The 144,179-nt window shown below is 39.8% G+C and overlaps 2 protein-coding genes across 2 annotated transcripts; both read right to left on the bottom strand.

Annotated features, from left to right (window-relative positions):
- Positions 1-874: 874 nt before the first annotated feature.
- Positions 875-27,752, bottom strand: CNGA3 (cyclic nucleotide gated channel subunit alpha 3). The gene is made up of 8 exons (XM_054386712.1): positions 27,652-27,752; positions 20,192-20,308; positions 17,378-17,557; positions 15,727-15,780; positions 10,492-10,644; positions 8,276-8,383; positions 5,766-5,872; positions 875-2,280 (listed from the first exon to the last, which is right to left on the bottom strand). Exons 1-8 carry the CDS (start codon positions 27,750-27,752, stop codon positions 875-877), a joined length of 2,226 nt encoding a protein of 741 aa, XP_054242687.1.
- A 47,370-nt stretch (positions 27,753-75,122) lies between these two features.
- VWA3B (von Willebrand factor A domain containing 3B) lies at positions 75,123-142,329 on the bottom strand. The gene is made up of 28 exons (XM_054387884.1): positions 142,290-142,329; positions 141,907-141,909; positions 140,467-140,685; positions 138,530-138,624; positions 136,003-136,253; positions 133,864-134,023; positions 128,858-129,027; positions 126,859-126,983; positions 120,354-120,470; positions 116,850-117,028; positions 116,115-116,269; positions 110,168-110,306; positions 108,771-108,902; positions 106,063-106,161; positions 103,040-103,222; positions 101,653-101,780; positions 99,985-100,091; positions 99,175-99,346; positions 98,070-98,111; positions 97,793-97,949; positions 92,968-93,086; positions 90,139-90,189; positions 87,849-88,068; positions 81,475-81,595; positions 80,550-80,674; positions 79,610-79,747; positions 78,991-79,088; positions 75,123-75,387 (listed from the first exon to the last, which is right to left on the bottom strand). The coding sequence occupies exons 1-28, from the start codon at positions 142,327-142,329 to the stop codon at positions 75,123-75,125; spliced, it is 3,810 nt and encodes a 1,269-aa protein (XP_054243859.1).
- Between the last annotated feature and the right edge of the window lie 1,850 nt (positions 142,330-144,179).

Raw genomic sequence — 144,179 nt, 5'->3', positions numbered from 1 at the left:
GAGGGTGTATTCATTCAGGACTCTCTGTAGGAGCTGCACACACTAGGACCTTCTTTTCTCTCACCTGGTTCAGTGAAGCCATATTGCCCTAGTTGCCTTCTATCAGTGAGCTTTTGGGAACTCCCTTCTAAGTGAGGGTTTTACCAGTGAGGGTGGGGCTCAGCTAAAGAAAAAGGGAAGGGGATCTCCTACTCCCTTCTCAAGTAAGGCAGCCGCAGACCATGCCAGAAAGGACATGAATGAGCATTGCTACTCTGTCAGCACGCAGAGCCCAGATCATTGCAGAGAATCAGACTAAAGTATCCAAATTTGTGGCTTTTTGAGAGACATGCAGGGCTATGCTGCATTGGCAAGCTGCCTGCTGCTGCTTAGTTGCAGTTCAACAGCTTACACAAACACTTCAATGTGAAAGAACAAAGAGACTGAGAATCCCAGATGTGCATCCATGCATTTAATCAACTACGTAGATTGCAGGGTTGAGCATGTATCCCTATAAATACTTTTTTAAGCTGCTAAAAAAGATCTAACCCCTTCTACTTAAAGTACAATGCCTTCTTAATGCAACTTGCATGGGAAGAGACAATGTGTCAAGACCTACACATACCATATACAACAGATGTTCTGAACATGACTTGTAAGAAACCCACTCCCAGTACAAAAAAGTACCAAATGCCAGACCAAATCTCCCCCTAAAAAGAAGGTGACAATGTTCTATTTACAAGGAAATACTGCTTCAGTTAAAAATGCTAAAAACCATTCTCTTGAGTTCATATAAAAATAATTATGTCTATGTATGCACACACATATTTACATACATTTATGGCTTTCACATGCTTCAGCCCTCTCCCACAAATGAGGAAATCTAAATACTCCATTACTGCTTATTCTCCTCAGGTTTTTCAGCCTCAGCTTCTCCAACAGATAAGGTGCCACTACCATATTTTTTCACTCGAGTTTCTACTCTGGCAAGTCTCTGCTTCACCTTTTGTTGAGATGAGGTGTATTCTGCCATGAGCCTTGCAAATCTAGTCTGCAGTGTATCCAGAGCAGTTTCAAGTCTTTCTATTTTTTCTTCCAAGTCTTTTGGGTCAGCTCCCGCCTTTGCTGCTTCCTCATCTATTAAATTGTCTTTCATCAGAATTTGTCGCCCTTTCTCTTCTAGAGCCTTTTTGGCTTCTGGATATTCTGTGAGGGCTTCCATTAAATCGTCTTTAGATAAACAGAACAAATCAGAATAACCGATACTCCTTATGTTGGCTGTCCTCCTGTTGCCAGATTTGCTACCTTTGATGTTTAAGATGCTGATTTCACCAAAGTAGCTGCCATCACTTAGGACCACAAATTGGGTTATGCCATCATCTGCCACCACAGCCAGTTTTCCCTCTTTGATAATGTACATTTCTCTCCCAATATCTCCCTTTTTGCAAATGTAGTCCCCAGGACTAAAGACAGTAGGTTTCAGTTTCAGCACCAGCTCAATGAGAAGCCCAGCTTCACAATCCTGGAATATGCGCACTTTCTTCAGCGTGTCCAAATGGACATTGATGGCAATTTCAGCTTTCAACTTGTCGGGCAGATTTTTAAGAACTTCCTTCTCATCCACTGTTTTCTTGTTGGTCCAGAGGTAATCAAACCACTTAATAACCCTGGCTTCCAAATCCTTAGTTACTTTCCGGAAATGCATGTACTGTTTAATGGAATCTACTTTGGCCTGGAACTCTGCCCTGGAGGCATTCATGTTGGAAATCATGGAGCCCACATTACCGACAATGGTGGCAAAGATGAGCACACCCACCAGGAAGTCGATGACCACAAAGAGATACTCTTCGTCTTTCACTGGGGGAGGTGTTTCTCCGATGGTTGTCAGCGTGAGCGTCGACCAGTACAGACTGTAAATGTACTTTCTCGACAGGCGCCCATACTCGGGAATGGAGATGTTGGGGTAGACCCAAGAGTCAGTTCCAAATCCGATGACCTTTGAAATTGCAAAATAGATACAGGCATTCCAGTGGATGATGATAAGGATGTATAAGACAAGATTGCCAATACGGAACATGTTTGGATAATTTGTCCTGGTTTCGGTACGGTCAAAGAACTCAAACAGACGAGCAATCCTCAGCAGGCGGTTAAATCGTAGTTCAGGGTAGTTCAAACCAAACTTCAAATACGCCAGGTCTGTCGGCAGAAGAGACAGCACATCCAGTTTGAATTGGAGTGTTTTGGTATAGTGCTCTCGTAATTTCTTTTCATCCTGAACTAGCAAGCCTTGTTCGAGGAAGCCTTGAAAGAATAAAAACACATATTTTACTTATTAGAATGAAAATACCACCAACAGTACTGGGCAACTTGCACCGTGGGTAACTGACAACATTGCAGTTTGCACTGTTATCCATACAGACATTGATACACTATGAGTTCATTTAATGAAAAAAAATACTTAATTGCAAATATAAATATTTCAATTCGGTTTCAAAGGTGACATATAATGATAAAATGCAATGACTCTATTATTACCACAGTGCTCTCCACAGTTTTCTGCTCTGTTCTGGGACAGCTGTATCTTTTTCTTTTAGGTATCTTTGCAAAAAGAGATTGGAGATTCAAATGTCTTATTTGTCTTGAATCACTGGCATGAGTTGTAACTAAAGTTAAGCAAGTGTTAAGCAATTGTGTATAAAATCAGAGTGAAATATTTCTAAATAAATGCCAAGAATAAGTAGGTATAATGGATTGTTTGAAACCTCTTCCATACCATGTAGATACCCTTGAGATAAAGAAATCCAGTTCCCCCTCAGCATCAAGTCATTCTTTTCCTCTTGTATCCAATATTTCAGCTAGCAGGATTTTCCTTTTTGTTTGGGGAAAGTTATTTGTACTTTTTTGTGTGTTTCTGGCGAGAGAACTACTAAGCCAAATTTTGTACACTGGTGTTTCTTCATTCAAAAGACTTTGATAAGTATTAGATTTTTTTTTTTAAATTACCAGATAACATGGACTGTCAGGTTAAAAGACCTTGATACAACCTGCATCTGTGTAAGAGTTCTCACAGAAAAGATGTGTAAGCAGTACAGCTGCAGTGCTATTTTGTACCTCTGAAAACTCAAGACATTGAAAATGTTCTGCAGGGAGCAGCCTATGCACTGCAAAATACTTGCTGCAACTGCAAGTGAAGATTTCCAACTGTCTGCCCACTGGGATAGTTGGGAGGAAAAGTCCGCTGAGAGAAACACAAAGCACTCCTTGTTGTTGGGGAGTATCAAATTTTGCTAATCCTTTAGAAATCTACAAGCAGCAACTTCCTCAGGGAAGCATCTGCTGAGGAAGACCAAGATGCACTTCTTTGTGCCCTACACAGCACAGCTGTTATTTCTGGAGTGGGAGTGTATCTGAACATGTATGTGTGTCTCTCTTCAGGTATCTGCAAAAATGATGGGGAGTCCAAAGACAAGTAGCTCCTGTGCCATGAATGCATCACCTCACAGAAAACTGCTGAGAAAGCTCGTCAAATATGCCCTTATTAACAGAGCTACACAGCCAAACAGAAAAATTGGCCAGTCAGATGAATTTCTGACTGACAAGTATTCAAGATAACTTCAAAACTGCTTTCCTCCTGATGGGAGGTAAAAGCCCCTCAGCTCTTCTTCATCCCCTCACAGAACTGAAAGTATCAAAACACAGGGTATGCTAAACACAAGCAGCTGCTAAGAGACATAGATCTTTTCTGCTTCACAGTGCACAGTCACCAAATAGGTGAAATACAGTGAAACTGGCCATGCAGCTGGACAAGCATGCACCAGAGAGGTTGATGTGAGTAGTGGTAATTGTGGGGCTGCCTAGATCCCAGTTCAAAGCCAGCCCCTGCCCTCAGAGAGCGAGGTGTCACACTCTTTCCCAAAAGCTTCCAGGATCTCTGTCCCCAGGGCAGAGAGACCTTGCAGACTAACAAGAAGAGGCAGCAGGCACAGGTGGAGCCAGGAGATGTTGTTAAGAGAGATGATAAACATTTCAGCACCTAAAAGAAGCAACTTCCTAATTTAAGTGCCTAGTACTGCAGCAGGCATCTGCACTGCTGTCTTCAGAGATCTCTGCAGTAATTTCACAGTTCCAATCCAGTCCTGCAAAGCCAACCTTCTAACTAAGATTTAATAGCTGTACGATTGTTAGCAGGACAGCCCGTGGAAACTCTACAACTTGTAGTGCTTTGACAGACCAAATTTCTGCTCAGTTCTTTCCCATTACAATAGCAGATATAACTGCAGAAGAGAAATTTACTTGGCACAATTGACACTTTAACTACACAAAGAAAATGAGGCCCCCTCACCCCAAATATGCTCTTGTGATTTAGGCTTTCCTGCTGAAGGAGATACTTGGCTAAATTTAAGAATTTGGCTTGCCGTGAGTTGTATGCTTCCAAATGTGACGGCATCCTGTATTTATATTTACAACTTGTCACAAACCATAATTAATATGAAGCCAACAGCATGACTAAAAAAATAAAATTTTAAAGTAAATTAAAAACTAACTCATTTTTATAATGTTCCATATGGGTTTGACTCTTTAAAGGGGCATTTTGGGGATGCTTCTATACCACTAAATAGAACAAGCCAGGAAGCATTTTCTGGTCCTGAGACAAGCTACCGTAACAGCTCATATTCACAAGTAAGTTCTCCCAACTGCCTCCAAAAATGACACCATCTACAATACCCAAATGCTGCTGTCCTTCCAACTGTGCCCAGACACTGCCTGGGAAAGTGTGAACTGTCACAGACCAAAGTGCACACAGCAATGTACATCAAGGACTGTTTTAGCAATTTGATGGTATGGATCAACAGGAGGAGAGGAAATGGTTTCAAGCTGCGACAGGGGAGTTTTAGGCTGGATTTCAGTAAGTATTTATTCACAGAGAGGATTATCTACCATTGGAATGCTCTGCCCAGGGCAGCAGTCACTGTCCCTGGAGGTGTTCAAGCAGGGTGTGGACCTGGCGCTTAGGGCCTTGGTTTAGTGTTGACCCTTTGGTGCTGGGTCAAGGGTTGGACTGGATGATCTTTAAGGTATCTTCCAACTGGATATATTCTGTGATTCTGTGATTGTTGTATGTCGTTGCTTAAGGCCTGTATTATGACCTTGTTTAGGTGAAAACAGATATGCTTTTAAGGCTAGAATCTATATCAAACTCAAATATGAAATCTTCTCAGCCTGTCAGGTCTACAGAAACAGGGACGTGAAACTGAAGAGAACTGCTTCACGCAGGACTTGCATGGTCTTCACACATTCTTTAGGTTTACAACTGCCACAGGAAGGCAGGACCTAAGTGCCAGGTCTTGCACACGACCAACTCAAAAATCACTTCTGAGCACAGTGCTTCTCAACTTGGCTAAGAAAGAAGCACTTGTGGGATGCAGGTAGTTTCTTGCCCAATCTAATGAGCACAAGCAATAATACATCATGCACACAATGATCATGACACGCAAAGTGCCCCGTTCTCCCTTCCCCACACAGCCTGTTACAATGCCTATTCACTCACTGGTATGCGTATCAAGCATTGATGGAACTGAAATTAGTGACAAGTGAAGTATAGGTGTTGAGATGTCCAGCCTTAAAACAATCCAAGCTGTCAGACACTTCATGTTCCCAAAGCCTCCAGTGTTGGGTTCTGCTGAAGACAAGATACTACACTGGTCAGACCCCACAGCGGAATTTCTGTTTCCTGCCTTTATACCCATGGTGTATCTGAAAACACTGTAAAGCAACAGAAAACTCACCTGTCCTGAATCTGACAAACATGTCAAAAACATAGATGATATCAGAGCAATAATCCAAGAGTAGCCATAATTTGATATGATCAATTTGTAGCTCATCAAAGCAGGCTCTATAGAAACAAAGATTAAAAAAAAAAAACAACAATTGCATAAGCAGAGTACTTGCAATACCTGTGTCCTAGCAGCATGTCAAGGCACATCACCACCACTGAAAAATTAAGGGCAGTATGTCTCCATGCCTAGACATCTTCACACAAGAGCTGTGTCTCAACAGACACTAGGATCTTTCAGAATTCAAAGGTGTTTAAGCCAGAGGCAAAACTCAAACACATATATGCCATACAAGGGCATTTATAGAATCAGTCAGGGTTGGAAGGGACCACAAGGATCATCCAGTTCCAACCCCCCTGCCATGGGCAGGGACACCTCACACTAGATCAGGCTGGCCAGAGCCTCATCCAGCCTGGCCTTAAACACCTCCAGGCATGGGGCCTCAACCACCTCCCTGGACTACCCATTCCAGGGTCTCACCACTCTCATGGTGAAGAACTTCTTCCTCACATTCAGCCTGAATCTTCCCACGTCCAGATTTGTTCTATTCCCCCTAGTCCTGTCACTACCTGATATCCTAAAATAATCCCTCCCCAGCTTTCTTGTAGGCCCCTTCAGATACTGGAAGGCCACAATAAGGTCTCCTCAGGGCCTTCTCTTCTCCAGAGTGAACAGCCCCAACTCTTTCAGTCTGTCCTCATAGGAGAGGTGCTCCAGCCCTCTGATCATCCTGGTGGCCCTTCTCTGGACACCTTCCAGCATGTCCATATCCCTCTTGTAATAGTGGCTCCAGAACTGGATGCAGTACTCCAGGTGGGGTCTCACCAGAGCTGAGTAGAGGGGGAGAATCACCTCCCTTGACCTGCTGGCCACACTTCTCCTGATGCAGCCCAGGATCTGGTTGGCTTTCTGGGCTGCAAGTGCACATTGACAGCTCATGTTGAGCTTTTCGTCCACCAGCACCCCCAAGTCCCTCTCCTCAGGGCTGCTCTCCAGCCAGTCCCTGCCCAGCCTGTATTTGTGCTTGGGATTGCCTCGACCCAGATGCATGACCCTGCACTTGGTCTTGTTGAACCTCATGAGGCTGGCTTGTGCCCACCTCTCCAGCCTGTCAAGGTCCCTCTGGATGAATCACTTCCCTCCAGCATGTCTGCTGCACCACACAGCTTGGTGTCATCAGCAAACTTGCTGAGGGTGCACTCAATGCCTCTGTCCATGTCACCAACAAAGATGTTGAATAAGACTGGTCCCAGGACTGACCCCTGAGGGACTCTGCTTGTCACTGGCCTCCACTGGGACATGGAGCCATTGACAGCCACTCTTTGGGTGCAGCCATCAAGCCAGTTCTTTATCCATCTCGTGGTCCACCCATCAAACCCATGTGTCACCAGTTGGGGGACCAGGATGTGGTGCAGGACAGTGTCAAAGGCTTTGCTCAGGTCCAAGTAAATGACATCAGTTGCTTGCCCCTCATCTATTAATGTTGTCACCTGTTCATAGAAGGCCACCAGGTTTGTCAGGCAGGATTTGCCCTTGGTGAAGCCATGCTGACTGTACCAAATCACCTCTTCACTATTCTTCTGTCTCAGTAGTGCCTCCACGAGGATCTGCTCCATGATCTTACCAGGCACAGAGGTGAGACTGACTGGTCTGTAGTTCCCTGGTTCTTCCTTCTTACCCTTTTTGAAAATAGGAGTTACGTTTCCCCTTTTCCAGTCAGTGGGGACTTCCCCAGACTGCCAGGACTTTTGGAATATAATAGAGAGGAGTTTAGCAACCTCATCTGCCAGTTCTCTCAGTACCCGTGGGTGTATCCCATCGGGTCCCATGGACTTGAACACTTTATGGAGGGCTACACATAACCCTTCAATTAAACATGCATCAGATGTCATGGGATACACATCTCTATTAAGATAATTCCCAAATAAAAGATTTGTTTCGCAGTAGCAAGCCATCCTGATCACCCCCTTGACACAGTTTAAGTGAACCACTTCCACAGCACTCCATTACTTTGGATCAAACTACATTTTAGAAGGGAAAATAAACACTCGAGCAAGATCTTCCTGCCTTTCAAGCATCTATAGAGTCCTTATACTAATTTAAGATGATAAAATACTGCCCCCACCCCTCCTTTCTGTTCTCTGCTGGTGACTGAAAGACCTATCTCCATCAGCGGTTACTGAGCCTGCAGTGACCAAGGCACATCCCTGCAGGCAGACAGTAGGTGGCACACAAAGGCAACGGCCAGCGCTCAGGAGGACGCGGATTGCGAGTTAAGCCAAAAGAAGAAACATTGACCATTTATTCCCAGAGCTATGTATATGGTATATTCCCCAAGGGTGTATGAACTGGAAATCTGCTAGGTAAGCCACCCAAAAAATACTGCCAGGAGATAAGAGGATGATTTACATAAGGAAACTTAACAAGACACTAAATTTGAAATATAACTGTTAAATCCATACCTGCACACGAGCATACACCAGTTATAGAACACAGGTGCTGCAATTATAGTCAGCCAGTTGTAGTACAGATTGCTTGAAGGGTCTATTACAAAGATCTCTTTTTTCTTCCTGGAAAGTAAAACATACAATGTAACACGGGAAATGTAATGAAGCAACCTGCTAGGTCTCCCTCTTCTGGAGGCTGCGCCTCCCATGATGAACTCACAGCTGCTTTAGAAGAGACAGTATCCATGCAGACAGCTCCAGACAAGATATCAAATACTAGACTCATCCCATCTGATATATGCTATTTATTTGCTTGACCCAACTTTGGAAAAAGTAAGATTGGAAAGAAAAACACGGACATTCACATTGCCCACGATGAAAAACACAGCCTTTCTGCATTGGACCTCCACTGAAAAAAAGTAAACCATCAAATGTTTCTTATCATCCCAGCTAGAAGTCTATGGTCCACTGCTAGAGAAAAAAAGTCTTGGCAATTCCTATTATGGAAGTGACCTTATGAAAACACCTTTAAACAAGTAAACCACATATGTTTTCAAATGCATGTTTAGACAAGTAAGACACCATGTGTGTGTATAAATACACACACACACATATATATATATATAAGTTCTAGTTATACACTATATATACATTATTACAAAAAATCAAATTTCACACATTTACAGTCCTGGTCCTGTAAGCCTCATGACAATGAAAAGATGCTACTAAATAAAGCATACAGGCCTGGAATTTAAAGATTTGAAGAATAGCACAGCTAATGGCACATGTAGAATATCCTCAGAAGTGCCCTTCCCCAGCATGAGAAAGGTTGATATGGAATAGACATCAGTTAGGCATGTTGTATGTAATCAGAGGAAAAAGGTGTTAGTGAATTGTGAGGTCCACACCTGCAGCTGTTACTCCAACACTAACATGTGACAGTGAGATCTGTGAACTGTGCAGTAGTGTGGGGAATATGGCAATGTTTGGATATGTATTTGTGTGGCTTTTCCTAGTCTCCAAGAGCGTGTTAAAGTGCAGTGATAATTTATTTCACATCTGTGTGAATTTCTGTCATTATCCCTGCAATGTGCTGAAGATCCAGATAATAATGTTAGTAGAGGAAGCAGCTTTAATTTATAAAAATAAATGTATTTCCTTTGTTATCTTCACAACAGGTCTTTAGCCATTTTTCTAAAAGAAATGGTCACCACCTCAAAACCAGTGACAATGAAATACAGTCTTCATATGACAGAGTACACTGCCTTTTGGTCATTAAAATATTTATTTTCTTTGCTGAAATATTTTTAAACAATTTTAGCTACTGCAAATTCAGGCTCTTACTTCAACAGTGTTTGCCAAAAGAGAATCCTTAGAATGAAAGCTTTCTAATTAAACTAAGCTTTGATTAAGGAAGTCAAAATCTTGAGATAAAGTAGATTCCATTTGGAAGCAATTCCTAACTACATGTCCCCATGCCTGCCATAGTACATCCACCATCTCCATACACAGAAACTTGCAGTGTATGACTCCACTCCACTCTGCTCCGCTCTATTCTGTTTAATTGTGAAGTCCACTCAAATGCACTCTCTTTTTATCTCCTATCGCTGTTACTTTTAATGATTGGTAACATTACATTCTACTACGGTTGTGTCAGCTCAGGTGGAGCACAACAAGCAGGATCCACCCCTGCCAAAAGCACTCAAATGATCTCATTTTGTTTCTGAAATACAACATCTCCTAACTGGAAGAAGCAAACTTTAGTGATGACTAGTAATGAACTGCACTATATTAAGTAATTAAATATGCTAGTCAGTGTAACACCTAAACTTACTAGTAGATTTGACATTTTCTACGTTTTTGCTCTTTGTCCAAATCAAGATTTTTGGTTCATCTGCTCTGAATGCTGATGAACATTCTGGAACAATGGAAAGCCCATGAAAACTCCAAAGCTGGCTGCTGATATCCTGCAAATGTCCTCAAAAGGTGAACAGCAAATCAATGTGAACTCCCTGAATTCCCTTTTACTGACCTAGGAAGCTGTTCATGACAGGTCTTATAGGTCCAACAACTATGTTGAGCAAAGGGGAAAACATACTAAAGATTTGACAGGCTCACATTCTGCAGCCTACAGAACAATAACTGGTTTGGAAGTGTTACAACGAGATTCCATATCCTGCTTTGCAGTGTAGGAGGTGGGTTACAAGCACATGTTCATCTGTTATACTTACTCTTCTTTTTTTTTATCATCTTTTTTGTCATCTTTTTTGTCATCTTTCTTTTCCTCCTTCTTTTCCTCTTTCTTTTCCTCCTTCTTTTCCTCCTTTTCTTCCTTCTTTTCCTCCTTCTTTTCCTCTTTAACCTCTTTCTTTTCATCCTTTTTGCTGCATAACATAATGTAAAGCTTAGCAATATTCTAGCAGTTAAGGGAGAGAGTGGATGTTAAAGACTAGGAAACTAGACTAGACTGAGGGCAGGGTAGGACAGGCACCTAAATGGTAAAAACAAGTTTAGAGACTGAGGCCTCTCAAACTACTATCACACCAGGTAACCAGCTGGCTGATTCTGTGCATTAGTCATTCACACTTTCTCGACCTTTCCAGTGACACTACTGACAACAGTGTACCAGGCTGATTTTAACTAAATGCTTCCAGTTTGTTTCATTCTTTAGAACTCAGGTATTTAAAAAGTAATCTATCAAATGATAACAGAACCCGAGACAGCTTTAACAAACTGTCAGGATTCTTTGTATATCTAAAACTTCACGTTGACTGTCTGAAGCTTTAATGGCAATTAAATGAAAAGATGTTGAATTTCCTCTTACAGTTCTTTAAAACCCACATAGTTACAATTAATCAATCACCTCTGGCTTCAAAAATTGCCTCGGACAAGAATCAGTCAATGCCTAAATAAAATCAGGAAATGTAGAGAAAAGAGGTGTGTCTCATTTAACTAAATAGTAGTCTTTTTATAAATGTTTTATAGTAACATGATTAAGCCAACCTATTTTGGATCTCCACAGTAGAGATCTACTATAACTATGAGTTAGTCCATATCTCATAGGCCGTATCTACAGTATGACTTGTTCCCTAAAAGCATTTTTCTCTTTCCATCAACTGTAAAGGAAGAATGGGTTGCCTAGTTCAGATGCAGGTGTCCATATCTGGTCAGAGAAGCCTTGCCCAAGTTGCTCTGCCAAGTATTTGATTGCCACCATATTCAAAGGCTGAGCATTAATCGTGAAGTTTCATCCCTGCTAAAACAAATGGGAATTTTGTGTAGACTTCATGACATCACAATTGTCCCCATGTTTATTATTTGCTTTTCACACAATAAAGCAAAATATGGACCATTTAATCTCATTATATCCTGTAATTTCATAGTGACCAGCACAGACTCAAGCTGCAAGATTTAATTCCAGATATGGATTTTCATACTGTTCAAATATGTACAGCCTTTAGAATTAGAATTGGATAAGCCAGATATAAAGAAGGATCTGACTTCCTCCATTATCAGGTCCACCTGATCAGAAGAGTCTTGAACTATGTTAATTTATGCTGTTTGGCTCATGCATCCTCTTCAAAACTTCAGAAAGCTAACATGTTTCCTAATATTCTGCCAATACTTAATTTTAAAGCTAAAATCTGCTACCTGCATTGGTCAAGAATCGTGTAAGCTACAGAAGCGCACTCATTTGCTCAAGCAGCAAATTCATCATCTGAGATCTTCTTTTGTATTTAAAATGTCTTTATTCCTTGAAACAGAAATTGGCCCCACACTGGTTAGACAGAAATGCCTAACAGTTCTGGACATCACAAGTGTATGTGGATAATGCATATAGAAAAATAACTGTCCACACATAAGGTCTGGTTTAGATGAAAGCCATGGACTCCTGCTTCCAATGGCAGCTACATGTTTTCCTTTGAACTGCCAAGACTGAGTCTGATTCTCCCCTTGCACTGAGGTCAATAAAGGACAAACTAGTTCAGTGACAGCAACATTCCACAGAAGACAGAATATGTAGTAACAGTTGAAGATGTGCTGCTCACAGAAACCATCAGTAAAAAGTTTAGTGCTTTTCATGTACATTTGTTCATATTACTCAGATCAGAAAAAGGTGTATGCAGTGAATGGCAGTCCTGTCTATGAACGTGCTTATTACAGGGGAAAGAAGCACTCCAAAGAAGAAGACAACAGTCACCAATTTTAAGATAAATAAATCTAGTAGTAGGCTGCACCTAGTATTAGTTTTCACCTATCAAGAATTAGCACCTGTTCCAATTCTTACCCTTAAACATTTTCATAGTGATGCAACACTACAGTGTAACTGGGAAAAAGCAGACTCATTTGCTTGAGATCCCACACTCTTCCATGTACAGGGAAATACCCAACAAGCTAACACCACTGAAACCTTTAAAATTACACACTGCAAAGAAGCATAACTGGAGGAGAAACAACCTTTGGGTTGGCTGATCTTCTATTTATGCATGCATCTCAACTCAAACACTTTTTCATGTACTAAGGTGGATTTCTGCTCAGCAGTGGGAACAGCCACTTAAGTATTTATTTCCTCGCTGGGGCCTCCTTTCCATAAATTCATTAACAACAAAAAGAGGGCTATGGAACACCTCCATCCTTTATTGGATACAGAGGGAAACATAGTGACAAAGGATGAGCAAAAGTCCGAGGTGCTCAATGCCTACTTTGCCTCAGTCTTCAGCAGTGGAACTAGCTATTCCCTGGATAGTCAGCCTCATGAGGTAGTAGGGAAGGGATGCTGACTGAGGCCATCACAATAAAAGAGAAAGTGGTTAGTGACCTGCTTTGCCACTTAGATGCATGTAAGTCTATGGGACCGGATGGGGTATACCAAATGGTGCTGAAAGAGCTAGCAGATGTGCTCACCAAGCCACTTTCCATTATTTACCTGAAGTCCTGGCTAACTGGGGAGGTCCCAATGGACTGGAGGGTAGCAACTGTAACACCCATCCACAAGAAGGGAAGAAAGGAGGATCTGGGAAACTACAGACCTGTCAGTCTGACTTCAGTACCAGGGAAGGGCATGGAGTAGGTCATCTTGAGTGCCATTACACAACATATAGAGGACAACCAGGGAATCAGGCCTAGCCAGCATGGGCTTATGAAAGGCCAGGTTCTGCCTGACCAACCTGATCTCCTATAACAAGATGACCCAACTGTGGATATAGTGTGCCTAGACTTTTGAAAAGCATTTGACAGTTCCCCACAGAATTCTTGTGGACATACTGGCTGCTCATGGCTTGGATGAGCACACACTCTGCTGGATAAGGCACTGGTTGGGCGAACAGGCCCAAAGAGTGGTGGCTGGTCACAAGTGCTGTTCCTCAGGGCGCAGTGTTGTGACCACTTTTGATTAACACCTTTATTGATGATCTTCATGAGGACACAGAGTGCATCATCAGTAAGTTTGCAGACAGCACAAAGTTAGGTGGGAGTGTTATCTGGGAAAGGGTAAGGAGGCTCTACAGAGAGACTTGGATAGAATGGATCGATGGGCCAGTGTTAAATGGTATGATTCAACAAGGCCAAGTGTCAGGTCCTGCACTTGGGCCACAACAACCCCACACAATGCTACAGGCTTTTGGAAGTGTGGCTGGAAGACTGTCTAGCAGAAAGGGACCTCAGGGTTCTAATTGATATGCAACTGAATATGAGGCAGCAGTGTGCCCAGGTGGCCAAGAAAGCCAATGGCATCCTGGCTTTATCAGAAATGCTGCGTCCAGGGAGGTGATTGTCCCCCTGTACTCTGCACTGGTGAGGCCACTGGTGTGTCCAGTTTTGGGCAACTCAACGTAGGAGAGATACAGAGGTGTTGGAGCAAGTGCAGAGGAGGGCAACAAAGCTGGTGAAGGGCCTGGAGAATAAATCTTATGAAGAGCAACTGAAGGAGCTGGGGCTGTTTAGTTTAAAGAAGAAGAGGCTAAAAGGGGAGACCTCATCACTCTCTACAACTATTTGTGTCTGTGCTCTTTCGCAGCAACACAAGTGGCATCCATTCTGTGTTTCCAGCACATTAAAAGGAGCATGCTTCTTCAGACTTAAAACCATGTCTTTGTCAGCCCTACAACAATACTGTTACAGTATTTGAATGACTCCAATATCTGCGTTTCTCATCTGTCAAGTACTCTGCAAGTCAAGTACATTTCAGACTGCCAAGCAAATAGACAGAAAGCTGCTGTCTTCATTTAAAAATAATTAAACGTTGGAAGGATGAATGTTTTGCCCAAGGTACATAAGTCATTGTCAGAAACAGAGCAAGCAGTATTTCTATCCTAATCAGTCCTTTGGGTCTTGACTAGCAGGCTAGTCTCCAGGATTTTAGCTCTTTTTCTTATACCAATCCTGTACATTTTGATCACTGTTCACTGCACACTGATTTTCCTTTTTAATAGCAGTTATCCAAATCAAACCACAAAGTTGCTTCAGAACAGGAAGACCTCTTGTTCAGATATATGCACAAATGTTTTGCAGCATCATGTAAAACATACAGTTTGAGCTATCTCTTGATGGAACTATTTGGAGGAAAAAACCAAAAGTTTCCTAATAGTTTCCTGACATGATTGGAAACTGTCCTATTTTCTAATTTTTGTTTTCATCTGAAAAGTGATGAAAAAAAATAATTATCATCACATATGAGAACAGATCTGCTGCTGGATGCTACAGGGCAGATATCTCCTCAGATAGCTGTGGTCGAAGACACAGAACAAACACTGGTGTTGGGCGATTTTAAATTACTGGAGCTCTTCACCTCTCCAAGAGATTTCTCTTTGGTTTAACGGTGTGAAATACGTAAGACAGACTCCAAACAGACTTCTGTCTGTTGTAATGCAAACTTTGCTATGTTGCCTGTCACTCTTTCTAAATCTACACCAACAATATCTGCTGAAGTGAAACACACGTTTTTAAAAAATTATTAGTTTTATTTAGACTGCTACTTGAGTGTTTTCTTAATGTCCTGGAACAGTAGCCACTTCAGCATCCACTGAAATTTTTGGGGCACTTGATTTGCAAAAAAGGGACTAGTATGTTAAAAGGGGAAAACTACTACTAGTAAACAAATACATGAATCTCATTTTAAAACTGATGAATTAATAAATGAATTGGCAATGCAGTAAAATCAACCAGCTGAACTAGAGGAGGTAGGGACTAAGTGTTTAATCAAATTCATTCCTTGAGAGATAAGGGTAACTTCAGACAAAAAGAAGTTCACAGGGAGAAGACTTAGAAAACTAGATCTTTCTTTATATTTAAATTATACTCTTAGAAAAGGCTTAGGAAAAGTATAGGGAGTTTACACTACAAATGCATATATCTATATTCTATAGAATGGATATATTATATGGATAGTTTATTCTAATAGGATGGAAAGGGAAAAAGAGAGGAGCTAGTAGCTAGCAGAAAGGTGTTTGGAAGTTACCAGTACTTACTCTTCGTTGGTGTTGTTGCTATAGTTGATGTTAAACCTGGCCAAGGGCCAGTGACTGCATCAAGTTAAATAAAACACATTAAAGAGTGTAAAGACTGTTGGTATTTCATACACGTGTTTACAGACATGACAGACTGCCTTACTAGCTTCTCACATATGCACTGATAAGATTAGGAAGGTCAACTTTGACTGCAGTGATAAGCCTCTTTACATAACTATTTCAAGGCACCAGTTTCTTTTTACCATGTGCTTGGCACACAAGCTTGTGACAACATCTGATGTTCAAAGCTTGTTCTCAGGTGTATTACTGCCTGGTAACATGTATCTTACTATTTTTTAGCCCTGTACTCATTTGGCTACTATTTTAAGCTTTCTTTGATCCTTTCAAGTCTTCACAGATGCAGTGTCAAAGCTTGTAGTTAAGTAACAAGCATACCTACCATCGCTGCACAATTAAACCTTCATGGTACAATAACTAGGAGTTACTGTCACATGGCAGCAGTATAGAACTGAGAAGGCAAGGATGCTTAGTCCCAAATTCACTTCTTCTAATAGCCTTAAATAGAGGTTTGTTTGCCCAGGATCAATTATTCAAATCTGCAGTTGCTACAAAGCCAAACACCTGAAAAATCAGACAGCAGTCTGGCTAATTCAACAAAATGTGCCTTTGAGCTGAATTTCTAAGGAATAGATTAAGCGAAGATATTAAGGCTGCACTGGAGTACAACAAATCAAAGTAACCTGTATTATGCACAGCACTGCAAAGGTTCCTGCTTTAATCTGAATTACTATCTGAGATTTTGAAATAAATCGATTTATTACTTGCTTACCTACCAAACTTCAACTGCACAAAAATACAGTCTATACTTCAAAGCATAATGCCAAGCAGAAAGTCAACCTTTGTCCTGGGAATTCATTTTCTTCTTTTAGCTTGAGTTAAATTTAAAGCACTAGATCATGCCTTTAGAGGGTACCAATAATTCATCAAGTCAAAAGACTGTAAACATATGAAGGTTTGTCTTGCAAACCTCTGTTGATTTATTGGAAATTTTTTAAAGTAAGACTTAATTTGCCTTCCATACCAAAGACTGAGTGAGTGCGTGCTAACAAGTTAAGTCAGCAGCCAAAAGATTTTCTCATTTCTGCATCAGAACCTTCTGTAATGTTAGCAGCTGAACTCCTGAGCAGGAGTAACAAAACATGACATATTTTGCACAACTGCATGTTTTGGGTTTCCTAACGCCCACAGATAACGTACATTAAATTAATGTCCTGAAAAGCCACAATTAGCAACACCCTTGGTTCTTGGAACAGAAACTGCATTCATCCTAAGCAAAGCAGAGTTTAACAACATCAAGTTACACAGGTAGCATATGATAAAATTCATATTTTGACAACCATTCTGCCTGAAGCAGCATGATCAAAAAGTCTTTATTTCACAGACTTTGTCATAGTAAGTTTGCAATGGAAAGAGAAAGTCTGCTGAAATCCATATTCAGTTACGTGAAGATTCCTGGGCAGCATTAGACACTCTGTTCATCTCCCATGCTAAGCTCCTTACTCTCTTCTTAAAATAAAATTTACATCCTAATCATCAAGAAAACACCATAACCTCAGTCATCTTCATTTAAAGCATAAACACATCTTCTTACCTGTTTACTCCCCCAGGCCGCTCTCGGATACCCAGAAAGGAGCGGATATTTGTTTGCCTACTGGACACCTCTACAAGCTCTGGGCCTCGGATACGTTCTAGGAAAGAATCAGGTCTTTGGTCTTCACGGTGCAAATGTCTTGTGGCCCATGACCTCACAGATATGACAAATCGTGATAGCCTGCATGGAACAGACGTAAAACACTGACTGAACCAGACAAGAACATCAGATAGCTTAAGTCATCCTTACTAAGGACATTTCTCAACTTCTCCATCTGCCACAAAACTAAACTTGATGGATTAACTGTGTGGACCCAGTCACTTCCCACAATTTAATGCATGTCCTTTTTTAGTAAGGTCAGGAAAGTATTTCACAAATCAGTTCCTAGACTACTGTACCAACACTGCATGAGCAACAGAAGAATATCCTGGCCAAGTGGGGGCAAACCAAGTGGTTGGGGTAGGGGAGCTGACTTCTGACAAAATTGTGACATTATATGGTAAGTGGTGAATCCTGGTCTAACACAAAATGAGGACATACAAAATACTCACAGGATTACATGCTTGAGGGATGGTACACATAGCAGAAACAAAAGTGAATAGTTGGTAAGGGAGCATTTGAAATACGGAATGATAAAATACGGAATGATAATACCAGAATCATAAAAATTTGAAATACAGAATGATAAAAAATTCACAGAATCATGGAATGATTTGGGTTAGAAGAGACCTTTAAAGGTAACCTAGTCCAACTCGCTTGCAGTGAGCAAGGGCCTCGTTAACTACATCAGGTTGCAGAGAGACCCATCCCTGTGATTTTAAAACGCCTATCTGCAGACATATTAATTGCCTATCACATATAAGCCTGCCTACTGCATCGGAAGCACTACCATCTGATTCTAAATTTCTAACAGGGTACTGAAATGAAATAAGCAAAAAATCATCACAAGGTAATAAATTTATTACTCTTTACCCACTAATTCACATTACAAATCCATACAATGTATTCAGTCAAAGTTTGAAAGGAAATTGGTTATATTTATTACCCATAAAATACGTTGTATTATTTCCTATCGGCAGTCTAGTTTGGACAAAAGTAGTGTTAATTCAGGGTTCCCAAACCTGACCTTGAAAACAATCCTGAACGATGCTTAACTGCCTATGCAGACCTTGGGCTACTCAAGGAAAGCTCTTTATTCTCTCTGCATCAGTATTACATATGCTCAGAATCAACAAAGAGGTTGATATGAACAATTTAAATCTTATAGTAAAGTACATCTGCTTTTTGTTGCAGTTCTCAAAGACCTAACTATGCCTCCTCATAGATCTTGCTCAGATTCTCTTACCCTAAAATATAAAGGACAAAAAAGGCAGAAATAGTATCACGAATCAGAAATCAGAAAAAGATATTTCAAGTTCTATAGTTCTTTCTAGTACTTTTATTCCAAGACAGCATCATATAAATCACCTACACTTGCCGATCATTAGGAAAATTGAAAGCTTGACAAGAATGCAAAATAAAAGTCTGAGAATCTTTAATAGATTACTCACTCTATTCAAAAAAGTGACATAAAATTAAACGACAGAACTTTTCTTTTTGCCTGAGCAGAACTCAGCTTTCACGTAAGCAGTAGTATGGAAAACTACTAACACAGACGTTCCTACTTCCATTAGAAAATAAAGCATTGTGATGAGACCTGTTAATTAAAGAGCAAACAGATTTTACCAAATCAGAGATTGAGAGCCTCTCTATTTGAACGAAGAAACAGAATTTTCTTATTTCTGCTATTCCTTTTTTCTTTGTTTTTTGTCCTCTACATCTTCAAGTAAGATACGCAGTCAAGTCCATCAAATGCTGTTGTCTTAGACCCTTGAGAATGTGCATGCAAGAGGCATGTTCTGTTACCGTATTTAAATTGCTAAGCATTCATGTTTTCATCACAGGCTTAGTAACAGAGCATAAGTAACAGTAACTACACACACGTGTAATTAAAACTATCCTGAGAAAGGGTAAAAAACAACATAAATTATTAAAAAGGAAGTTCTCAATATGAGTTTGTAAATTCGTGTGCTTCATGTTTACAGAAAACACACACCTATGAATGTTTTCTATCTAAACCAAACTTCTTGTAGACATTGTAATCTACACACAGTAGTGTAGCTGTCTGACAACCAAACACAAAAATATAAGCTTATTCTCCAACATCCAAAAGGCTGAAGCGCAAGCATCACTCTTTAAATTACTCTAAGCTTACAATGAGTTTTTCTTTGCTCTTTGAAATACACTATTCTAAACTGCGTATGGTGCAACAACAGTGTTTGAAGTCAAAGCTCTCTAACACCACCTGAAAATATCTGAAACTCCACTTCAAGTTTATGATTAAATCCTGCTGAAGTAAATCGCTTTAGCAAATGGTTGACTTCAATTTCACTGAGTAAGGCTCCTAACATACTGTAAACAAACAAACGTCACTGAGATTCTAAAACCTCAGAGAAACACTTACCTCTCATCGTGCATTTCCTCAACAATCACTGTATTTTCAGATCTAATAATGTAAAAATAATATACTTTTTTGTATTCAGATTAATTTGTGCAAGTTCTTTCAGCATCTCTAAGATTCTAAGGGGTTTATAAGCAATGAGTTCCAAATCAAGATCAAAAGCAACTTCTGTTACTTTTTATAGACTGTCTTCTGCTGGATTTCATCAATTTCTTTGGAAAGATATGGTTCTTCTTACTTTGCCTATTAATTGTGATCCATCTCTTTCTAAAAGATAAACTTAATACTGGAAACAGTATTAGTTAGCATGTTACCTTGCCATTGCTCCCTGGCCTGCGAATGAGCTCGTCTGGGATTCAGATACATGCCTTCCCTCCACAGAGATGACTCTCTGCAGTTCTGAAGATGCATCCTCACACAGTGAATGGGTTCTGCAAAAGCAATTTTGTTTTTTAAGAATTCCACACAGTCTCCAGCAGATGTCTCCTCATCTGATTCTTTCCACCACTACATCAGAAAACAATGCAGTGAACTGTCCTCTTCCTACTAACATGGCATGCATTTTATAAAAAAACACAGTGCTAAGCACATTTTCCTACTTTTCTGAAGCCATCCAATACCACACAAAGTCAGTGAAGGCTCTGCCATCTATTTCTGCAAGCTCAGAATCTGATTTCTTACTGGTCCATACTATTCTGGTGTGCATATACACAATTACAGGAAGCATGTCTTCTACTTTAACACCTCCAGTAAAGCATCATCAGCTTTCCTTCAACAGGGAGCTCCTCCACAGGGGCCTTTTTTAAAGCAGTGACTGCCCACTGCTTTTTTCAGTGCTGTTCTTCTAGACATTGTTTGGGTTTAACAGTCAATTTTCTACCAGTGTGGCTCCTATTTATGACTCAAAGCAAATACACATCTCATTTTGTCATCATTCTTGCTTGATCTGAAATGGAAAATAGTGATTATACAGTTGTTAGCCCTGAGCAGCACCACTGCTGTTCTTACTGGCCTGTTACCCCCAGCTTCACTACTGCAGGCCTAATGCTGTTCACTTCATAACTGAAACTTCACCTACTGCATACCAAAACAGGCTACAGATCTTCCAGGCTGCTATGGCAGCAATGAGATGAGACACCTCAGGCTACTGCCACACATGGAAAACACAACAGTCCAGGTGCACACAACTGCAGACAGTGGTTATATAGCATTAAGCTCGCTGTGGATTTTCTCTGGGTTTTCTCTGGTTTTCATTCTTGATACTCACTTCTACAAGACTCTGTCACACCGATTAAGGATCACTTTTTCCCCTTTTGTAATGCAAACAACTCTCACATTAGTGTTAATCTGGACTGCCAGGAAAACACTGATACTTGGAGTATCTTCATAAGACCTGGCAACACCAATGAGCAGCTCAATTTTGTGTGTACTCACAGCTGAGAAATGGCTAACAGAAAGTTAATATTTTATTACTTCTACACAACAAACCTGGTTTGGAGCTGGTAGCTTAAGTTAGTGTCTTAATTATAAATAAGAATAGGAAAATTTCAGAGACTTTGAGTAGAAAAATAGTAAAAGGTAAATAAAATTAGACACTGGATACAAAAGAATAACAACTGATTTGTCTACATCTTTCCATTCGTTCGCTGACTAGGATAAAGTCTGCTGCACAAACTATCCTGTTCTCCTTGCTTCTTCTGCTTTGCAACCTGCATGGCTTGCTCCCTTATCTCTCTTTCCTGACCTTCTGCTAACTCAATATTGTGTCTGTGAGGTAATGAGAAGGACAAAAAAGGCAGGAGGTTTTGACAACAGTTCTCCAGGACCATCCAGGGGGTTGATTCTGTACAAGGTGATCTTTGTGTTTTTCTGAATTGTACATATTCATTGCATTTTACACTTCTAGATTTTAGTTTATCCTTTCATAAACATAACTTTCATTTTGCTTTCTAAGTTCCGAGTTTTTCTTTTTGGTAATTTACTCTGAGGGTAAATTACAATTAGTTGGGGGGTAATTTCAACCCACCACAGAACCATGACAGAAAAGACAGGTCCTGATACTCCCCAGAATTCTCAACTCCTCAACTGTTTTCTTCATCTCTTCTAATGAGAGAAGATCAATAGACGCTAATAGATACCGCTTAGTATTAGAAAACTTTCATTACTTAGTTTATGTTGTGGGATATCTGGGAATATCACAGATGCCAAAGTTAATATGGCCTCTCGGGCAGAGTGAACAAACAGAAATCCATTATGGAGAGAGCCTACATTCATCTCAAGAAGTCTCTGGAGCTCAGTAATGGGACAGTACCAGAGAGAAGTACATTACAGATACTTGCAGTTTGCCGCCTTTTTTTTCCCCCTTTTTCCTGGAGCATCTGCCTACAGACCTGCTGGAGAAAGGATACTGGACTTGTCAGTATTCTAGACTGAACTACTATGCCTCACTTTAAGTCCTTTTATTCCTTTTTACAGAAAAACATGTTTTGTGTTATCTTAGACAGCAATAAATTCTAATATTCCTACTTCTGGTCTTACTTACCCATTATTACTGGTGTTAAGTCCTGAAAATATATTCTTAAAGGATATAGTGGGAGTTCTTAGAAAATAAATGTAAGTTTTGCAATTCAGACGTGGGGGGGGGGGGGGGGGAATAAAAAATACTAGATTTGCAGAAAGAGCCTTTCATGGAGGCTTAAAACAAAAATCACAGAATCATAAAATGACAGGGATTGGAAGGGACCTCTGGAGATCATCTAGTCCAATGTCCCTGCCAGAGCAGGTTTACCTAAAACAGGTTGCACAAGACCAGGCAGGTTTCCAGGCAGGTTTCAAATGACTCAAGAGATGGATACTCCATCGCCATTCTGGGCAGCCCCCTTCCAGTACTCTATGATCCTCAAAGTAAAGAAGTTCCTCCTTAGGTTTGCATGGAACTCCATACGCTCAAGTTTGTGCCCATGACCTCTTGTCCTGCCACTGCATCTTTAACACTGAGGATTTTACCAACTGTCTGTCCTCTTGCTAACAGTAGCTACAACGCACTTAATGGTACTGTCTAAAAAACAGTGTTTTCAATCCAGGCTATGTTTTTTGGTGTCTTAAGTCAGAAGTATGTTGAAGAAATCTTTTAATCTACATGAAAGAAAATGGCTTTTTAATGTGACCTGATCTGAACACCTTCCAGTCTGATCCAGAGTCCCATAAAACCAATCACAATTTTCAAATTATTTAAATTACTCGCTGGACAGATTCTTACCAATAAGTGATCAGACACACTCACTGAAAAAATTGTAGGGAGAAAACAAAAAGCAGAACTCTCAGACAAAATTGCTGAAATCAAACTGGATGCATTATAGACTTAACTAGCGAAATTTTGAAGTCTGCATTTTGATAGCTTTGACTGTTTTTAAAGGACAACTTTTTGATTAGTTTACATGTACATCAAGAATTTCTACAACTAGGTTATGTTATAGCTAGAGATAACAATTTGTAAATAAATTCAAGTTTACCTTACAAAAAGGCTATATTAATAACATGTAGACAATTCAGGAAAATCAAAACAATTCTGTGGAAACAGTACTAAAGTGCTTGCATTTAATTTATACAAATACACCTTGTATATATCCGCAACAGGATCAGAAAACAATACATAAGGGACTTCGCCAAGCAACTCTTACGAAAGCATCTGTCCAATATTACACGGAAATCATAAATACATGCAACTTTAATTCACACAAATGCAAATCAAAATATAAATCTTATATTATCTCTTCCTTTCATTATTATAACTCCCTATTATAAAACTCATATACTCATCCTCAACTTTCTTCAACCCTGTTCAGATAATACAAGAGGCCGTATTTGTCATACAGCTTTATACTGATGTGGAGCAACAGTTCCAGGTGGGGCCTTTGATGTAATACCTTTGATGCATGTGGAATAGATTTTACTTTATTTTTACAAAGAGGGATTCATTTTATCTGTCCTCTGCAAGCTTGTTTGGAATCTGCAGCAAAACAGTAACCAGTGCCATTAGTATCCAAGGGTCTTGCACATGAATCCACAGCATGCCAATAAATAAAGATCAGGTTACAAAGCAGACGTGTCAGCTGATTATTGTGCCTCCTTGACTTATGCTGAAAAATGTTTTATTTCCACAAAGGTAGCACTGTCACCATATCTTAGAGAAAACTCACTGATGTGGACATTTCTCCATGCCTCTTCAGCTCTCTAAAAGCCAATTTATTCCCAGGTTTTCAAGGTATCTAGCAGAGTAAGGTCTGAGAAGGATATTTACATCAGCACCTGCTCTGTATTTGTCCCTTGCTTTGATTTAATGTGGCTCTGAATTTGCACAAAGATCTTCAACCAAACTCTGAAAGACCATTTTCACATAAAATACATGCAAATAATTCAGATTTTTCATTTAGTAGTAATTATTTTGAAGTTATGATCAGTTAAATTGAAGCCCTTCTGAGTAACATCGATGAGCCAGACTTCAAGAGTGGAATTTGGCAGTGACCTGCTTTTAATATAATCTGAATATCTAATTTCCTATTTGTCCTGAAGCATCAAACCCCAAAACATGCCCTAGCCCAGACAATGGGCTAAGCACCTGCAAATGTGCTAACCTAGACACTTCCTGGGGCCCAGATAAACAGGTAGCACATGTAGTTAACTTTGTGACAGAGCTGTGAACTGCATGTGTCCCTGGACATGTCTGGGTATGCCCCATCCTATAGGTCCAGTTATCAGGGTTCTGTGTTACCAGAGGGCATTAATTTGTCTTGTGACAGTAATTAAATCAGCCAAAAAGTTCGACAACTCGCCTTGTTCTCATCCAGCAAGCAACAAGAGCCAAATGCTGCTGGAGTAACAGCTGAGGGCCTGCTTACCACAAAGAGACAAAAGCCAAATGCTGCCTGAGTAGCAACTGAAGGACCTTCTCTAGCAGATGACAGCTTCACCCAGGCCTTGCACCTGGACCAAGGCAGAAAGGAGAAAAAGCTCTATGAGAATCGAATCCCAGAAGAGGCTACAGCCCAGTGACAGAGCACACAAGAGAGAGAGGCCCCCTTAGCCCTCTCTGAGCCAAGGACTGCTCAAATTATAGCCACAGCATTTAGGAAGATACCAGACAGAGGAGCAAGCTGTGAGTCCCCAGCTAATCTGCCATGGAATCCCATTTGTGGGAAACCTGCAGATCACAGCACCTGTATTTCCAATTTGAATTGCTGTATTGGAAATTCTTAAATCTGTGCTTGAATAATTTAACTGTCTTTATATGTGGAATGTAATACCCACAACCGAATAGAACCTGTAAATATACAGCGGTATAAATAAAGTTACGGCGGTGTTTGAAGATACTACTGCCCAAGATATTAAATTATAAAATATATTAAAATATACATTTTATTACACCTTTACAGTCAATTGCCATCTTTGGGCTTGATTCAGTTGCCTCAGTAGTGGTCTAGTACAACTTGCAATACTTTTTCTGACCTCTCCAAAACACAGAGGTCTCACGTCATATCCTCTAGCCCCAGCTAAATGCTTCAGATGCTCTACAGTATCTCAAATAACTTGAAATGTCTGTTATGCAACTAAATACCTCTCATAATCAACACAGCCAAATGAAACTGAAGAGCTATTCAACTTCAGCATAAACTGAACAGTTCCCTAGGCTCCACTATTAGTACTGATCTCCACTGATGACAGCAGGAACTTAAGATACCTACTCACATAGCAACAGTGAAATCCAGATGTCTACAAGGCACAGCTGAATCCTACTTCACACTTTTAGATAGCCAGCCAGCTTGTGTCTATAAGCTAACGTGCTGTTTATTTGACCTCTTTCTATACTGAGGTTGGATCTTAAAAATGAAGACTCATTTGTTATTTTTGGTTTTGTTGATTTTTGTTTTAACAAAATGGACCAACTTTATAGAATGCTAAAATGTAAGAATATGGGCACATGAATCACCTACTAGAGCACAGCTGAGAATGACAGTTTAAAGAACAGAAGCTTTCTGTTAACTGTTGCAGTGAATGCTTTTCCTTGATAATCCCTTACTCCACAGCAGAAAAGCACTTAAGCACATCTTTAGCATCAAGCATAAATTTAACACCCACTGACTTTAATAAGAGCTAAGTAATGTGCTTATACTTGCTTTGTTGAACTATAGCCAACAGAAGCTGAAGGAAGATAAAGGCAAAGAAGAAATGCTGCTACTCTACAAAACCTGTAATTTGTTTTCCAATGTCTATAGTTGTGTAGTTTGATACAGGACAAAAAAGAGCTAAAATTTTGGATAGGATCTATTTTTTGATACAGACATATTTTAAAACAAATCTGAATTTTAAAATGTGTACCAGAATGCTTTGAATGGTATTAAAAGGTATTGTATACACTTATTAGTGATAACTTCAGCAATCCAGAAACCTTAAATGCAAGATCTCTTTTACAGAGTGAGGCTGTATCTTTTTCGTCATCTATGAACACCTCTAATTAATGCTAATAACAGCAAGCCTTCTTAAGCTAGCTATAAATGCCCCTTCAAGACCTCCAAGATAAAATGGAATTTGTATTTCAGCCCCTCTGTCATAAGCAAGCCACTGCCCTCAAACTGCAGATGATTGCAGTGATTATTCTACATTTAAACCTTTATACTCACACTCTCACATCCAGGCCAGTAACTCCATTCTGTGAGCTGCCAATCACTGATAAACTCCACAATAAGGACATCAACAAAAGGAAAGGAAGAGACAAATTTCTATGTTCCCTGTTTCTGAGATACCACTGTAAATGGAGACAAAGGGACAGAGCTCTTGCAATTCCCCTTAAGGAGACCATGGGGTAATATAACTAAGACAATGTAAGCAATCAGAAAGGAAAAAAAAAAAAGGAGCAGCTCAAACAGGACAGGGATCACAATCATGCTAGATGCTAGGGGCATTCAATCCCAAAAGTATCATAACACAGGCAATCCTATTGGCCCAGCAGGATTTTGAGTCTGGGTACACATTTGAACAGCAAGAGACAGTCTGACAAGGTCCACATAGTGGGGATGGTTAAGCACTGAGAAACCAAGAGCAGAACCTTTTTTTCCAGCCTGTACAGGTGCTGTGGATCATCAGACACTTCCTTGCAAGCCCAGCAGGGTTTGTCCAGACTAGACAAATGTCTGTTACTGTGTAAAAATGCAAATGCAAGCTTAATGGCATGTTTTGGATTGCCACTTCAGAACTATCAAAACCAAGAAAGGTGAACATAAAGAAATGTTACAGGTCCACCATACAATGAGAGACTCTGAAAATCCCATATGAAAATGCTGATATTCTTTATGCACTACACATGCTCCTTATTAGAGGAACTAGGCAATTTACAGAGGCTATATTTTAAAGAAAACTTCCTGAGGCTTTTCACTGCATGGCACCAGAAGGACTTATTTTCTTTGAACCCTGCTATCCATGTGGTGACTTGAGAAAGAGGTTTCTCGTTAATGAGTTGGTGTAATTCCTAGAGATATAAAAATGAGCTTCATTCCTAAGGTAATATAGGTTATGCTTCCAAAACAGCAAGCCATGACAACCCTCCTGCTGCTGTCTCTTCTGCACTTTAGGTAGACACTGTTAAGTTGGTTACCTCAGTTATGTGCACTGGGCCAATAATATCAGAATGTAATAACACTCCGATAAGGCAGAGCTAGAGAACTGCCACAAGTTTACTCAGCAGTCTGTCCTCCTGGCTATCACCAAATGAACACATTACCTGATATAGCCATTTTCAATCCTTTCAATATCTTCATCAGTAGTTCTGACAGACGATCTGTGCATACTAGGGTAGGAGTGCTGGGTGTTGATTTTTGCCATTTTGCTTTACATATCAACATCTAAATGACAGCTGAAACAGGAGTAAAAAAAAGTATTTGTGAATTATGCAAAATAAACATGCTCATTACTTAAAAAGAGTGATTTATTAAAGCAATATAAGAGCAAAAAAACAAATTTGACCATTTGAAGTATAGCCAGTAGATATTTACACACACAATATGATACCTGTTTCTTGATTCATTTGCACCAGGTAGAAAAAAAAAGTGCTGTTAAAAGCTTAACAAAGAAAATTCATCATGACCAATAAAACAGGCTACATGACACTATATTCTTTTTAGTCTTTGGGCTTTCTGGATACCTACATTTTCATACCTTTTATTTGTAATGAAATTGCACTTAAAATCCCACTCAAAGGTTACAGTTAGAAAGCCAGACACAGAAAAAGCTAGGTAATACATGTGCTAGGACAGCCTGTTCCAATTGAAGTTGATCCTCTTGTGTTACTTTAACCTAATTTATTATTGTTTTTCATTCTGAAAATGCATATTTATCAACAGGTAATTAACAAAATGTATCCCTTGGCTTAATATATGCTATGCATTAATTCTATATTGTCCAAACTCTTCACTAAACACATACTAGGGTTTTTTCACCCATTATTTCTATATGTCATTTTTACTATCCTGTCTCAAGACAAGCTCTGTTAAGATATTTAGCAGTCCAGTTCCTACAAGATTTAGAACACTGACCTAAACTTCTTTCCAGATTGGGCCTTTAATGCCTTATCAGATTCACATCGCGTCTATCACCTGCAAAACATGATAAGACTTAAGACAAGTGTCTTAAAAAGGAGCAACTGAAAGCCTTTCAGTGAAAGCTCTGAATTTTTTTTTTTTAATTGTGAAGCTACATTCAGAAACTTTTTTTTGAGATATGATTAAAATTAAATTCTCTCAGGATCATTCAACTACCTCAAACCTTTTTCACCTGTCATCCTCTGTCTCTTTGACCATATAACATTCAGCTTTAGCAGCAAATAAAATACAATTCTTACAGAAACTAACAGTCTGCCCTGAATTATTCCTGAAGCAAAGCTCACAATCTATAATTAGATCTATGTTATGCACCCAGTTTCTTTAAAAAAAAAAAAATACCTGACTTACCCTTCATTCAACTCTCAGAACATTAAAGATAATCATATACAACTTTTAAAATTATTGAATATGATTTAAAATACAAAATAGATTAAACTTAATTCTTCCATGGAGAAATAATGAAATTAAGTCTAGAAATAGCCCTTGGGCATTATTTAGCACCTGAAAATCTAATTAGTATTTCACATTACTAATTTTGTCTCAACACAGGTCAATCAATGTATAACTGCATGTCTCCTTAAAATGACCCTGTACATACAGTCTGACTACAGTTTTACTGATACAAAAATAGGTATTTCTATCACACACTCGTATTAAACAAAAAAACAAACCAAACAGAACAAAAAAAGCCAGACCCTTCAACCCACTCTTAGATTTGAATGTTCATTCAGAAGAATTAATTCCTAAAGTATAGATAATTTATGCAAAAACAAAGCTACACATAAAATGTTAACTGGAACAGTCTCAAAAAAGAATCAATTTTGTCTATTCAAAAAACATCACCAAACTGTTTAAGCCTATGCTAATGCATACCATTATAAATATAAAATACTATTTATTTTAAAATTATTCAGCCTTTGATAGACAAACATTGTTATTAATAAATTAGCCAGTCAAATGAACAGATTTCAAAATAGGTATGATACCAAAAACATCTCATCTCTAGGAAGATTTTTCATAAATCATTTTTAAATTACCATTACTGCTTCTACTACACACTTTTCTAACACAGAATTAGATAGATGACACGAAATAGTGCTTTGGTGATTAGAACATCTATTTTGCTGTAACAGTGAGTATTAAGGTAACTCCCATTTCTCATATTTGAACACAATTCAAATTCTGCTGTTACTGATTTCTTCAAAACTTATTACCAAAATCCTACACGTTACACTCTGTTCTCACTGCCAAGACTTGAAGTTACAACAGGAGGCTATGAGTCAGTAAGCAGCGTGTCACAACCACTTAACTTCAAAACAGAGCAGCATGCTGCCCGACGAGAAATTAAGTACACAGAAAGTAAGGCACAGTAGCAAAACGTTTCTTCCTACTAATAGTTGCTCATGCTACCTATTTCATTTTCACTGCTTTGAGCTATGCTAAGTCCCACAAAAGATCACTTTAAGAATTTTACTGCTCTGTGTAGACCCTGCTCTCCTTTAAAGCTAAGGCAAATAATTTTATTGGTTTTTAAAATATTAAGACTATCACATTGGAGAAGGGAGGGAGTTGCAATTCTTCCACTAAACAATGCCATATATTCCCCACCCATGTACCCCCCCATTAAGCTTCTCCTTTATTCTAGTTTGTGGTTTTAAAAGCTTTATAGTGGGAAAAGAAGAATGATTCATAAAACAGGTAACAACTTTTTTCTAAGGCTGTATTTCCAGCATAGAGTTAGTACTAAGTTAAGATCTTGCTAATTCTGCCACTCTACGCAACAATAATGCTGCTGTCAGTTCCCCTGATTCACAGATTGAAGTCTATCTACAACAGCTCTTAAAACAGGGTTTGCTTGGTTTATAATCTCCAACAAAATAAGGAACTCTGTTAAAACAATAAAGGTATAATAAAAATCATGTGATGTCCAAGGACGATGTAGATAATTTGCTACCAACGATGCATATTATCCCACTGAAAAGATACATTGCTTCTGAACCTGAATAATGCCTTTCTGTATTTCAAACACTGTAATGTGATGCATGGCTTCTCCAAATGTTACTCATCTCCTGAAATTAGGTACTACTAGTCTGGAGTTAGACACTACTAATAGATACTGGAATTTGATATTCCAAATCTCCTGGAATGGTCTGAATATGCCAGTGAAGCGTGGAATACAGAAAAGGTTTGTATACCTTATTTAGACTTCCAAAAGCTGTGCCACTAAAGAAACAAAAGAAGTCACGAGATAGGAAACCAAACACAATTTTGGATCAAAAACTAGCTTCTTCGAAGTCAGAAACAAGATTGGGATTTAACATTCATGGTCACCACTGCAAAAGTTTAAGAACAATATTCCTCAGGGTTCCATTGGAAAAACTCTCATTAATGATGCTGACGAAAATAAGGAACAGTGAGATAAGAACATCTCAGGATGGCAAATTAAAAAAAATAAAGGAGTTCAAGGAACTTCAGTCTGACCCACATCAACTAGGTCCATTTCTCAATTTGATGTCAATTGATGCGCAATACAGGTAAATGGAAATCGGTGAAAAGCAGGTGAACTACTGTAGCCTTACATGCACCCAAATTAAACATATGCCCTGAGAATGGGAACCTGAACACTCTATGTACAGCTCAGTGAAACACCCTGCTCAGCGCAGGGAAGGCTTGCTGACACAATAACTAATGATGTATGCATGAAAAGTGTTAATGACAAAAAAAAAATAAAACCAAATAAAAAAACCCCAAACACTAAAATTGCTCCATGACACAACAGTGTGGACTTAACAGGAATACTATCAGTCCTTATCTTAAAGATTCTGAAGAATAAAAGCATGTCAAGAATGGTTAAGGACATAAAAATAAAAAAGTGGTAGAAAGAGACATGGGACTTGCTCATCCTAGAAAATTACAGAAAAAAAAGCTACAAAATAAAAAACTATAGGCAAAAATTGAGCTCATTTCATAGTCCTTACAATGATTTCAGCTGTAAAATCCAAATTCAACATAGGGTGTGGTCTGAACTCATTTCTGCACTAAACTGAAGGAAAGGAGGGAAAAAAATTTCACAAAAATACAACCCTATTATTAAACAATAAAATACATTAAAGTGTTTTTTGGAAGGAGGTCAGGAGAGTGGATGAAGGTTCATTGCTAAATTGTGTCATGCATACCCAGATATGGTACAGAGACGGACACAACACGGGACTGGGAGAAATCCGTAACACAGTGATTTGGGTACAGTGCAAGTGGTGAGAGCTCCTGAAGCAACATGGTTGGCCCTGTATGAAGCACATAAAATTCTGACAAACTACTGGCTGTCTGATAAAGAAGAAACTTCTGTTCCTTTCAGGCCTCCAAGATTCCTATCAGCAAATGTGTTTAACATTTTAAGGAGGAGATCGGAATTTCACAATTGGATCAAAAATCTGGCAAGCAACTGACTAGGGAGCAGCTTAAAATGAGCATGGAGCCATCAGAAGTCAATCGGCAGGAAAGCACTGCAGAGGCTCTCTGCAGAGAGACAGTTCCAGCCAGCTGGGACCTCCAATTTCAAAACTGCCACTAAAATCTGGTACTTATAAGACAGTTTTAAGAATTGAGTAGAGTTCAGGTTTGCGTTTGAAAACATAGTTGTTGCAACAGTGTGATGGGTTGGCTTTGGCTGGCTGTCAGACACCCACTCATCCATTCTCTTACTCCTCCTCAGCAGTCCAGCAGGAGAAAGTAGTGTGAGAAAGCTCACGGGCTGAGTTATCCTCCTAGAACAGAATCACTTATCAGTTAACATCACAGGCAAACTTGAGGAAAATCAATTTATTGCAAATTAAAATAGAGTTGGATGATGAAAAATGAAGACAAAACCATCTCTCTCCCTCTTTTTTCCCCATACTCAACTTCACTCCTACATTCTCAACCCCTCCATCTCCATCTCACCTGGCAGCATAGGGTGTGAGGAATAGGGGGGGTTGTGGTCAGTCTGAAACGCTTCCTTTGCTGCTTCTTCCCCCTTAAGCAGTTCCCCTGCTCCAGCGTAGGACCTTCCCACAGGATCTAGTCCTTCATGAGCTGCTCCACTGTACTCAACAGGCCGCAGTACTTCAGGATAAGCCTGCTCCAGTATGGGTCCTCCATTGGCCACAGTTCCTGTTAGGAGAACCTGTTCCTGCATGAACTCCTTTCCACTGACTGCAGTTTCCTTCAGGAAATAGCTACTTGCTCCACTGTGGGGTCCTCCACAGTGGATATCTGCTGCAGCACGGTCTGCTCCAGAGAGCTACTGGGGAATCTCTCCTGCAGCACCTGGAAAAACACCTCCCCTCCTTCTCTGACCTCAGTGTCTGCAAAGATGTTTCTCACAGTGTTTTTTTTCCTGCATTCCTCACATACTGCCTGTGAAGCACTTTACCTTTTCTTAAATATGCATTTCCTGAGGCACCACCGTCTTGGCTGAGGGGCTCAGCTACATCTTGTGGTGGTTTTCCTGGAGCTGTCTGGAAGCGGTCATGCCTAGGATAGCCAGCCCCTGGCCCCTCCTCACATAAGGTCCTGCAGACCCCTTGCCAGCCCCGGGCACTTGCACCCAACGCAAGCAGATACTTGTCTTTTACAAAATCTCTGATATCTCTTAAGTATGCTCTGAGCACTGAATATTTCAAGCTAATAAATATACTGAGGGTAAAACATGATTACCTAAAGGCTGACAAGTCTGATAAATCCATGATAGGCACATAAAACAGGTATTTAACTCACAAGTGATTTAACGAGAGACAGACACACAGACAGATAGTCCTCTGAGCCTGAATCTAGTTACCCAGTTTTAGGCAATCAAATTGGAGAACTGGATCCCTGCAGTATCCTTGTAAATTTTAATTCTCCAGAATTAAGTTAACTTATTTTTAAGCATGTCAAGTCAAACTATGGAAAACAAAAACTGCCTCAAGTTGAAGAATTTTCCAGTGTCAGACAGCAAAATGAAACTTATCTAAAACAATCCTAGCTCTTGAAAGATTGGCATCTTTATCAATGACTTCAGCAGAATTTTCTCATGCTTTCTCAGCTAGTATTTCTTTCCTTGCTACCAATTATACCAACCTGAAAGACATGAATAACAATTCCACACTCAAGAATACTCCTTGTCAGTGCATAAATCACTGATACTGAAACATGAGCTAAATGAGAAGACGCGTTCTCCTACAAAAAAATATGACAAATCATACATTAGTGATACTTCTCCCTATTCTAAATGCAACTAGTTCACGTACTCTTTTATCCTTCTCCTTTTGGACTCAATAGCAAGTGATATTTTGTGTTAAACTACTCTATACGCCCAGTCTAGTGCGAAAGACCTGTTTTATCAAGACAGTTGTTAAACAACAAACACGAGTCCAAGTAACATACAAAACCATCACAGTCTCATACGCATTTCCTAATTTTGAAAATCATATTCTACTTACATCTTTATAACATTAAAAACTTGTAACTAGAAGTATGAAGGTTGCAGTATCCAAAAAGTAGGAGATACAATATCAAGTGGGTAGACTAGGGAAGGTATACCAAAAAATCAAGGTACCCAGGAATAAGGCACTGAGAAGGAAGCTACATGTGCCAAAACAGGAGACTGAAAATAACTGAGCATCCAACTCCAGGCCAAAATGAGGTGGCATCCCTAATTCACAGCAGTAACTCCTCCCTTTCTAAGGTCTACTCACCCATTTGCAGCAAATTGCATTGTGCTTTGTTACTGTAGCTCAAATGTGAGGAACTTTTCAAGTCTGCTTCAAATTAAGCAAGTCAAAACCAAGCCAAATTAAGCAAGCCAAGATGGCAGTCCTGCAGAAAACAACTTGAGGATGCTGGTAGATAAAAAGCTGAACATGAGACAACAATGCACAATAGCAGCCCAGAAGGCAAATCATATCCTGGGCTACATCAAAAGAAACATGGCCAGCAGATCGAGAGAGGTGATTCTGCCACTCTGCTCTGCTCTGGCGAGACCTCACCTGGAGTACTGTGTCCAGCTACGGGGCCCTCAACTCAAGAAGGTCATGGACCTGTTGGAGGAGGGCCAGATGAGGGACACAAAAACTACCAGAATGCTGGAGCACGTCTCCTATAAAGATAGACTGAGAGAGTTGGGTTTGTTCAGGCTGGAGAAGAGAAGGCTCCAGGGAGACTTTATAGTGGCCTTCTGGTACCTGAAAGGGGCCCACAAGAAAGTTGGGGGGGAGGCCTACTTAGAAGGACATGTAGAAACAGGACAATGGGTAAATGGTTTTAAACTGGAGCAGGGCAGAGTTAGATCAGATGTTACGAAGAAGTTCTTTATATGACAGTGGTGGAACACTGGAGCAGGTTGGCCAGGGAGGTGGTGGAAGCCCCATCCCTGGACACATCCAAGGTCAGGCTTGACAGAGCTCTGAGCAGTCTGATCTAGTTAAAGATCTGCAGGAGTGTTGGTCTAGATGACCTTTAAAGATCCCTTCCAACCCAATGCATTCTATGATAAAACCTGGTTTCCCCCTTTCTCCAAAGCCTGCTATGAATAGATTATAGGATACACTCACACTTTCTCATAGGTTCCCAGTGCTCTGGGAACACATACCAGAGCAGCAGGAACGCCTGCTTTCAGCATCCACTGTAATCTGAACACCATGGAGGCCTCTGAGCAGCTTCACGGCCCAGGTTTCAGACAATATAGCCCATGCTCAATAGCAAAAAAACCCCAAAGCAACAAAACAGAGGCACACATTTAAATATTACAAATGATATGCATTTAGGAATTGTTGGCTAAGTGGAGACCTCATCGCTCTCTACAACTGTGTGAAAGGATGTTGTACAGAGGCTGGTGCTGGTCTCTTCTCATAGGTAATTGGCAGTAAAACAAAAGGGAGTGACCTCAATTACAACAAGGTAGATTTAGACTGGGCATTAGGAAAAAATTTTCACAGAAAAGAGTAGTTGGACATTGGAATGGGCTGCCCAGGGATGTGGTTGAATCACCAATCCTGGATGTGTTTAAAGGCCGTTTAGATGTGGTGCTTGGGGATACAGTTTAGGGGTGAACCTTGTAGAGTCAGGTTAATGGTTGGACTTGATGATCCCAAGGGTCCTTTCCCACCTGAATAATTCTATGATTCTATGATCAGCCAAGCCACCAAAATGAACTGTGTAGCCTGCCAAACAAGTGTGAAAGAATTTTGGATTACTATCGTCTCCCTCCCAAACACATTGAGTGGTCACATTTGGGCTACTCTAGCAGTTCCCCTTTGGGCCAGAATATGTTAATTCACTCTAATTTAATCAAACCAATATTAATACTTCAGATATGAAGCAAATGGAGTCATTTATACAGTATTCATGGCAGATCAAGCTGCTTGTACCTCCAATTAATATTCTTAAATCTTATTTAGGTTGAAAGAACCACAGGCAGAAAATAGGGCAGAACTCAAAGAACAGCTTTTCAAGGTAAGATCCGTATCACCAACACAAAGTGAAGGGTGACTTTACACATAATTTTATAATGGATCTTACACGTTTCTGTAGTTGGTAATATACTGTTGTTCTTGAGGCTTTCAACATTTTACTTTTTGCTACGGAAGCAGTGATAAGCTGCACAGATCACTTAGATCATTTCAGTTAAGACATGTTTCAAATCCTCACACAGCCTCTCAGGTTCAACCCGGATAAATCTCTGGGATTTATTTTGGGATTTAACTTCCACCTACATGATCCTTGTTACATCACTTTGTAATAGTTGTAGTTCAGCTGTACCTTATGTATGTTGGGTATGTTACATGTGACAGTCAGCACTTCCAGTGTTATCAGCCAGTACAGAAAACAAATGGACTTCAAAGACTCCACACTGGACCTTTATGCAACTATGTGATTTGAAGAAAAGGTTCAACCTTCAGTGATTTCAAGGCTTGTAAATTAACCTGCAGATTTAATTCCGACACACTCTCATGGAAACTAGCTTTGTATAAAAGCTACTGGAACAAGCCCGAAGTGTTGAAAAATAATAAGCAGGCTACATCACCTTACCCTCATGAATTGTTATGCATAACAGTTTAAATCATCAATTCTTAAATCCTATGACCTCTTTTAAAAGTTCACTTCTCAAATTTTATTACTCTGTGCTAAATCATATTGCATTTTCCGTAGTCTGTGGACACTGATACCTCATGAAAATGCACACCTTTTATAAACATAGCCTAGTAACTTCAGCACTAAAGATCTATCTAACAAATATGCTACCCCTCACAAGTGCTCCAGGATGTCCATATACTACACACAAAAACTGCATAATCATATATGTATAATGTATATTTTTATGGTTATCCTTGATCCATTTCATGGTTGAGTCCCTGGCAACCTTGCAGTAGCAAAATAATCCTTTTAATATGTTGAATTATTGGGACAGAATTTCCCTTCTAAATCTATGAATTCCTATAAATACAGTTCCATTTTCTAAGATTTATTAAAATTGTTTGCAGACCATTTTCTGTGAACATATCATTTTTCAGACTGGGAACTGTTCAGGAGAAACTAGCTGTATATATTTGACATAACATTGTACATTATCTCCTTGTCTGGAGATACTGAAAATCTGCCTGGACGCATTCCTGTGTCATCTACTCTAGGTGATCCTGCTCTGGCAGGTTGACTAGATGATCTTTCAAGATCACTTCCAACTCCTAACATTCTGTGATTAAAACACAGTAAATTACAAATTATAGACAACTGGACAAGCACGTCACATCATGTTATTTCTGTTGCTAGTATGGGTTAACGTGACACAGGTATCCACTTTCCTATTCAGCAAAGCTTCTCTAATCAGTGTCTAAAATTTACCAGTTCTGCCAACATCTGTGTCAGGGCATTCATTTACCAAAGTAACTCTTAAAGGTGACCAAAACCAGGGCTTGAATACAGCTAAAACACAGCAAGTTTACATTTCTGAGCAAGTATCTAGAAAATATGTATGTTTACAGGTGTGCACATGTATACATGAGAATGTTACCCACTTAAATTCACTCCCTGCCTGCTGCATGTGAACTGCCGCAGCCATCCCATTTGGCTAGGGAAGAAAAACATGAGAGGTAATCTGTGTCACGTTTCACATGCAGTAACAAGCCATTCCACCAAGGAGGATTTAAGAGATGGTAATGAAAAGAGATGGCAACACAGGAAAAGGCTGCAGGATAACGTGCTGAACTGAAATGACAGAGCCTGGGTGCAAATTGGGTAACAAAAGCTAGGATGCACAGAAGTATACCAAAGGCAATGATAAGAGATGCTCACATGGAAGGATGGTGTATGATTTGAGCTGATGTGCTCTTCATTCCAGTTGTTCACTGCTTGTTTACCACAATTATCCTTGATGGTTACATATATTGACAGTCCTATTATCACATGCACCATGTATTTTTCTAATCAGAGGGGTTTAGCATGCATACTCAGAGAAAACAACATGAAAAATATCACAGGAAAACATAACTGTGCCAACTGAAGGCAAACTTATGCTATTTCAAAAACTGTAACAGCTGAAACTACAATTTACTCTGTTGTAATAATGAAAACTACAGATTTTAAATACATCAGTCCTTTCACTATTTGCTTTTAATGTAACAGTGCTGAATCTGAAAAACAAAATATAGTAAAAAATATCCACTACTAACCAATAACATTTATATTTAATATAATTTCTGCAAAGATTTAAAGTAATAAGCATGGGGGTTTTCCTGTCTTCTTTTGGCTTTTTCCTCTCATCATGTGAGTGGACCTTGCATTAAAGAAAGACAGTGATTACAGTCATTATTTTATTTTGCATGTTCTTAGGCACACGTTTTGCAAAAGAGGTCACATTGCTGAAAACAAAGTCAATTTAGCAGCAGCACCAGGAATCCCAGGAAGGTGATTTCCTTTCACTGAGCTTGCAGTATTTCCTAGCATTTTCTTCATATAGGGTTTGACAACTTCATGCTTATATCACATGGCACCAGACAGCAGAGAAGTTAGAGACACATGGATGAAACTGGCAAAGCAAATCTGCAGTTAACAGGAGTGGGGCAATTCCCCACTTCTGTACGAGTTTACGTTCTGAATCCAATTTAATTGTGAACAAGCGGAGCTGTGTCAATCAACCAAACTAACACTTTTCTTTGGGGATAGGTGAAGAAGAAAAAAAAAATAAAGTTGAGAACTGAAGGCTTAGAGCCTCTTCCTTCAGACTCACCTTTCCACGCTTTACTCAACAGAAACTCCGTCTGTGTCTGTCCGTCTGCCAGCATGCAGGCACTTCGGGACCGTTATCCTTCAGTTACACCGACAGACAGCGCTGCCTTTCCCCGCCGCGTGTTCAGCCCAGACCCTGCCTACGGCCCGCGGCGCCGGGAAGCCCCGGTAGCCGCAGCTCTCCCCGGCGGGGCGGCCCGGCCAGGCCCGGCGGGGGCGGCGGGGCAGGGCCCGCCGCGGCCGCCTCTCCGCCCGGCGCGGGCGGATTATAGTCGAAGCCCGCCCGCCTAAACCCGGCTCTCCGGGCAAAGCTGCTCGAAGGGCTTTGCGATCCTGTTAAGTTCTCGGAGAGGATCAAGACGTCAAAGCAGCTCGGCGGCTCCGCGGCACATTGCTTGCCACGCCGTTTAAAGTTGGGAGTCCACCGCGGGCAGAGCAGGGCAAGGCCGCCCCGGGGCCGCTAGCGGAGCGAGGACCTGCAGCCCCGGGCAGCGACACCGCCCCCAGCACGAAAAGCTACGTGACCCTGCCAGGCAGCTGCCCCGACCCACCAGCCCCCCTTCGGGCAGCCACACACAGCCCCGTCCCCGAGGCACTCGTACCTGCGGGGCGGAGCTGCGCGCGGGCGGGCCCTCAACTCCTCCTCCCTGTCGGAGCTTGGACAAGGCGCGCAAGCCGCTTCAGCTTTAGCCTTTCTCAGGGAGAGGGTCCTGTCGCCGGCGCAATGCCCCTTCCGGCTGCATTCAGCGCTCCTAATGGTGCCTCCTCAGCCGTCGCCCCGTGGTCCATGACGCGGGGAGAGGCCAGACGGAGCGGGGAGGCTCCACGGCGCCCCAGAAGCCCCGACCACCGCTGGAGAGAAGAGATCGGTGCAGCCAGAGGAAGCCGGCTCCCCGCAACCTTTCCTGCCATGGCATTCTCGCATACACCGGCCCCTGCGCAGAGGGGCCAGGCCCGGCGGGCCGCCCGCAGCACCGACCCCCGGCCTCCGCCGCATGCGGAGCCGTCTTTTAGGGGCTGGCGGGAGGGGGTTTGGGCGGATGGGGAGCGGGGCTCTGCCGGCAACCCCTCGTCAGCCGTCAGGGAGTGCAGGGTGGCTGGCCTCTGTACCGCCTCTGTCCCGCACGGCCTCTGCCTGAGGGGTATGATCAGGAGGTCTCACGCACACACAGGCACACACACCCCCAAACTGGCCGCAGCACTGCCGTTGGGACCGGCACCTTCTCCTTGATGAGGAGGCGTTTCTGTTTGATGTTGCGCTGAACAGGATTCTTACTCGATTATCGTAAGGGTTTTATCGAATCCTCTCTCCCTGAGCTTGTTCAGATGAGATTCTGCTTTTCACAGAGTCCAGAAAAGCAGTAAACAGAAACCGTGTATGAATGCTCCACAAAATTATTATTCAGCTTGGAAAGAGTCAGCAAAAGCCACGTCATTCCTAACTGGCTGCTGTGCTTTGCTGCATGATGTCAGTTCAGCTAGACTGAACGTGACTCTAGAAATAAATGCATTTAAGTGCTTGGCTTTATGGAGAGGCAGAATTACTCACTGCTCTCCCCTAGCTAACAATTAATTTACATAAGAAAGATGAACCACATCACACAACAAGCACAAAGGAGAGGAAAAGGCCATGTCTAAAACTCTTAAAGCCTCATCAGGAACTCAAGGTCTCTTTCCCAGACAGCCATCACATGAGTCTGCAGAGTAATGGGTCTTTTGGGGATCAGAATAGAAAAGTTTGGGGAGGCAGAAAGCAGCTGAAAAGCATGGGTTTTCCTTTCCTGATGGCTTTCCCAATCAGGAGAACTCTGGGCCGTGTCCTGGAAGCACTAATAGGGTGGCTTGCCAACCAGGCATGCATCAAATGCCAGGTTGCTTTCATCCTCCACATGCTGTTTGCGCTTCCCAGGTGTTACACCTGTATGCACCCCTTAAAGGTCCTGGCTTCCTACTACGACAAGGTCTAGTTGTACACCGTGGCCTCATGTTCTGGTTGCTACATGAAGAAAGGGAAGGGAACCCAGGAAACAGCTGTGGAGATTTCCAAAAGGTCCCAAATCTGGACAATAAGGAGATCAGGCTGAATCAACAAAACCAAATGTCCACATTTAGAATGCATCACTGTCCAAAGCCTGTCGTAGTATTCAGTGGTACTGATGTAAGAAAATTTAGAGAAAATACTTGTTAAAAGTTACGCCCTCACAGTACTTCATTTTACCTCCATCAATCAAAAGATTCACTGTCTTCAAACCTTCTATATCATAGAATTACATCTCTGAGAGAAAAAATATTTCATAAAACAATGTCAACTAGATTTATCTAAGCACTTACTGTTTTCTATTCAAGGAGATAATATTTATTTTAAAATTAAAAATATAGGATTATCTCTCAAGTTTTAAATGAATCTGAATTACATACATCTTAGGTTGATTTCCCAGTGTATAAATATGCATCCTGCATTGATTGTTTTCCTTTCTCACACCTGTCTTCTTCCTGGAGTCATCATTCTCTGTAGAAATACTAAATCTACACTTATAGTTCTGTAGAAAGGTAGAAGGCCTTAATTAAAACCTAAAATTCCAACACCAATATTCTTTATTTTATGTATGTGTGTTGTTAAAATATGTGCTGAAGTTATAAGACATACTAACCTTATTAAGAACAAAGAGCCTTTTCTGCACTGAAAGCTTTTGCATAGCAAATACATTAAAAAAATAAATCTGGAAAAATCTGATTTGTAGTAGTATCAGGGAAAACAATACCCACTCTTCAAATTGTTCTGAAGCCCTTTTGTCCTCTCCAGGAAGTTGTATTTACTGAGAGACATTGCATGTTTCTCACTTCAGACGAGGTGCTATCTGAAACAACTGAGCTATTACTGGTACAGATTCACTGGTTCTCCATCAGTACCACCCTTCTCGCTTCCCTGGCAACTGTGCTTAGCTAGCTCCTGCTTCCAACTGCATGTTCCTCATAAAAAAAGAAAACACAAACAAACAGAGGTTCTCCAGTCACAGATTCCATGTAAACTATTTCTACTGATTCTAAGCATAGAAAGGAGAGACTTGGTTAAGCTCCCGGTATCTCAGTAACTTGTTACCAGACAGTGACCATCTGCTATCACATGCTCCTTAATGGCTGGGAAGTATTTTAACACTCCCCTGGGGATAAGGGTACATCGTCACAGAACTCTAAATAGAGCTTAGAATGTCCAGCTACTCTCCCACTGAAGTGACAGTTTGTGAAGAGAAGCTGTTCAGAGCAGTTTACTGTTGCTAGCACAGGATAGTTGGGACAGGATGCTCTATACCATCTCCCAGAAGAATATGCTATAAAAACATGTCCAAATAGCAAGCCATGCCTCACTGTTATGGTTTGAGGCTGCATGCCTTTAAGAACCACAAAGTGGAAGACCTCCAGGAGAACCAGAAAGGTCCAGGAATGGATTGGAAAGTGTAAATTGTTTATTATATCCCACAATCCTGCTCTCTCTTTATAAGCAGGCTGTACAGTTAACTTGCTCTTTTTTTCTCCCTCCTTTGTGCTCTCTGGCATGTGCCCTTTCTGGTAACATGGGGGAGTATCTCAGACTTGTTTGTGGCCTTCAGATGCCTGACTAATTTTTCCTGCACAATTTTGGCCTGTTTAGGTCTAATGGAAGGGAGTCATGGAGCAGGGGGATGGGGGGGGGGGGGGAAGAGAACTTTTAAATACAATTCTGTATTTCTTTCCAATTCAACAAAAGCATTTTATTTCACTCTTTTTGGGGGGTAAAATTATACCTGTCTGCTCTTTAAACTAAGACACTCACTACAGCAGCAGCACTAAGAAGGTTTAAACTTACTGCAGTTTTAAGAAGGTTTATTATACATGTGACTATTATATGTCAAGTCAAACAAAAGAGAACCTTTCTACCATATATACAAAGTGCATGCCAAGGACATACACAAGGAGAGAGGAGACTGAAGTGGCTCCAGTGCTGTCTGTGTGCTGGCATTGTGTGGTCAGTGTATGGTAGAGAGCTGCTGAACCACCTGCCTTTCCTTCTGGTCCTCTTGCATCATTTACTTCTGAGGCACAGGTGTGCTGAGGGCTTTGTACAGCTCCTAAGCATCAAAATGTTCAACTAATTCACTAAAGATGCTGGAACAGGCTTTTAGTTGGCATAAATTTACCTAAATGAAAACATGATTGCTAACTATACTGCTTTTCTGAATATAGGTGATTGTTCCACATACTGGTATCAGGACTGTGCCTCTTCAAGGGGAGCCCTAGTGATGTAGGTAGTAATTATACTTGAAATTATGTCTGAAATGAAATGCAACTAGTTGCAAAGCTCACAGATTCAATTCTGCTAAATAATCATCAAAAGAAATGGAACTATCATATTTAAAATATCAAGCTACACAGACAACACAGTATTGATATGGAACCACTAACACTCACTCTAAGCATACTTGGCTAATAGCATGAAGCCACCTGACAAAACGGTTTAATTGCTGTTTACTGTCATCATTCGTTGTCAAAGTAGTAGGCAGCAAGAGGCAAAAAAAATCATCCTGAGTCCTGTAGTTGAATGTGGCAACATTTTCCAGTTCTCATATTTATACCTATGTTCTTGTTCAAACCTATTTACTGTCAGGTTTCAGCCTGCTAGTGGCAGACTCTGGCCAGCTGCCTAAGTATTGAGAATGACAGGAAAAATGAAATATTTTTCACTATTTCTGTTTTCTGAATTGTTAGATATATGTGAAAACATGCTTATTCAAGGAGCAAATATTCCTTCTTTGCAACATTTTCCTAATTTCCATGACATTTTCTTTCCAAGTTTACCTCTTGCATCATTTGTACAATCATTAAACCAGTTCTTTGGGAGCTGTCAACAAGCAGGTTCAGCATGGTGACAACTGCAAGACATCAAAAGAGTTATGTTCAGCAAGGAACTACTGATGTTTTAACTCGGTGACATAAAAAGTACTGGTATCTGATAGACACCTCCTGAAAACACAACCACAAATTACCATGTCCAGTTTTGACAAAGCATTTTGTAGTTCTATATGCAAATTAAATATCAGGTTTGTTCCACTCTGTCCACAATTAAGCAAAGCATTGGTGATGTTTTGCAGCTGCAATTTATACCTAATAAGAAAGGAAGTTCTAGCACCTTAAAACAGAAATAAAAAAGGGGGGGGGGGGGGAAGGGGGACACGACTGGAGGAGGGGAAAGGAAAGAAAAGCGAAGCAATCGCTTATGTTACAGTCTTTTACACCTTAATCCTCAGCTACCTGGTTAATAAACAGTCTTCACTTTTAGACTTTCCTACTTTATTTTGAAGTCCAGGAAAATGCTAACATTTGAGTAATACTTAATCTGTGCCTTTCTGTTCTAAAAACTTGTTTTATTAGACACTGGACTTCAGCAGCTGTGTGGTAGATCGATCTTGGCTGAATACCATGTGCCCACCAACGCTGCTCTATCACTCCTCCTCCTCATTTGAACAGGGAAGAGAAAATAAGGCTCATGGGTCAAGAGAAGGACAGGAAGATCACTCAGCAACTCCCATCACAGGCAAAATAGACTTGACTTGTGGAAATTAATTTCTTGCCAATCAAAAGTCAGAATAGGACGATGAGAAATAAATCCCAGTCTTAAAACTACCTTTCCCTCACCCCTCCCTTCTTCCTGGGCTTCACTTCACTCCTGAGTTCTCTAGCTTCTCCAACTGAGTGACCTGGGGGGATGAGGGAATGGGGGTTGGAATCAGTTCATCACTCATTGTCTGTGCTACTTCTTCCTCCTTGCTCTCTTCCCCTGGTCCAATGTGGGGTCCTTCCCACAGGAGACAGTTTTCCACAAACGTCTCCAGAGTGAGTCCCTTCCACGGAGTGCACTCCTTCAGGAACAGATTATTCCAGCATGGGTCTCATATGAGTCTACATGTCCTGCTAGCAAACCTGCTTCATAATGGGCCACAGGATCACAGCCTCTTTGATGCACCCATTTGCTCCAGCATGGGCTCCTCCATGGGCTGCAAATGAGTATCTGCTACACCATTAACCTCCATGGGCTGCGGGGGAACAGCCTGCCTCACCATGGTCTTCACGAGAGTTTGCAGGGGAGTCTCTGCTTCATCACCTGGACAACCTCCTCCCCCTCCTTTTTCATTTACCTGCAGAGTTGTTTCTCTCATATATTATCACTCCTCTCTGCTACACAGAGTTTTTTTTCCCCTTCTTGAATGTGTTACCACAGAGGCACTACCACTGTCACTGACAGGTTCAGCCTTCATCGGAAGTTCCATCTTGAAACCAACTGGCGTTGGCTCTACCAGACATAAAGAGAACCTCTAGTAGCCTCTAACAGAGGTGGCTTCTGTGAAAAGGCATTTCATCTCTCCACCACAACTACAATCACCACAATTCCCCACAACCATTCTGTTCTTCAATTTCTAGATGTGTTTAGCCCATGTTTTGCCTCTTTCCTTTCCTACTTACTACATATTGAATTCCTCAGGCCCCATTGTGGGCACCAAAAGGAACTGTAGTGGGTTGACCAGTACTAGCCACCAGATGTCCACCAAGCCACTCTATCACTCTTCTCAGCAGGAAGGGAAGGGAGAAAAGAAGATGGAAAAGAATCCATGGGTCAAGATAAAGGCTGTTTAATAAAGCAACAGCAAAGGCTGCATACAGAAGCAAAGGCAAACCCAAAAGATTTATTCTCTGCTTCCCATCAGCAATGTCCAGTAGCTTCTCAGGAAGCAGTGATTACTCCAGAAGACAAACATTGTAATGTTTGAGTCAGCTGTGGTAGCTATGTCCCCTCTGAAGATTTTGCCTAGTCTCTGCCTACTGGCCTTTTTGGGTTGTGGAGGGGAACACTGGTGAGATAGCCTTCATGTTGAGCAAATACTGCTCAACTGTAGCCAAAAGGCTGGTGTGTTGTCAACACTTTCTAGATACAAATGCAAAGCACAGCACTATGAGGGCTGCTGTGGGGAAAATTAACTCCATCTCAGCCAGATACGATAAACTGACACCTGCTACCACTTGGGATTTGCTTCCTAGATACTTGGAGGAAGAAGGGACTTTTAAGTAAGGTGCCAGTTGGATTACAGAAGATCTGAATATCTTCACTGATGATCTGGATGAGGGGATTGAGTCCATCATCAGTAAGTTTGCAGATGACATCAAGCTGGGGGCAGGTGTTGATCTGTTAGAGGGTAAGAGAGCTCTGCAGAAGGACCTTGACAGGCTGGACGGATGGGCAGAGTCCAATGGCATGAGATTTAACACATCTAAGTTATGGGTTATACACTTTGGCCACAACAACCCCAAGCAGCACTACAGGCTGGGGACAGAATGGCTGGAGAGCAGCCAGGCAGAAAAGGACCTGGGGGTGCTGGTTCACAGTAGGCTGAACATGAGCCAGCAGTGTGCCCAGGTCGCCAAGAAGGCCAATGGCATCCTGGCCTGTATCAGGAATGGTGTGGCCAGCAGGAACAGGGAAGTCATTGTACCCCTGTACTCAGCACTGGTTAGGTCACACCTTGAGTACTGTGTCCAGTTCTGCGCCCCTCAGTTCAAGAAAGATGTTGAGATGCTGGAACACATCCAGAGAAGGGCAACAAAGCTGGCGAGGGTTCTGGAGCACAAACCCTATGAGGAAAGGCTGAGGGAGCTGGGGTTGTTTAGCCTGGAGAAGAGGAGGATCAGGGGAGACCTCATTGATGTCTACAGCTGCATGAAGGGAGGCTGTAGGCAGGTGGGGGTTGGTCGCTTCTCCCAGGCAACCACCAGCAGAACGGGAGGATACAGTCTCAAGCTGTGCCAGGGGAGGTTTAGGCTGGATGTTAGGAAGAAATTCTTCACAGAAAGAGTGATTGCCCATTGGAATGGGCTGCCCAGGGAGGTGGTGGAGTCACTGTCCCTGGAAGTGTTGAAAATAAGACTGGATGAGGCATTTAGTGCCAAGGTTTAGTGGATTAGATGGTGTTGGGTGATAGGTTGGACTTGATGATCTCAAAGGTCTTTTTCAACCTGGTTAATCAATCTGTGATTCTGTGAATTCTATCACTTTGCGTTTTAATTCCTACCTCTCTGTTAAGTCATTCTTCTTTGTCTTTGTTTAAAGAGTAGACAGATATAATTTTACTCCCATAGGAAGTAAAATAAAGACACTCTTGTTGATTTCAAGAGAAATACAGAAATTGTATTCAAAAATATACAGGAAAATACAGAACACATGAACCCTTAACACCTTAATACATATACAGGAAACAGGAAAACACCCAAAAGCCTTCCCCCAACCAGACTAAACCACAAACCCCAGTGCTCCTTTTCTCCCCCACCTCCCATCGCCTCCCTTCCATTAGGCCTGAACAGGCCTAAATTGCACAGTACAAATTAATCAGTCCTCTGCAGGCCATAAACAGGCCTACTCCCCCACTGTCACCAGATAAAGACTCCCTCCAGAGAGCCAAAAGGAGGGAGAAAACAGAGAGAGCAAATCATACAGCCTGCTTATAAAGAGATAGCAGAATTATGGGATAGAATAAACAATCTACACTTTTCTGATCCATCCCTGGACCTTTTTGGTCTGCCTGGAGGAATTAGCTCTGTGGTTTTTTAAAGGCACCAGCCTCAAACCATGACAGTCTCTTCTTTCCTTACCCTGTCATTAGCATTTCAATTCTCTTTGCTCTCCTCAGCCACACTTATGAAATCTCATCTATGCTGCCTGTCTTCTGCCTCCCCATACCACCCAAAACTGGCAAAAAAATCCTTGATACTTTTTATCTTGGAATTTACACTGTTCCAGGCAATTTGAAGCAGGTCTTAACTTTCAGTGAGATTGCCTTTACAAATTTAGCTCAGTAGAAAAAGGAGTTAATGGAATCAGACTAGGTATCAAAGCTGTAAAGCATCACTCCACCAGCTTGCCCTGGTGTAGTGACTATACAGAATGGAAAAGAAACTCTATAATCAAAGTATGTAAGTTCAATTACATAGTAGCATATCTGGTAGCAGAAGAATTAAGAGGTGGGAAAATTACAGCAGTTGGATTGCTGTTAAAAAAAAGCAGGTAAAGCTTGCTGCACCAGAGAAAAAAATAGAAAATAGATCTGAGAGTTAAACAGCCATGTAAATAAAATGTAGAAAAGTAGTTCACGAATATCATCAGTAACAAGTTAACTTCCACAAGGATACACAAATTACTGATTGTAATTACTAATTGTAATTCTCAGTCTACTGAGGATTGAGAAAAGCAGGCATCCAGCTGTCACCAGGAAGGTAGTATCAGTTATCTGTTGCCTGCTAAACCTCACTGACACCAAAAAGTTTTCTGTTTCATGAAGAATTTCTCAGCCACTACCTCAAAAACAAGTACTTCTCAGTCTTCTCCAGCAGAGGCTTGAGGAACATGGGGCTAGCAATGGCTCCCTCAGGAGTGACAGGCGTCTCATGACCTAGAATGTCAGTGCAGTCCAATAACTTTTTTGTTCATTTTTACTCCATCCATTCAGACCAGTTGGCTGTTGAGTTGGAGAACTGTGAAATTTTTTCACTGACTGCACATATATTTCTACAAATAAGTATCATATCACTACATATGTCCTGAAAACAGAGCCTTTCTTTGCTAACAACCTCTGGTCAAAAGACCTTGACAAGATAAAATGTTTTTATCCACTTACCAGGAAAGTAGATGCTGCAGAAACATTCTGCACCAACCTGAGGGATGTGGTTGTCCACATTCCTTTGGCTTTCCCTGAAGGTTTTGTTTCTTAGAGCTCTCCCATTCTGGTTTTGTAGTATCCCTTTCTTCCTGCAGAGCATAATACAAAATAAGATCTCTCCAACACCAGTTCAGAGTGAGCATCCGAGCTTTAAAAATCCTAAAACTGCTAGTAAATGGCTGGTGATCTGAGGTGATACACTTCAAAGTATTCTCTTTAGTTATTTTTTTTTACCAAACAATACATTTTAGAATATCTTTGTGTTCAGTAAGGTAGTTGTAGTGTAGTGCCTGGCTTAGACTATTTTTAGGAGACAAAAATAAAAAGATAATTAGCTTTCCCCTCTTTCTGTGCTTGATTGCATTGCCTGTCTTGTTAATTACCTTTACTTGCATATAAATGAAATTGCCTCTCATATCATGCTGTGGTTTTTAAATAGATCTGGTTTATTGTATCCATTAGATGATCATGAGTTAGAGAAATACTGCCAATTTCACAATAGGTACATGACCATAAAAATGATACATGACCTTGAACTATTTTTTTAAAAAACAAAAATACCCCAAAACTGGGGGGTAAAACCCCCAGAGTTTTTGAGTCCATAATTGCACTTTTTATAAAAGGTACTTTAACAATTTTCTGATAAAGAAAGAATTTTGCAGAGATATGTTTCTCCAGCTGCTTTCCATTCCTCCAGTTAGTCTGTCAAGCTGAAGCTCACTTTGACTTCAGGACAAGCTGGATTCTGAGATCTCAAGTTAATCATCAGTAACCTCTGAGAAATAAGTAAATAAGCAAACACAAAATGAAAGATGATGCAGCAATAACTTCTCCCAAATGCAGTAGGAAAACAGGAGTTCATTGCAGGTTTTCCGAGTCTTGACTTAGTCCTCCATAGAATGAAATCCCAAGCCCATGATAGACTTGAATTACTCAAAACTCACCATTTGCTGGAAGATACATTGTAGTTTCCCCCTGCATCTAGTGGCAGGAGAGCATTTTTAAGGATGTCTAGTCTGTGAGGCAGAAGGTAGATCTGAAAAGAGGATCAAGCCAGTTGAGACTTGTGAACTTAGTTCTGCAAATCTGCTCTGCTTTCTGTTAGCTTGGGCTTAGAGCATTGATGCAGAGTTCAATTTCTCTGATTCTCTTGGCTGGAATCAGGCTCTGAGCTGGAGCAGACATTATGTTGGACTTGCCCTTCCACATCTTGAGGCCAATTCCTGGCATTAGTCATCTGAGTATAAGTATCACTTGTTCAGTAAGCCAAGGTAACACACCTCACAGACCCCATGTTGTTACAATGAATAACCAAAATAGAGTCAGGGTCTATGGGAAAGGCAGTCAATAGTCAAAGCAGAAATTCTGTACTAATCATCCTTTTTTTTTGTCAAAAAGGAGTAAGTGTTTAATGGCACTACTAGGAATCTCCTTCTGAATCTGCTAGGTGATTAATGATAACGTGTAATGATATTATTCAAGAAGTGATGCCATCCTTTCACTCCCATGAACTTCAAATCCTCAGCTGCTCTCTCATGGTGTAGGTCCAAGCCAGTCAACAGAGCTGAGCTTAATTATAGTATCTGAGACTTTGGCTGTATGGCTCTGCTGTGAGGGCCATTGACATCTTCCTAATTGTTCCCTCAAGACTGCTTTGCTCTGCAATAAAACACCACTGGGATGAATGACAGAGTAATAAGGCTTTAAACATATATGCATGCATACAAACACACATACACATAAATAATTGCCTTCTAAAATGTCATTTTCTTCAGGTTGAGGAATCATCATTTCCAATTTGAACCGCAGCTCTGCCCCATGTCTTCTGATTGTTCCACTTCGGAGGAACTGAATAAACAAAGATCTGTGAAAGAATTGGACAGAATTGTAAACCTGAGGAAAAGTCATTTGGTTTCATTGTTAAGAGAAACACTGATTATTAGATCTGTCTTTAAAAGCCACTTGCATTTAAACAGCTTGAGTTATGGAGATAATCTGTGGGATGGGAGGTCAGCTGAACAAAATCGTGCTGTTCACACATGCAAATGAAAGACACAATGATTCACAAACCAGAACAAACAGAAACAAGAAATAAAATGTTCAAACAGGACATGTCAAACCCACCTCACTGGTGTTTTCACAGTTCTGAAACAGCCTAAGCCTTTGAGGAACTGACTACTTTAGATAACTGAAAAAGGTTAAGTTGTTTTTGGAAGCTATCCCCACTAGAAAGAGAAATACACTGACAAATAAAAGCAAAAAGGCACACATACCCGTTTAGTGTTTTCCCTTGTAATCTCCATGTCGCTCTAATTAAAAGTGAATAAACTCTATTTATTTTACCTTAATCTGAATCAGCTGGAAGGAGGTACATTAAGGATAAAGGGTAGAACTATGTGAGATTCTTTTTTATTTATCAAAAATGATTGATTTTTTCCTTCATTTGCATAACAATGAATGTTGAATACAAAGCAGCTGCTCTGTCCCATTGAAATAAGTGAAGAGCATCCCCTACATTTTGGTGTAATAGGATTGGGTCCTTGCTGTATAATGCAAATCTTAGTGGTCACCTAACATCTGTTATTTTTACAAGTAAAATCAGTACAAGGCATTACAGGCTAAAATTTCTAAAGAATAAATGGTAAACCTCTAATATGGTTTGGTATTCCTGCCACAGCAAATAGAGACATTCACATAACAGTAAATTAATCTACAAATAGATAAGGAACCTTCCTGCCTGTTACCTGCATGAGCACTCATCTATATCATTTATATAGCACAGCCAGTTTACAGAGCATGTCATAGCAAAATAAATACGTGCCTGTGCCTGGTTCTCTGTCAGAAGAGAGCAGGGGCACACAGAGGACATGGCTTGTGGCCTAAGAGAGGTGTGGAAAGTCCTGTGGTGGGTTGAAAATTCCTCTCCAACATTAAATTTGCCAGACCAGGTCAGCAAATGAATTGGAAGCAAATGAAAGCTGTATTTACAGGCAAAACTACAATCTACAATGGAATGCAATGAATACATACAAAATATACAGTATTTACAATATTTAAAGGTATTTACAATTAATAGCACAAGGACCCCCCTGGCCAAGGACCAGGGGAAGCTAATAGCTTCTCCCCCCTTGCCTCCACATTACCCCCCTGTACACAAAAAGGGACAAGAGAAAGGAGCAGAGAGACGTTAGACTTAGCCAAAACAACACAGCCAAGGTCAAGCAGAAGCAAGTTAGTCTCTCCCAGAGCGAAGAAGCAAGAAGAGAGAGAGATTGTCTTGGTACAACTAGTTTAAGTCTTTTATCTTTCCAATGGGATCGTTTAGAACTATCATTATTTTACTTTTTACACCCAATAGTGATTTATTGACATTCTACCACTTTCTGTTCAAGATCTGTGGAAAAGTTTTAAAGGCATAGCCTAAAACTACCACACTGATGGCTACAGACCTACCTGTGAAATTCCTTTACCATCTTTTGTGAGTCAAACTTCCTGAAGATACAGGCTGGGTGAGTGTGATGGTTTTAGGACTGTCTTTTTAATTTTCTTCACAAAGTTCAGGCAGAGAAAGTGAAAGAATGTAAATAAATCACTATTGTGTGTAAGAAGGCAAAATAATGATTATTCTAAACACCTCCATTGGAGAGGTAGAAATGTTTAAGAATCTCTACTCAAAACAAGGTTGGGGAGTTGGGCAGTCTGGGACTCGGCTTGCTCGCTCGGTTTCTGGCTGGCTGGCTGAAGATAACACACTGACCCTGGCAAGTTAAGTCTAACAGCCTCTCTGCTTCTTGACTCTCTGCCTTCTGCCAGGGGAATCTGGGGGGATTCCTTCTGGCTGGAGGGGAGGCCCCTTGGGGAAGGCCCCTTGGTGGAAGCAAAGGGGGCTTGGTTGTGCTTTTCTGTTGATTGTACATATTTGTGAATGTTGTGAATAGTGTATATTTGTACATATTCATTGCATTTCATCATAGATTGTAGATTTGCTTGTAAATACAGCTCTCATTTGCTTCCAGACTGAGCTAGCCTGGTTATCGTTAGTGTGGGACGGGGATTTCAGCTCTCGCACTGTTACAGTGAGCCGTGCAGAAGCACTGCAGATGCTCAGGGAGCTGTGGAGAATTTCCTGTGAATTTTCATGCTGCTTTCTTTAAACAAACATGATTGCAAATGCAGCCTTGTTCATGTTTCCCAGGTGACTAGCTTGGGGTAATAAGTATATGCATGAATACTTTTTTGGTTTTTAATGTTACTTCTCGGGACAACTCTATCTCTTAGTGAAGATAAGCCTATCCTGCTGTTTCTAGGGGAATTTCAGCAAAATGTTAGTCAGGCTTGAGGCACTGAAAGGAATCCAGCCCAACCCCTCCAAACAAACTAAATTGGCATTTTCAGTCCACTAGCAGCAAGCATAAGAGAGACATTTATATGAAATATAAGGTAGAACTTAAAAGCTTTTCTCATTGTGCTTTATGAAAGCAGCTCTTGTCATTGCTGGGCCTCACTAACAAGTCAGAAGAAACTCGGCTGACAGTCTGTAGCCAAAATTATTACAGATTAAAAATATCTCTTTCAAGAACTCACAAATAGCTTTACTTGGGTCTAACAACAATCTGCTCAAACTCTGAGGTGGACTGTGTCCTGAGACACAGGAAACAAATGTCAGTGGTAGGTCTTGAGCTGGTTTTTGTAAGCACTGTGCCAAGCTCTAAACTTAGAAAGGAAGGAACTATAAAGTCTGTGGGGAAAGCTACCAGGGCCAAACAACTCCAAGTGTCCATGTGCTGACTCCCATTTCAGCAGCCCTTTGAGCAATCTGATGCCTCCTACCAGAAAGCAACTACTGAGTGAAAAAGAGAAGAAAAAAATCCTATCCTCTTGATTTTGCTTTGGAGTTATTTTAGCTAACACCGTTTGTTTCCATTTATTGTATATGAAGCTGAAGGTATGAAGTATGCCTTGCTAATACTGGTATCAGCCATCAAAAGCAAGCATTTAAAAATGTAACAGAAAGTTCAGTATTTCAGTAAAGAATTTAATCTCATTTATCTGTTAAATGTCTTTATATAACTTCCTGCAGACCAGGGCAAAGCAGGGTAGTAGCAGTCCAGCATGGTTTCATGCAAACAACCAACAGTCAGACCTGCAATAACTGGACTACAGTATCACTGTCAGATATGGCCAGCCCCAGCTCACACAAATTATATGAGGAAAAGGTGAAAAGCTGAAATAAGAAAAGGTATTAAAGAGCAAATATCACTGACTGGAGCAGGTGGGAACTGTTGTGTTATGAGTTCAAGATGACCACTTTTGTAGCAACAAAGGCAAGGACATCAGAAATCTTTGCCAATGAGAACATACTGTATACAAGCTTTGCAGAAACAAGTAAGTTGTCTGAGAGCTCAGGTCAGTGATTAAAGTGCCCCCTTGCTGATTTGCCTGAACTAAGCATGTTACTGGCTCTCACTGCTCTCCTGGTGAGAGAGACAAGTTCTTGTTAGATGGATCTTCTGTCTCACTTTGGGAGTGGTATCTTCTTTTGTAGTGGGAACCCTAAGCTACCTATGCCCTACCTCTCTTAACTTACACACGCATGTGTGATTAAGGCATGGTAACATATCATGGACTGGCATAGCTTATCGTAGGTTACCAGGATGCATCTATTCATCAAGACAGGAAAATCATCTTAGTTTCAGGCCAGTTTGTCCTAGTTCTGAAATAAAAAGAGTTTTATTTCAGCTAAATAATAACATGCGTAGAAATCCTATGCAATAACCAAAGACATTCCATAGCAGTAACTGTCAGCATTATATAAGTTTGAAAGTTGATGATGCCCATGAGCAAAAAGTAAGAAGGGCTATGCATCACCCTCTGACTCAACCTGACTAGGCCTGTGGAATTGCCTTGGGAGTGCTGCAGGTATTTCAGGGGGGCTTCTGGCAAGTGTACATTTGCTAGTATCACTACAGCACCTGTGTGCACTAGTCTGTTTATTGTCTGCTTAATGTCATATTCGGAAGGACAGCAAGGCACTGTATTATAGAGCTCTGGATTAGCAGCCTACAAAGAGATTGCAATTAATCTTTTGATGCCTCTTAGAAAGTCAAATTAGAAATGGCAGCACAGCTGCCACCAGGAAAAGGGATTTCTGAGGGATTTTTTTCAGTACAGAGGAAACTTAGGGAAAACTTTGGGTAGTCAGCAAACCTGAGGGCTAGAAATAGACCCAGAGAGTTTTTGGAAATGGCTTCAGAAGTTGTCAGTAAGACAGAGGAACTCATGAGATTAATCCTGCTAAAATCCTGTGTGACTGATATGAATTAACCATGCTCTTACCTGCTTAATCACAGCACAAAAAATACTGGTTAATTTGTTGGTAGTAGTGTTGAGAAAAGAAGAAGTGTTTTAGAAGAATATATTAGCTCCCCATTTATTTCCTCACACAGGGAGAATAGCACTGAAGGACAAGTTTCATGCCCCTAGAAAAATAGCATCCTTAAAGTTAGGTTATCCTTAAACTCTTTCCTCGACGGGGCATTGCCAGAAAGCACAATGTGCTAGGTGGTTCTATACAGAAATAAGACGACTAAACTGAGCATGACCTGTATCATGCTGTGGAGGAGAGCTCAGTAGTTTCTTCTGTCTCTTCTATTGCCATGTAGCTGTCTTTCATAGCAAAGAACTAAAAATCCTTTTGGTTTTAGTACCTTTCTCCCAGTGACAAGTAGCATTTTGTTCTAGGGCCGTGTCATTTGGGCCTAGGGCCCAATGTTCTAGGGCCACTTATCCTCAAAGCATCGACTGATCAGGACATAAACAGCTGCTGAAGCAGCACGTGCCTGTAATTCAGAGGCAGGCAAGCCCAGATGTCTGGTTTACATGGTAATTCAGAATCTAATCACTCATTCACATTGGCTCTTTAAACACAGAAAAGGAGTGTGTTCTCCAAAATCAAAATCTCTGAAATGTGAGCAATCATCTTTCACACCAAAACTCCATTCAACTTTCATAATTATGTCAAATAAAAACATAGTGTCAAAAAGAAAAATCAATCTCACAAATTTCTGATTGCTAAACTAAGGCCCCAACATTTAAGAGCATCAAAGTCCTGTCAGGCTGTTTTGGATATTTTCAAAATTAACCCCAAAGTTGTACACATCAAAACTATTTAGATGTGACATTGCTGCAAGTTACTTTTTTGTGAAAGATGTACAGACAGGGTCAGGTGAATAAAGCACTGCTGTTTATGTTTCAAAGAATAACAAAAATAAAATTAGGACAGTACTCTAAAAATCACTCTACCACACAGAAGTCAGTAGTCACTTTAATTGTGGCTACATTTTGTATATGTACAATATGCAGAAGTGAACAGTAGAGGGTGTTAGCTTAAAGGAAAACTTCGCTACAGTGTATAGAATATGCCCTCTTTGCTGCAATTCCTAACAAAAATGAGGTCTTGGGAAGTATAGTGGTAGCTCAGGGTAAAGGGCACTCGGGAACCTGTCCATCAGCTCGTCTTCAAAACCAAAGTAAAGAAATTCAAAAATTGCAAAGAACCCCCACTTCCCACTTCAAACCTTGCTCCACAAACTCTTTCTGTCTGAAGACAGCCTGGCTAGGGTGGCTGGGGTTTTTGTCCCCTCATATCATAATGGCACAGCAGGGCAAGCTCAGGCTTCAGCTGGGCTTGGGCTGCCAGCACGGTCCTTGCATCCTCACTGCTGGGAAAGACTTGGACCAGCAGAGCCTGACCAGAGCTCTGGGCTGGATCCTTGCAGGTGTCAGGCACTGCACACACATCATCAGCACCCTCAAGTCTTATATTCCTGGAGGGAGTCCTGGGCTGCACTTTTAGGGTTACAGTACATTTTGTGGGGTTTTCAGGAGTCGCAGCCACTTAAATCAGCAAGAAATAAGTATTTTTTAATGTCTTTGTAGGCACTTTTCTCTTTAGGTGTCTCAATGGCCCTCAAAGTGTGCAACTGCAAGTCAACAGTGCTCTCATGTAAGAGAGAACTTCCCTTTCTCATTTGCTTTGACACATTCATAGGAGAAAAGAGCCAGGGGGGTTCTTCTTTCTTCCACTAGTAGAGTACTGTTTGAACAACCATGAGGAGCAAATGTGTCAAAGTACAAAAGGAGGCCAGCAAGGCATTGACCAGAGCCTGAAACTCCATGCACAGCTGAACCCACCTGTAGGTTCCAACAGATTTTAAAAGTTGTTGTTTCCTGAGCCAGGAATTTTTTTTTCCCTGTCCAGCTAAAAGACCTCACTTTGCCATTACTAATTTTCAGGATGTTTTAAAGTCATTTATGACTGTTTTCTTAGACCTGGATTATATTTTAATGTACCTTGCAGAATGGATAAATTTTCTCTCGATGACTGTCCAAGCAGTGCTGAGAAAACATTTCTAATGAGATTTGCTTTTGTAGCATGTTGTGGTATCAGTAGGTGTGCTCTGATTTTCTAAATCTTTCTAAGGACAAAATGTTTTCTTCCACTCCACATAATCAAGCAGATATAAATGGAAATGGATATAAACAGACAAACCTAAGCCTCTCCTGCAGTGTCTACCAGTGCAAATGACTTTACTGACAGGGCTCAGTGCTATATTTAGGTGCTACGGATTATCTCACCCAGCATCTAGCCGTCAGACCAAATGGATCTTCCACAAGTCTTATGTCATACATGCCAACCTGAAACAGATGTCTTAGAGACCCTTAGGAATCCTAGATAGCACTAGACAGATGTGTAAATGCATATGGACTTCATCTTGTTTCAATTCTGTGTGTCTGAAGAAAAGAAAACACACAAAGAGATTTTTAAAGTTCCTTAATTTATTTAGACTGCCTCAGGAAGTGTATTTGTGGCTACAGTATTCATGAGCATCTATATCCTGAATCACTGGGTATTCCTCCTGCTGAACGCAGTTGTATCCTGGACACACATGTACACTTCAGCAAGCACTTGCAGTTAGATTGCAACTCTTAGATGAAAATTGTCAAGCATGGGTCTTACCACTGACTTGGCTAACTTTCTCTTCTACGTTTCAGTTCATAAAAACCCATTTAGGTCACAAATGAGAAACATATTTGAAGTATTACATAGTCATAAGTACTAGGTGAATATTAGGGGAATTAATTGAAGTTATGTGTGTTGGTGTCTAGAGTGCCTGTAACAACAATCTCTTCAAGTTTTGTGTGAGCATTGCTGGGAAAATCAAAACAGCTGTGCCACTGAGCTCAGTATTATATAGCTTGTAAGAAGACCCAAGCCCTTGTAAAAGCACTCATAATTTAATTAAAAAAAAAAAGAAAAGAAAAAATAGCAACAGATGTACGTTTCTTAGAGGGGATTTAATAAGTGTTTATAAATATCTGAGGGCTGGGCATCTAGAAGGAGGGGACAGGCTCTTCTCAGTTGCACCCTGTGATAGGACAAGGGGCAATGGATACAAACTACAGCACAGGAGGTTCCACCTCAACATGAGGAGGAACAACTTCACTGTGAGGGTCACAGAGCACTGCAACAGGCTGCCCAGAGAGGTTGTGGAGTGTCCTTCTCTGGAGACTTTCAAGACCCATCTGGATGCATTCCTGTGTGACCTGCCTAGGTTCTATGGTCCTGCTCTGGCAGGGCGGTTGGACTCAATGATCTCCAGAGGTCCCTCCTAACACCCTGTGATCCTGGGATTTCTATTACCTTCTCCACTTGACCTACTGTTCTCAGCTCTGTCTTTGCCAGTTGCTGAGAAGGAGTGGGCCTGACCTCTCAGCTTCACACTGACTTCTTTGAAATTAAAAAGTGCTTGCCAAAGCACATGTAAACCACATATCAACAAGGTCACATGTGCAGGAGCAAAAGTTTCTGTAGGAGACACGGACAATGGTGGGAGGTGAGAGATTCCATGTGGAATTAGTTCGAGACTTGTTGAGTCACTTGGATATTCACAAGTCCATGGGACCTGATGGGATTCATCCTAGGGTGCTGAAAGAGCTGGCAGATGAGCTGGCCAAGCCTCTGTCCATCATTTTCCACCAGTCCTGGCTCACTGGAGAGGTCCCAGAAGACTGGAAACTGGCCAATGTGACGCCCATCCACAAGAAGGGACGGACAGAAGAACCTGGGAACTACAGGCCTGTCAGCCTGACCTCAGTGCCAGGGAAAATCATGGAGCAGATTGTCTTGGGGGCAATCACTGCACACCTGAAGGATGGCCAAGGAATCAGGCCCAGCCAACATGGATTTAGGAAGGGCAGGTCCTGCCTCACCAACCTGATCTCCTTCTATGACCAGGTGACAGCCTGGTGGATGTGGGGAAGGCTGTGGATGTAGTCTACCTGGACTTCAGCAAGGCCTTTGACACTGTCCCCCACAGCAAACTCCTGGCCAAGCTGTCAGCCTGTGGCTTGGACAGGAGCACTCTGTGCTGGGTTAGGAACTGGCTGGAGGGCCGAGCCCAGAGAGTGGTGGTGAATGGTGCCACTGCCAGCTGGCAGCCTGTCACTAGTGGTGTCCCCCAGGGATCAGTGCTGGGCCCCATCTTGTTCAATATCTTTATTGATGATCTGGATGAGGGGATTGAGTCCATCATCAGTAAATTTGCAGATGACACCAAGCTGGGAGCAGGAGTTGATCTGTTAGAAGGTAGAAGGGCTCTGCAGAGGGACCTTGACAGGCTGGACAGATGGGCAGAGTCCAACAGGATGGCATTCAACAAGTCCAAGTGCCAGGTGCTGCACTTCGGCCACAACAACCCCATGCAGAGCTACAGGCTGGGGTCAGAGTGGCTGGAGAGCAGCCAGGTGGAAAGGGACCTGGGGGTACTGGTTGACAGCCGCCTGAACATGAGCCAGCAGTGTGCCCAGGTGGCCAAGAGAGCCAATGGCATCCTGGCCTGCATCAGGAATAGTGTGGCCAGCAGGAGCAGGGAGGTCATTGTACCCCTGTACACGGCACTGGTTAGGCCACACCTTGAGTACTGTGTCCAGTTCTGGGCCCCTCAGTTTAGGAAAGATGTTGAATTGCTGGAGCATGTCCAGAGAAGGGCAGCGAGGCTGGCGAGAGGCCTTGAGCACAAGCCCTATGAGGAGAGGCTGAGGGAGCTGGGACTGTTTAGCCTGGAGAAGAGAAGGCTCAGGGGTGACCTCATTGCTGTCTACAACTACCTGAAGGGAGGTTGTAGCCAGGAGGGGGTTGGTCTCTTCTCCCAGGCAACCAGCACCAGAACAAGAGGACACAGTCTCAAGCTGCGCCAGGGGAGGTTTAGGCTGGAGGTGAGGAGAAAGTTCTTCACAGAGAGAGTGGTTGGCCATTGGAATGGGCTGCCCGGGGAGGTGGTGGAGTCCCCATCCCTGGAGGTGTTCAAGAGGGGATTGGACGTGGCACTTGGTGCCATGGTTTAGATAGTCATGAGGTGTAGGGTGACAGGTTGGACTCGATGATCTTTGAGGTCTCTTCCAGCCTTCTTGATTCTATGATTCTATGATTCTATATTGTGTTCAGTGTTTTGGCATGCAGCAAACTTCAAAGCTTGTGCAGTCAAATTGTACAGGTTATGGTATGAGTGCATTGATCTCTTTTTAAGCAATACAGGGTGTGTAGGCTTGGAAAAGGGAATAAAATGGACCACGAGTTACTAGTCAGTCACCAGCTTGTTACTAGGAAGTTTCCTCTTGGTGGACTAGATCCCACCATGCGTGAATTGTCACACATTTACAGGAGAAAACATGGCTGAAGTCCTCACCAACTACAGAAAATGATATGGCTTTGCTCTTTTTGTGCCATTTAAAAAGCACATCCTCTTAAACTTGAGCATAGCCCATGTCTCTGTGATAGTAAAATATGCAATCTGCTGATGCTCTTACAGCCAGAATTATGCCAAAGATTCTATGGTACAAAAATGAGAAAGAGGCAAAGAAAAATAATTTTGTCAAGGAAGACCTGAAGGCAATGTGTGTGTAGCTTTTGTGCTTGGGATGAAAGCACACAATGACAGTGTGTAGCTGTCCCTTGACCAAGAGGGCTGACTGAGCTGCATGGGACTGGCAAGCACAGGACCACTTGTCCCAGCCAACACTATTGGGACTGAATTCATTTAGCCATATATTTAGAAAATACACAGACCAACACTCATCTGCCAGTGCTGCAGGCATACACATAATTTGTCTGAAAACATTTTTTTTTATTCATGTGCCAAAAATATTTATGCACTAAAGACCAAGTTGATAAACTGAAGTGCTGCCTTTTATTTGTCAAGGAAGAGTCTGAATTTCCTTTGTCTGTGAAGCAGCTGCATAAAAGAAAGGTGGATGGTTATCCTTGGTAGGAATTTTCTTGCAAAGAATTTTGTTCTGATTATATACCTCTTAAAATTTATCCACAGAAAAATTACATATTGACCCCATGTTACCTGTGCTAATGTGAATGAAAAACTTATCACTAAGTACCTAGATATGCTTCTGCTCAGGAAAAAATAAATACTAAAATAAATACAAAAATGTGTGACACATCCTGCTAATAGCATCTTGCCCTTTTGTGGACTCTTCAGATTAATACCATGACCTCCTACAGCAGCAATCCCTACGAAAGCATACAAAAGCACCTATATTTTGTATGCTTATCTTCATATTTTTTAATACTTTGCACACCTAGCAAGGGCAACACTCTTTCAGTTCAAGGTGACTTTCATGTTAGATCAATGAAAACAACAAAGAAGAACAAACAGGCAGCTTCTGTGGATGGTAAATGAATCCAATATGTGCGAAAAGACTCTCAGAACAAGTCTTTGCAGACAGGCAAAGATGAAAAGTGTGAGGAATAGTAGAAAGAAAGCAACATTTTCAGCTATATTCCTCATCTGTATTCACTACATTGCCTGAATTGACTCCCTACAAACACTTCTCAGTAAAAGGTTTGGTTTTCCATTTTAGCATTAAAAAATGTGTAGATTCACAGTATGTTCATCAGGAGCATGGGGAGATGTTAATTCTATTAATCGCTGTTACAGAAGGAGACGATGCCCCCAACAGAAATCCCCTTTCTAAAACACACAGCCCCACTTCAGCAAGCAGGGAGACAAGACTAATACTTCAAAGACCAAAGGGCCCCATACTGCAGAGCTACACCCTGCCATGGCTCCAGCAAGCGCAATGCCTGGAGCACAGGTGTGGTACTGGCACTGTTGCACCACATACTGCACCAGCTACAGCTTCAAATAAATGCCAAGAGGATGTAATGTTAGTGATTTAACCTGAGGACAATGCTGAGCTTGAAAAGATAGCATCCACAAGTATTTATTACTTACTACTGACCCAGATTTTGTTTTCAAGACAAGCGACCAGGCTCTGCTTTAACTCTGAGGCCACTAGCAGCTGTGTATCTCCAGTAGTGCATGGTAGATCTCAAACCAATGCAGGCTGCTTATTGCTAGGGCTTAGTGCTGCAACAGCCACATTCATGTGGCTTCTGGTTGACTTAAGGCACTGATAAAGCTGTTTGCAGAAGGAATCTACCTGGAAAATTCAAAAAGGATAAGCAAGAGAGGGAAAAAAGATGGTAACCTACATGTGAACATGTGCCATGCTGTGAATTCATAATACACTCTAGGATTAGGGAGAGTTTAGCTGGAGCTTGTGAGCTCCTGAGAACAACGTTTGGTGCAGGTTTGAGTAAGTCTGGTCTAGTCTGTATTTGTTTGCTTCTAAACTTTTCTTACAGTCTTGAAATTTAAAAAAGCAAGGTTACAATGTGCTGAAATCAACCCTTACACAGTTTTGCCCTTCATCATGTTTTCTATTAAAATTTGAACCTGGGTATTACTGACCTTGTTTGAGGTGTGTCCCTCCAGAAGAAGCATCAGTAAACCTCATCTTGTGACTTGGTAAGAGACAGCACTTGCTTAGTGCTGTTAGCCTGCCTCCAGTGAGGAGGACTGGCATTGCTAACTGCTCAATCAATTGCAATCAGCACAAGCCTGCATGCCTCCTCCCAGAAGTGCCTCACACCTGGGGGAAAACTTGGCTATAATGATAAACCCCTCATTTTATCAACAGGAGGTGGCTATAGCTGTCCCCAAAATCCACTTGGAGCAGTGTGGATGTGTGGCTAAAAGCAGCTATGTGAACCATCACGGTGTCATTTATCAAAAGACTGAGCCCTTTGGAGCTCAGTTGTATTTATGCAGCAGTCAAGCTAGCACATTCCACTAGGCAAGAAAGGATATAGCCATGGAGGAAAAGGTCCTTTGAATACCTATGCAGATTGAGTCAAAGTTTTCTATTCAAACTTCTTCCATTAAGCTGTCTTTTTTTTCGTGAAAGATAGGACCTTGCTCTGATTTCATGATTTCACAACTGAGTAGGAGGTTATTGATGACTCTCTAAAGAACTCCATTTCAGATGCTTTTCCACTTCCTCCAATTCTATCAGCTGGTCTTCAGTATGTAGTATTCTTGTGCAGCACCAATGAATGCATGTCATGCTGAATGCCAGGGGATGAGTCCCGGCCCCTGGGGTCCAGAGTTTGAACCAGTGTGGCAAATACAGGGTGGGGGGGAATATGAATTTTGTGGGGTTTCTGTTTGCTTGTTTTATATGCTGTCTTTCTTTATGAAAAATAAATAGAAGGGGGAGGAGGAGGTGAATAGAAAAAGTACCATCATAGTAGTTGGAAAAGAAACACAAAGAAGTCTGAGCATAGTCATAACCAGTCGCAAAGCCACACAGGCAACCCAAACCACACCACTGCCAGCTTTGTATGAGATAGTACAGGAACCAGCAACCTGGATTTTCAATGATCTGGTTATTCTCTGTGACAGAACCTGAAATTAGGTCCTCTTGGTCAAGCTTAGCCATCTGGCAAATCTAATTGGAAAATACATCTTGTGGAGAGACTACCATAAATACTGTTTGCCTCTTTAAATCAGGCCAGTGGAAACAAGAATATGAAAACGTAACCTCCTGCACATCTGCACTACAGTGTGAAACTCAGGAGAGAGCTCATGTTGCACAAATGAATCAAAAGGAATGTTCAAATTAAAAGAATAAATTATCCTGATAATTCACAAGCTTAATACAAAGCAATGCAACAAAACACTTAGCCAAAGTCAGGCAGAAATAAAGTCTTGTGGGCTGCGGTAGGTAGGTGATTTTTGAGGTCAGAACGCACACCCATAAAGGAACAGTGAAGTGGATCCTTAATAACAAGTGAAAAAGGAACTCATCTCTCAACATCCATATTTATAATAACTCATTTTTTAAACATAGCTTGTCTAAAGAACCAACAGTGATTGATGATAACCCTTTATGCAGAAGAATAATTCACCATTAGACTACCTGTGCTGCTAGTTTTAATCCTGCACTTAGTTAACCTTCCCATTTTATTTCTTTCAGATTTATGTCACACCCGCTGGACTATAAGGGTAAGTTTTCTTCAGCCATTTTTTCAAGGAAATCCCAGTCTTTGTCACTGTGGGGTGGCACACAATCTACTTGTGCATACTTTAACAGGATGTGCGTACCAAAATTGGCCCACGCTCCATTTCTGTTCATGTCACTGGAACTGCACATTGTCAGCCTCAAGTACACAGTAATTACAAGAGACACAGGTGTCAATGCTGAATTAGTCTGAGATGCATCTTCTTCTGCTAAAAATGTGAGCAGGTGTGTTCCAAAGTCTGTGTGATTGAAAGCCATTCTTGGGGGGAAAAGTAGATTTTCTGTTCAAAAAACTTCATTGACATATCTTTCCCACTAAAACATATAGGACTTTTCTACTCATTGGCAGTGACATTTCCTCTAGAAAATCGAAGTGTTCGTGTCCACAACAAAAATATTTCTTCCCAGCTATCCTGTCCTAAAATTTCATCAATGCTGTGCTATAATGATATCACTTCCAATTCTTCCTCTGGGTAGAACAGATCCGTAGTGAACTCTTATAGCCAGGGACTATCTGTGTGCCAGCTCCCTTCTCCAGGACATCATGGAGGAGGTAAGCAGTCTGAGCTGTAGAACAGAAGGTAACATGAACTATCCAAACTGCAACTTCCAGGACAGACCATTAAGAATTACCATATTTTCCAGGTTTGTCTTCCTTCAATCAGGCTAGGCAGAAATTTCAAGAATCAAGAATCAAGAATCAAGAAGGTTGGAATAGACCTCAAGGATCATCGAGTCCAACCTGTCACCCTACACCTCATGCCTATCTAAACCATGGCACCAAGTGCCACATCCAATCCCCTCTTGAACACCTCCAGGGATGGTGACTCCACCACCTCCTTGGGCAGCCCATTCCAATGGCCAACCACTCTCTCTGTGAAGAACTTTCTCCTCACCTCCAGCCTAAACCTTCCCTGGCACAGCTTGAGACTGTGTCCTCTTCTTCTGGTGCTGGTTGCCTGGGAGAAGAGACCAAACCCCTCCTGGCTACAACCTCCCTTCAGGTAGTTGTAGACAGCAATGAGGTCTCCCCTGAGCCTTCTCTTCTCCAGGCTAAACAGTCCCAGCTCCCTCAGCCTCTCCTCATAGGGCTTGTGCTCAAGGCCTCTCGCCAGCCTCACTGCCCTTCTCTGGACATGCTCCAGCAATTCAACATCTTTCCTAAACTGAGGGGCCCAGAACTGGACACAGTACTCAAGGTGTGGCCTAACCAGTGCCGTGTACAGGGGTACAATGACCTCCCTGCTCCTGATGGCCAAACTATGCCTGATGCAGGCCAGGATGCCATTGGCTCTCTTCGCCACCTGGGCACACTGCTGGCTCATGTTCAGGCGGCTGTCAACCAGTACCCCCAGGTCCCTTTCCACCTGGCTGCTCTCCAGCCACTCTGTCCCCAGCCTGTAGCTCTGCATGGGGTTGTTGTGGCCGAAGTGCAGCACCTGGCACTTGGACTTGTTGAATGCCATCCTGTTGGACTCTGCCCATCTGTCCAGCCTGTCAAGGTCCCTCCGCAGAGCCCTTCTACCTTCTAACAGATCAACACCTGCTCCCAGCTTGGTGTCATCTGCAAATTTACTGATGATGGACTCAATCCCCTCATCCAGATCATCAATAAAGATATTGAACAAGATGGGGCCCAGCACTGATCTCTGGGGGACACCACTAGTGACAGGCTGCCAGCTGGCAGTGGCACCATTCACCACCACTCTCTGGGCACAGCCCTCCAGCCAGTTCCTAACCCAGCGCAGAGTGCTCCTGTCCAAGCCACAGGCTGACAGCTTGGCCAGGAGTTTGCTGTGGGGGACAGTGTCAAAGGCCTTGCTGAAGTCCAGGTAGACTACATCCACAGCCTTTCCCACATCCACCAGGCTGTCACCTGGTCATAGAAGGAGATCAGGTTGGTGAGGCAGGACCTGCCCTTCCTAAATCCATGTTGGCTGGGCCTGATTCCTTGACCATCCTTCAGGTGCGCAGTGATTGCCCCCAAGACAATCTGCTCCATGATTTTCCCTGGCACTGAGGTCAGGTTGACAGGCCTGTAGTTCCCAGGTTCTTCTGTTCGTCCCTTCTTGTGGATGGGCGTCACATTGGCCAGTTTCCAGTCTTCTGGGACCTCTCCAGTGAGCCAGGACTGGTGGAAAATGATGGACAGAGGCTTGGCCAGCTCATCTGCCAGCTCTTTCAGCACCCTAGGATGAATCCCATCAGGTCCCATGGACTTGTGAATATCCAAGTGACTCAACAAGTCTCGAACTAATTCCACATGGATTTCAGGAGTACAACACTGCTCCTTGACCCCATCAACCAGCTCAGGAGGCCAGTTATCCTGAAGTCCTCCTGCCTTACTGCTGAAAATGGAGGCAAAGAAGGTATTTAGAATCTCAACAATCTCGTCCACATTCCACTGCATTATCCTGGCTTGAGATTTTCAATGTGATTGTGTATAGAAGCACAGCCAGAAAATGAAGCCCAAAATAAGCAAGGTGTTAAGTTTAGTACTTTTGGTTCCACTATAGTAGGGAGCACCCATTCATCTGAAAATAATGTGGCACCTTCTCCTGCAAGTGGCTTCTTGAAATTTGGTAATAAGCACCACAAAGCACCACTCCAGATGTTGTCTCCACACTGGCCTCAAGGGAGATTCTACCACCTTTGCTATAAACCAAGTGTGACCTTCCTATGTCTGTAAAATCAGAACAGAGTATTTCACCTCTTCCATTGTACTGTGAATTTACCTCACAACAGCAAGATACTAGCAACACAGGAAGACCTTTGGTGGGATCTGAGCATTTCACAGTAATTTGGACACCTTCTGTTCATTGCTCTTTTAGATTTCAGGGGGAAAAAACCCCAAACCATAGTTCTTATATCATGCTACTATGGTTACATTGTGTTAACTGAAATATTTAGTGCTTAGACATGGGCTGCATGAAACAGAGATCCATCACTCAAAGGCGGCAGTTCCTCACTATTATTCTGACACAAACACACAGAGAGACCCTAAGAGAAGCCATATGTTAAATGCCTGGGCTCCAGGCAACTTCAGTTTGGGGTAACCTTTCTTGAGTAGAGGAAACGTCTTTTGTTTTTCTGTCCCATTCATTTTGCCACTGATGGGAATTATTTTCCCACATATCTATGCAAAAAACTTCTCTAACAACATGCAGAAATCTATGCTCAGCTGCAGGGATGTCCTTGGCTCACCTTGGCTCTGTCAAGGCCCTAGACTTCCCAGGTACAGCTAGCATAGCACTCCTGTCACGGCCATTTGAAATCTGCAGTAACGATTTTACTCTCTGTGCATCCAGAAGGGCCAGGACAAGTCGACACCATCCTGTAAGGAGGAATTGTCCCTATTGCTCTGTTTAATCATGCAGCAGTCTTTAATATTTACTAATTCATTCAGAAATATGTGTGGAATGCAATAGCAATAATATTCTTCATCTGAGAAAGACCTCTAAAAGGAAAAGAAGGAAAGCATGTAGGAGGTAATAAAGGAAAACAAAAGACTTGGGATACCATTGCTACATCAAATCAGCAGAATATCCAAGCAGTCAGACAAAAAGGTCTGTGATTAAATTAGTTACCATAAAAGCTAGAATTCACTGAATGTAAGCACACTACTGGATTACTATATATATGTGTGTGTGTGTATACTTTAACTGGCCACACTATTTCTTTTCAACTCCACTTCCAATGTAAAGATTAAGCACTGCCTAGAAATTGAATAGGCATCTGCAGTCAACTGAGAATCTTTAATGTCCATTCACCTTGATATGCCAAAAATGGTAAGAATCAGAATCACCTTCTTAAGAGAAAGCCCTAAACAGCCATACAATTGTGCTACTACATCCACCAGTCATATTTGGGTTGAGGTAAGTGTAATAAAATGTGTATTTTAGTATATTTTATAATTTATTATCTTGGGTGGTGGTATCTTCAAACACCGCTGTACCTTATTTACACAGTATATTTACAGATTCTATTTGGTTATGGCCATTACATTCCACATATAAAGACAGTTAAATTATTCAAGCACAGATTTAAGAATTTCCAATACACCAATACAGGTGCTGCGATCTGCAGCTTCCCACAAATGGGATTCCATGGCAGATTAGCTGGGGACTCACAGCTTGCTCCTCTGTCTGGTGTCTTCCTAAATGCTGTGGCTATAATTTGAGCAGTCATTGGCTCAGAGAGGGCTAAGGGGGCCTCTCTCTCGTGTGCTCTGTCACTGGGCTGTAGCCTCTTCTGGGATTCAATTCTCTTGGAGCTTTTTCCCCTTTCTGCCTTGGTCCAGGTGCAAGGCCTGGGTACCTATTAGTGCATGCCCTTCAGTGGCTACTTGGGCAGCATTTGGCTCTTGTTGATGTCTGGGTGAGAACAAGGCAAGCTGCCTGACTTCTTGGCTGATTTAAATACTGTCCCAAGACAATTAATGCCCTTTGGTAACACAGAAACCTGATAACTGGACCTATATAGGATGGGGCATATCTAAACATGGCCAGGGGCACACACACAGTTCACACATGTGTCACAAAGTTAATTATACATGGTACATGTTTATCTGGACCCCAGGAAGTGTCCAGGTTTGCACATTCACAGGTTGTTACAAGGTTAATCACATGTGCTGTACATTTGCCTTGACCATCGGACCCCAGGAACTGTCCAGGTTAGCACATTTGCAGGTGCTTAGCCCATTGTCTGGGCTAGGGCATGTTTGGAAGTTTGACCCTTCAGGACAGTAAGGATCTTCAGTACTAAGCTTACTACCTCCACCAGCTGTGTGCCATTTCAAATGTCACATCTTAGGCAGTGAATATCACATTACATTTGATAGAGCAAAACAAATCCTTGTTTGGGTTTGGCTTTGGTTTGTTGGTTTTTTGTTTGTTTGTTTGTTTTTTTTCTGGGTCCAGTCAGCTAGCCATTATCTGGGAACTAAGAGTAAAGATGATCCTAAGTGTGTCTAGGTGAAATTCCTGGTTTTGTTTATATGCTGCAACACTGAAGCAATTCCTTTCCTTCAGAGTAGCTTTTAGTCTAAGTCTGTTACCAAGAGGTTAGTTTTTGAGGGCAAAAACATCTCACTTGTGCTCTGATGGAACAGTCTCCATCACTGAAAAGATTTAAGTCTGATTTGTGTAAAAGTCAGCTCCAGTGGAAAACGGGTGCAGCTCCCTGAAGCTGGTCTTCCCAGATGCTCACAGACTGAGCTTGTGAAAAAGGAGTTGTGGAAAAAAAAAATTTTTGTAAGAAACCCCCACAACGAATAATCAAATAGGTTTACTGCAAACAAAGGATCTGACAAATACAATTTACCATTCTTTCTTTTCATATTGATACTTTTCAGCAGAACAGCTGAACCTCTGACACTGTTTCTCTTTCAAGTAAGTCCACAAAATCATAAATAATTTATCATTAACTAGACAGTTTATTTTTGATTCAAAGAATAAAATTTCAGTTACTAAACAGGCAACTTTTCCACAGGTGTTAAAAATCTTTCCTGTCTGCAGCTTCCTCACAAATTCCTTCATCATGCACCCTTCATATAGCTACCTCTGCTCTGTGCAGTGGTGCTGAGCCTGCCTTGCCATTCCTTGCTGTTCGGTGTTGGCTTTAGTAATTCTGGTGTTATTCCTTTCACCAGGCTTTGGAGGCTATTCTAAAGCAGGACTGTGCAAGCAACAGGGATGCTTTGGTGAGCTAGGAGTTGAAGTCCTTGGTGACTGCAGAATTTGACACCTTGATGAAAGCCAGGGTGATGAAATGGAGAATGAAGGCACTAGGAGAGAACAGATACTCTTTAGCGAGAGGAATAATCGACCCATCATGAGTTTGGATATAACAGTTCAACACCTATTGGCACATGCCCTAAAATTTATCATGGAACAAATGACTCCATGACTATGGTAACAGAGCAACAGTCCTATGTAAAAAAGCTTTTCACTGCTTTCTTTTTTTCCTTTCGTCCTCACAAGTTCAAACCAGTGTGCTTTTTAAGTATGCTCATTTTCTAAGCTTGTAGCTGTTGTTATTCACATGCCAACCTTTATTCTTAGTCTTTCTCAGGAATCATCTTCAAGCCACTGCTAGGACAAAGTCTGGGCTACATGGACTTCTGTCTGACCTGGTACAACCATGCTTATCTTGTCTGGATTGCTGCAAGACCATGTCACTGCAAAGACACTTTTTACAATTCTATGTAATGAGACCTCCAACAACCAGGCACCCTCCTGGTACAAAACTACGACAATCCTAACAAATGAAGGGCAAAAGACCAGAAGCTGGAGGGAAAATGAGAGAATGAAATAGGAACAAACAAAGTAAAATCATATACTCTATTTTGCTTAATATATTTCTTTAAAGATGATTTTTTGGTTTTAAATGATTGTGTAAGAAACACTCATGTAGTAGAAAACAAAAGTGTGGAAGGCATCAAAAGAACCACAGAATCACAGAATGTTAGGGGTTGGAAGGGACCTCCAGACATCATCGAGTCCACCCCCACTGCCAAAGCAGGATCACCTAGGGCAGGCTGCACAGGAACACAGCCAGCAGGGTTTTGAAATCTCCAGGGAAGGAGACGCCACAACCTCTCTAGGCAGCCTGTTCCAGTGCTCTGTCACTCTCAGAAGTGTCTCACGTTCAGGTGGAATCTTCTGTGTTCTTGCTTGTACCCACTGTTCCTTGTCCTATCACTGGGCACCACTGAGAAGAGACTAGCAGCTTCATCTTTACACCCACCCCTCAGATATTTATAGAAGTTGATAAGATCACCTCTTGGCCTTCTTTTCTCAAGACTAAACATAGGAGAGATGCTCAAGTCCTACAGTCATCTTCATAGCTCTCTGTTGGACTCTCTCCAGCAGATCTCTGTCTCTCTTGAATTGGGCAGCCCAAAACCAGACACAGTATTCCAGGTGTGGTCTCACCAAGGCAGAGTAGAGGGGGAGGAGAGCCTCCCTAGAACTGCTGGACATACTTTTCTTAATGCACCCCAGGATGCTGTTGGCCCTCTTGGTCACAAAGGCACATTGCTGTCCCATGGATGACTTGCTGCCCCCTAGGACTCCATGGTCTTTCTCCATAGAGCTGCTTTCCAGCAGGATGACCCCTAGTCTCTAGTGGTGCCTGGCGTTATTCCTCCCCAGATGCAGGACTCTGCACTTGTCCTCACTGAACTTCATGAGGTTTGCCTTTGCCCATCCCTCCAGCCTGTCTGGATCTCAATGGATGGAAGCACAGCCTTCCAGTGTAAATAAAGATAGGATAAACACGGTGAGGAAGCAATAGCACAGATTCAATAGAGAGTACAAGATTTGAGTATGATTAGATTTACAAATTATGATCTTCCATAGCTACCACTGAAAACTCTGAAGCTGAGAGTTTAAGAATCAAGAGCGTGAATCTGAAAATTCTCTTATAAATGTATAACATCAGCACTTAGACATACAAAAGGAACATTTTGATTCTAAGAGACAGGAAGCTGGAGTTTGTCTGTGTGAGGGTCAGGAAATTTCTTGACGGTATCCTGTAAACTGACAGCATGTCTGTAGTAGCAAACCACTGCTGAATCAAAATACTGACACCGTGGCCATACTGCTACGTTGAATGAAATGGAAGATGCAGTGTTAAATGAGTGTTCTCCATCACACACAGTTCACAAGCCCTTTATTTTGTTTACCCAGTGCACATGTCAAATATGTAACTTCCCAAGATTTTTAACTAAACTATCCTGGGTTTTGCTCCCAGAATCTGGACAGAACTGCCTTTCCTCTTCATCTTCAGATATCCTGGCACATGCCTCCTACACCAATGGGCCTGCACTTTCTTCCCTTGTATGTTTCCATGTTTCATTCTTTATGGACAAGGAGATGGAAAGTTTAACACGCTTTTCTCTTTTGATAAGCAGACAACCCTGATAAAATGACAGAGTTGTTTTGGCCAAATTGTTACATGCTATCAACAGAAAAAGCTAAAACTGGAAGCTGTTGGGGAGCCCTTAACAACACACAGCTGCAGTAAGTAACAGATGCAAGCATAGCTGAATTGACATCAACTGCTTTATTAAACAAGCCATGACCAACAGATGAGAACAACACTTTATTATGATAGACTTCTTCAAATGCGGAATGAATTATCTGGAAAATGAGATCTGAAAATAAGTGGGTGCTAAAAATGTGAAATTCTACTGTGGGAAATCCACTGGACTGCCAGGTGCTACAGCTGTTACACTCTTGAACCCAATTCAGAGGAACTAGACTTGTCACAGATAGCAAATTATCATTTCCAAAGGTCTCACATCCACCCCATACTGGCAGTGACAGTAATTATCAGTGTAATTACTGCATGTCACATCTCATTACAAATTAAAAAGGAGATTTGGATTCTGATAGCTATGATCTCCTAATGCATCAGGCAATGAAGTCTGTTACTGTGTATCATACCTATACTCCACTGTGAACTCTTTTCTGATTTAGTTTTTCACTAGACAACCATTTTGGAAAATTAACAAGGAAATAATATGAAATGAACATTGATTTTTTGGCACTGCAGATTGAAGAGAAGACAAGAAAGACAGGGAGAAGAATGTTTTCTACAGAAAAATACATGTTTCATAAGGTGTCTATAAAAACAATTACTGCACTAACCAATGATGAAGTCAAATATTTTTGATCTTATTCAATCCAGTAGTATTATCCTAGTTACGTAGACAAAGAATTATTAGTCTGCTAACAGCAGGAAATTGCCAGGACTTCATTCACTCTCTTATAAACACGACAAAAGCAGCAAGTATACACATTAATGCATAATAATGCATTAAATATAATAGTGGTGGAATAAATTACAAAATTACCTACCAACACAATAATGAAGCTAATACACACTAAATAACTAACACCATAACTTAATATTTATTCACTTCTCTTAACTTTGTTTCCTTAAGTAGGAACAACAAAAGCAGGATGTTGATTACTCCTAAAAGTCAGAAATATTTTAGCTGAGCACAAATCAAATCACAAACATTCCAAAATGCTCCATTAATTCATACAGGACCCACAGCTCTGTACAAATAGAATTCTTCTTGGAAATAAAAGGTTTCATTAACCACCTCTGTAAGAGCCACGCAGCTGAACGTGGAAGTTTCAAGCTGTGCCTAGAAAATTTTCCACAGATCTTGAAAAGAAAGTGGTAAATTACTAATGGGTGTAAAAAGGAAAAAAATAATAAATTCTAAATAATCCCATTGGATAGATAGCTGCCATAAAACTTAGATAGGTAAACTAACTTGAGCTCTTTTCGCTTCCTCCGCTCTGGCTTGTGCTTCTGCTGGGTTTTGCTGACCTTGGCTGTGCTTTGTTGTGGCTAAATACTAACAAACAACTCTCTGCTCTCTTTCTTGTCCTGTTTGTACAGGGGGCAGAGGGAAGGGGGCAGAGAGTGGGGAAGCTATTATTAGCCTACTGGTTTTGTCCAGGGGGGGTTCTTGTACTGTTTATAAATTGTAAATACCTGTAAATATTGTAAATATTGTATATTTTGTATATATTCATTGCATTTCATTTTAGATTGTAGTTTTGCTTGTAAATACATCTTCATTTGCTTCCAACTGAGCTGGTCTGGCAATTTTATGCTGGGAGGAATTTTCAACCCACCACACTGAATCCACATTTTCTTGGAGAACACAAAAGTCTATCTCTATATTGGGTAATACTCATCCAAGTTCAGGAGAGCTTACTTCCTTACACAGCATGAAGGTACACATGAAGTCAGCAGAACTGTAGGAAGAAGTATTGAGTAACTCATGGAGCAGTAATGAAACATAGCCCAATCAGATTATTAAAAATACATACATGTATGTGGAGAGTTCGTAAGAAGTGACAGAGAAACTTTGGACAGGAAATGTAGGAATTGCTGATGGTATTAAACTCTATTTTACAAAAATCTGCCTTTATTATAACCAATAAAGAACCACCTAAGTACTGCTACAAAAACCAGGTAGGGGATCACTCTGATGAATATTGGTACGTCCAGCATGTGAAGGGCAACAACCAAGATTTCAGGGTTATGTGGGTGTCTGAAGATGAAAACAGGGTGTTTCAGCTTATATGTAAGTTAGCAATTTAGACTCCTGACTTGAATACCCAGCCTTATTTGAACACTGAATTCCATGAAAGTGCATTGCTAGATATCTGATATTTTTAATATCGGTCCAGAAAGACTAACTGATTTAATATAATTTACAAAAGTATATACACAAAATCCTATGAAATAGTTTGCATAGTTTGAAAATGGGACAAATATCTGCACCCAAAGAGAATAAATACACAATCACATACAGAGATTGTATAAAGAGATCAAACGAAACCTTGTGAGGATGACCATATAGTCTTATTTAATACCTTCATCAGGTCTCTGACTTTCCCCTGAAGAGGAGAAGGCTCCGGGGAGACCTTACAAATACAGGGGACCTACAGAAAAGCTAAGGAAGAATTGTTTAGAAGGGCTTGGTAGTGATGAGGGGCAATGATTTTAAACTAAAGCAGGGTAGATTTATGTTGGACATACGGAGGAAGTTCTTTATAATGAACATGGTAAAATACTGGAACAGGTTGCCCAAGGATATGGTTGAGGCCCTGTCCCTCATTGAAGATCAGACTTGATGTGGCCCTGGGCAGCCTGATCTAGTTGGAGGTCTCCCTGCCCACTGCAGGGCAGTTGAACAAGATGACCTTTGAGGGCCCCTTCCTACCCTGTGCAATCTGTGAATGTCATTTTAATTGAACTAGGTCAGCCACTAAAATCCATTTAACCTCTGAAGTACTGAGTGCCACATGCAATAGTTTAATGCCTACAATATAGATGTACCTTTAACCTAATACATAACAACCAGTAGAAGGACTGGAGTGCATATTCTGTTTACTTGCAGGTACTACTGTTATTGCATCTTCACTGCTACTACCAATGTTATGGAAATTAAAGTTATATATGATAGACTGTGTTTTATTCAGTTCTTCCCTTTCCTGTGGAAACACATGCTGAGAATGATTTGTGTGAAGAATTATTTCCAAAGGAGGTGAATGAATCTCATCATAGAGAAAATGAGGAAAAAAGGCTGGTCTAACATCCAGAAATGCAAAAGCTTTAACTAAGGGCCCAGACGAAGTGTTTAAACCCTAATATTTGTAATTTTCCAGAGCTACTTCTTTACCTCCAAATTCTTCTTCATTGCTAGGTAGTGAATTTCTTCTTATTTGTTTTAATTCCCTTCTGGAGACAGACAAAAGATCATCGGAGTCTAACATCTTCTTCCTGGGATGTCTTTTGTCTACCACTCTCTTTTTCTTTTCTCTATCTTCTTTCACAATACTTTTCTTTGCTTCTTCTCCTTCATCCTCCACAAATGAGTGAAGATAGGGCTTTTTGCTCTCTCTGTCCAGGCTAGAAAAATCAGAAAAGCAATGTTGCTAAGCTAAAAGCACACATATTATACACTGTTTTAAATACTTTTAACATAACATAGACGTCACCCTTTCCTACATCTCACGGTACTGAGAAGAGAAGGATTTATCACACTTCGACCATTCAACAGGGCTACAAATTTCTTACCTTTCAATTTCCCTTTTATTTGTAAAATAAGTGAAGAATAGCCTAAAACAAAGTTCTGGTCTCGAATTCTGTCCACCTCCTACGATTCCAAAAAGGATTTGGGCAATAATTATCTTTTATGGTGTAGTGCCAAAGCACATAGTATTTTAATTTGCATATGGAATATATTAGTTATGTCTTCAGGGTGCTTGCTATGCCATAATTATTTCTTTCCACTGTGATGGCAGAAAAACCCCTCAAACAGATGCTAGCATCTGAAATTAAAATGTCAAGAGCTATGTTAGTACCTCTAAAGACTAGTGAATGAAACATGACCACTAGTACATACCACACAAATATCAAAGGAATCCCACAGAACACAGGGCTACAGAATTAGCCAATTTATTGCAATATACCTATGTGCACTGTAGACTTCCTGTCAGTTGGGGAGCAAAACCACCCAAATTCCACTCCCAGAAGTGCCAGATCTTCAAGTGCTACTGCTCTGAGTCCCATGATGTCTGTTTGTGCATGTAGACCTTGGTGTCTTTAAAACAGCAGCAAGCAAGTAGAAGTAATAGCATTTGAAATAATATTGTGTGAAAGCAATTCTCATGTTCCTTTAATGGGTGTAATTTGAGGAAAATCTGAATAGCGTTATCCTCAAAAATAGAGATATTTTGCAGAAAAAAACCATTGTCATTCTAAATATGGGTGTTTGTTTCTAAAAATCTACAACTGCTGTAAGAAAAAACAGAAATTACTTCAGACCTTAAAACAGCTATAAGGCATTGGTGTGCTCAATCATTATACTTGCAAAATGTATGCTTTATTCTAGGCCATGCTGCAAGCTGTTTTAGTTTGTTTTAAAGGGAATAAACTGAACACCTTTAACAGAGAGTCCATTATTTTGTGCTGTAGCAACCATGTCGTTTGGAAATTTTATTTAGATTTCATTAATTTTATTTACATCATCTGCTATGCAAACTGGCCAATGCATTTACCACCAAATCAGTGTTTGCTAGCTGGAAACATTATATAAAAAGTCACAGTTAATAGATAGACTTGAATATGCAGTTTCACATACCATTTTACCCAGAGGTCTGCCAGATTTGATATAATTTAATCTAAAATGCAGATCTAATGAATACACTTATTTCTCACTTGAAAAAAAAAAATAGTGCGTTCGTTTTATTCAGCTCTCCAAAGAACTCCTCCGTTTGCCAGTGAGTAACTCAACTTTCTCATCATTTGTATGTAACAATAGCAAGTCAGCTCACCAATAAAGTCTGTTTGGAGAATGGATATTAAAGCACTCAGTTACGAAACAAAGCATGTAGAATGGAAGCCACTCTTATTGCTTATGCATTTAGCCACATCTTCTCTTAATAAGGTATTCACTAAGAATGCAATCCAGCTCACTGGAAAGGAAAGATTTCTCATGATCTTGCTGGAACTCAGCTCATTTATATACCTGCTTCTTTTCAACTGGTTTTATGCATTAAGTAGGGAACCATGGTTTTCAGGTTTATTTTTCAGTCTAAAGAGGCTACCATCATGTAGGTGGTCATTTCCACATCTAGAATTCTGCTCAGTAAAGTGGGGGTATTAATTTATGTACTATGGCTGCAAGCTGGTAGAATCATTACTAGAAAATGTGTGGGAAACAGGGCTTGAACCACTATTGCTTTTTTGTTCCATCAGGGAATCCATCCCACAACTGGTAGCCTCACCCATCATTTTTAGAATTACAGAATCATCTTTAACACTGATCATCATATTAGGACTTTTCAGTAAAAATGAAGAACTTCTGAAATTGCCTTTAAATGTGGGATTTGTCCTGTTCATGCAGCCTCTTGGGAAGAAATCTCCCATGGTGGAGATGATACAATTCTTTGGCAGCAGTGCCTGTACACACTGATGTAAATGGAACAGGAAACCCTCCAGTGTAGAGTCCCTATGGGATGTCAAGTAGATGGAAGATTCAAAACAAAAGTACAAGTTTTATTACACAAAATGTCAACCCGCGCAGCTCCTTCCAGGAAAAGGCTATGGATGATAAACTTTTATGTGGGTTCAAACAAGGCAAATTGCATCCTGGGCTGCATTAAAAGTGTGGCCAGTGAATCAATAGAAGTGATTCTGCCAATCTACACTGCTCTGGTGAGACCTCACCTGGAGTACTGTGACCAGCTATGGGGACCCCAACACAAGAAGGACATGGACCTGATGAAACATGTCCAGAGAAGGGCTGGAGCACCTCTCCTATGAAGACAGGCTGAAAAAACTTGAGCTGTTTCGCATGGAGAAGAGAAGGGCAGGGATAAATTATAACTACATTTCAATATCTGAAGGGGACCTACAGGAAGGCTGAGGAAGGACTGTTTTTAAGGGCTTGTAGCAATAAGACAAGGGGCAATGGTTTCAAACTGGGGCAGGGTAGATTTAGGTTGGACATAAGGAGGAAGTTCTTCACAATGAGAGTGGTGAAATACTGGAACAGATTGCCCAGAGAGGTGGTGGAGGTCTCATCCCTGGACATATTCAAGGTCAGACTTGCTGTGGCCCTGAGCAACCTGATGTAGTTGGAGATGTACCTACTCACTGCAAGCAGTTTGGACAAGATGACCTTTGAGGGTTCCTTCCAACCCAATGCATTCAATGATTCTATAAAATTCATGGAAGAAAAATCAAGGTTATTTAATACAAGGCCGACAATTCTGCTTCAGAAAATCCTTAATTTGCAAATTACTGGAGGTTGGTAATGCATTCTGGAGAAGTATTTCTAGATGATTGTTCTTGTCTTATTCTGCTTCTTAAAATCTGTTGTTGCTAGTTGTCAGAGATTGTTGGTGCTCTGAAGGTTTTAAAAAAATCCAGTACTATCTCATTGCAAGTTCACTAGAAATAATACAAGATGAAAAAGTTATCCACAATCACTTGGAATGACTGCACATTCAGTGCACATTTCACACCAAAAAAATGTTACCCTTGCTGTACATTAATTCTGCAGAATTTCAGTAGCAGCTCATATTAATCCTATGTGCTCTCTCCCTATCTTCACCAGGTTTAAGCCCAGAAGAAGATTCAGTATCTTAGAAACTTGCAATTTAATGCATAGCTCTGTTTCAAAATTATGATCTTAAAAGAAAAACAAGGCCTACAACAAATAGAAAACACAGTCCTCTAACAGCATCACGTACCATTAATGTTTTCAAAAGGAAAACAGGGCAATAAACTGCCCAGTAATACAATGATAAGGCAGACAGTTAATGCTCTCCTGATTGACATGCTTATCGGTCAAACCACTTCGCTGTATTGTGTAGAGCAAGCCAGTTCACAAAAACTGTAGTTAGAGTACTACATATAGAAATACAGCACTGTAGTTGATCTCAAAGTGCAACATTTAGGTTTCATGTAAAATAACTTTTTTTTTTTAGGTTGAATCATACTCACATCATATAATCCATCATCTGCACCATTCTAATGTAGTGACAGGAAAAGTCATACTTCATTTGGCTGATTTTAATAAGCTCACTTCTTACACAGTGTTCCTGCAACAGCACAATCAACATTCACCCAATTTAAATCTAAGTTTCAGTAACAATAAAGATATGCCAGTATAAAAGGTCATCTGTTTTAATGTAACTGTAATCCATTTCTAAATAATGAAGACAGAAATTTCAAATGCAGAGTACATTTTCTTAAAATGCATTATGAAAAAAAGCAGCAAAATTATCATAATGGCTAATAAACAAATGTAATTAAATTAAGACTATACTGACTGTGATAAAACTTCTTGTATTTCTCATTTTAGCAGCATGGAGCTTGTGAAAGCCAGCAAATAACATATAGAGAAAAGAACAAAGTATGATTTAAAAATAAAACATCCTACAGAATTTCTTGGTTCTTGTCTATTACCTGATTGGGTCCTCAAATCTGATTTACTTTGGTTCACTGGAATCAGGGACTGGGACAGGGAGCTCATTATCCCAGAAAATTGTATCTGCCTCATCAAAAGTAGAACAATGGCAATACCACTGCCAAATTGGTACCATCTCCTAGGTTTACTTACTTTCCTGTTGTTGAACATGAGAACTGTGTAGAGTTTGTCATCCTTTTCCTCTCTATTTGGTGTTGCTATTACAATGGCAGGCACATAATATTCGTTTGCTGTCACTGTTCCGGTTCTGGCAAACACATAGTCTCCAGCCTGCATCAGTTTGCAAGAACTGTGTAACTCATGAGTTTCACAAGACATGAAAGGTAAATACCAGGATATTTTTTACATGAATCATCATTTTAACAACTTCCCATGCTTTAATATGGATTTTTAAAAGCAAAGAACTTGCTTCTTGCATGCACCAATCACTCACCATTTCCACTGAATCAGGGAGAGAACATAAAGCCCTACTAAACGTACCAGAGCTCAACTAGCAAGTCAAAGTGAATGAGGAAACTCTCACAGCCCTTCCTTCCTTTGGACTTTGTGCAAATTTATATGTTTTTTTTATAAGCTTTTAAACCAATCTTGGGAATTTCAGACTCAGACAAAATTGTTATAAAAATGAACACAGAAGTCACAATTTCCTGTCAAATTCTGCAGATCTTCCCCTTTGCAGAACACCAGGAACAACCAGGTCAGGAGTTGCCTTCATTTCAAACAGAAAAAAGGCATGTCTCTAGTTTTAATTGTAACAAAGCAGCTACAAAAATGCTTCTTGTATTCAAAACATGTTTCCATTTTTTATCCTTTCTTCTATAAGTGGGCAAATATTCATGCTTTATAAAGAAAATAATATAAATAAAGGAACAGGATTACCAAAAAAAAAAAAAATGTTCCAAACAAATTGAAAATAGAATGTTGAAAATAGCATGATATTGCAATCACTAAAAAACTTTAAAATAAATAGATGTATTTAGAAAGGTCTTTTAAAAAAATCTATCCTCTATTCTATGTGTGACCAAATTTAAAATGCATATTTGCTGTCATAAAAAACCCACATTTTTTTCACCTGCAGATATGGGCATGGCATAGCACCTCCCACAGGTATAATGAACTTCACAGGTACAGTCCAGGTCTCCCCATTGCTGAAGGCAACAAGTACATAGGTAGAACTGATATTCTTGATCACAGTTCCTATAAAAACAATGTAATAAAATATTCAAATTATTTTTCTTTTACCCCTTGCAATTTTTTTTTTTATCCTATAAACTGTCACATATCACTGAGGTCAAAAATGTCTATATTACACATTCTTAATTTTCATTTAGCTAGGATAAGCTGTGTTAGGGCATTAAAGAAATTTCTTCCAAAAAAAAAAAATCAAAACCAAACAAAAAACCCACAAACAACAAAATAGTTTTAGCAACGATTCTTAATAATGGATTAAAAAAAAAGAATAATTTTCAAGCCCAAGTCTGAAATCTGTAAACTGATTAGGTGGATGATAATTGACATTAGCACAGTTAAAAATATGTAATCTAAGAACACAAAGTAAAGTAATACAAAAATAAGCACATATACACACACAGTATACTTAATGAAACAACAGAACAAAATTTAACCTGTCTTAAAATTCGACAAAAAAGCAGCAGCATTTAAAAGCTCCACTTTTGTCAAATGCTCAGACAGAAACATTCAAAGGTGTCATCAAAGAGGCAGGGGTGGATATATTCCAAATAGTCAGTTAGCTAAACGGATTTTCTTCCATACTGTTCTTACATAAATGTATCATTGCTTTCTAACTTAACAAAATGTATGCCTTTTATAGAGGTTTATATTGTGCACATACAAGCTATACATTAATTTTTCAGGTATATGCATATGTTATATTAAATCTGACTAGGGCAGAAGTAGCTAATTATGACCAAAGCTAATGTTTTATCAGTATAAAGAAACACTAAAAAATATTTAAAATGTGGAAAAAAATTATATACCTGAATAATAAAATCCTGTGACATCTGATCTTGCAATCACCTTTTGGCTTTTGTAAGTCACAAATACTTGACCTTTTTGTCTGTTCTTAGACTTTGATTTCACAGTTTCTTCTTCAAGCCTCTGTAATTTGATACAAATATTTTTTTCACAACAGCTAAGCCACTAATGCCTCAATCCATCCTTTGGATTTAATAAAAAATTTAGGCAATGTAATGTTATGACCTCTGCAGATAATTCACAGTAAACCACAATTATTTGAAATATTCACAATAGTTGTGAACACAGCAAGTGATGGTACAGGAAGAACTCATGAATAAGATCATCTCAGAGTTTTCACTTTAAAGTCCTGCTTTACATGGTCATAACAATACCTATATTTTCAAGTGTTCAGGCAGAAATTTACTTTGATTAATAATAGTTCTGGTTGCCATTTAAATAGAAAAATAATTTACAAAATTGTATAATTCGTATTAAAGGATTAGTAAAGAAAAAGTAACTGATTTTGCAGAATAAGTGAACATGCCATACACATGCGTTTTGTCCAGATAAGTAAGTCTTCACGATAATATTAGTTTCATTAAAAGTATCTCACTGTGTGGAATGAGTTACTGAAAAAAGAAAAAAAAATCAAACATAGAATCAAAAAATGTTTACAAAATCTTGGGACTGTCTGGAAAAAAAGGTTTGTTTAAAAACTATAAATTGAACATTAAAATTTTCAGCAGTTTTAAAACATTCAAGTTTAGTAAAATATTATACAAACGTTTTTAGAGCTGCCACAGTTCATCATTCTGCCCTGCTAGTTTGGGTTCTAACTCTCTTTGCAGGGCAGCTCCTCAGACTACAGCTCCTGTAATTTATCACAGCCACAGAGAACACTGGAGCTTACTGTGGAATTGGTCATAAATAAGTCTAGGGGACCATGAACTAGATAGTGAGAGTAGAAATACCAATGGGTCTGGTTACCTGTAGACCAACTCAACTCCTAGTTGAAGTCAGCAACTGCAATTAGGAGTAACTGAGTGAAGAATGTAAAAAGCATGATGGATCTCACACAACAACTGAGACAGGGACTATGGGAAACAGTATGTGAAAAATCATCAGACTCACAAAACACAAGTTGACTTTAGACTCACCGTGTTCTTATACTTTAAAACCTTCTATATCTCACATTAACACTTTAGCTCTCTTACAGGAAGTTTTGAGAAGATCAGAATGTTATGTGTGTATGTCAGAATGTGAAAGAAAACTTTACATTTTGCTTTCCTGAGAAACCAAGAAAACTGATGATATAGAAACATGTTTTTTCTAATACTGAAAAGTCTGTAATCCCAGTACTTTTATAAATGCATTTTAATAATCCTCAAGAATAATACTAGAATTCATATTTACTACAACAAAGTCAAGTTAATTCTTGAAAAAACCTATCATTTTCTCCATAGTGCTCTCAATGTTTCTAAATATAAAATTTAAGTCAGTCAAACAACCCTTAAAAAGCCCTAAACCCAAGCAAAACTCAGACACAGAACAGCAAAAATATATTTTAAATAGGAGATATCAGGGGTTTTTCTAGTTCATTCTTTAACCCTATAGAATATAAATTACATCAACGGTTCTGTTTTTCAAATTCACTCTAAACCAGGGATGCTTCGCAGTGCTTAACCGACTGCTTGAAGTATAGCCTAACAAAGGCTGATTTGAGTGGAGGCTTACAGCTACACAGACACAAAAAGGTATTTGAGTAAACCATTTACTTAATTCCTCAGGCTCCAAAAGGACAGCTGCTACGGATATTTATTACCAACTAATCTGTAACGCTTGACTAATAACTTGGGCGACTTCCAGCACGCCACATTAATTTAAATCCTAAAGACTGTGTAGGCACTCACAACGTGGATGCCAAGTTCTGCAGAATTCATGTGGCTCAGAAATACTGTCTAAATTCAAATCCATCTATCCTTCCTCTCACACAGCCTTTAGGTGTTCAGTGCAATTGACCCAGACACTGAGGTGCCCTTTTCAGGGATATTTTGCTCCACTGTTATTTTTATTACAGAAGAGCCTCCTCTGATTCTTCGGGATTTTCTCTCTTTAGCTCTGCTTCTGTTGAAGGTAATACATTAAACCGCATGAGGTGGAGACGACTTTGTTTACCTCTGCCAATACCTGCTGCATTTTTAATTCCTAAACTTTCAAAAAGTTTAGGTTTTGCACTTTTCTACTGTGAGAATGAATAGAAAGACTATTCACAGATCTCCATGTATCTTGGCTCTAACTCTGGCTTTGTCACAATCCTGACACTTCCAGAGCCAAGCAATCACTGCTTTTCCCAGGCTGTCAGTGGCAAAACGCCCATTCTGTCCCAATCACAGTCTCTTACGAAAGAGTCTAACTTTTTATAGCTGCATATTGTCTGTCCTGATAACAATGGAAATTTTGACCAAATATTTCTAGGTAGTTATAACATTTTTATTGTGCTACTAGGAATGCTTGTTTTTCCTTCTCCCTAAAGAGACACAAGAGCAAACACAGGGGATGCCAAGCTGTTTAGGGAACATGAATGCAAAAACAAATTTCAACAGACAGCAAATAGTGATCTTTAAACAGCAGGAGGAATTAGGAATGTAAGAAATAGGACATCAGGAAACAAGAAACTGCTGAGAGATCCAGAATTTCCATTCTTGTAGAGAATCAAGTCTCAGCTATAAATATTTTATTAGGAATAATTAAATCAATGGCATCTGAAATATATTTTTCAGACAGAACAGCCCCAGCAGCCACTAGAGGTCCCCTTCTACCCAAGTACACATGCTTTACAGAACATATTAGGCTTATTAACTAGTTTTAATCACATAGTGACCATTAAACAGGGTCATAAACAACCATAAGCTTTACATGTTCAAGCTCATTCTAAGGGAAGCTCAGTACTTTTAAAAGTATACTATTAATGAGAGTTAGTCCTCAACAATGAATGCAGCTTTATTTCTCTGCAGAATATGAACTCATTATGCAGAAACAGAAATATTTAGTATAAGAGCAAATAGCTAGATTATAACACTGAGGGAATAAATACTTTAAATGAAAATGTTGCAGCCATTAGCAAAATGCACCAAACTGTCCTGGAAGCTATGACACTTGAAGAATAAAAACAACATGACACCTGCAGGCCTGAGGTTGTGTAATGAGAAGCCGAGTAGGTGACCCGTAACAATTCCTTTTACTAAGGGACATCATGTTGCAAACAGCTTTATAATTCATTGAAGGAAAAAAAACAAAAGAAATTACAGATGACTCTCATAAGTTCAAAATAGAAAACAGAGACAATATTTTAAGGAAAAACAGTTACTTATTAAAAAACCCACACATTCCTAACTTTCAATATCTTTAGATGAAAGCTGAATGCCAGCCTGAAAAGATACATTTTTGTCACTACATGCTTTAATCTGTACAGCAAAAGGAACTGAGTAAACAGAGTAAAATACAGTCTACCAATAGCCCTCCGATTAGATAATCATCAATGTTCAGTGTTTCGTATTTTGCCTTATAACAACTTGAAGTGTTTGCTCATTTCCCAAAGCATTTACTTCTGGTCACTAAAGGTTTTCAGTCACAGAATTGAGATGCGGATGGAAGTCTACTTCACCCTCCTCCAATAAGCACCGCCATACCCTTCCTTTCCCAGACATGTGCAAATATTGCAGGCTGAATACAACTCCCAGAGAAGTAGATGGCAGAGGAAAATCAATAATCAAAATAGATGTATTAGCAATGTAATATTTTCAGGCTAATTTAAAATGAATTAAAATCATCTTGAAAAATATTGTTGATCTCAATGAAAAGAGAGGTATGTCAAAGAATGCCAAATAAAATATTTTTGGTATACTCTGGCAAGCAGAGAATAATACAGCTACTTGGCATAATTTACAGTTGTAAATTCCAGCTGTACATTCCCATTGATGGCTGAGAATTCACAATACAGGTTTGCACTGTGTTCATTTGAGTTTCACTTAGGTTAACTCGTCAAATTGATGTATGCATGTGTAGATATATATATATGTAATCATTTTTTATACATATACACGCATATATCAGGGAAAAAAAGAACTATTATGGTTATTTGCTTATACTTCCTACATAATACCAATCATAGGACTTTCGTTGGCATTCACTGCAACTAGGCCAACTATACCTTCAAGTTCAGTCAAAGCGTAGCGTCCTTCATGCGATACAAAACAATGAACAAGAAAAGGAATATACTACTATATGAGCTTTGTGATTAATTCTCTATTTGTTTTCACTAGAGTACCGAGCAAAGATTTTCTTTCTTATTAATCTCCTAGAGAACTTAAATACTATCATAGTACTACTCTACCTAGACAGCAGTTCTGCAGAAGCAAAAGCACTCCCAGTGGGACACTGTTTGATGAAGACTTTGGATGAGAAAAACTGCAACCAAGTGTTACAGAATTATTAATATTTACTAGGAGGTGGAACAAATTAATAATTAGTATTAATTTATTAACTCAAAGTCCCACCAAAGATATTTACAAACTTATTTACAAATTCCAAGTATTCGGTGGTGGTTGAACTTTTAAATATTTTGCACAAAAGGAAACATGTAACAATTTAAACAATTTAGGAAAATCCAAAACATACAAACAACGAATCAAATTGGAAGAGGGACACGGCACAAACGCTGGCTTTGACGACAAGGGGAACTCTAGGGTCCGCTTAAGGAAGTGGTTTGGCAACAGAACCTTTAACAGAGACTTGTAAAATTAAATCTGCCAGGTTTACTCACAGCTTGCTGCTTTAGTCCGGTATCTTTCCAGATGCTCTAATTATAACCCAAGAGGTATGTTTCGCGTTTGAATTCACACAGGTAAACAAAGCAAAGATGGCAGTCATCCACGTGGAGCTCTGTGCCAGAAATAGATTCTGGGGCTTTGCAGCTTTGCTATCAGGAGGACACGTCCCTTTGTGTGTTGCGAGGAAGGTAGTTGTGACCAGGGAAAAGGCTTCCCAGGGTTTGCAACTCTGCTTCTCTCTGGGGACACATCCCCTGGCACGTTTCAGGCAAGGGAGCTAACATTGCTTTGCTTCCCTGTTAGGAAAGCCTTTTCATCTGCGATTTCGGCAGCAGTTTGGCTCCTGTTGCTTCCCGGGTAAAAAAGGCAACTTGCTTACCATCTCAGCTTGTGTTAATAATGTCTGAAGACAATTAATGGCCAATGCTAAAAGAGGAAGATGGGAACACAATACCTTAACCTATAGAATCAAGTTTGCCCAAACTTGGCCCAACTCACACAGAGTCCATAGGTGTGTCACAAGGTCAGGCACATGTGCATCACGTGCAACACCCACACGTGGTTTTCCTGGGCCCCAGAACATGTCCAGGCAAGGCTGGGTCCAGGTTTTGCAGACTTACAGGCGCCTACCCCATTGTCTGGTTTAGGGCATGTTTGGGCTTGTCCCTTCAGGACACTGAGTAAGAGAAATGGTTTGGTTTTTTTCAGAGGAATGTACTTTGAATTTCAAAGCATCAATAGCATTTACACAAATCTTTTCATTGGAAAAGATTAAATGGCTTTTAGAAACTTAAGAGTCTGTTATTTACTTCCCTGAGAATTCATACTCCTATCTTGAAGGTAAAACAATTAAGGTAAAATCCATTCATCCTCAAGAATGTTATGGAAAAGTGAAATTAGTAATGGAATAATACAACACTGTAGCCTGAGATAGGTCTTTTGACCATATCTATCACCACAGAAAAAACTACAATGAAAAACTATATACTCTCTTCCAATAGGGCAGCCTAAAATAACTTACTAGCCTTATTTTTATACATACTACTGCATGTATTTCCATACACATTTCATTAAACCTCTCAACAGCATTCCAAGTAAAATCAGAGGGGGACACAGACAGCTCCAGACACTGCTGATTCTGTTCACAACACTGTGAGATTAGCCACCTATATGCCTACATTTTATGGACAGCTACATTTTAGTGTCTGAATATGAAGCTGATTCTTCCTCTTCTTTCTATCTTTTCCTTTACAAGAAAGACTATGGTGAATTACTCCAATATCACAAGATCTTCTATTCCTGTTTATCAGATATGTACCAAGACACAAAGCTTATAATTTCCTCCTCTTTCTCTTCTTTCATATATATTTCTGCTTTTGTTGAAGTGGAGATAAAAGATATTTTGCTCAGATTTGGTTTTAAGGACCTTCTTTCCTCTATCCGTTTGCATAGCATCATGCTATATATCTATTTTATCACTTATAATAATAGAACAAAATTATTCCAGAATAACATACTGAAGAGAAATACCTAGGGGTAAGAAAAAATGCTTTCCAATCTATTACCTTTTTATGGTTACATATGTATGATTTTGAGTTCTTCCCATTTTCCTTTTTGACTGCTTTCTGAAGATCAGAGGCTTGTTGCATATATGTTAATGCTGCCAATATCTCATCTTCTAACAATATGACATCTTCATAGGAAATTGGCCATCCCAAATTCTCTAAAGCCTCCAGCAAGGCTTCTTTGTGCTGCATATATTGAACTGTCCCATCCTCTTCAAATCTTAAAGAAAAAAAAAATCAAGGAATATTTTTAAAGTAGTAGTAACAAGTAGGGAAAATCTTAATTTTGTTGGTACTTTACAAATAGAATTATCCAATCTTCTGTATGCCAGATGTTTTTGTGTTTCACCCAGCTGATGACCTGCTTAGTCAAATAATGACATCCAGCTTAACTGTATCTCATAGAAAGACACCTACAGAGCTGTGTAGGTATAGAGCCACTGAAGTGGCTGAGCATAGGTGCCTAATGCCATTGTAGCTGTTCTAGGGCATGTAAGGCATCAATAAAGAACTTGCAGATATGACTGAGAAATCATGGAAATCCCGGGCCCTTCTGGGGTGAAGGGCAAGCACCTAGACAGTCTAAAATGGCACCAGACGGTAATATCCTAAGTCCTGATTTGCCACATCAGTCTTGACTGATCACATAAAAGGAGACAGCTTCTTGCTGTTTATTCCTCTGTCACTCATGCAATACTCATTTTCATGCAGTGATCACGCATTTGGCTCCGCCCATGTTTCAGATTACATAACGTCCACTAAAGAGCTAGTTTGAATCTACAGACTGAAGGCACTTATAAACTGAAAGGTGATTTAGATACAGTCATCTTGTTGATGAAAGCAAACAAACTGAAAACTCCAAAATCCAGAACAGGTAGAATTCTTTATATCTCCAGTTAGAAGTAGCATACTTCTTTTTACTACTGAAAAAGTAGCTTTGCCAACATCTAAAAAAACATGAAACTTAGACCTTTGGAGAGTATTTAAGTGTTTTACAAACACGTATGACCACAGTGATGCATACCATGTTGCCCTATTCTTTGTCACTACTTATCTCTCTACTCCTCTAGGACCTTTTTTGTATTGAAATTGGCCAATTTAACAGCCCAATACACTTTTTTATCTAGATTTTGTTCTCTATTACCTGAATCTATTATTAATTTATAATCAATGCCAAGCTAACTTATCTCCTGAGTTGGATCTCTCAACCATTTTGAACACAAGCACAGTATTGCCACTTCTCTAGTAAATCTGAATTTGCATAGTATCTAACATTTTAATACACACTAGCAAATCAGAAAGTCCCTCAACCATTTATTTCAAGACTCCTGTGACCTAATTACTACCCTTTGTTTACCCTTTCATACTACTAATTTTGGAAGTATGTTGTCCTCCTTCTGCAAAACATGAACATTCAAACTGTAAATTCAAGAGAAAGAGATCAAATCTTTCCATTTCTATGCACAATTTTAATATGACCCTCTAGCAACAGACTGTACAGTCGCTACAACTTTTTTTTTCCTGCTTATATATATACAGGTTATCAACAAGAAGATATTTTAGACACCACCCTGTCAAATTTCTGTACACTCCAAAAATCAGTATTTATCAACAGACATTACTTCCTTTTAAAAATGTATATGCTGTTCTTTTAACAGCCTTCACTTCCTCTCTGCACTAGAATGGGGTTTCAGTTCTCCTTATTGATGATAGAACTGTGTCATTTTTGCTCATTACCTTAAGTCTTCTTAAAAGCATTCTAGTTTTCATTCCCATTTTTCTGCCTTGGAATACTTCACACCCATTCACTGTGATCTTCACTTTATTTTCTGAAGTAAACATATGCTAACCTCACTGATGTCAGTCCTGTTTATACAGTCAGTAGTCTTCTAAATCAATATACAGAAATAAGCTAGTTAAAGTAGAAACTCCCAGTGTGATACAAGTTCTAGCACATGCTATAAAGGTGCTTATTATACCTTTATAAACCAGCCACTGAAGTGCTCTTTACCAGAGGGGAGACTTACCTTGCTGCCAAAATCAAGTACATGTTGACCTCTCGAGGCCCTGCCACTTGGCAGTGATTAAGAATGGACCAGCAAATTAATCAGCACTGCAACATTCAGAATTTAATATTACTCCATATCACAGAAAACATTTAAAGTAAGGTATAGTTATTAAATATTTGAAAATAAAACCATCTGGTTGTATATGTAGTGATAAAAAAGTATCAAATATCTATGACCAGCCTTTCAGAGATAAGTTAGAAAACCAAAAGGTGATAGCTTACTTGTTTCTTTCCTCCTGAGATAGTGCTTTCCAAATAATTAGGTTTAGGCGCCTATTAAAGAAAGCAAAGCAGTTTTTGAGGGAATACAGTTCCTTGTACATTTGATCATCACATAACTATCATAAAACCTCTGTTTCTTAACATATCTGCAGTGATTCGTATTCCAAGAGCACTGTATCATCAAATTGTATCCTTATCATTCAGCTATGAAATTATCAACTGCAAGAGTAGATGGGTAAGCAGCATTTTCCATCATGTAGCAGCACGATTATTTCAGGATCTTAGAAGGCTTAATGGCAATTACTGCTGCTTCCCAACAAGGTGTTCTCTGTGCTCTTTTCAGCACTAGCAAGCTAAATCAAGTAACAAAATAGATTACCTGCCAGTTAAACTAAGGAGAGTTCCTCCAATTAAAAAGTTTCAGAAAACAGTAGCCTGAAGACACATGGAGAGCAATGCTAGATTGTGGTTTGTTTGGGGTTTTTTTCTGCTAAGATAACCCCTCAGTTGTGCCATTCTGGTTTCTATTTCATTAAAATCTGTCTATGAAGAAAAACTGGCAGGAAAACAGAAGTGATCCCAAAGTAATGGAGTTCTGACATCTTTTAAAAGCCCCTTTCTGCTTTTCCTTTTTAGACATAAATTATAAGTTCTTATTAGATCATCTAACTTAACAGTTTTCTCTATTAACTTCTCAAACAACTAAACCATCATTCACAGAATCACTCAATCACTTCATTTCATAATATAGAAATAAACTTCTACCAATAATCCTAATTGCTGCAATTCTAGAAAAATATCCGTATTTCCTTTGGAAATATGAGGACAAATTAATTGTTAGGAAAAATCCAGATTGTAAACATTATACTTGTAACAGTCTCACAACATTTACTGGTGCATGTATAAAAAAGCTCATTAACATCATATTTTGAATATTTATTTGTCAATGATTCGTTTTATCTGCTAGAAACTGAACCCCGGCATTTTTAGAACGTAAATTACTTAGTTCATTCACAATCTGCAGTCGCAGCACGCTCCACTGCCTATTTCATACTTCTAAATGTGTACACTCATAACTAACTCATCTCTAAAAGCCTCGGGCTAATACAAGATTATAAGCATTTTGAAACTTTTCATGATTTTCAGTATTGGATATTCTCTTTGTCAGAGCATAAGGTTTCTGCCCTCTCCACTTTTCTCCCTCTAAATCTGATGCTAAGGTCGATATGCTATGGGGAAGATATTGTCACGCTAAATTCTGTTCTTGCAAACCTGCATGCCCTGATGTATTGTCTCATCTACGGATGTCAGAATAAATTTGTGACCAATCGCTATTCACAAAGCTGAACTGCAGCCTTTGCAAATTCAATTACTGGTAAAGCACTGTGGCATAGAGGAAAATAAATTTGACTGGGTTGCTTTTCACATGTAGAGGAAAAGCAATGAGTACTCTTTTTAACATTGGCAATTATAAAGATTTTCAAGCAGATCTCTCTTCTAAACATCTCTTTCATTGAAGTAGGGAACTCAGTCTTACTAATGTAAATACGATGATTCATTCACCTCTAGAGGTAAATACAAATCAGCGGTTCAAATCCTGTCAGTAGAAGATCATCAGAGTTTAACCAGAAAACATTTTTCTTTCTCTCAAAATGGAAGTCAATAAATGTAAAATACTCAACAGTATGACACAGCACTGAAACATACGATTTTTTTTTCAGCAGTCATCATCAAAAGCACGTTTGAACCTTCTATCAAAATTAGTAACAAATCCAGATTTATATGAGTTCATCACCAGCCTGATAACAACAGTATTGTCTCAGTGACAGAGCACACAAAACCAATAGATTTTTATTCATTGAATTCCATTAATATTAAACACAGCAAGGAGCATTCTCGATTTTTACCACAAAAGATTGATACATTCAGAAACAGGAAATGGGAATGAAAAACAGAGGTAATATATGCTTTAAAAAGAAACTATAGGATCATTAAAAAAAAAAAAAAAAAAGAGAAAAAAAACCAACACCTTAAAGGCCCTCAGTGTAATTCATCAAAAAATAAAGACCAATCTAAACATTTGTCACCCAGGGGTTTTTGGTAATTTAAAATAATTACATCTGCAAATGATATTAGAATATAGCCCGGAAAACATATCTTACTGATTAAATCAATTCTAATCAAAGCTCCTCTAAGGTTGCTGAATGACATTGATAGTCATTAATTGAAAAAAAATGCACAAAGTTTTATCGAAGAAATATCTTAAGAGATCTAATGTACTTGTGCTTTTACCAACATTTAATAAATAAGCACAACACATCTCTCAAAATTAAAAGAAAAAAAATGTCAGTAGCTGATAGGTGTCTCAGTTACATTCTTGAATCCATAGTGAGGTGGTAGGCAACTGGCAGCAAAAAGCAAGCCAGTAATTTAAATGTCTTTGGATTTAGGAGCTTAATTGTAAATTAAAAGTCTGGCTAGTGTTTTATGTTTAGGGGATATTCCTCCCCAGGTATGACTGCTTTCAGGTTTATTCCCAAAAAGTAAAATAATTTACTTTTGGTCATTAAACAATCATAATACAAGCAACAATTAAACAATCATAATACAAGCAACATGTTTTTTATTATCTTCTTTTCTGTTATCTCTTTATTCATTATGCCTTTTTTTTTTCTTTTAAGAAAACAAACATTCCCTCTACAGTTGGATTAAAGCGTCATTGTGCAGAATTGCCAGTATTGAACAGCAAAGCATGCATCAGCAAATACCCACTACTTTAAAAAATATGAAATTAGACTGCAAACATGAATTTCTGACGAGTAGACTTGCCTTTCATAGGATTTAATGGCTTGTTCCAGCTTCTCTTTATAGGCATCAAGATTCACTGCCTGAGGATTAATTAGTGTGATCCTTTTCTTGTCATTGCTAACATGGGCCAATGGTAGTATCTATTATACAGTAAAAGACAAAGACTTCATTTATCATTAAACTTGGGCCAATGGTAGTATCTATTATACAGTAAAAGACAAATACTTCATTTATCATTAAACTTTTCTGCAGCTGGAATAACTGAATGTCCTCCCAGGATCAGAAAAGCCAGGAGGAACACTGGAAAACTGTTGAAGAAAGATCTGAGTACCCCAAGAAAATTTCAGAACTAAGACAGTTTCCAGCCTCTTAACAAAACCTTCTGAAATGATATGATCCCTTTATGCAGAAGTTGCAAACTGGCATTCCTAACTACTAGTTAATTCTAACTAAATTGGTACTGTCAAACAATTCTAATAGTGGAAAGGACTATGGTCAGAAGGGACACAAGCATGTCTAGATCATGAACATTCCAGATTGCATTGCTCTAAAACAACACACTTACTAGCATCTAACTCTAGCATACAAGTGTAACAGTTACTTTTTTAAGTGTATTTAATATGTTTATTCTGGAGCACCAGATTTTCTAAGTAATTAAAGTACTGATGACAGAGAGGAAGATTTTTCACCATTACAATGATCCTCAAAGAGTGAACAAGATGCATAGTGCTCACTGAAACTAGCCTAAAATTAACCACAAAAGGGCTTAGAAACCTAACCATGTTGTTCAGAATCTGGCACTTCAACACCTTTCAAATCTCACAAAGAAGCACCTACATATGTCAATTATAAAACAGAAAATCATACACCTGTAAGTAAATTTTCAAAATGCATAGAAAAGGGTAGAAAACAATTACAGAGAGATGGCGGACAGTCTGAAGTCCCATCACTTTCCAGCCTCTTAAATTACCTAGCAATTTGTATCATTAAAGCTGTTTTATATATCAATGTCCTGATGGTAACTATAAACAGAAAAACTCCAAGAAGGAAATAGGGAAGACAGACTCTCCTCAAAACTGTCTTCAGCATATATGGTTGAGTGGCAAGCTTCTCCTAGTGCATATCTGAGATAAGGACATAGATGACAAAAAGATGTATGAAGTTCCAGTTAAATAATACTAAACCTCCCATAAGGGGATTAAGACAGGTAATCAGAAAACAAAACAATAACATTACTTCTTTAATTAAGAACCTTTTCCAGTGATGTTTTATTTGTGTTTGAATCATTGTATCCTAGCTGGATTCCAAACTACTGTATGACCATTTTTTCAGGAGTCGAAGGGTGATTTTACATTTCCCTCTCTTTCTGAGAATGCCTTCTCTCTGATTAATAAATCAGTGTCACATCAGTGCCAGACCACATCGAAGCCCCTAATATTATATTAATCTTAAGATCACTTAGAAGCTAAAGTTAATGGGAATATGTCAGGAAAGTATCTTGCCAGAGACAGATGAGGTGAATCTCTGCCCAGACCAGTGAGCCACAAAATCTGGCTACCTGCCCTTTGCAGTTTGAAAGGTGAAAGGCAAGGAACTGAGAGTACTCCTCTTTGACTTCCACACTGCCATGGCTGTTGTCTGCTATGTTACTCAAATCAAGCTAGTACATGTTCAGCAGAGTTTCACCATTCAGAAGCCCTTACAAATTCCCAGAGTAACTTGAATTACAAACAGCGTCATTTGCAAAATTAGTATTTAACACCATTTATAAAACACTTTAAATAGGATATGAGCAGCAGACAAACATAAACACATTATAAGACCAGAATGGAATGTGTTCTTAGCAAATATAGTAAACCTGAAATATTATGCATACTTTGACAGCTCTGAAAAACTGCTCATGCAGTCAACTGAAATTTGACAGATTCAGCTGAAAGAAATCACTAAGAAGCTTTTATAGTGCCAAAATGTTTTGTCATTTTCTAAATTAAATACTTAAACTTTCATATCAAAAGAACTAATTTGTTTCAAAACAGCTTTTATTTCAAAACCAGATTTCAAAATTTTAAAGACAAAACTAAAGCACAACTCTAGAAAATGTTTCTTAATTTAGACAAAAAATGTTTTTGTTGGCTGAATCTGAACATCATTCTTTTTAGCAAAGCAAAACTAGATGACTTTCCATGTACTTAAGATGCCACAACCTGCAGCGGATACTCACATGATTCTATATTCTATAGGGAAGATTTGCTCCAGAACTGCCACAGTCTAATTTAGACAAGCCCCCAAGCCATTTATTTGTTTCTGGATATGAATTTGATGGGCAGTTTAATGAGTTAACCTCTGTAAAGTAACTAGATGAAACTGACAGGTCACACAGAATGGAAAACAACAGGTGAGTCTCTTGTTAATGAACAGTTGTCACTGAATTCTTTTGCTTGTTGCATTTCCAAGGTGAGAAAATTGCTCTGTTATTCCATCATCACTGCTAGCAAAGGGCAAAAATGAAAATTATAATATCCCTAGAAAAGCAAACAAGGATATCTGCACTCCACTCCAAGAAAACTAAGATCTCAAAGGGAAGATTGCAAAAATATCTGTGTATTTATTATCTCCAATGAAGTCTTCTGAAGTAGTGGAATAATCAAGATTTTTAATTAGCTTGTTAATATCTCCTGTTCAAGCTCTATGTCTAGTTTCAGAACCTATTTTTTGCTTTTCCTTGATGTGCAGGCATGCACCTTGAGGGAGAATGGATTTCATAGCTCAGAAATTCTATTCGTTCCACCTCGTATGCAACCCCCAGCCTTCTTTTTTCTTTCTGTACTCCAGGATCCAAGAGAATCCATGCCTCTACACACTGAACAGTAATTCTCCACTGCCAGGGAAACTCCGTATTCCTACAAAACTAACAAGATTAGCAGGTGCAAAAATAGTGGTAAAAAATTATATATAACGTTGGGCTTATATACCTAAACCTAAAGAAAGCTTATGGGCCACAGTTTGGATTCTTTACAGCAGCTGTTCCCTCTGAGAACACTGAACCTAAGTCAGCCCTGACCTAGAGTATCATAAGCTCCCATGAACTGCCATTAAGAATTACTTGTACATAGCACTTGAGGAATCATAGTTTTGACTATTTTAAAATACCATTGTTTTACAGACTACTGTTTTTGCAAATAACAGTTCAAACATAGCTTGGGATTGCCTGGAAAGTATTCAAAGGATTCTTCATTCAGAAACACAGGAGAAAGAGCTCTCCTTAGTAGGTGTATTCAGAAGACGATGGGAAAAGAAGTGACTGCTCAGAAATCAGATGGAGGAGCCATGTGAAAGTCACAATGTCTTTTGTTTGACCTTTCACTTGCAGTAGATTGTTTTGTACAGTCTTGTAAACACTGAATGTCTAGAAAATTTTTTATGGCTATTTTAAATCTGAAATATTAAAATGTACATGTTCTAATGCTTTTGATACAAAACCTAATCTTTTTATTGAAAACAAAAAATAATCTCGCACTTCAAACACATCCTTAAAGATCTTGGGTTTGACCAAGATGTGCACGTTATAAATATTTTACTTAGCTCTATGTCACATCCTATTACAAAACCCTTGCTTGCCCGTTATTGTTTAAATACATGCTGTTTAGCTTTTTTCCTTGAGTACAGTTTAAAGAAAACATTTTTATTAGTTAAAACAAAGTGCAGTTTATAGCATTTTCATAGGAAGCATCACGGAAGAAAAATAAGAGCAACTTGAAACAAAATGGATTTCCTTTAAAATGGAATGGCAGTTAGAGCTTCATGATAGACAACTCATTGTAAATTTCACACTATCTCACAATTGTCTACACCTATCAGAATTATATTTTAATTACTGAATTCAAATAATTTCAGAAGATCTTAGCAGACACACGTAAACCTTGACAATGCACAAATTCACAAATTCTGTGCTTTCCTAAAGACTTACAGAACTAAAATACAAACTCCAGGGAATTAATAAGTATCAGTAGAGGCTGTGCTGGCCAAGAAATTGCTGAACACCTGATGGCTGCACACTGCCATCAACTGGCAACTGTGAAAGAAAAATACTGTGGTAGTTTTAGGCTATGCCTTTAAAAATTTTCCACAGATCTACTCCACAGTGGTAGAATGTAAATAAATCACCACTGGGTGTAAAAAGGAAAATAATGATAGTTCTAAACAATCCCATTGGAGAGGTATCTACCATAAGATTCAACTTGCAAAACAATCTCTCTCTCTTTTTGCTTCTTCAGCTCTGGCTGATGCTTCTCCTGGCCTTACTGACCTTGGCTGCACTGCTTTGTTGTGACTGGTATTAACAACAACTTCTCTGCTATTTCCTCTTGTCCCTTTGGTGTACAGGGGGTTAGGGAAGGAGGCAGGGAAGGGAGAAACTGTTGCAGCAGCCCTGGTCTTTCGCCAGGGAGGTGCTTGTGCTGTTTATTAATTGTAAGTACCTGTAAATATTGTAAATACTGTATATTTTGTACATATTCATTGCATTTCATTGTAGATTGTAGTTTTGCTTGTAAATACAGTTTGCATTTGCTTCCAACTGAGCTGGTCTGGCAAATTTAATGTTGGGGGGGGAATTTTCAACCACCCACAAATACTAAAACATAAGCCTAAGGCCTGCAGGGAGTGCTGTTCTCAATTTTATCTTCTTACTGATGCATGAATGAGCATTCAGATACGCATTATACATCAACCATCTACAATGAACACTAGAGAATGCAATTATGATATTTATAAAAAATAACTTTAAAATCCTTTTGGAAACAGTATCAAATTTTATGTTTGCTTTGAAACAGGGTAAGAGTTTTACCTCATCAAATACTTTAGAAGCTACATGCTTGTCCAGAACTGGGATGTATTTGGTACCATGTGGGATAGTTGTAGGAGCTAAGGCATCCATTATGGTGAGTCGTCTAGCAACCAAGCCGTGAGTCTTTAACCAAACAGCTGAAGAGATATCTAGAGAACTAAAACAAAGAGGCTGTAAGATGCAGCACAAGGCAGAAATACATTTGAGAAGTTTGAGATACCTGTAGAAAAGTATAAACTATAATTTTTGTGACTTACCTATATATGCATTCACATACCTTTTAGACGTCTTTTTCACAGCTTTCTGCATTTTCACATCTAAGATAAAACATATGCATTTCATTATCTCACAGTTTTTGTGCATACAAAAGTATACATAAATAAGCTGACACATAATAGCATATTTATTTGATCTTACCAGCAGTATCACAAAGACTACACCATAATGTTTATTTCAGTTGCTAAATTAATCAATGAGAATTATGTTTCCTGTGTTTCTTTGTGCTTGATCAATAGTAACAGTGTTACTATATGCCTCATGAGCCTTCAATAAGGAAATTCATAAAACAGGTGAGGAACAATTTATTTTTTTTAAATAAAATTAACTTTGTTTATATTTTTCTTAGAACCCAAAAAGAAAGATTAATCATTTTATTCCCCAATTCGAGATTTGATACCAAGCACTATGACTAATGAGATAGCCAGGAGTAGCTACTTGTGGGTACAGCACTATGAAAAATCTATATAAAAGGTATACCAAGAACTAAAAATAAGACTTTGAAATGTACGAAAGGCAAACATCTTTAAGTATTATAGGTGAGATTTTAGAACAACTCGGAGAACCCATCATAAACTTCAGAGTTGCATGAATGAGAGAAATTAAAAGTATCTAAACGTACATTTAAGCCACACTGGAAATACTTTTGTCTCTATGTGGGTTTTGCAAGTCTAAGCATATTTAAAAAGTGCAACCTCATTTTACATTGGTACCACAGAATTAAGAGCCACCACTCTCAGATTTAGTCTCAGCACTGAAAATAACTACAAATTACTGTACCATAACAATCTATTACTGTATAACAAGCTTCTCAAGAGCTGTTTATTCTGTTGAGAAGCAACTCGTATCTTTTCAAGCAGCTGAAGGCATAGCTGTATCACAGCTGTCCCATCCTGTGGACATAACTAAGTTGATGTAAACTGAATAGCTTGGGCACTGGCAGGAGCCTGGTCACAGCTGTAAGGACCTTGTACAGTTACCCTCCTGCACACCCAGCTCTCTGGATGTCTGCAGTATTCCTGTTTTATTATACCACAGGTCTGCACCATTCTGACTCAAACGAGGCACCATTACTTACAAAGACAGCAGGAGAAATGTTATCATCTGCCCCACCCAGGTCTTCCTGTTCCATCAACTTGCCTTTGACAATGGTTGTGCGTTTCACACTCCTTTTGACAGAAAAAATCTTTTCTTCAGGAGATATTCCTTCCTCTAGATTTTCTTCACCAGATTTCACACTATGACTGAGGATTCGTAGCAGACTCGTCTTTGTTTGCTCTGTAGGTGTCGAAAAGAAAGAGCTAACTTACAGTTAGAATTTTTGAGTTCCTCTTTGATATCCAGACCCAATTTTTGAGAGATCACCTTCACAAGACTTCAAACAGAAAATTACTCCAGCATTAATTTGTACTTTTTTACTTTCACAAAGATGAAGGCTTCTTACACATCAGCTGGGTAAACTTGGTTTCGGACTCTGTACAAATGATACTTCAAAAGTAACTTAGTATTTACAAGTGTAGTAAGGAGAAATATTAGCATAAATAATGGTGTAACTGGTGAAATGTAGATCAGCTCTTCATTCTTGCCAATGATGTACTTATTCTGAACTAAAAGAGATAAGGCCTTAATACCCACTACTTAAAAACTACCTACAGTTCAAAATATGACATCAAAAGGTTTAATTTTTCATTGCAGGACCTGTGATGAAGCATATAAATTAGCAGACATTTGTCTGAGTCAAACGAGTAAGACAGTTGAAAAGTAAAAATGAAGTTAGGCAGAATTTCAGAAAGATGATTAAATTATCAAAGGCTTCATTTGTTGCTACAAGGATGCATTATTTTTGCTATGTTAACAGAATTTTTTCAAGTTAATGAATAAAAGCTGCTCAAAACTACAGTTCATTCTAGTCTTACCGGCATATAATGCTTTCTTCCTTCGGGCTGGATTGGCAGCAGTGGTTTTACAGATTTGCTGAGACGGTGTCGGTGCTGACTCTTCCGGAGCACAGCACAGCCTACTGCTAAAAGCAGCACTCAGCTCTTCAGCTTCTTTGGTTGCAGATGACACAGTATGTGTTTGCTTGTCATTACTACTTGTATGTCACAAAAAGAAGAAACAAGCAAGAAATCACTTCAAACATGTAACACTGGTTAAAAAACCTCTAAATTCAAGTTTTCTGGTAATTTAAATACTCGTTTCTAATGCTTCTAAGAGTGCAAAGTATTTTATTATTTTAATCTGCATTTCAAAGGCGAGTTCAAGGGAGGTTAAAATATTATTTTTTTAGACTACTTAAAATAGTTTCTTAGTCTATTTATAAGACATTCATTACTTCTAAGGCAACACCATTGTGTATTTTTAATAATGTCAGAATTTTCTGTAATAGCCACTTTGAATTCTGGAGGAAGAGTAGATGTACCATCAGCAATGAAAATAGATGACACACACATATAAAAATAAACATATGCATGTCTTTCTCTTTCTCTCTCTCTCTCTCTCTCTCTATATATATATATACACACACACACATATACCTATGTCCCAGCATTAACCAAAACTAAATATGCAAATTCTGATGTAAACACTTGCCTATATTTACACTTGCCTATGTTTTTATACTGAACACCCTACCTGTGCTTCCACACATATGAAATCATTCTGCAGCACTCTCCACTTTTAATTTATTTTACTTCATTCTCTACACCTTTATTTCAATGTCCTGTTTTTAATAGATGCCTGTCTTAAAATCTGGTATTTCTTTAATGTACCTTCCTGCCTTTGTACTATTACTACACAGATAAATAAGGCACCAGACAAGCTAATTTTTTGTTAAGGCTGTGATCCTGTAGAGATTACAAGTAACATCATGTTTGAAGCTAGACCTGCGTTTGCTCCCCAAACACAAATTCAGTATAACCCAACATACAGAAAACTTTCCTACAGTGCCTCAGGAGTCAGCCTTCAGTATGCTGTGGAAGGACCTCTTTTTGAACAGTCATTTTAGTGCTGTGAGATTTTCTACATGTTTTTCAACTGTTGCTTAAGAGGAAGCTTTTTAATAATGAAATTGTTTGTCTTTTGATAAAAAGAAAATATAAACATAGCATGAACATACAGACACGCTGTAAACTCAAAAACGTGAAAGAAATAAACTACACTTTATTCATGATGTTTGTCATCTTTTAAACAAATACATTCGTACGTAATTTATTTTTAATCATATCCTAATGAGTGACAATTTAGTCAGAAGTTATCAAACCTGCTCTAGCCATAGGACAATAATTTTTTATTAATTCTCTATGTGGTGGGACAAAAATATTTTCACATCTTTGCTTTAATTATTCATAATCATTTAAGACTATCTAGATATTTGAGATAATTTTGCTTCAGGTATCACAGAAGTAATTTATTTTCCCACATTTTTTTTTCTCCATTACTATAACTGTTAAAAAAAAACAACCACCCACCTGTCTTTTTAAAAGAGGACAATGTCAGAGGTTAAAATGAAAGACAGTGAAAAAGGGGAAATGTAACAGATAGCTCTTCTCTCTTATTAACCTAATAGCAGTATGAGGACATACTTATTCTCTGGATCATTTTCTCCATTACAGCAATCTGTCATCTGACATTTCTGATGAAAGGTCTTCATTTTCTCTAGGTCTCTTTCTCCTTGTTCAATCTCTCTTTTCAAAAGATGTATGTCTTCATTCTAATGAAAAGAAAATCAAACGTTTTATTACAATTACTTGTAAACATGTTTCACTTCTGAAATGAAACAATGAGGGATCTGATAATAACTTTGAACAATGGCTCAGAACAGCTGCAAAATTTTGTATACTTCTCAGGTAGTCTTTTGTGAATAGCCTTTCCAATTAATTGCTTGTTTTAGGAAAAGAACAAGCATTCCTTAAACATGCCATTTACCCCTTGGAGATAGGAACATATTTCTGCTTAATGTAATGAGGTCAGTAGTTCCCCTCATTCCAAACAAGCAAGCTTAGAACAAAGAAGTAAATAAATAAAATACAAGATAACTGTTGCCCTGTCATTCTACAGATCGTAGCTTTATCTCACACTCTTGCTGAAAAATAGGAAGTAAAACCCACACTGTACAAGTAAACATTGGAATTAACTGGGAATCATTTAGACTACAGGAAGAAATAGGAAGGGAACTCCAGTGATGATGGCTTTACAACAATTCCCATGCACAGTGTCATACAGTCCACATCAGCAGAATTACCAAAATTGCCCAGAACACTCTTTGGTATCTTCTTCCTAATCAGTGTTTTCAAAGTTCTAAATTTCCTGCTACTGCCTTGTTCCCAGTTGTTCTCACTGTTCCACTACCACCCTTTCTAAAATTTGTGGAACTAAATAACCGTTAACTTCAATGAAAAACAAGAATATATTTCAAATGGGTGTTTCTGTTAATCTATTCAGAAATTTCCTACTGGGGATTGTTAGACTGAGTGGCTTAGTCACACCTGATAGATCACTGCTGTTCTAGTCCTTTTACTCATTACAGCTATCTCCCCAGTGGCCATTGAAGAGAAAATTTATAGCAAAATTCATAGACTTAGTCATGCATCATTATAAAAATTCAGCTCTGCATTCTCATTTACTAACAGGATACAAACCATAGTTTCGTTCTAAACAGTAATTTATTTCTGAGACAGCACAGATCACATCTGTTTCCTCCAGTGCTGCATTTGATCTGTATGGTTTCAGGGTTTTTAGCTTTTTGCCACAGTAGTACTACAAATGTACTTTGCATGATATTTGGACTTTTTTTTCATGGTCTAATAAAATTTCATAACCACAAATTTCACACTTCTTGCTTTCACATCACTTCCAATCTGACTAGGATTAACCCTCTTTTTTAATTTTAATATGTAACCACAGTAATGCAAGCTGCGTGTCTCCTTCAATAGCATGAAAAACCAAACATGATTCTTTTCAGACACTCACAACAATAAACTCTGCGACATCAGGATCAGTGAAGTAAATGTTGTAATAATGAAACCGTCCTCCTGTTTCAGTAGATAATTCATATAAAAATTTATTTGCTTCTGTATCATCACAGTTGAAGGATACAGTATGGATGGGAATTTTACAATGCAGAAGGACTTGATCCAAAATTATTTGGGTGGGCTGAAAATAAATAGAAGTGTATTAAACATGTGTCATCTAGAAATATGTTTATCAAAATACAGATAAATTATAAGAATGTAATCAGTCATATGTTTTCTTAGAGACAGATATATATGAGTTAAAAGCATATGTTTTATATAAACTGCTATTTGATAATTACACAAAATGAGCTCATTTAAAACTGAATTTGAAGCACTGATAATATATTAAGGCACAGGACACTAATAAAAAGTAAATTATAATATTATCAGTACTCTGTTTCTGAAGTCTTAAAGGAAATTACTAAAGTATAGGAAATTAAAGAACTATATTGATGTTTACTATCACTGTATGTATATACTTATTGATAAATTACTTATTAAGCTAAATTACTTCAATAAAAAGTTGATTCAATATCAGGAAACAAAACAAAGCCTGAGAAAACAGGAATGCTAGTGTTCCTCCTCCAATGAAGAAATAAAAATTAGGTGAGAAAGTAAGATCTAACATGTCTAAAAATGATGAAGGATCTTGTAGAAATAAATTATTGATTTAGTTCTCTATCTTCTGATAACATTTCAGTTTCTCAGAATACTGTTATAAATCTTGACAAGTTTAATAATATTTGTATTATAATTATTTTTTGCACCTTAATAATTAAAAGAAAACGGGAATTTCCTCTTTTTTATCTAAAAAAGCGCGATATAAATTATGAATGCCGTCAGTAACTAGGTAAAAGGAAATGAAGTATTACGTACTTTCTAACTTATTAAAAATAATAAAATGAAGAACCTGAATAAGCGTAACATCAAATTATTCTCTAATAAAATATTAATATATGCTCCTAGCTAGCAAAAGTGTGAAAAAATGCAAGTATTTCAGACAGTTATAAACTGAGTTTTATGAGTGATAGTCAATAACAATCATCTTTAAAAAATATAAAAAACTAAAATTAAAAACAACATCAAAAGAGGTGAGTAGAAGTTTCTCATCTGCTAAATATTACATTTTCACATCTAAATAATTTTGAAATATATAAATGCACCCCTACTTATGGTCTGCTGTCTTTTATCAAGATAAACAGAACAAAAAGAAAAGCTGGCCTTTAGCCTTTCTTTGTTACAAAGAATTTTTTTCTGCAAATTTATGTTTTCTGAATAAATATGCTTCAGTAACTTATTTCACATAGCCTTGAGCTCGACTATTTTGCTGTATATCTGCCATTAAAACCAAGATAAATTTTCAAGGGGCAAATAAAATATTTTTTAATGCCATTCTCAGCATACAAGCTAGTTTTCACTATGCATTACAGCTTGAAAATGTGCTTTACCCAGTTTTTAGCTGGTGTTATATAATATGATGTGACATGAAATAATACGTATTAAGTCACAGTAACAACACACTGAAAAATAAAACCCTACTTTTGATTTTGTTATCCACTTAAAACTAGACTTAAAGCAATTCCAGATGGCTGCTACTCCACATTTATACTGACTTTATTTAACACAAATCCTAATCTTGACACTAACATACAGCCTTAATATTTAATAATTTACCACATCCTTAACTCATGAGAATGTCACAAGTTATCGTTCACCAAATGTGGATGGAGAGTTCTAACCAAAATCCCTTTACAAATAGCTTTGCGTTGTATCTGCCAGTCCCACCGGTTGGAAAAGAGCCACCGTGTCTTAAAGGGGACTGCACCCCCGAGGGTAAGACTGCCCAGTCGGGGGAAGGACTAGCCTGAATCTCAGCAAATCCTAACAGCGTCTACTACAGCCACGAGCAGCAGACTGCGAGCCACAACCTTTTTGTGTGCCAGCTTGTACAAGCAGGAATAGCGCCTAGCTGCATCTTGCATGTTCCTGCCGCGAGAGAAGAGGAGCCGCCCGTGCCCGCTCCGCAGCCCTGTATGTGCCAGGAAAATTCAGAGCACCGTTCGTGCCTGTAATTCAGTGCCGGGACTGCCTGTGAGTGGCCCATATAAAGGACTGCCCGTAACCTCAGAAACGCGAAAGCAGTCGCTGAGAAGGATCGGCACCGCTCGCTCTTTTCGAGCTGAGCCAAGGGGAAGCCACGCCGCTCCGCCCTACCCTCCGTAGCCTCCGCTGTCCGCAAGGGACCGCTCCGAGGGAGCTCGCCCGAGCCCTGCCAAGGGAACCTGCCCGAGCGACAGAATCTACGCCTCATCCTCCCCCCACAGTTGCAGGAGGAGAAAGCTGCCCCCACCGCCGCCATCCGGAGGGAACGCTCCAGAGCCGAGCCGGCCCCGAGACCAGCCCACAGCAGCAGCAGCAGCCGCAGCCTGGTCCCATATTCCCCGGAACGAACCAGCGTCGGCAGCCTGCTAGCAGTCGCTTAGCAACTAGCTAGCAAGCAATACAGTGTATCTTTCCAGAGTGCACATGTTCAGCACCAGATATGGTCCAGTTTAAATCTCCGCACGTGTTAGTTTGCATGGTATTGTGAATTAAGCCTTATAAGCCGCACCCCGGCAACGCCCGGAGTCATAACTCGTGATCGTAAATGACTGAGCATCTGAAAGGTTCCTTTGATTGTATTGCCCTGACTCATTTCGTCTCTTTAGCTGTTTAAAACCGCAAGCGTCCTGTCGAGTCGCCATCTGGTGGACAAGTGGCAGAATCGCACCCTAAGTTCTTAATTGAATAATTATTTTATAATCTTTCTAATTGGGTTCAAATTGTCATATAGTACCAGTTTATGGGATATATCCACAATCGTGCACTAGAATCTGCATATAAATAATGACTAATGGTTATTAGTATTTTAATATTAATTTTTTTATATTCATAAATTACAACAGTACTTCATTTTCTGTCTTCTCATTTCAGAATTACCTGGTCAGGTCTTCCATCACTCAAGAGATAAATAGCCTGAGTGTCAGCATCAGCAAGAGCAATCTGGAGAGCTCTGAGTGTGTTTGTGGAACTTCCAACCTAAGAAACGAAAAAGACAAGTATCTATAAATACTAACATTTCTCTGGCTCAGTTTTTAAATTCATACTGACAGTGTACTGATTCAAGGAATACTAGGAAGCAAAATAAGTAATAAAATGTTGAAAATATTTATGTCAAATAGCTAGAAAAATCAAAGCAAGTATCAAAGTAGCATAAATTGGTGCCAAATTGGTATTCAGTTAAAACACGCATAAGCAAAACAGTGGCAACAGAAATACCAGCTGTAGATGCAAAAGCAATCACTGAAAGACTATAACGAATTAGAAAGATGGACTTACTGTATTTTCCCACTGCTGCTCCTGATTGCCAACTCATCACACTCCTTTGAAATGCATAGTCTACTTAACTAAATAATCCAAAGGCTCCAGAATACACTTGCACAAATTTATTTCTCAAAAATAGGTAAAACACTTCCTGGTTTTCTGAAAAAGAATTTTTTTTCCAGGCTATCTCAAATCTACCCCCTTGGCACACCAATGTAAACAACATTTATTTTTTAGCACATAAATTAGCTACAACAACAAAACTTATTCCACTGTTTCATGGGAACTTTGTGTGGCTGCTGATAATGTGACAGAAATAACTATGTGCCTTATGGCAAAAGCTGTTACAAACGAACACTTTTCATCAGTATTTAAACACAGCTGACATATTTTACTAAATGGCATAATCACCCCCAAAATTTTAAATATTATTACCTCTACAGGTTATTCACAGTACAGTTAGTTACTGTTGATAGTTCAGCCTCCTTATTCAGCATTCTGAGACCAGAGTGTATAAAATGAGATCAAAGGATCTACTCTGATTAATATTCCAGAGCAATCTTCTCTTCATTTTAGCTTCACTATAAAGCCAACTTTCTGATCTCAGACTTACACCTACACTGATTTAAACAGACTGAAAGGTCAGCAGTAGATGTAATCCCTGAAAAAATAGTATGGTTTTGCATCATTCTTTGTCCTATTTCAGGTATCTAGATCCAAATTTAGCAGGAAATTTAATATCAACAAATGTATATACAAGATAATATCAAATTATAGTAGTTCAAAGTATTATTGAATTTGTATGATGCTGTACCATGTATATGGATTTAACAGAGTCAACTTTTAAAGTTGTAATGGAGGCAGTAAATTTTACTTTCAGTTTAATTTCAGTTACTAGTATTCACTAACTACTCAGGAGGCCACTGTCTTTGTCTTAGTATTTTCTGAGAATACCAAGTTATTAATCCTGCTTTGTAGTCTTAGGTATTGTGCAGCTTCCTCGATTCCCTCATCCCCAAGAATTTAATGATTAACTTTGAGGAAGAGATGTCATCATGCTCAGTTTTATTATATAAACATGTGGGGCTTTATGTTAGAAAACATGACATGGGACATAGCTGTAATATCCCGATCCAGCAGATCCAGAGAGGTGATTTTGCCACTTTACTCTGCTCTGGTGAGACCTCACCTGGAGTACTGCATCCAGGTCTGGAGCCCTCAATATAAGAAGGACATGGACCTGATAGAATGGGTCCAGAGGAGGGCCACAAAAATGATCAGGGGGTTGGAACACCTTTGCTATGAAGACAGGCTGAGGGAGCTGGCGTTGTTCAGCCTGGAGAAGAGGAGGCTCCGGGGACTACAAGAAGGATGGAGAGAGACTGTTTGCAAAGGCCTGTAGTGATAGGACAAGGGGCAATGGCTTCAAACTAGAGAACAGTAGATTTAGGTTGGGTGTTAGGAACAGGTTCTTTACTATGAGGGTAGTGAAACATTGGAACAGGTTGCCCAGTGAGGTGGTTGGAGCCACATCCCTGGTGATATTCAGACTGGGGCTTGACAGGGCTCTGGGCAACTTGGTCTAGTTGAGAATGCCCCTGCTTACTGCAGAGGGTATTGGACTAGATGACCTTTGGAGGTCCCTTTCCAACCCAGACTGATTCTGTGGCTGATTTTCAGTCCTGCACTTGTAACATTGCTGTCTACATTTGACACGCTAGATGGTCCTAAAGCTGATGACAGTTACAATATGGTGACTGCCTGTGGCCAACTACAAACATTTCTACTCTGTTTCAGGGAAAAATTCTCAGATTTTGCCTACTATCAGAGAGAAGAATATTGGCAGACAGTTTGGTCTTTGTATGGTAGTTCTTGTGTTCCTATGAAGGCTAAAGTCAGCTGTCTATCTATGCACCAAGATGGACTAGAAATGCTCCTTTGGCTCACTGGCACCTGTTTCTTTTATCAACTCTGCCAGCGACAGCCTTCATCCATCCCTGTGGCAAGGGTGACAAATTTAGACCTACAGTCTGAGTACTGCCATGATTCCTACATAAATCAAACTGGCAAACGTTTGCATTGTGGCCGCTAAAGATAGCAGGCTGCATGTTGAATTAGTAAGATCTCATAAACAGGTCCACCTGTTAAAGAATTATTATACCTGGCAGGTGATATTCAGTTACAATCAGATCTACATTATCTATATTTTCAGCTTACTGAAGTCAAACACTAGTCAGTCCAAAAACACCATAACCATACAGAAAGAGAAGACACAAATACAACGCTGTACAAACATGCTTTATGATAATTAGCTGTCGTGTTACCTCAAGTTCTTTTATCCAGTGCCAAGCATCTTGTAAATTTTCCTCATTAACTTCAGCAAGTTTCTCTTGCCACGCCACTGCTTGGGCACTAAATTTCACAAAGTTAAATTGCTTTTTGTGCCTCAATTGTTCCTGCAAGAGAGAGCATTTGAATTCACTCAGAGACACTTTATTGCTTGCAATTATTAAGATTCCTTGAACTTCCCAAGTAAGTCTGCATTTACTCATATTTCTCAAACTACTTAAGCAGCAAATGTCTAGGAGGATGAGAAAGAGAGAGCTAAAACTGTGTATGAACAGTAGTTTAAGGAAGAGTTTATGACTGATTACCAAAGGAAACCAGATCATTAAAAAAAGTAAGACATCATTTACAGAAGGAGAACAAGAACCAAATGTAGAGCACTGGCAAAATGAACTAGGAGAGCAAAAGAGAATTAAATTAAGAATCTTCTGAAGTTGCTTTTGAACAGAAGTTGTAAGAAAGGGAAGGTTCATGCATGCTAATACAAATTTCCAGACCCTCGAATCTGTGCCTCCCTTTCATCATCATTATTGTGAAGCTGCTTGTGGAACTTTCTGGCAGAGTATCTAATAATTTTCTAGTGCTGATATGCCTAGGGGATCACATTATACTTCATTCTAGGACCTGTGTACTTAGCTCAAAACCTGTCCATTACAATATTACATTTTCTAGCCCTACTAATGATTGCTATCAATGCCAAACTGATGGATTTTTTTTTAAGCTGTTTTAACAGCGCCTGTTACTCTCAAATGTTAATGTAAACTTAGGTGACATCATCACAGACATCTGAAACTCAGTGAGACAAATCCTATCTTAAGTGTGTCTCCCGGTACTCACCGCTTTTGAGGTACTTCTGCACTTTGCAAGTCCATTTGCAAAGTTCTGAGTCATTGTAAGATGTAAGCAGTTTCAAAATGTTCTACACCCTCTATTGTAAAAGTATGAAAATTAATCTAGAACAACTATTACAAATCACAACATGCCAGTGGAATTGCATGACACTGCTTAAAAATTAAAATGCCAAGAGGTGTTTCATTATATAGCTTTTTTGGTGATTTTTTGGTTGTGTTTTTTTTGGTTGTTTTTTTTTTTTTTCAGGAGGGAGGTGGCTTGAGGGAAAGAAGAACTACTTAGGCCTCTTTAATTCATAAGATTTTCTCCAGATTCTTTCCAAATATTTGTACAAGTGAGGAAGTTGGGTTTTTTTAACTGGAAAATGAGCACACCAAGAAAAAAAATCATGTATTTTTATAAAGCTGGTAGTTTTTAGAAGTATTTTTTTTAAAATAAATAAAAATCAGAGTAACAACCAACCAGAAATTATCAGCCTACTTTAAAATGTAACTCAGTCCTCAGAATCATCACTTTATCATACCTGTATGAGCTGGAACATTTTCTCCTTCACCAGTGGCAGCTTGTCCTTCATAGACTGAGATGTATCAATAAGAATATAGAGATTATCTTCAACCACATTCCCAAAGAGCCCCCTGCTTCCTTGCTGAAGCCACTTAATCCTGGGGAGGAAAACAAATAAAGAAAAATCAAAACCTGGTCTGTAAGATCTACAGAGTTTTGAGTATCAGAATCAAATAGAAAGGGTCTTTTTATCACTGCTATCGTTCTTTTTTTCAAAGCATCTGTCACCAGTCACTGTCAGAAGCAGTACATTAGCCTTGATGAACTCTGTTACTACATAACAACACAAAGCAGTTTTATTTTCTCATTTCAGTAGGAATCTAAAGAAAGACAAAACAGGCACCTTTTAAAAGATAGTTTCAGTTGGGTAATACCATGCAGAAGTAACTACAACTATTGTCCTTGTAATTGCTCCTTCTTCACTGTGAATGTAGCGAGGTACTGGCACAGGTTTCCCAGAGAAGTTGTGGATGCCTCCTCACTGGAAGTGTACAAGGCCAGGTTGGATGGGACTTTGAGCAGTCTGGTTTAGTGGAAGACAGGGAGGGTTCAGACATGCCCAGGACAGGGAGGTTAGAACTCGATGATCTTTAAGGTCCCATCCAACCCAAACCATTCTGTAATTCTGTGTTCTTCAGACTGAACTTAGAAAATCATTTAAGCAAATGCTAATATGCCTTCCTTTTCAGAAAACTACTTGAGCACCTATTCTGCAAAGAACTAGAACACTATGAAGAATCTTAATATAACAGAGATGCTTCAATGCTCTGCTGACCTTGAGCCTGAAATACAGTCTTAGTCTTACATTTTAAACAGCATTAAAGCATACCTGCCAGCTACATACATACTACATACATGCGTACATACATAAGAACACTTCCTCTCTAATAGCTGAAGCAGGTCCAAATCTGATTTCCCTTGAGTCCTAAACCACTTTTCTACTCTGAAATACTGGCATTTAACAGAAAGAATACAATGGCTCTGGTAAAAATTCTACTCATCTCCAGAGAGGTTTAAAAAAATGGTATCATGGAAACTTAAAGGATCCTGTTACATTTGCTACTGATAGCTATTTTGTCATTAGTTATTTCCCTCCAAGTGTTTGACTATCAAGACTTTTTAACAATTAGATGAACCATTCAAAACAGCAAACCCATGATCACGGCTTGGATTTCAAAAAATACATACTCACTAAAACCTTTACCTCAAATTGTTCCTTGTCTACTGCGAACCACCGAAAAGAGCCTGGCCCCCTCCACTTGACACCCACCCCTCAGATGTTTATACACATTGATCAGATCCCCTCTCAGTCTTCTCTTCTCAAGACTAAATAGCCCCAGGGATCTCAGTCTCTCTTCATAGGGGAGATGCTCAAGTTCCCTAGTCATCCTCATGGCTCTCCATTGGATTCTCTCCAGCAGGTCTCTGTCTGTTGAACTGGGGAGCCCAAAACTGGACACAGGATTCCAGGTGTGGTCTCACCAGGGCAGAGTAGAGAGGTAGAAGAACTTCCATAGACCTGCTGGACACACCTTTCTTGATACATCCCAGGATCCCATTGGCTCTCTTGGCCACAAGAGCACATTGTTGTTCCATGAAGAACTTGCTGTCCACCAGCACTCCAAGGTCTTTCTCTGTGGAGCTGCCTTCCAGCAGGGCAGCCTCTAACCTGTACTGGTGCCTGCTGTTATTTTCCCCAGATGTAGGACCTTGCACTTGTCCTTACTAAACTTCATGAGGTTTGCCTGCACCCAGCTCTCCAGCCTGTCACATTGGATGGCTGCACAGCCTGACAGGGTGTCAGCCAACCCCCCCCAGTTTTGTATCATCAGTGAAATATGATGGACAACCCTAGTGTTTGCAGTTATCACTTTGGAACAGTGAAATGGAACTGCAGTCAAGAGAGACTGATGTCCTGGCATTGCCAAGGGAACCGTGAACTCTAGTGAACTCTGCTCATTATAATGTCATTATAATATGAAAACATACCTCCTGGCCTGAGGCTACACCCCTCCAACGCCTTGGACATGCTTCCTTGGGCCCAGACCACACCTTGGTCACTCCTCTTTGGGCATGTGTTAGGGGTACAAGGGGTGGAGAGAGGTGGAGTTGAGACACTGACAGGTGTGAAGTTGATTATAAAAGATGTCTCCCTAGCAACGGGAAGTGTTCTGTGAGAGTTCTCGGGGAGGGGAGGGGTGGGTGAGTGTGTTTGCTGAAGACTTCTGAAGAAGTTTTGAAGTGACAAGAAGAAGACTTTGAAGGAAAGCTTTAAGATTAAGAAGGACCAGCAGGACTGGACCTGGGACTCGAGAGACTTTGGGGTCTTTGGACCCTTGCATTATTGATAGCTATAAACCTTTCCCTTTCCTCCCCTCACTTTTCTCTACCTCCTAAGGGTAAACAATAAAGTTTTGCTGTTGATTGAAGTGAACCCCCTGGCATGAATCACCTGAATTTTTTGCAATTTGAGATCACACTAACGAACCATCACGAGTCCACTGTCTGGACTGTGACTTGGTCCAACCTGCTGCTTATGGCAGAGAGCTCCAGGTGAGACATGTGGGCATGCACTTGGTTTCTGGAGTCATGGCTACAAAGGCTTAGAAGCAAATTATACTCCAACCGAGAAAGAGATACTAGCTGCTTATGAATGAGTAAAAGTGGCTTCTGAAGTAATTGGAACTGAGTCACAACTTCTTTTACCTCCCAGATTACTGGTTTGGAATTGGATGTTCAAAGGTAAAGGTTCTTCACCACATCATGCAACAGATGCCACATGGTCTAAGTGGATGGCTCTGATTACACAGGAGCTCAAATGGGAAATCTTGAAAGACCTGGTCTTGTGGAAGTGATTGCAAATTGGCCAGAAGGCACTGACTGCACAAAACCTCCATGGGAGAGAGTAACTCATGGTGAGGAAGCTCCTCCTCACAGTGACCTGTCTGATGATGAAAAGAAATATGCTTTGTTCACAGACGGTTCCTGTTGTCTTGTTGGAAACAAGCACAGATGGAAGTCTGCAGTGTGGAGTCCAACACACAGAGTTGCAGAGGCTAAAGATGGAGAAGGTGAATCCAGCCAATTTGCAGAGGCAAAAGCTGTCCAGCTAGCTCTTGACACAGCTTAACGTGAGAGATGGCCAAAGCTTTGTCTCTACAATGATTCATGGATGGTAGCCAATGCCTTGTGGGGTTGGCTGAAAGACTGGAAGAAGAATGGCTGGCAGAGGAAAGGAAAGCCAATCTGGGCTGCAGATCTGTGGCAGGACATTGCGCCTCGCATTGAGAGAATCCCAGTGAAAGTGAGACACATTGATGCTCACATACCTAAGAGTAAAGCTGCTGAGGAACAGAAACACAACCATCAGGCAGATCTAGCTGCAAAAGTTTCTCAAGTAGATACAAACTGTGATCTTGACCTTGATTGGAAACACCGAGATGAACTCTCTAGCCTGGTGGGCTCACAATGCATCAGGACATCAAGGCAGAGACGCAACCTACCAATGGGCTCATGACAGATCCATTGACATTTCCATGGATGCTATCACACAAGTCATCCATGACTGTGACATCTGTGCTGCTATTAAGCAGGCAAAGCGAATCAAATCCTTGTGGTATGGTGACTGATGGGCCAAGTATAAGTATGGTGAAGAGTGGCAGATTGATTGTATCACTCTACCTCGTTCTCAATCCGGTAAACAATGTGTGCTGACTATGGTAGAGGCAAGTCCTGGATGGTTGGAAACTTATCCAGTTCCTCATGCTACTGCGCTTAACATCATTCTTGGTCTGGAAAGACAAATCCTGTGGAGACATGGGACTCCAGAGAGAATCTAACTAACTCTTTCTCTTTCCACTTTCTTCGCTTGTAGCAGATACTAGCTGGTTGCTTCTGACCTTGGCTGCGTTTCTTTCTTGTGGCTTGTGGTAGTTTTAGGCTGTGCCTAGAAAACATTTCCACAGATCTTAAACAGAAAGTAGAATGTAGCTCTGATATCTAACATAGAGTTAGAGTGTACAAGCTAACTTTCTCTTTGCTTCCTTCACTCTGGCAGATACTAGCTGGCTCTTGCTTAGCTGCTGATGACCTTGAATGCATTCTTGTTGTGCTTAAGTACTAACAACAAATCTTTTTTCCTTTCTTCTCTTGTCCTGTGTACAGGGGGAAGGGAAGGAAGCAAGGAGGGAGGACCTGTTGGTAACCCTCTGATTTTGCCCAGGGGAGTTCTTGTGTTGTTTATAAATTGTGTATATATATATACACATATATATGTGTAAATGTTGTCTATTTTGTATATGTTCATTGCATTCCAAATTTCTAGATTGTAGTTGTGTTTGTGAATAGAGCTTCATTTGCTTTCAACTGAGCTGGTCCGGCAATTTTATGTCGGTGGGTAATTTCAACCCACCACATGGCTAAGTACCAATAAGTTTCTCCCTGTTTTTTTCCTTTTTCTCTCTTGTCCCATGTACAGGGGGGAAGAAGGGGGAGAGAAGGGAGCTGTTGGTAACCCCTTCATTTTCTTTCAACTGAGCTGGTCTGGTACAGCAACTCAAGTCATGATCTCCACAGACAGTTTCAAGAGAAGATGTTTTATTTCATTACACAGTCAAGTTATATATTTTTTTAATGCAGCGTTGTCACATTCTAATTGGCTTCCCTTCTACTGATATGCATTTAAGCAAAGCATACAATAGGTTAATATTAGGAAACAAGCAGGTCAAGGGAGGTGATTCTCCCCGCCTCTGGTGAGATCCCACCTGGAGTACTGCGTCCAGTTCTGGAGCCCCTGTTACAAGAGGGATATGGACATGCTGGAACATGTCCAGAGAAGGGCCACCAGGATGATCAGAGGGCTGGAGCTCCTCTCCTATGAGGACAGACTGAAAGAGTTGGGGCTGTTCAGTCTGGAGAAAAGAAGGCTCTGAGGTGACCTTCTTGTGGCCTTCCAGTATCTGAAGGGGGCTTACAAGAAAGCTGGGGAGGGACTTTTTAGGATATCAGGTAGTGACAGGACTAGGGGGAATGGAATAAAGCTGGAAGTGGGGAGATTCAGGCTGGACGTGAGGAGGAAGTTCTTCACCATGAGAGTGGTGAGAGCCTGGAATGGGTTGTCCAGGGAGGTGGTTGAGGCCCCATCCCTGGAGGTGTTTAAACCCAGGCTGGATGAGGCTCTGGCCAGCCTGATCTAGTGTGAGGCGTCCCTGCCCATGGCAGGGGGGTTGGAACTAGATGATCCTTGTGGTCCCTTCCAACCCTGACTGATTCTATGATTCTATGATTTTTAACATATCCAACCAAATCTTGCCTAGTCTCTCTCTCAGTTACTGATAAGGTGTATATTTTTCTAACTCAAAGACAAAACATAGCCTTCTCAAAGCCATCCAAAGGTAACTCTCCTCTGGCAATTTTAGTTTGGGGATAATTATCCAAAGTAGTTGGGGGGGGTAATTTCAACCCCCCATAAACACAAAACTGTGAAAAGGTCAGATAAATGTTACCAGTATAGGCACAAGACAATCTGTGCTACTTGGTGGTGTAGGTATCATGAGATCCTAGCTACACAGGTTGAATGTTTACCCAGTATTAATGATGATTCTAGAAGTTCTCTGCCACCTTACGTCCCCGTGCTTTTTGGCACTTTCAGCAGTATTTCACTAATGTGCAGACTTACTTGCATGTATGTGTTCCAGAAGGAGAGCAAGAGATAAAACTACTCATCAGTTTTCCTGTGTGGCTACTACAAAACCCTACACGTAAGCTTCAGATCTAAAATGGATTTTCAGTTTAGTACTGCTACTGGCAGTTCATCAACCACTTCAGCTTATTATGACAGTAAACATCAAACATTTTAACACCAATGTAAAATAATACAAACTAATTTTACGTGATGGAGCACTAACCTTCCTTCCACTTGTCTGAGAACTCTCCTCATTTTCTCTTGATATTGCTTATACTTTTCTGTACTAACATACATGTGAACTACAGATCCATCTTTCCAGAAGGTATGTACAAACTTGTCACAGTATTTTGCATTAATTATCTTCCTCTTTGTCTCCTACAGCCAAGAAAAACACATTTCATCATCTGAAACATATTATTTTGCAGTGCCTTTAATATCTGGCAAACAAACTTCAAAGGCACATGGTTGTTGCATATGAACAGGTGCAGTAGGCATTGGATACGGTGATCACAGAATTTGCTCCTAGTAAAAGTTAACAGCAACTGTTTTTATTCTTGTACCAGGAAAGAATGGATGCTCACCAAGCAGTGTAGAGCTTGAAATTTGTTTAAGGACCTGCAAATACTGAGGAAGCTGAGATCAACACTTCTTTTAAATAAAAATGACAAGCAATCTTTCCCTACCCCACACAAATACATAGAAATCCAAGGCATTGCTTAAGCCAGTCCTGATTCTTCTTTGCAGATGATGTGTGGACAAGGAAGGAGTCCTTGAAACAGTAAGTTTCAAATAGCTGTTTGAAACAGTCTTTGACCATCTTTGTCCCATTCCACTAATAATCTGATTTTATCAAAAACTACAAAACAACAGACCAGACACTTCATCATAAATTGTCAAGTTTTCAAACTTTAAAAGGAAAAGCCACAGGATATGAGGGAAAATTAAGAATACTCACAGCATCAGTTTGTGAAGATTCATCCTCTGGTTTAGTTTTTATGTCAACAATTCCATCTGCGTGGCGAAAGGTACAATCAGCAAGTGCATCATACAGCGTGAGCTTCTGGGCTTTCAAGCCATACTTCTGCAACCATTTCTCAGAAGTCAAATATTTGTCAGGGTGATCATCTTTGGTTGCTAATAAAGAAAATAAAGCAAACAAAATCACCTGTATAACATGGTTCATTATCAAAACTAGTCTATGATACTGGAGTCAAAATTTTCAAGCTTGTTCTGCTTGCACTGTCAGTGGTAGAGCGAGTGGGTATTTCTGACTAATTTTTAATACGCTCTGGTTTAGTTGTGTGGGTTTTTTTCTTAGCAGACAATTCTTCACAAGGTTGACTTAACCTTCATACTGGTTGAATTATAAAATGCCAGAAAAAATACCTGTGTAAGATGGCTAACTTCAAGGAGAATCATTTGAGAAAATGAAACAAAAAATATAATTGAAAATACAGTTGAGAACATTGGTTAACATTGCTGCTGGTCTTTCTCAGAGAAAGCAATTTAAAGTAAAAGGCAAACTACAATGTCTTTGGAAGAGTTTTTACTGTGTTTCTCTGTAATTTTGCCTTTTTACAGGCTGCATATTGCACCATGTATCCCAAGCAACAAATCGCTTGTGTACCATCTTAACATTTTCTCTAGTCCTACCCCTCCTTCTAGCATTTTTAATTGATGCTAGAAAACGGGAACAAAAGCAACAGAATCTTTTTTTCCCCATGATTTGGTATGACTGATTTTATGTTTAGCTTTCTATGTCATATTGTTTTAGAAATTTTCTAAGGACAATCTTAGGGTTGGGCACTGTTGCAGAGAGAAGTTGTGGATATCCCCTCCCTGGAAGTCTTCAAGGCCAGGCTGGACGGGGCTTTGAGCAAGCTGGTCCAGTGGAGGACAGTGGGGTAGTTTGAACTAGATTATCTTTAAGATTCCTTCCAACCCAAAACATTCTGTGATCTGATGATTCTATGATCTCTGCATCCTGGAAATGGGATAGAGAGCTCTACACTCATCAGGGTGAATTTCTTTTGTTGCATTTTCATCTAGATGACCCCAGATGGTATAAATGTCTACTCTGTTTAGATGCAGCTACAGTGACAACAGTATTGAGATTCTGAGCCTGTAAACCAATTTATGGTGACAGCTACCACCTTAATACACACTGAGATCAGCCGGCATCATGACAAGTGCAATGTTGGAGCCTATTCATGTCAAAACATTTGCTTTCTGATTGCTTGTGGTCCTTAGAACAGCCAGTGTGGCAAGTGTCACAAATACACTCACATAATTTTAAAAAGAAAAATGTGCGTTGTTTGGAGACTCAGCAGAAAAACTGTCCCTTTCTCTCTGTTTTTTCTGCAGAACTCTGCAATCTTCAGAACAAACTACATTTTTGCAGCAGAGCATTTTAAACAGATTAGGAAGGCAAAAGCATGAAGAAAGGAAGTCAAACAGAAAGCCCAGAATTGTTTGGATCAATGGAGAGCAGTCAAATAATGCTGAGGAGCTGACATGATAAATCACACCATAATTTCATTTCTTTTCATTCATTTATGACGTGATTATGTATAAACGCAAACACTAGACGAACTTTAAAGCTGCATAGTTAGGAACACATGAACACTGAAATTAGGGTGCCTTTGCAACTTTATTGAGGTCTTTTTGTTCATATGCATTACAGTGTAACTGTTTAACTTCATACAGGAAGCCCTGCTAATTCAGAAGATGCTATTATCAGTATAAACAACTGTATTATGCCTTCACAAGAAAAATACTCCGGCTTCAGTCCAGCAGATTTATGTTACTGACAGATGTTAAAACCCAGCGCAGGCAAAGAAATTTCCAAGCTTCAAATCTTGACAATCACCACCCTAGTCACACATCTCAACACACTTCTGAGCGTTCAAGTGACTGACCAACTGACTGTACAAACCATTCTACAGCAGGTGATCCAGAAAAGGGCATCTGGCTCCAGCCTCCCTGTAACCAAAGTGAAAGCAGTTCCACTGCAAAAACAGTACTGAAGCAACACAAAATCACTAATGACTTGTGCTAATTCAACCTGAATCTTGTATTGACTTATGCAAAAAACATCACTGGACACCATTTAAGCATTTTAAAACCAGAGACTAATGCAGAACATAGGCAGTGATAATCACAGTTACCATCCTGAAAATCCACCTCCTCAGTTGCAGTCCAACAATGAAACTGCATAGACTATACAGATTCTTAAGTTTTCAGTATTTAAGTCCTGTCACTGTGATCATTCTGCTCCAGAGTATGCTCAGAGCACTGCCATCTTATCAGATCTGAGTAACTTCACAACATCCCCTGTTTAAGCCTTCCAGCGGCTGAGAAATCAGCTATGCTTCTGTCTCCATTAGGGCTCAAATCAATCAATAAGCAAATGGATTATGCTCTGGGCCAGACAAAATGTTGGGAACCATTAGTTTAATGAACAAATATGGATGTTCCTCCATGTTTCTCAACATAAGAGTTGTCAGAGCACTCATTCAGACAGAATTGGTTTCAGTCTTCTACCTTTGACCAAGAGAATTCAAACTCACCCTTCTTCCCTTTAAGGAGAATGAACTAGCTAGCAGGTTGCAGGCTATCCCAAGAAGGCTGTGATGGGAGAGAGATGAGGCAATCCCCCAGCATTGTGTAGAATAAATTAAAGATTTACTGGCACAGGCAGAAAGAGAGACCTGTGTCAGTTTAAGACAGCCCACTCCCACATGATCAGGAGGAGAAATAACACCAAAAAGTCCTGGATTCAGATAAGGAGAGTTTAGTGAAAATAATAGAATGCATAATTACCTTAGCTATTTTGCAGAAAAGCAAAAGCAGAAGCAGCAGCAGAAGCCAGACATAAAACAACCTCCCCATCACAAAGCCAACAGCCAGCCTGGTGGTAAAGACCAACACCTCAAAAACAGAAACCAGAAACAGCACACAGAAACAGAAAGCCTCTCGTGTTACAAATCTGAACTTCAAGCCCCATGATGCTTTGCTTGGGACAGTACTTTCCTTTTGAAGCTGTCGTGACAGCAGCATTGTATCAAATACTCAACAGCAGATTCGACTGCCTAAATACTTTACAAGACCACAAAAATTACCTTCAATATCTTCTCTTCAATACCTAGTCACTGGTGAACTAAAAATTGTGTGTTCCAGCCCTAGCTGTTGAAGTTCAGCAAGTTTAAGCAGTGGTAAATAGAGATTTGTAATGGGAAGATTTAAGCAGCCCTAAGTTTAGGTGCTAAGCATAAGGTGCTTACGCACCTTATATATACAGACATTTATAAGCCTTATGTAAACAGACATTTCTGAGAAAATAATCTTCAAATTGACATTTAATCACAACTGTTTATAAATAAAAATTTAATAGAAAGGTACTTATATTCATTAACATAGTCATGAATATAATGGTAATTATCTTGGGAAAAAAAAATACCATTTTGAGGAACAGGCTGGTCAGTTTCTGATAACATTTTCTGAACTTGTATCAATGTACTCTTGGCTTCCTCCATCTCCTTCCAGATCAAAAACACATCTTGATGGACACCAGCTACTGAAAAAGAAATCATAAAGAGAAATTGACATTTTGAGACAATTCTTGCTTTTCATAATTCCCCAATTACCACAAAGATGTTGCCACATAACCTTGTTTTCTTGAGGTCTCACTGCAGTGACAAATGCTGTTCTTTGACAGACTTCAAAAAGGGGCTAAAAACTGGCATCAGGACATGAGAGGTGCCCAGCCTGGTGGAAGTAACTAATCTCCAGAGTTGACCACAGATTGTTCCCACAGTGGAAGCAAATCCCTTTTTAACACTATCAGATAATAATGAGATTCCACAAAGAAATCCACATGTTGTCCCCTGGACTTCATTGAAAAAGCGGCTCCAAATATTAGCCCCAACTTCAAAACTTTATTTTCATCCAAATATTTATCAACAGCCATAAATAAATGCTTAAAAATTTAAAATAAAATAAATGTTTTACTGTGTCTATATTCTAAAGAAAAGAAACTATCAAAAGCTGGAGTTTATACAAGATTTTCTTAACCTCAATGGACATGTTAATCTAATTTTTAAAAATGTAAAATATTTGTTTATTTAGTAGAGTACAATTATTAAAATTGAGGCACCATGTATACCTAAGCAGTATGAACACTACTAAAAATGTGTTAAATTAGATTACTGCATATAGGACAATACAGAAAAACTGATGTAGTTTTACAGTAAAAATTCAGAAGAATCTGAATCATGACTTATGCTGATCACAAATGCATACTACAACCTATTGCAGATTACAACCTATTACTGAACTGCTCATAAAGATGCTGAGGCAAACTATATCTTATCATCTAGTAGTTCAGTTACTGTACAGTGATGGGTTACTGTATAAAAGATAAGACACGCAAACTTGTCTACTGAAGTCGGCTATCAGTAAACAAACCTGATCGTTTTGTTCTTTGATAAACTTCCCTGAAATAATAATATGAATGTTTGACAAAATAACAGCTCAGTTTTAATTGTGAAATGTTTTTAGTTTCCAAGAAATATTTTGAAACGTGTTATTGTACACTGCCATCTCCTGGGACCTTTTGCATTTCAAAAACATCTGTTTCAGCCATTAGGACAAAGATCAACATTTCCTAAACTACAAGAAATTTGAGTAAAGCAAATCATTCCACAACACATAAAGGGGAGAGCAAAAACCTCAGTCCATTGCCATTGCCTTTTAAGAAAAGTATTCTGTTCAATTACTTCAAAAAGAAGTCAACTTTTTTTACGAGCAAGCTCTTCCCAGAAATGCGAAACATACAAAGTCTAAGCACTGACAAAATTGCAGCAAGAAGGGAACTAAAGATTTTCTGATGAGTTGTCAGCTATTAACGTATACACACACGTGTCACAGTTAAAACCACAAAACACATGCATTCATACCACATATGCAAAAATTTCTAAGCTTAAATATGTTAAGAACACAATTCCAGTGGAGCTGTCTCCATCTAAATCTGGATATCCTCCATACACTATCAAATACTGGGATCCAGATTTAATTTTATGAATGTTTTTAATGTTACGTTTGAAAACACTGGGGGGAAAAAAATATGTATATTTCAAATACCTTTAAAACAAAACTGATGATATTTTGCTTCATTTCCCCTTAAACTGATGTTATGGACTCATCAAATTTACAGGATAATTATTACTATTCCCAGTAAAATACATGTATGGGAATTTTTACCTCTTTATGAGGCAGAACAGCAAACTGGATACACTTTCAAAGCAAGTATTGTTTGATGACACTATACAAGACAAATGCAATGATCAGCAACTGCACATTGTGAAGGTCAAGTGACTTATAAAACCTTTTATCTGTCAACGTTTTTTTCTTAGGTTCAACTGGGAGACCAGGTTAAAAGTAGTGACAACCATTGCAACTTTCTCTCTTTACATGGGAGGCTTACCTCCAGCTCAGCCTCTTTTCCTCTCCAGCTAAGGAGGAGTGTGAATAAAAAGATGTGCCTTTCAAAACTGAGCCTCCAAACTCAAAATATACATACATATACAATGCACAGTGTCTTCCAGGTATGCTTCCCAGCCTGCAGCCTGTCCCTCAAAACACATTAATAAAAAATTACCAAAAAGCACAAACCTCTCTTTGGTTTAAATTCTTGGTGTTCGCACATCAGCTACGCCATTTTGGGGGGTCGCCAACTGAAAAGCAGATGAAAGTCAGACCCCTGGAGTGTGCAGTTGCTAACCGCTCCAGGCCCACTGGCTTTTGCACGCTTTTAGGTGCCTGCATCCCAGAGAGGACTGCTTAAAAATACCTGCTTTATCTCCAGAAGGAATGGCCCCCTGTCCCCCTTGCCTTGAAGCACCCTCCTCACCAGCAGTCGCCCTGGCTGGTGGTTTAACAATCATACCCCTGGGGCCCTCCTGGTTTCAGTTAGAAAACTGCCACAGGGCAACGGCAAGAGTGTGCCACCTGACACATAGGCCCTAGGGAACCATCCTCAAGGCCCTGCTGCCTGCCCCAGGCCCTGGTGCCTGCCCCAGGCCCTGTCAGAGCACAGCCATCTGTTTTCAGCTCTTGCTGCTGCCATTGCAACCCTGCACAGCACTGCACACTCAGTGACGTTTTTTCAGACATGGCCTGCCCTCAGTTAAATGGGGTTTCTGCTACGGAGGAGAGAGGCCCTGAAAAAGAGGAAGATGAGGATGAGGAAGGGTGTGGGGAGAGCTGCAGTGAGGGGCAGAAGCATTTTGCTGACACTGTAAAACTGAGACGCAAGATCGTAGGTCTAAGCAAAAACACAAACACACTTGCACGTGTACACGGAAACTCACAACCACCTTCACTTCCATTTCCCAGTTATCTAACGCTGTCAGGCAATACTGAAAGAAGCAGCTTTTCCACACCTACCTCCCAGCAGACAAACTCATCCAGTTTAACAAGTGACTGTAACCCTGTTTGATTTCATAAGATTAAAAACCTGGAGGGGGAGGGGAAGAAAACAAGAAAAGCCCATACAAAAGGAAAAACCAAACACCTGGAAAATCAACAAAATCTTTGAAACATCAAGCAAATATCAATGCAAAAGCAACTCGTGGAAAATATTTGTTATTTCTCTGATTATCTCACTTAGACCATGGAAGCAAGCAAATCCAAATAAGATAAGACCTATTTTAAAATTAATTTGCCTTCAAGGCAAGATAGGAAATTTCTTTTTTTTCACTGCTGGTCCCTTCCTCAGCCTCTACGTGGCAGCAGAACATAGCAGTAGTCCCTCAAGCAGGCTATTTTAAAATCCTCACTTAGAGGGGAGTAAATGGAGGTACCAAGGAGTACGGGACAGAAGTAGCAGCTTTACCTGCGTACCTGCCAGATCAAGCAGTGAAACTCACCGCAGCCTGATCCTGCCCCTTTCCCACTGGGCAAATGGGTAATGTAAATGAACTTTGTATCCCATGTGGTATCACAGGGCAGCTATCTGCATCACTTTCCACACATTAGCAAAGAGATTTACCAGGCCAAGATTAGGCTGCTAAGACTAGACAAAGCACATGCAAAGAAAAAGCAGAGGCAATGATCTTGGTTACAGCTTGTAGGCAGAGTAGCTACTTTTAAGTTACTAGCCTGGCTCCCCAAAAGGAAGGTTTGGTTTCTCCATGTCACACATGAATCTAGTGGTCTTGTATTTCCCGTTCTACACAGAGCAACCTGAAATTTTCTGTCTCATCATCAAGTAAATGTGGGAAATGAAGCACACCTAAGAATACATCCTTACATTGTTCCCAAGAAGTCAGACACATCCCTTTTTGTATTTGTCACATCAGTGAAATCCTGATTTCAGTCCGTTCGCTTTTTCTTCACAAATACCAATTCATGTATTCCAGCACACAGAAAAACACTGTACAGAGATTTACTGTTGTTTCTATTTCAGCCACTGAGGACCCACTATTCATTTCAGGATTTAGTTCAAAGTGCCACTGCTTTTCAAGCCTTACTTAGCACTAATCTCACTGTCACTCCACAACTTTCACCATCTCTCACCCTCTATGTCTTCAAGTTCCAACTTAAATTTTCACCTCCCTTCCACATATAATTTTAACCACATAACAACATCGCTTAATTCTGCAGCTTTTTGCAGATGAAGAATGTAGGCAGAAGTGATAACAGGAAAATCAGTGCTGGATAAGGAGATCCCACCACATTGGTGAAACTAGGTATTATGTAAAATAATTTCTCTGCCTTAAGTAAATCTGAGTCTGCCAACATAAGGACCTTAATTCTTTGCTAGTCTACACCTGTTTTGATCTTGAGTGCCCACTCAAAATGAGTGTAAAAAAAAAATCAAATGTAGCAGTTTCTCATAACTGCTTTCTAAAAGATGTCTCAAGATGTAAAACAGAGGAGAATGGAGCTATTATTTCAAGTTTTAAATAGTTCACTTCCAACTTGTTTTGGTTAAGCAGAGGAAAAAGCGAATGAATATATCTTTTATTTGCAAAACAGTTATTCAGTGGATACCCAGAAACTATCAGATGTCCTTACAACAGCTATTCCAGTCTATAAAACATAATTACGAGTCTCAGTTCCCAGACGTTGTGTTTGTGGGACAAAACCAAACATTATCAAAATATTTCTGTGGCTCTCCTTGTTTTCAAAAGACATCTCATTTGAAAGAATAAATCTCTGGTTAATTTTCTATTTATTTCCTTGTATAGTTTATGCCATACATCCATGAACCAGTTTCAGAGTGCATTAGTGATTAATTGACACTTTTATTGCCTCCTACACCATTAAAGGAATCTCTGAACAAGATATATCACACACAGATCAGAATAATGTCTCCATTGTGTTTTCTTTTCTGAAAGAATTTTAGATTCTGCACAGGACTGAAATACTCTGATTGGCTGCCAGTGATGTAATGACTGTGCTTACAATACCCAGTAAATGCAGAAAGCTAATTGTGTTCCTTTTTAATGTGTAAATTCTACTGCATAATAGCAATAAGACACAACAGACAATACACTTCAAGAGGATTATTGACCTTTTGAGTGATTAAAACTATTCAGCTTTCAGGTTTAGAAACAGTGGTGAGGAAGTAATTTCAATTATTCAGGAGATATAGGCCCATCTATTGAAACAGGCTGACTGCCCCAAGGGCAAGAAGGAAGCCAGTTCCCCCCATGCACACCCCCAAAATGGGGTCTAGCAAAGAAGCACTCATAGCAGATTGAAGGCAATCATTGTATTGCTTTCAATTAGTATGAAATGAGAGATGGGTTTCTGAAACATACTCTGCTGTTGGTTTCTAAACCCTGCATAGGTACAGTTTGACTGTTCCTGCACAAAGCCAAAAAATCAAGTGACAGCTCACTCTCTTATTTCTAGGTCCTCACTGTGGTTCTCTTGTACTGCTACAATCACAGTCCTAGTTAAGGATAAGTCAGTACACAAAGAACTAGACTACAACACAGGAAACATGGGCCCATTAGTTCAAGATGACAAATTACCTTAAACGAGTCACTAAATCCACTTTATGCCATACATTCCCTAGCAGTAAGAAGATAACACCATTCTATCTTTGAACTAACACTAATGCCACCTGGTATAATGGGGATGTGAGCCATTAGAATAAAGAGGCATTACTCCCCCTGATATTTAAAAGAAATATTTTTTTAATGTAATGCCTTGTTGATAAAGATACCAGACTTGACACCACAACCTCACTTCACACCACAAGCTGACCTCCTCCTAACCTGGCTGAAACCCCAATCCTGTCCCGCTGAACAGTAAGGTTGACTTACACAGAGGAAGTAGCAGTATGACTAATAAGAAACACACTGAGAGCTTTCTTCCCAGCTCCACCTCTCCAGTAAAACTGTTTCTGCTATTCATTTCCTCCAGAGTGGAGGGGGAAGTTAATAAAATTTTCCCCCTCTTTGCACCTTCATTTCTATGGTTACTTTATTGTGCTTGTAGCCTGATCATGAAAAATCCAGCTCTTGAGAGAACTAAATCATCCTCATGTGGATATAATCTCCTTATATTATCTACACACTTGGCTTGTACTGTAGCTGTTATATCAGATGGTTTTCCACACTACTCCTCTTCCTTTCTGGCATTTTGCTGTGTATTTCCATAAGATCACTAGCATAAGCACACACTTCATCTCCCTAAATAAATGTTGTTGTTCTCCTTTTTTCACTTCTCTTTCATTCTCACATGCACATCCTCTATCTCTTCACTTCTCTCTTTTTTCTTTTCCTCTTCTTGTCACCCACAGAATTTCCATTTGACCAGTCCTGTCCTCACCACACCCACACCTACAGGAAGCTTCTTTTGATTTTACACTTAGAAATTTCCTATATTACATTTCCATTCTGAAACCTCACTGAGAAAATCAGTATCATCTTGGGTTTTATATTGTCTACCTAGTGGCATTCTCCCATTCATTGTTCTGGAATTCAGGGCAATTATATCTTTTCCATCCTCTTCGCATTTTAGTGCAGGTTCAGTAGCATCTCTATAGTTATTCTTCTCAGCAAAAGCATGGAATCTGTAACACAAAATGAGTTTTCACCAGTACATAAGCCACACAAATACTTCCCTAATTTTGAGAAGATATATGTCATGCATGCAAAATCACAGTGGTATACAACTTCAGAAATTATTTGCTTATCTATTCAAGATATAGAAATCTTCAACTACAACAACACTATCAATATTATCAAACTTTTTATATACATTTATGTGCATTATGAAGTCATATCATTAAGAACATCCTTTCATTTTGGTGTCATTTATTCGGACGCACCTTCATTTTCAATCTCCTGGAAATCTATTTTTAATTCATGTTTCTAGCATGCTGAGCAAGCATGTCACTTGAGATGTCTCAGATAATACTAACAGCTTTTTATCAGATTATCCTCACAGTTGAAACCCCAACAGGAACATTTATTCCATTATTGACATACAAATCAGGAAGTCAAGTAGACTTCATTTACCCTCCTTGTCAAAACATAAAAGCTCACAGAGCAAGAAAAAAAATTATTTCTAAATGAGAACTACACTTGAAACAGGTTCAAGTCATGAAAAGCCCATGAACTTGGCCATTCCTATGGGCAAGTTGACTTAAACTTATAGATAGTTATTGGACAAATACCCACTGGCAAGATATTAATTGGCCCAATAAGTTTCTGCACCAAAGCAAGACACAAAAAAGAAGATAGGGGGAATCATATCAAGCAAAACAATGTCTCTCAGCTCCTTGCCACAAGCCCTCCTTGCCCCTTTCTCTACCATACAAGAAATATTAACTATCCTTTTTTAAAAGAGGTGAAAACACTGCCAAAAGAAAATGAAGGATGGTGATTGGCAATGTACCTGGTATCATGGAGGTACCATGGTTCTAAATGACCACAATCATTTTAGACACAGAGTAGACCAGAGCAGATACAACACTTTCCCACAGTCTTGTTTTTGGCAGACACTCCATCTCTTAAAAGCTAGTTCTAAACACAGATGGCTATAAAAGAGCTAAGCAGCTGCCATCTTACCAATTGCTCTGCTGTCATTTGGGAGATTTGTACTGCTGGAGGTCCTCCCACTCTTGAATAAACAACAGTGAAACAGAGCAAGCAGCCATTTCATAGCTCTGTAACTGTATGGTGACTTCTGCTAAGCAAACACCTACTGACTCCTACTGCCTTCCTGCTGTTCAGCATGAGTTTGGTATTGTGGGAGTTTGTGTTTGTTTGTTTTCATTATTTAAATATCAGAATGACAATTAAAGTTTTATTATCCCTTTCTACTGAAGGGATTCACCAAACAGGGTAAAGCAGCCAACAGGGAGTAGAATATATCAGTTTCCACCAACCACACCAAATAGATGCTAGAGAGCATGGTATAGAACTGCATTTCCACACAATGACACCTGATGGATAACACCACATCAATTTTGTGTTGCTCCAGGAACTTCCTATTTAGGGAAGGCATTAACTTTTTAGTGCATGTCTCTATGACACTTGATCCAAGAAAATTCTAGAGCCTTTGATGGTGCCTGTGGATATTACCAGAGTACAAAGCAGTAAAATAAATGCCTGTTTCAGTTTATGCTATGACCCTTTCTCCTGAACAATTTTTCAGACTTCAAAAGAGAAGCAGTAACAGTGTAGTATATGAAAAACAAATGGCTTTTCTGCAAGCCAGTGAGCACCCATGTGGAGGTGGCCTGCTCAAGTATGTCTTGCATTTTAGTCATATCACCTAGATTATTTCCCTAGTTTCCCCAGATCATGTACTGAACTGCTTTGTCTCATTTTCCTCATAAGTAAAAACAGGGATTATGATCAGATATCTTCCAATACCTTTCCTAGCATCAAAACACTTTACAAGTACTGAAAGTATTACTGTCCTTTATCTTTGTCATACCTGCCACAGGCCAAGTGGCTCAGCTCTTTCAGAAAAACAATAGTTTCATCTTCTGTAGCATTGAAAGATACAGTGTTGACTGGACAGGGGGCATCAGAAACCTTTTCAAGGAGTAGCTGCTTTGTGTCCATGGGAACATCACCCACAGCAAAGTAATAAACAGCTTCAACCTGTCATTGAACAGAAAAAAAAATTCAGAATTGGATGATACTGTTTTACATAGATGCCTGGCACCGTCCTATGCTGAGTACTGGCAAGAGAACCAGTTTGATAGATTTGATAGAACCAGTGCATTACTTAGGCTATAACATTTTAAGATCTTTGGTTCTCTCTCCCATTTACACTAGTAATTCAAATGAAGTCCACAAATAATTCCCTGGAGAAGAAAACCTGGCCCACAGCCCCTGCGTCTGATTTGAGACCAAAGAGAGATGGAAGGAAAGACAACGTATTACTGGTCGACAAGGCTTTGTGGCACATGCCACTTTTATGAAGAGAGATGCTATGTTTGTGCTTTGCCAGGGCTGAAAACCAGTAGGAGCTTTTACAGTAGAGATACTTCTACTGGCAGCATGTATTTTGAGGGTAGGAAAGATGCATTGTTCTTTAAATGCTAGTGTGGGTATTTACACATGTGCTGGTTTCAGCTGGGGTAGTGTTAATTTTCTTCATAGTAGCTGGTATAGGGCTATGTTTCGGATTTCATTTATGATAACACAGGGATGTTTTAATTGCTTCTGAGCAGTGCTTACACAGAGTCAAGGCCTTTTCTACTCACTACACCCCACCAGTAAGTAGTGAAGGCTGCACAAAAAGTTGGGAGGGTACCCAGCTGGGACAGCTGACTCCAACCAACCAAAGGATATTCTATATCATATGACGTCATGCTAGGCATATAAAGCCCAGGGAAGAAGAAGGAAGGGAGAATGTTTGGAGTGGAGGCATTTGCCTTTCCAAGTAATTGTTAGCTTGATAGATGACAGCTTTCCTAGAGGTGATAAAACACCAGCCTGCTGTTAAGAAGTGGCAAATGAATTCCTTGTTTTGCTTTGCTTGTGCATACAGCTTTTGCTTTAATCATTAAATGAACTTTCTCAACCTATGTGTTTTCTCACTTTTTGGGTTCTCGCTCCCATCCTGATGTGTGGGAGTGAGCAAGTCGCTGTGTGGGTCTTAGTTACCAGTAGATAATTTTTATAACTTCCCAAGGCAGGGGGAGCTTGGCAGGTTTATTATGACCACATACGCTTGTGTTCTGAAAATGCTATCGCAAGAAGAGAGAGAAGCTGAAGAAATATCCTTTAGGTATTGCCTGAATATTACATTATAAGATATATTACCCGTACTTGTCTATTGTAACAAACCTCATGGTCGGCCTGATTTTGCATCGTCATTAAAAACAAATGTAACAAAGAGATTATTCTATGCTGATGTTCAAGACAATAAATACAATGTATCAGTCCTGCAGCATGGTGCACAGCAACTGGTAAGTAAATGACAAATAGCTGATTAACCAAAAAAAAATACAGTTGAATATGGCTAGCAATCCTGGGAGATGCATTACAACTACCTGAATCTGGGATGGCACTGAGGAAACATTTCTACATCTGCATAATTTCATGCAATAGTAAAGCAAATTCAGCATGACCTGTAGGCGTGTTCATGCATTTCCACTACTGCCTTTGATACTGATTTATATTTCATCTCCCTGAGACAACAGATCCATAGAAGCTTCCAGGCTGTAGGATCCCTGTGTGGTCCCACATCATGTGCATGTTGATACAACACATACGATTTCCGTCACCCTCTGCTCTGTATTTTGCTTGGGCTAATTCTCAGCACTGGAAGATCTCTCCCAAGCAGAACCCAATCTCTGGCTAGAGCAGCCAAATTAGGAAAACAGCACCTTGCCGCCTCAGGCTTCCCTTGGATCTTGTAGGGAAAGTGAGACACTCTGTGTGGAAGGTAGGGCCCCTAGTACAAACCACACTTGCTTGGGAGCAAGAAGGTCTGTAGTCAGCCAAGTATCCTGGCATGGCATCACTGTTAATGCCAGACAAATATGAAGGTTCAAGAGAAGAATTAACTTTTTTCATTACAGTGAAAGATTAACAAAATACTTACTAGCTTTAGAAAAAGGTGCACAGAAACAAAATTAAAGAACTCTTGCACCTCTCTGTGCTTTAGTTCAACTTTACAAGGTTCCCTCTTGGTTTCATCCAGCTAAAAACGCTATCCGAGCATGCACACAGTTCTCTAGCTGAAACCCAGTTCCTGAACACCACCTTATTCCTTTTCCTGAAGAGGCTCCTGACCTGGAGGAATGCATGCATATTGCACAACCACTTTTCCCTGTGTTCCTTCAGTCCCACATCTTCTCCTCCCGCCTCCTAAGACTGCCAATAATTCATAAACTTGGTATTCAGTAAGGATATCCATTTCCGCATTTCCTCCAGAGGATGTACTGCCTGCCTCTGCAACTTTCAAAACACTGACATTTCTTGGGCTAAGCTGATGCAGAACCAACTACTCATAAGAAAAAAGAAATTGCCAACCACAGACAATCCACTCTACTTAACCACAAGTTAAAACCTTTCAATTTAGTCTTCATATTTTTAAAATTATAATTTATGCAGCCATCTAAACAAGAGAAAAAACTTTGTACAAGAATAGGAAGGAGAACATGAACAGTTCCCAAAAGTCTTTATGCTGGTGGAGAGATGTGTTTAGAAAGAGTAATCTACACTAATGGGTGGCACCTGTACAGAACCGCAAGTCAAACATTGTGGATGAATCTGCAGCAGGTTCAGCTCAAAAGATTGCAACAGCAATCTCAGCACTGGTTAGACCACACCTTGAGTACGGTGTCCACTTCTGGGCCCCTCAGTTCAAGAAAGATGTTGAGTTGCTGGAACGTGTCCAGAGAAGGGCAACAAAGCTGGTGAGGGGTCTGGAGCACAAGCCCTGTGAGGAGCAGCTGAGGGAGCTGGGGTTGTTTAGCCTGGAGAAGAGGAGGCTCAGGGGAGACCTCATTGCTCTCTACAACTACCTGAAGGGAGTTGTAGCCAGGTGGGGGTTGGTCTCTTCTCCCAGGCAACCAGCAACAGAACAAGAGGACACAGTCTCAAGCTGTGCCAGGGGAAGTTTAGGCCTGAGGTGAGGAAAAAGTTCTTCACAGAAAGAGTAATTGGCCAGTGGAATGGGCTGCCCAGGAAGGTGGTGGAGTCACTGTCCCTGGAGGTGTTCAAAAAAAGATTGGATATTGCACTTGGATCCATGGTTTAGTTGTCATAAGGTGTTAGGTATTAGGTAATAGGTTGGACTTGATGATCTCTGAGGTCTTTTCCAACCTGATTGATTCTGTGATTACAGCTCAGTGATCTTGAGACAGACAGGTCACAAGGAAAGGATTCCAGAGATTCTCCCCCAGCCTGCAGTCTCACTGTTGGACAGCTTTTAATTGTTCTTCATTCATATTCAGGCACACCAGGTTCAACAAGCCTAATATCCAGACAGATAATACAGAAATCTAAATATGATGTTTTTCATTTCCCACCAGGAAATCAGTAATATACTGCAAATTGAAAATATTAATAAAATTTATGGAGAAGACATTTAAAAAAGCAGTCATAAAAAAATCTCACTGTTGCATGATTTGTTCCTAGCTTAATTCCTTTTAAATATCAGTTTCCAAGCATTTTATCTGGATGAGAATCCAGATGAACTGGGAACCAGAAGGAAACTCATGTCAAATTTACCTTCTCCTTTAAAAAATGCCTCAGAATCAGACTTACAAAAGAGTTAGGATTGGATCTGTGCACAGGGGTGGATCTTAATGGCAGTGAAAACCGATGATTCTAGTCCACACAGAGTAGGTCCAATTTTCCATTACATTTGGGTGGTAGGGAACTGAAAGAGTGCGCATTTTAAGCAAATGTCATAAAATATTGTGGGGATTTGAAACAGCAGTTTCCCTTTCAAAGATCAGGCAGGTAACAAAGAAGTGTTGTGCTTGTAAGTTCAAAACTGTGGGATGAAACCTTTCTGGTATCTGTCTGAAAGAGGCAACTGTCCTGTTTGTGTCTTGACCTTGTTAGAGTAGCGAAAGGAATGTATGCTTGTTATTTTAGTGCAGCTGCAAGACTTGTTATCTTTACCCATATATTATGCCAGTTGTGTCAGAACGAGCTAATTGGCATAGCTCTGGGCTTTGTATCTTTTAGGTGTTATATCACCCATTTTTGGGCAGGTATAAAAGGACCCTCAGATGCTATAATAAATGTCTTCAATTATCATATTGAAGTCCGTGATCAATCTGCCCTGACAAAAATCTCTCTTCAACAATACAAGGTTTAAGTGACCAGCTCCAATGGTGGCATAAATGATTTTTGACTTATGACTCTGCTATATTGAATAAAGTAATATGGCACTTTTAGAAATGGACAGAATTTATTGTAGCAATACCTGTGCATGCTTTGTCTTTTTTCCTGAAAGAAAACTCTAGCTTTAACTCAGCTGGTAAAAAAGAATTTGCACACCCCTGCCATAAGTTAATGCTTCAATAAACCTCTATACTTACTATTTCAGATTTTAAATATAATTTTTCACGATCACTTTGGGTAAATCAAATAAAAATAGTTTCCCTGTCTTCAATAATGTTGTTACTAGCAATTTTCTCATAAACTTGAAGCCCTGAAAAACATATATGGCAAAGAAAGTGTAAGGGAAGATGTTTTCTCTTTCTCTTAATGACTGAATATGTTATTTATTCTGTGTACTCCAGAAAATAAAACAAACAAGTTTCTGCATTCAAAATACAGCACATTCATATAAACAGGCCATCAGTAAACACAGTATGTGACTACACTTGGAGGAAAAAAAGAATTCCAAATGCTGTCATTAATATTTATCCTTACAATATTCCTCAGGCCAAAATCACAGTAGTCAGTCTGGCACTGAATATTCTTGGATTTACTTGAGGCTTCTGAAAAGATGTGTGAGCTTACCGCTTCATCACTCATGGCTTCCAGCAGGGCTTCAACAGAGCTGGTATGGCTGGCAGCTGTCATATGGTCTAGCTTCCAGAGCCATGTAACAGCAGACTTTACAGTATGCTCAGACGCAGGAGTAGATTTCTGTTCCCACTTCATAAGACCCTGAGCAGCTCTGAAAATGACATCAACTGTAAATCAGAAATAGCAAGAATAATGTGGCAGAGCAAGAGTAGAGTTCTGCTACTGTTACTATTCTTTAGTAATAATTACAATAAACCACAGATACTAAATCTTGACTTGCACTAAATGAACAAGAGGGAAATAAAACCCTTAGAAAAATACTGCCTCTTTTTTTTTTTCCCCACCAACTGTTTCCAAAATATGGTCAAGAGAGCTAAAACACTTTAAAACCAGATCCCAGTTCTTATCTCCCCTTAACATAAAACCACAATCAGGTGTGTGAAAAACAGTTTCCGGCTTCCACAACTTGCTACATGACCATTGTGCAAGACGATTTTAAATGACAAGCTTTTTTGTAGCAGGGCTGATTTTTATCTACGCATCAAAATAAACTCATGATGCTAAGATTTTTGATATTTTAATTGATCAAAGGCCTTAGTCTTAGTGGCAGTACTGGAGTACAAAGTATACAAGCATGCATGCCTGTGCAGTTGTACATCAAATGACAAGAAGCAAAATTTTTAAAAATGGTTCCACTCTTTGTGACATTCCATCAAGCACTATTTTTAAGTTCCTGCAAATCTAAAGGTTAAGTATGTTTCCTAATATTATTTTAAAGTAGTGATTTATATGGCATGTTGTTCTTTCTCCTTCCTGTGCCAACAAACAAACCGAAGAACACAGTTATTGTGCCCTTATTCTTGTTTGGTGTTGAGATAATTTTTAAATAAAATGTTTTATGTGCTTCTCAAAAGCTATGAAAGTTATCTTTTATCTTTTACTTTTCAAATCTCAGTTGTGTCACAAACTAGAGATTTAAAGAATCAAATCTGTGGGACAAAGCTTGGGTAATACAACGTTAAGAATCACAGTGTAGTTGCAAGTTATTATTGTGGAACTTATTTTAAAATTATATGTGCAAACTTGTACATTGCTTGTTTCATAGTCACAGTTCTGCTCATCTATCCAAGCTCATGCTTTCAAACCTTTACACATATATGAGAATTTGTGCAAAAATACATAACTTTGAAGAGCTGTTTCAATTCTTCTATTTGTAACTAAAACCAAATTAATTTATTCATGTTGGGGAACAAGCACTCGTCTTTTGTCATGGAAATCTAGCATTGTTTCCTAGTTCTGCTACTGATTTCTGTGACCACAGAAATCTTTAGAAGTACAAATGACTATGCCTGTGCCTATGGCACTTGAGGAAGCGTACAACTAGCTGTAAGGCAGAAACCTGTAATGTCCAAAGACCTAAGTAGTCAGATGGGACCTCACTGTTTTGCTCTGTAATAGTTAGATGCCTAGAACATGATTGCTATGGCAAAGACCTTATCCTTCTGTTTTTCTGCGTTACATCTGTAGAAGGTGCTTATCAGTATTTGGGTTCTGTTAGTCTTTATCTGTTCTTCAGAACAATGGTCTTCTGTTAAATCAAAGCAGCAAACTCAGCACAATTTTGTGTGAAATTTGGTAGAAAATCTACAGATACTACCATGACATGAATCAGGACAATTTCCACTAGAGAAAGTGTACTCTCCAATTAAATATATGACTCCATTTTATTCTCCAGAAATGATGAGTCATGGCCTCTTTGTTCAACCTGAAGAAGAGATGGCTCCAGGAAAACCTTATTGCAGCATTTCAAGACTTAAAAGTGGGGCTTGTAAGAAAAATGGAAACAGACTTTTTAGCAGGGCCTGTGGTGATAGGACAAGGGATAAAGAAGGTAGATTCAAACTAGATAGAAGGAAGAAACTTTTTACAAGGAGAGTTGTGAAACACTCTGGCTGCCCAGAAAGATTATAGATGCTCCATCCCTGGAAACATTCAAAGTCAGGCTGGATGTCAGGCAACCTGATCTAGTTAAAGATGGGGGTGGCGGAAGACGAGTTGAGTTGAACTAGGTGACCTTTAAAGATCCCTTCCAACCCAAACTAGTCTACGATTCTGATTCTTTCTGCTTACCGAATGAGGTTGAATTTGGCAATTTGGGTCACCTGTTCCACAAGTACCATACAAAGTGCATCCCGACATACATCAAATTCAGCTGGACCTGCTGTGCCAAAATCCAAAACAATGACAATGCACTGTTCTTGAATCACTCCAAAAATCTGCCGGCTCCCACTGGTTAACCATTCCATTCGCTGCTTATATAGCTCAATAGCTCCCATTAGACAATCCACAAAATGAAGAATCAGTTCTTTTTTGGCTGTCAGCTTTATTTAAATAAGGGAGAGAAAGAAATTCAACATAAAAAAACCAAATAATAAAAATGCAGCCCCAAGCTTAGCACAGCTGCAATAGCTGGTTTGCAAGTGCCAGATATGCCAGCCAAGGTAGCACTGAAAACAACCCATTTTTCTTCCACTATTTTGAGAGCAAATACTTGACAAATGCATCTAAGCTATAAAGAAAAGATACTGCATTTTGCTCTAATTGCTTTTCATAATCTTTTTATATGAGCATGGGACAGTGCCAGTGGGTTGTCTGACTTGTCTGTCTCAAGACTGGAGCAATTAGGACAAGCTGAACACAATCTAGGATGTAGAAAGGGCTGCAGAGCAGATGGGTGAACAAACAAGGACACAGAAACTTTGAACCCTCTTAGACTACAATTTTGGCTGGCTCTTTAAATTTTGTACAGCCATACAAGGGAGCATGGTTTGGTTGTAGGGCCCTTCAATCTCCACCTTTTCTTTAGCATTTGAAAGGAATATGTAAAGTGTTTCCTGTTAGTAGTATTATTTCACTAACAATGCCCAGCATTACAGATTAACTATTTGTGGGTAAGTGCTTAGGCAAATTTACTTCAGACAGCTGCAATACGACTTCCCATACTGTATCAGTAAATAAGAAAAAACTGGACTCTCTATTAATGTACGTATGTACATTCACCACACAAAATGATCTGTGGGTTCAAAAATTCACTGTAGGTTCCAGCAGCGACATCCCCACAATATCCCTGACCCATGTAAGCTAATTTAACGGCTGCCTTCTACCTCCACCTACCTTTCTGGGACTAAGTACAAAGAACATTTCTCAGGGAGAAAATATTTTGTGTGTCAGTCTGCACACTTCTTCCTCTCATTTGTATTTTATTCTGTTCTTTCACATCAGCTAGGGCCCTGTAATGTGCCTCCCAAATACAGAGTCTCAGGCTGTCTGCCAAAGGAATGTAGGCCTGGGAAGGAGCACTTAGAAAATCTAGTTTCCTCCTATGACAGACAGACTCATACAAAGAAGCTTATGGCACTACATTGATCAAACTCCATCTTAAAATAAAGCAGCTTCCTTGCACCACTCTTTCACTTGTAGTTGGCCAGTCCAGATTCCCATTTCTCTGAGGACTGGAAAATCTCTGACTGTCCAGCCTAAATTTATTCATGGCAATTCATATCCATTAATTCTTTGACTAGTCTGCCTTCTAGCATGGAAAATTATAGTTTTTCCTTGTTTCTGTAATTTGCCTTTCTGTAGGCACTCAAGGGTAATAATGCTACCTTTTCTCAGTCTTCTTCAGTCTTACTTATACATACCAACACCAATAAAGCCTTCTTATAAGATCAGCACTCCATTACAGTTTATCCTACTAGGACTTCCCAGGAGCCATTGTGGTTTGAACTGATTCTTCTTCACCTGTGGTAAGTGTACACAATATTGTACAAAATATCTTAAATACAAGATCTTAACCTGATCTTGTATAGGGGCACTGCTACCTTAACACTCTAGAAATGTCTTTCCTACTGCTTGCAACATGTCATAAGATTAAAAAACATTATGTAGATATTTCATAAGAAATTAATAGAAAAAATGAGAGGAAAAGGCTCCCTGAAATTATTCTTTTCCTATTTTTAAGCTTTGTGCCTCAGAAGTGACTAGTTATGAGAAAAAAAGCCAAGCCATTTGCTTTGTAAAATCCTTTATGAATTAACTCTCTCCCCTCTTTGCTCACATGCGTATCTCTTCAATCAAGTCCCTTAACAATGGGACTGCCAGCAGCTGTTGCTAAGACATTCCTTAGAACATGAGTCTGGGCAGAGATCCAGCAAGCTGTCTCTGTAAGTAGGCTGAGCCTTTTGTGACCTGCTGGCACTAAGCAAAGCAGTGCTTTGCATTGGCAATGACAGTGCATTATATCTTCTTATTTCAGCATTCCCATTTGTTTTATTGACTATGTTTTTTTTTTTAACTCAGCTGAGCATATTCTGTTTAAGTGTTCCCTCTTTTAAGACAGGGTAAATGTTGCTTAGAAACTGCAGTCTTGCCTGGAAAGATTTGCTCCAATGTTGCACCAAGGGAAGAGCACAAGACTTTGCCACCAATTGCTATCACTAACAGACAAAACACACACAAAAAAATAAATCTACATACTAAATTCTCACAAAGAATATAAACACTTCATGCCATAGGAAGACATTTTTGCGACATCATTCTGCTAGTGAGCATAACTTCTAAGCACACAGGCAAGTTACCAGAAGGCAGTCACACTTACATTATACACGGTGCCGCCTTGTGCTCCCTTGTATTGAGGAAACAGACCATCTGCATACCGAGAAGCCACAAGTTTCCCCAAGGTGGTCACATAACCTACAGTAAAGGTTACAACAGATCAAGCTGCTAATCATAAGGATTACTTGGAAAAGGTATTTTCAGGTTAATGAGCATACCATCCATGCGTGAGGCATGTGCATCTGTACTGAACTCCGGACATTAAGGAACTTGAGAGAAATTCTGATTATATTTTTAACATTTTTTTCTGGCTATGTCTGTGATGGGGCCCTGAGAGCATCAACAGGCCTTTATTGCCCTGATTAACCTCAACTGGGGTTTCCACTTACAGGGCGTTCAGACTTAGGCACCCAGTCTTTGCTGTAACTGTGTTGTAACGTTACCTGTCTCTCAAGTTCTGCTAGCGGACCTCTCTCCTGGATAGAACTCTCCGCCCTGTATTATAGCCTTTTCCCAGTTCTATATCTTGGATGTGGCTCTAGAACTTATGTTATGGCCTTGTCTCCAGTCATGTGCTTGGCTGTATTCCCTAGCTGGACCTCACCCTAGCTGCGACTGTGCAGCATTCTTGCTAGCAGCATTCTGCTCTGCCTGTGGTGCTTAGATACTGCAGGGCTGCAACCTGGGCAGTGAGGGCACTGCCTGGGCTGTGATCCTGTTTGGCTCCTGTCTCATTTTTTCCCCATGGAGCAGCCCTGTTCTTGCTGTCCCTGACAGTTTAGTCAGAAGTATGGAAAGCCCTCACATTTAATTATTTATAGGCCAAAAGAAGCTACAGGAGGCTTTAATAAATGAAGGTTTAGGCAATTAAACTTTTGTATTATCCATTTACCTCAGGACAGGACTTCCAAATATTTGTCCATCAAACAGAATACAACATCTGGTACAGATAATGCTGTTCTCTTACACAACTAAACGGGTGCAGAAGTGGGTGCATCTGAGGAAAAGGTTGCACTCTGCTCTTTCAGTAACTAGAAATCTACAGGATCTCCACTGATAGGAAAACATTAGGGGTGGGAATATTGAACGTCACAAAGCAGCTATTCTGTACAGCACGCTGCCCTACTAAGCAAGTATGTTCTGCTCCTAAAATTACACTGTAACAACATTAACCCCAATTGAACAGCTTCCTCTTCACCTACAGCATACAGGATTTCAGGATCTGCGCTGTTGATCTTTGAATGCCCCATGGACACAAGCCAGACAAAATCTTACATTATGCAACCTAGAACAATTGCAGTTCCTACTTCTCAGGCAGCAGATTGTTCAAAGAAAAGAGTACTTTACCACGCTCTGGAAAGCACTGTTATGGCAGTGATTAATAATTATTAGCAAACTCTTCCTCTCCAGTTGCCAGATAACTGCAAAGGAAAATTTTTCTATAGCATTTACATAAAAAGCAGCCTGAATTCTTATCAAATTTAACTGCTTTCTTATAGCTGGATCCCTGGAAATAATATACTATTCCCAAGAAGGATGGCTAACCTTGATGATCAACTAGTAAATCACAGATTATGGCATGGTATATATTATATTTGCCCTCTAAAAATGGGGAAAGATTTTATGGTATATTATTTGCAGGAAGAAGACTAACAGCCTCAGCATCATGATTTATTTCCCAGCTATAGCTAAACTGGAGAAGACTTGAACTGGAGCCTAGAGTAAAGCAACAGTATAGTTGATAAGGAAAGCCCTGCTCAGATACTAAGCATAGGATAACAAAAGGAAATGGAGTTCCTCAGTTCCCTGACCTGGTAAGGTCAGTAACTGTGGACACAGCTTCTTTCTCTGACATTATCATAAAATTAAGAGACAACATCAAAATCTCCTCTCTATACTGCAGTGCAAAATGAGCATAACCCTATACGCTATTCAAAGTCAGGGATTTTACTACTATTCAATTATTGGCTTGTCTTATACCTTTCCGGTGCTGGAACCCAATCTGTGACAAAATCTGGGATAGGAACAACTTGTTTCTTTTGAGACCATGAAGTTGAAGCCATTTAGAAGATGAAACAAGAAGTTGTACATCTGTGTCCCACTGACTGACTGCCAATCTCCTTTCATTCTTGTTTGATTTCTTCTTGTGGGCCTTGTTGGAGTCTTTGAGATCTTGTCTGAGCTTTGAATCAAAGGCATCTGTTATAAGGACAAATGCGGGAAATACAAGACTTATAATTTAATGAAGTGATTAACTCAAATTGTTTCCCTTCTTTACCTGTCTTCTGTGATACTCTGTACACATATAACTCATCTCTTGTTTTCTTTTGTTATCTCGAACAATGTTCTTAATCTGGAAAGCTGCTCTCAGACCTTCACGTCTACTTGATGTTATGTCTTTTTATTAATCATATGCATTTCCCAACAATTTATTAAAGATAATGTCTCTTGCATGCTGAAAACTAAACTTTGAAATCTAAGTCCAGTTTGCCAAATGGTAATTCTTCTAGTTCCTAAGACACCTCTTGAAAGTCTTTGGAATCAGAACCTGTAACAGACATTCAAAGATTGTCAGACAACCACTACATAGACATTTGAAACATTATGCAATGAATAAGGATTCCTTAACAATTGTAGTTTGAACTCCTACCATAAGCAACAGCAGTGCCAGCAGCAGATCCTGATTTAGTGCAAGGCTGGTGAAACTCCCTCTCCTCACATCATTATCCTCAAGTCTATAATGTTGTTCCTGGCAGTATCTGCTCCAGGCTGTGATGGATCATGTGCATGCACAGGAAATCACACACATGAAGGTCCAGTTCTAAGTGCTATAGAATAATGAATGTATCTCAGTACTCATGTATGGTTGGCTGGGCTAGCTCCACTTGCAACTGCCATCAGAGGCAGCCCAGAGCCTAGAATGGTTGAGGCAGAAATGGAAGTGATGACAACAGTAATGCCTCTGTCTTCAATACAGAGATTCTAGGAGGACTTTGGTTTTTCCTGTTAATTTTCAAAATACTCTGCGTGAGCTAAGCTGGCTCTAGTTTATTAAACATCCTTGATGTATCCAAGTTTACTTTCTGTAGGCTTTTGAAATTTTGTTTTCCCCAGCATTCACATTATCTGGAGTATCATGGTCCTCCACTGCCCATATACTGTAAGCTGGCTGTAAATGTACTGCATGGATCAAACTGGTCCAAAATACAAAGAAGGGTACTTTTATCTTTCATGACTAAAAAATAACCCTCAGTCTAGTATGGAATATAATCAGAACTCTCTACTCAGATAGCTATTAGAAGAACTGACCTGGATCATTAGAAAGGCTATTCCTCAATTAATAATACATAAAGGAAATGAGACTATCTTTAGAACTCATCTTTCAGTGACAGAAGGCTTCTGTATGATGCAGACTGGCACCAGCTTTTGAACAGTCATCAGTCATACAAGCAAAACACTGGGCTCGCATGCCGGTAGAGGCTGGCATTTTACCAGCCCTCCTCTTCTGCTCAATACAGAAACACCAGTGATAGATGTTAACTGTAGAGAGAGATAGGTGAAGGTTTGCAGCTGTTTGAGCTTTGTGTATAGTCCGGCACTATTTATAGTCACTTGAGTGGTCATTCCTAGTTTCCTCCACCAAAAATGCAGAAAGACTAGCACAGAACTCCACATACAGCACAGGTTGCAAGTGACACAGCTTCAGAATGGCCTGCACACAGCACACCACAATGATGCAAATGAAACTGGAAGTTATCCAGGAGAACATGGAATCTATGCAAAAAGAGTCTGGAAATACTCACAGTCACTCCAGGCAAGTCTCTTATATGGATTACCAGTCATGACAGATGTCCTGATTGGCAGCTCCTCTTTGTTTTCTTCTTAAAAACCTGAGGAATTATTATGTTTTTAAAAAATTAAAATTATTGCTAGTCAATATGAACTGGAGACCAGCTCCACAGGCCCAGACAATAGTAAACTGCAGAAAGCTGAGATCAAGATTTTCCTCAAGGAAAACAAAGTTATAAATGAGAAAGGACTGCTATTTAATTTCAAGAAAGGCTGAAGTCAGATTTGACAGGGAGCCCCACACTCACAAATGGGAAAGAGGGAAATTGGTAATATGGTTTTCCTTCCTTCCATCTATCCATTATTATATATAAAAAAAAAAAAAGCCAATGCAGAAGCTTCCACACTGATACGCTAGAAAATTAATGTGGTGGTTTGGCCTGCTGTCAGACAGCTGTATTATATCCTATTATTGCTTTGCTTTATACCTTACCTTTGCTACAATCCAATTTATGACTAAGCCTGGGAGTATATGAGATGCAGTTTTGTGAAGAGATTCATAACTTTGTCTCTAAGATTACAAGATGATTCATACAGAATTATGCATGTATGGGTATATATATAAGGCCCAACTGTGAATAAGACACAACATATGAACAGAAAACAAAACACCAGATGAAGCAGGGTAGCATATATCCTGAATCATGTTTTGCCATTTACTTGATTCTTCTTTTAATAAGATGAACAAATGAGGGATATTTATGAATTACTAGCAGGTCAGGGGCTAGCTACTTTCATTAAGCAGTTTTTCCTACAGCAAAAGCAAAAGTGGCATAAAATAAGAACCCAAAACCTTATTGCCCTCACTCTTTCTTCACTGAAGAACTGAACATACTGTTTATTCCTCTTATAAGGGTTTAAATACCTATATGGAAACATAAATCATTCCAGTTTTTGTCCTGGTCATGCAGAAAGACATGAGTAGTGTGAAAGGCAGGGAGGACTTTAAAAAAAACAAAACAAACCAAAAAAACCCCAGGACTCTGTTCTGCACCTTAACACCCCAGGTATTGTGAAGAAGATGCCTCTCAACAGCACAACCTCTGATTAGCCTGGACTTGGTGTCAGTGAAGTCAAAAGGACCCCTTGCCATGGAGGAGCCATGGCAGACAATGCCGACAGTGAACAGCCATAGTGAGCCACCAGACTTGTGCTATTTCTCTCTCAGGCTGCAGAAAGAGAGGCAGAGCACTCTCACGGTAAGACAGCTGAGATACATTTCAAGCAGCAGCCTGCATCAGAGAACAAATCCTAAATGCTATCTCCTTAAGGCTCCAGGTGCTCAGGGGTGTAGCCACAGATTTTCCCTTGCCTTACCTTCCAGCACCACCCCAAAGTGCTTGAGCAGCACCTAGATGTGAAATGCTGGCAGCTTATGTAAAGAAGCATTTGAAAGGAGATGAAGTGACTTCCAACGGAAACAGCAAGTTTACCTCAAGTCTTGGAAAGGAGAGTTCAAAACCAGTGAGAGCTGGGATAATCTTCATCCCAAATTTTCAATCAAACCCGGTTATTTTTAAAGGTGAACAACAGTTGATCTGGGAACCTCTGCCTTTCCACTCAGGCCAGCACAAACAATCAGCTAACACCTTCACCCACCAGGCTCTTTGAGCTTTTAACAGCCAAGGCAGTGTTTGCCGAGGCCATACGACCCCGCTGTCCTCACAAGCCCACTGCATTACATCCCAAGAAGCTGCCTCACAGCACCGCAACTGCCAAACCCTTGGAAAAAAAGGGTGTGGAGGGATGAAGTGGGCAGCTGCTTGTTGCAGAAACGGGGCCCAGAGTGTCACAGCAGATCACAGCGGGGAGTGAGGAAGAAAAGGAACGCAGGGCAAGGGCGA

Source organism: Indicator indicator, chromosome 1, assembly GCF_027791375.1.
Source record: "Indicator indicator isolate 239-I01 chromosome 1, UM_Iind_1.1, whole genome shotgun sequence".
Classification (NCBI taxonomy): Eukaryota; Metazoa; Chordata; class Aves; order Piciformes; family Indicatoridae; genus Indicator; species Indicator indicator.
The sequence above is the reverse complement of the archived record's forward strand: the minus strand, read 5'-3'. Positions and strand labels throughout refer to the sequence as shown.

Coding starts and splice junctions, on each gene's coding strand:
- CNGA3 (XM_054386712.1), bottom strand. CDS start 27,752: ATGGCAAAAATCAACACCCAGCACTCCTACCCTAGTATGCACAGATCG. Junction 20,309..27,651: donor ATTGAAAATGGCTATATCAG/GTAATGTGTTCA, acceptor TTGCTTTTGCAG/AACCCATTCACTGTGTGAGG. Junction 5,873..8,275: donor TGGTGTATGCTCGTGTGCAG/GTATGGATTTAA, acceptor TTGTTTCTATAG/AGCCTGCTTTGATGAGCTAC.
- VWA3B (XM_054387884.1), bottom strand. CDS start 142,329: ATGACTGGTAATCCATATAAGAGACTTGCCTGGAGTGACT. Junction 106,162..108,770: donor ACTGGATAAAAGAACTTGAG/GTAACACGACAG, acceptor TTCGTTTCTTAG/GTTGGAAGTTCCACAAACAC. Junction 93,087..97,792: donor CTTCTAAAGTATTTGATGAG/GTAAAACTCTTA, acceptor ACTGTATAATAG/ATACTACCATTGGCCCATGT.